Source organism: Python bivittatus, unplaced genomic scaffold (assembly GCF_059951505.1).
Source record: "Python bivittatus isolate LINGU-HERP-01145 unplaced genomic scaffold, Pbiv_v1 ctg000160_np1212, whole genome shotgun sequence".
NCBI classification, from domain to species: Eukaryota; Metazoa; Chordata; class Lepidosauria; order Squamata; family Pythonidae; genus Python; species Python bivittatus.
In genome coordinates, this window is record NW_028277076.1 from 5,210,640 (window position 1) to 5,354,818 (window position 144,179).

Genomic DNA, 144,179 nt, shown 5'->3' on the forward strand with positions numbered 1-144,179 from the left:
ATACTGTTTTTCCCATCCTTGAATGCCTGAGAGACAAATTCACATTGATGGAACCCCGCAGAAAAAGAGAACCATTCCCAAACAGCAGTATCATCAAGAAAAGGGGGTTCAGTGGGAATGAGTCAAATACACTCAAATGAATTAAAAAAACACACCCAAACACAGCCTCCCTGGCTTAGGGCATTTGGAAGGTAATGCTCTAAATACAGTTGCTTGTTGAAAGAGGGCGAGTCAAAAATTTATCCCTGTAGACGACCATACAAAAAACCCTAAATCAAGATGACTTTTGTGCAATGTTTCATCCATGTGCCTGGGTCATCGCTGCAAGAAATCAAAGGAAAGGCTGACCCAACAGAGATATAAAAAGAGAAAACATTTGAGAAGATGATGTCAACATGTGTTTCCTGTCGTGATGTACTGAAGGGATCACGCACAGTTATTGCAACACTGCAAAAAAAGCAGTTGAGCTCAACTTGTGTATGCAGGCCAATTACTGTCGTAGTGTTTTATCAATGTATATTGAGACCTTGATGGAGGCGATAGAGAAATAACTTGATGGCTGCAGCAAATTGCAACTGATTCTTAATTCAACTGAAGTTCTGTGGAATGCAGGATAGCACCGGTCCCCAAGTGGGAGGAAATGGCTTCTCCATCTTTTAGAAGATGGCTAAGGGTTTGGCAAGATTCTTAAGGAAGTTGGAGACAAAACTGAATGCAGCATTCTGAGGTCTCTATTGAGAATTATGAGGACTACAACCTCCTTGGTAGGTCGATGCATTAAATATATACCTAGTACCCACCGATTGTTATGTATATTCTAAATGCCAAGAAAGAAAGGAGCACTTAAACGAATGATCACTTTCTCCTTGCCAAAAACATTGGTCAATATGGTTTGCATAAAATTTAAACACACTAATTTGTAGTTATGAATTGACATATGCTTTAAATAGGAGACAAGGTATCTCACCACAAGGGAGAAGACTGTGACCAGGTGAAGCGTACCTGCAATTCATTATTCTCTAGGATGCTGCTAAAATCCATGCTCTCTTGTCTTATGGTTCTTTGAACCAAAATTGGGCTGGTCTTCAAAGAGAATGTATTGCATTGTTCTCTGACTGCCTTTGAAATAGAGCAAAAGCATACGGCAGATATTGCTGGGAATTATGATTCCCAGCATTTCTCACCTCTGGCCATACTGCTGGTGGCTACCAGGAGTGGTAGATCAACAACATCTGGAGAGCCACAGGTTTCCCATCCCTGAAGTATAGAACTATCTTTTGTAAAGTAGGACACATGAACAGCTTACTGAAGATATTCTGGAGAAGGAGTACTGCAGGGCTCACAATGTTTGAAAGCAGAAGAACCAAGAAATCCTCCATGTTCTAGAACTTATATAAAGTTCTTGAGATGTTTCTAGTTTCCCACCTTCTCTTTGACTGCTTTCATTTTTTTTCCCCTGCTTGGAAAGCAATGGCAATGATAATTTTCCATTCTACATTCTTCAACCAATCTGAATTTCCTGCTATGATACGTTGGTGATACACACAAATTAAAAAGACATTTCCTTATAAGGATGCAAGTTCCCCATCACAGAAAACACAAAAAGTACCAATGGATCAAGAAAACACAATACTACATTGTCACTTGATAGATCAATTAGAACTTAATATTGAGAAAAGATCTATTGGCATACGATGAATTCTTTGGGGACGGGGGGGAGGGCACATGGAAAACTCCAATTTCTGAAAATACAAGAACCAGAGCAGATAATGTGTTCATATTATGCTGATTGATAATGCTTAGTTTTTTCAAAATGGCTTTTAAAGTCTTTATTGTGCCATCACTAAATATGGTTAATATGCTCTGGAACACAGCATTATTTATTATTTTTATTAATTGCATCTCATTCTTTGATTCAAAAATACATTTTATTCATAGGGCTCTTTCCTTTTGATTTACAAATGCAAGGAATTCCAATCTCCCCATTACAGAATACAGAGAAATGTCCTTGCACACCAGTGTCTCTCCCCACCGAGCTATGGAATATTAACAGGGCGCCCTTTCCCTATGTGTTAAAATTTACAGCAGTTTTGTGCTGGTTTAACTCTGGTGCCTTCCCTGAAAGAATCCTGGGAAATATCATTAAGTAAAGGTGCTGAATTTTGCTTCCAGGATTCTTTTAGGAGAACACAACCTTAGGGCATAGATCTCAACAGCCAATGAGAATATCTAAGTGGCATAGTATTATATTAATAGCATCACTGAACAGATTAATTCTACGCATCTGGAGTAGCAAAATCCCTCCTCCGGTTAACATCCCATCTGGTGACCCCTTTGAAATCAGTGATTTATGTTCATTTTAGAAAAATTCCCAAGGACGATTCCTTCCTTGTCCCTCCACCCCCATTATTAACAGCATTACGAACATGGCAGCCTGGTCAATCATATCCTTTCATATTGTAAGTATGCCTCACTAGCACTTTCAGACTGATCTTTTCTTACTGGAGAAAACATGATTGAAAGACTGGAGACACATGTATGTGTGTGCATGTGCTTCCTCTGCAGGGACATTCAGGGCAAGGAACAAATAATCTGCTGTAACTCTTGGCTGTCTGACATCCCACATGGGATGTCATCACGTGTACTTCAACACAGATTTTTAAAGGAAAGTTCTGTCCTTCCAAGACATCAGCAGACATTCCTACCTGTTTTGCTTGCTGATCCTTATCTGCTTGACTTATCCAATGGCATCCCCTTGACAATGCAAGAGCAAGCCTCAAATCAAGAGAAGGTCAAGAGTCTGCTTTCAAACCTTTGACCCTGAAGTCCCAGGTTAAAACCATACAACGAGTAGATTCCTGGGGGAATCATCCATACCACAAATAAGAGTGACATTTATCTCTGCCAGGATACCACGGGAAAGGAAAAGCAAGTCTGAATAGTTTTGCTTGGGTCTACTTGGCCTTTGAATCTGATGTTATTCTCATTACTTTCAACCATCAGCCTTTACTGGTGTTGAACGGCAGGTATTCATTCATTCAACTCTCAGAATTCTCAGCAATGACTATCTTAATTGGGGGGTCTGGGAATTGAAGTCCACAAAGCTGGAGGGCCTCCAGGTTGGCAAACTCTGATCAACTCAATAGGTGTGTAATTAGCGAAGCTAACCCACACTTTCTCAACTTGTTTTATGAATATAAAAAGACCATATCAAGATTCTGCAGAACCTGGGGGCCATCTTATCCAGCATTCCTTCCCAGGGTAGCCGAAACAGATACTTCTAAGAAACCCATAAGCAGCACATGAAGTCAAGAGCACTCTCCAGTTTACGTTTCCCAACAAATATCAATTGTATAATATAATCATATAATAAAATCAGGCATGGAATTTGACGGTGACCACATCTGGTGGGAGTTTGGGCCATGCTACCTGAGGTTGATGGGATGTGTAGACCAAAACATCTGGAACTCAGTTTAGGGAAGAATGATCAATGCAGGGATGGAAAACTGGTGGACCCAGAATGGCCTGGAAGACCCTAAAGACTTGATGTTGAGCTTGTACTCCAGTTTTCACCCAACTGCAATTAAAACACGGCAGAAGTTGTGAAATGTACAATACATGGGTAGCAATGATATTTAATTCACTGACATGCTTTTTAATTAAATTTAAGTGAAATCAATGCGCATTTAGTTTTAGTCCTAGATCCATCCCCTTTCTGGAGCATGACCCAAACATACTTCTTAAAGGCCTGATGTTGGTTTTCCATCTGAGCTAAAAGGGTAGAATTCCCTTGCATTCTTTTCTTAGCAGTAAGCACCATAGAATGTATTTCATATCTTTGCATCTGTCAAGGCGTAATATCTACTAGGAACTGGTCCACGTGTATTGGGAATAACCGCGCTGCTTCGGAATAGGCGTCCACCGTGGGTAAATCTCTACAGAATGCCATCCCGGCTTGCTTTTTGCAATTATACGAAGGATAATTGGGGGGAGGCTGTGAGGGGGAGGAGAGATTTTTTTTTCCCCATTGAGGAAAAAGATCCAAATGAAAGCCAGCTCTAATTAATACATCCTGGAGCAAGAAATTGCAGGGTATTTCTGTCAAATTGGTATAAACAGATGGGAATCACCAACAGATGACTGTCAATCAAAGCTAGGGGAGATGGGGGTGGAGGCATGAAATTTGGCACTGAATTACTTCACCATTTTTTTTTTTTTAAGTTTTAACACACCCAGGATGGCAAACAACATGAAATAAAATCGGGTGCTCCAGAATATCTCTTGCTCTACCTTTTATAAAATTGCTTTCAAAGATAGTAGGTTGTAACAAATCTAAATTTGCCTCCTCTGCTCATCTTTTTGGCTCCTTCTCTTCCCCTCCAGTAAATATTATTATTATGACATGGCCTGACTTTTCCTTGCCCTAATCTTATTATTTTCCACTTTTTCCTCCCCTCCACCTCCCCCCCGCCCCAGATCCAGGCAGTATAAAGACTATAAATTAATGGCCACAAATGTGGCTGTTTTTGGTTTGGTTTGGTTTTACGGAGAAGAAAAGAAAGGAAAAAAGGAAAAGTGAGGGAAAATAGGAATGTTCCTGCAGGAATCACAGCTATGTCAAATTGTCTCACAATCCTGAGGGTTGTCAGTCCATGGCGGGAGGTGAAACATGCAGAACAGAAGAGGGGCGGTTCTCTCCAATTCATTTCTTCAGCTTGGCCAACCTCGCAAGGGCAGCGTGGAGAAGCCCCACGCCATAGAAAGAGATCCCAAAGCAATGTTTGTGGGAAGTGTTTGCGTCTGCCGTGATGGGGTTCAAGAAGAAACTAACCATGGAGCAAGAGCGTTCCTTGGTCCAACCCTGGTGACCTCGTTTTTGAGAGCGATGTGTGGTCCTTTTGACATTTGGAATGAGGATTCTTCGTCTATCCGTTTGCTGGAGCTAGAGACTCCCTTAATTTAATGCTCCTGTCATCACAGTGACCAATGTCAGTGTGGAGGAAAATAAGAAAATATGGCTGTACGAGTTTTTTTGAGCTGGGAAACAGGAAGGAGTCCCTTGAGTCCCTTGCAACGTCGGTGCTGCGTTCAGAAGAGCTGGGCCGGTTCACCCCGGTCGGTTTTCCACTGATTTTCATGAGGCAAAATAGGAACTCTGCATAGAATAGAGCCTGTCAATGGGATTTCCTACCCTTGCCTGCATGGAGTTTACTTCTGAGGAAGCCAGGAAACAGTCACTCAAACTCGTTAAAGAAGTATCGCTGTCGATGTCATGAAAAATGGAGTCGTTTCCTGATGGGTTGGGGAGAGCAGAGAGACAAACAGAATACAGACACATTAAGAGGTTGGTTGACTGGACCGAGCGTGCTACAATCTTCTGAGAAGGTGAGCCACACGTGGTTCGCCCACGCAGGGAATTCGTGTGACCACCGTGTTCCCAGAGCATCCCATTTCCAGCTACAGTAAGAGAAACATCAGCTTTAAATCCTTCCCGTACCACAGAAATGCATCATGATATGGTTCGTTTTAGAAGGTTGGGGGTGGCCTTCAAGTAAGTTTGAAATGTTGCGTCCAACACATTTTAGCCTTGAAGGCCAACACATCAGGAAGAGGGTTAGTGAGAACAATTCTCCCTCTTGTCCTAATTTTCCTTGCAAACAGCAAATGCTCTCCTTCTCTCCTGGGAGGGATTCTAACATTGAACTTGCAAACGGCACACGCCAAGCAAACTCAATTCGTAGGATTTTGGTAACATCAGAAGTCTAGCGAGATCTGGGGAGCAGGAAATATTCATGCTACAATTTTTGCATCACCGCAAACCTGGATTGACTTAGCCAACTTTTGATTAAGGCATCACTAGCTGCCTCTTAGGGTTTCTAGACCTAACAGGAATTTCTGCACATTATTCACACATCTGGATATACTTCTGTTCCAAAGAATGACCACTAATAGCAAACTATTGGAGAAATTTTTTAAGAAGCCTATCTTAATCTCTGGTGTGCTCAGTTTCTGGGAAGAATAAATGAGAGCCAGTTTGGCCTAGGGGTTAAGGCACCAGGCTAGAAACCAGAAGACCATGAGTTCTAGTCCTGCCTTAGGCGTGAAAGACCTGGGTGGCTTTGGGCCAGTCCCTCTCTCTCAGCCTAACTCACCTCACAGGGTTGTTGTGGGGAAAATAGGAGAAGGAAGGAGGTTGGGGTATGTTCACCGCCTTATTTATAAAAATAACAAAGGGGGGATAAAAAATCTAAAAAAAAAAAAGTCAACCATAAGGATAATAATGCTGAGATGCCCTATGTGCATTTTGAGCTGTCACAATCATCTGGAAGAGTACACCTTTTCTTCAGCGGCTCTTCCTCTGCTCAAAAATCAGAATGATTTGCGCTTGAGGAATAAGAGGAAGAGAAAAAGCAGACCCTGCTCTTGTATCTAATGGTACGATGATAGCATCATCAGGCGGGAAGCAAGAAATGGTCTGGCCCTCTGCCAATAATTTGTTTGCATTGCAGTCTACAGCATTTCAGAAGAGTTTGAAAAGAGAGAGGGAGAAAGACTGGGAGAGATCCTTTTCTAACTGACATGAGCAAACAATCTGTGGGAAGGAGGTTGGCAGAAGAGAAAAGATCCTGCATTCCATCGCTGGAAACTGTGGCTCTCGGGAATTGCAGGATCAAATTGTGTCAGTGCCAATAAAACTTGCCACTGGAAGGAAAATGGAGAGGGGTAGCAAGAGGGGAGGGAGAAGCCCAGCTTTGAGAAGGGGGGGGTGTCCATGTTTCATCCCTCCCCCAGCTTCAGTGCAAACTTGGCTGGACTCCAAAAGCAAGTTCTGATGATCACCATGGATGCTGACTTGAAGGCAGCCAAGGCTGTTTCCAACAGCTAAATAGCCCCAGGGGATGTCTCTCTGCCTTCCTGACAGGGTGCCCGCTGGATGCGCTGGACTCCAAGTCCCATCATCCCTAGCCATAGTCAGGTAAGGTGGATTATTCATGCAGGCATGCAAAAGAAGCTGAGGGAATGAATTGCAATCAGGGGAAAAGGGAGTTTGGCAAATTCACCCACGTCTTCAAGGGCTATTCGCCATCATCACCTTTTGCAGGAATTTGAAAAGGAAGCAGAACAGAGAAAAGCAGAAATATTTCATCAGCTCTGCTGAGAGACTACACGTTCTTCCTTTCGGCTTCATCTACCGTCATGATTTTTCTTCTTTATATTTGTTATAAGAGCTTGAAACTGAAGAACGAGTGCCTGTGTTTGCTTTTTCCTTCTCCTTACCACTGCCTTTTCCTTGTGTGTGATTTCTTTTACGTGCATTCCCACCACCATTTGTAACCTGTTCCACAAACCCTTTTGGCCTCTATGGGGAAATCAGGGTGGCAACCATCATTCCTAGCTTGAAAAAAAGAAGTTCTCCCATTCTTAGAAAACACTGCATACATTTCTGATATAAAGTTATAAATCATGAGGACTAGATAACTTTACACTGTTGCAACAGGTCTTATGGGCTGACTTTGAAAACTACAGCTGTTGTAAAACTGCAGAATAAACCTTGCTCCCTGACTATGCAGTTCTTAGGTCAATGATATTGACTTTCCATTTCTTTCTGGAACCTCATCTTCAACCATTCCACAGACAGGACTCCAGCTTTGAGCAGCTACAAAATGTGGAAGATCTTTTGCGATGGGGAGGAAGGGGCATGGAGCAAGTGAAGAACTTTCAGTGGGCAAAACTGATCATGGGTTTTTGCAGACAAGAGCTGTTTTGGAGAACCCCATCCGGGTGAACGAGGTCAAAAGTGAATGAGGCAGAGGTGTCAGATGACATTGAAGTGGGCAATAGTAACTAGATTTCCCAGGACTTATGGGACTCCAAACATCACCTTGCTCAGGAGAAGGACCTATTTCTTTGGTCTGGCCCATGAACTTTATGGCCTGATGGATAAAGTAAGACTGAATATTGGACCTCTGAATTATTCAACCCAGGCATGAGCAAGACCTCGTACGGGATACAACTTGATGGGTGAAGGGTGGATCCTTGCTCAGCCACAGAGATAAACTGGGATGTCCTTTTCATGCCACCAACTTTGCACCCCCCGTTTGGGAATCTAGACATTCCACCCCACATACTGTTGCTGTAAGTGAGATAAGAACTGTTATCAATTTGCATGCTGAAGAGTTCTGAAGGCAAGAGGATAAACCAGCCTTCTGCCAAACCACATCTGATACAGCCTTCTCTCTGATGTGGTACTGAAAAGACAGGTCTTGAGATCACTGTTCCCCCCACTTTCTCCATTTCCATGCCTCCTTAAAATAAGAAGCACATAGCTAGAATAATACTTCTAGTGGTTTAACTCTTTACGGCTCTTTCTTAGCCTGGCTCAAAGTGGAGCACCATAATCAGGTGCAAAAGAGAACAATGGCTGAACTTTCTCTGAGGGCAGCTGGTCAGCTATGGAACCCACCTGAGATCTGCTAGACCAGGGTCAACATCTACACCACACAAATGCAAGAGATCTCTTAAATAGGTCAATATTTGCCATCAGTAGCCCAAGGTGGAGAAGCAACTCTTCCAGACACCCTCTGGGCCCCACTGATTCATTTATTTACGTCTCTTCTTCTCTTCTTCCTGGGCATGTGGGTTGAGGATGGTGGCAATCCAAGCAAAAGCATCCTTAGGAAATGTCATTTGCCCTGAAGGCAATGGCATTTTTCAAAATCTCTGACAGCTATCGTTGCTCCAGGAAATGAGAGAGCAGCTTATTTAATTCCTACATTGGCCAACTGGGTGCAGAGATCTGGAGGAACAGGTAGAGGGAAGAACCACAGAGGAAGCTTTCATATCCTATAACACTCTCACTAGCACTGAATGCAGTACACTAATGGGTGTTCAGATCCTTTTGGGGGTGGGTGGGATTAAAACAAAATCCCAGATGAATGTGGGAATGGGGTAGAATTGATCTATCCAGTTCTAGGAGCTCTGCTTCCTTGTGCACAATTCCAAAGCAAGCAAGGGGGGAAAGACTCTAAAATATATATGATATCTGAATGTTATTTGTTAGATTTCTATCCTGCTGTCCTTTAGGAGATAAAGGCAGCTTACACAGCACTCCTTCTCCCATTTTTCCCCACAGCCACCTTGTGAGGTAGGTTGGGCTGAAAGAAAGTGACCAGTCTAAAATCACCCAGAGTTTCCATGACCAAGGATGGACGAACAGGTGTTTCTTGAGTTCATCCTTAACCGTTGCACTCTGTGGGCTCTCTTATCACTTCTACGTTCTTCCAGTTGTTAACAGAAGACCTCAGAGTTTAAACAGATGTTCTGAAGGTCTTACTTGCACATGACAAGGGCAGCTGGTTCCCAGAGAGTCTTACCATAAGGATTCATGTGGTCACCTGGCATTTGTGGTGGGGTGAGACCTTGCTGGAAAGGGTCAGTGGCATAGTTGCTCTGGTCCATTGCTACAATCTGTTGTTGTGGTGGCGCAAGTGGTGTGTAAGACGTCATTATCCCTTCCATTCGGTTTGACATTACTTCTGTAAGGAAAAACAAAACCAGATTCATTTAATGCTCCGCTTGTAGTAAACCTACCAGAATGGCAGTACATCCAACCTTAAAAAATAGCCATATGTGTTAGGACTCAAAGACCTGGTGATATTCATCAGCGTTTTCTTGATAAAAACAGGAAATGCCCAGAACTGAAATGGTTCACATTTTCAGGAAATTCCCACCAACCCCATATCATCATGATGAGATTCTTGATTAAACTATGAAGAACTAAGCAGGAAGTGATGTCATCCCACAACTCCATCTGGCTACCCAAAATGATTGTTTCATCATATCAAATCTGTGATCCCTAATTGGCTTGGAACCCCCTCAAAAAGAGGAACAGAGCTCAAAATAATGTACAAGGGGTTGGTTACAAACCAGGCAGAGGAAACAAATGATAATGAAAAAGATGAAAAGGAAGTGAAGATTTTGTTGATTTTTTTTCCACACCCCCAGCAGACTCCTTTCCATCTACAATGAAAGATGGTGAGGCAGAGAGGAGGAGAAGACTGAGCAACTGAGCGTGGGAAGACTGTGAGATTTCAAACCTGGAGAGAGGACTGTACAGAATGTTTGCACATGGACTCCCTTGGCCAACATGTCCTTAAATAAGGGCAGAACAACACACTCCACCCCTGTGAATCTAGCAAAACTCTCTTCCCTGTGGAAAGAAAGTCCCTTAGAAATGTTCTTTCCTCCACTTGAATGAAATTTGGAGTCTGGATTTGATTCTGCTGAAGACCTTTCCTAATTCCCCCTTCCCTCACAAAGCCCCCAGCCTTTCAGCCCTATCTCAGGGTTATTTGAAAAACAGCCATTCATTTCTGCCAGGATGGAAGGAGAAGTTGCCAACTGTTCTTTGAGCTCCACTCCCACGATCCTGACTGCCGACTCCGACGTTGAGCAATGCCTGTCTGAGGACGGCTGCATCTCTCATCCTTATTCAGGGGTTGGTATTGCATCCTCGCTTGAAGGATTTTGCAAGCTGGGTGGAGCAGAGGCCTGGGTTTGTCCAGTCCCCATTGCAGCACTTTGCCAACCCTGACTGGCGCCTTATGGTGCCAGCATGGCCCAAAGCAGACAGGATGAACTCTATGCTAATTATTATTAGGGAACAAGAGCTGCAATATGCCAGGATATATTCTCAGAAGCCTACCTACCTACCTACCTTGGGAAGTCTAGCCCCACATTTATTCCTGTGGAACATATAGAACATGGGCAATTCCACTGTTTTTAAAACAGAAGTGGACCGCTTGCAACCCCTGGGCATTTGCAGCCGTGATATCCATTTTTGGGGGTGGTGGGGGTTATATTTCCCCCAACCACACTGCCAGATTGAATACAGAGTTGGCCAAAATTGGCAGCACAGTTCCTGTTATTCTAAGATGGGAAATGCACAGAACCCTAAAATAGGCTTCACACGACTAACTTCCTGCAGCAGGCTGTGAGAATATCCTTGGGAGACAGGAGGAAGAGCTGCAGCCAGGCAACAGTCAGAGAAGAGGCAGCTGAGCCCCCAGAAGGAAAAGGGGCGTGAGAAGCATCTCAGAAGGAACCCTCCCTAATTCTCTGGAAAGTAAAGCCGGGGAGGGGAGAAGTGCTTTCAGACGTGTTAGATGCTGTTACTGTAACCTTGCAATAAAGGTAGCATTAGGACTCATGAAATTGGTTTCTTGTCTGTACTGCTTTGAAGTGCTGACACTTTCTAACCTTCCCATATAAAAGCTTTCTTTAAAAGGCCTTTTCTACTCTGCATCACCCCACCCCCCAGCTCATACTGCATCAGCTCAGAGCCTCTTAAGTTTGCCCACTCCCTTTAAATCCCTCCCTGGCCAATCCAGCTGCAATCCAACCCCATTCAGGCCTGTATCCTGGATCCGAGTCGTGACTATTTTGCATCACGCTGGCCCTCCCCTTAGAACCGAACATAAAGCAGGTAGGCAGGATGTTGGCTTCGCAATTAAATTAGCCATCCTTAAGCATTCCAACTCAGTTGCAGCGGTGGCTTCACCTTGGCCGAGCCGTTGCGAATTTTGCTGCTCCTGCTGCTGCTGATGCCGCCGAGCCAGCTTCTTCATCTGAGAAAGGAAAGAGAGCCAAAATCACCCTGGTTTCTCTCGCTCTTCCCTTGTTGATGTAGGGTGGCCTTGGTGGCCTCCTTGAGGGAGAGTCTTACCTTCGCTCTTTGATTCTGAAACCAGACCTGCACTACTCGAACGCTGAGACCTGTTTCAGCTGCCAGAGTCTCCCTCACCTGCAAGAAAGGCCAAATCTATAAAAATCAAGCTTGCCACAATCCAAAGAAACTCCTGGATCAGCTTTAATCTATTCAGTGGCGATACCTGGCAGGGTTTGGGCCCTGATTTCCAAGAAATCATAGCAGCATGCAAAGAATCAAACTTAAATGTTGCAGCAAGCTTCTGCAGAATCTTAATTTCCCAGGGAGAAAAGATATCTGGAGACTGCAACTGAAACTTTCAAAGGCTGCAAGATTAATCTTATTTTTCAGGGTGTTTGCAAACTTATAAACCAGATATCTTGGCTTAGGTCTTGCTAACTCCAGCTTCTCCTGCATACACATGTCGATACAAATGTTTCAGCTCGACTGTGCTTGTCTTGGTGAGTCTTATGGCCCCGATTGAGTGAGCTGGTGGGCCATGCATGAATATCCCATCTACTCAGGGAATGTAGAAGTAAAGATTGTCCTGAAGCTTGAGATTTGGCTGCTGGGAGAAAAGGGAAAGCTGTCCATGTAGCTCAGGTTCAAAACTCAATCAGGACCTGGGTTTGTGCTGAGAAACAAGGCTGTGCTACGCTCACGGAGAATGAATCACTTGCCTGGGGCAGTAGATGCTGGGTGGTGACAACATTTAGAGAAGACAAAGGTGCATCACGTGGCCTGCTCTGTGTTTTAATCCTTCCAGATCAATGGATTTTGGGGATAAGAAAGGTCTTTCTGGGGGCATTCCGGCCCCATAAATAAGCAATACGCCTGAGTTATCCCAAGCGTGCCTGGGATGAAGGTGAGAATCTTCTGTGTGCAAAACATGTGTTTTTGTTAAAGACGTGTAATGGTACCGATGATTAATGGCAAATGTTGGAGGGATGACAAAGGGTGTTCCTCCTCAAAGACATACCTTCCTACAAGGCTTGGAGGAGACTTCAAAGGAGGCTTTGAATGCTCTTCTCTGCTGCGTTGTGAGTATCGTCCGTGGCCGTTTTGGCCTCCTTGGATCTTTTCCGTCATCACCACCCTTCCCCGGGTTCACTTGTCCTTTAGTCGGTTTGATGTCCCCATCCTCATCATCACTTTTCACTGTTGATATATCATGCAAATACAGGAGAGCTCAGAGGCTCAATTCACACATTGCACTAAGCCAGACTTTGCTTTCTTAAATAGCATGGCCTGGTTTACACATAACACTATGCCATATTTATAAACCACAGTGGCTGGATTTATCCATCCTGCTTTTTTTTTTTTTTAATTAGATTGGTGCAAAATTACCCCAGGAATTAGGGCGATGGTGTTATAATTATGGCATGCACACTCACCAATCAGGGTCACCTAACATGTATATTCTGCCCATTCTGTAAACTTGCAGAATTAGTCCTCTCCTTCCAAACTTCCCTTTATATCAGTCGTTATCCTGTATTTTCTAGGTTGAAGGCTGCATTAAATTAAGCATAAGTTGTTTACTTTTGCTTTATGAACCCTAATGACTCCTTGGATTCAGCTACAAGACTGTAATCAAACTACACAACTATTATTATGGTTAATATCGCATTAGCTAAAGAAAGACAATTTTCAAGTCTTTGGAGACTTTGGACTACATGGGTTAGAAATGTGTTTAAATAATCAGAAATTCTGCTGTATTAGTGGAAGAAAGTCCATTGCTCTAACCTTCAAAGTTTGTAAATGTCAGGTTATATAAGAATCAGTGTATATTTAATAAAGTTGTATTATAAAGCCTTTATCTTAGGGCTCTATTGAACTTTAATCTTAAATTAGGGAAATTTACATATTTTTCTATATTGTATAGAAAAGTATATCTTATGGCAGGATATGTTAGAAAAGAGTGCACCAGGGCACTTATATAAGCAGTGCATAAAAAATATAAAATATGGGGGAAATGTATACAAAATCCATAAAATAGCAACTTTGGATTTAGGGCACCCAACTTTTTTTTAAGGATTCCCTGAAAAAATGAAACAGAACACTTTTATTGATCAGATTTCCTTTGCTTCTCATATTCCTATCATATGCCAGATTTCAGTTTTCTAATCACTGCAAAAAAGCCCTTGTGATTCCAGCTACAGGTGTCATCCTTTATTTGGTGAGATGTGTATTGTACTTTTATCTTCCTGTAACAAACTGAATATCTTGAGGTCCACAAATTCAAGGGAAGGGAAATAGCTGGATATAGGATGCCCATCAATTTTTCCCACTATATTGAAGGATAATAGAAGAGATGGCAATTGCATGACAGACAGGCATATATGAGGGATCAGGAATCTTGAACAAACCTTTGATTGTGGAGTTCTTGTTGTTCTCTGAACTTGGTGCTCTCTAAGTTCAGACAGCACCAAGAACTTCACAGTTCAACCCTGAGCTACAGGTATTCTCTTCTATTGAAAACTTTGATTAGTGGAAATGTTGTAAGGCAGATTTAAGAAGAGCCCTGAGCTCAGATCCAGCCAAAGGTCCATCTGCACCAGCATCCTGTATCACACAGTGGCCAACCAGATACATTTTGGAAGCCCACCAAGCAAGGCCTTTACAAGGATGGTCCTTTTCAGAAGGGACGCTTACCTGAATCGGAGTCATCCGGACTGACGGAGCTGAGCAGATCTTTCTCCTTCTCATAGTCACTTTTGCATAGAAGTTGCCCTTCCTTCAAGACAAACTCATCCCCTTTTCTTAGTTGCCGCTCACAGACACAACAACAGAAGCAGCTCAAGTGGTAAACGCACTCCAGTGCCCGCATGACGAATTCCGTCGGGGCGATCTTCTCCATGCACCCACTGCATTTGGCAGCAAACAATCTGTTGGAAAGGGGAGAACCAATCAAAGAGAGAGCTGTCAGGTCATTCTGCACAGGGGACAAACCGCACCCCATTCCTGCCATTCCTAGAGCTGAAATCAACGGATGGCTAATGCTTGCAAGCAAATCCTCTGGGCGTGAACTCGCTAGCCACAATTCTGGGGTTGCCACTGTCTGGTCAAAGGTATCCTAGCTGATCAATGACCTGCATGTTCGCTGAGCTGATGCTAAATTCGTTTAGAAGAACATATCTTTCCATTCTGTCAACCAATGCACCTTCTTTGGTGGGGGAGAAGGTAGCTCTTCTAAGATGGTCCTATGCAAATATTTTCCCCAAACTATTAAAAGCACATGTAGAAATATCTCTGCTAATTAGAGAGACATACTCTTTTGGTTTATTAAAGTAGCCAACCTTCTGAGTGAGCTTCATGGGACACAGTGGGGTTTACATTCAAGCCAACTCCAGTGGCAATACTCAACTTCTTGTTGGCACCAAAGAAGGGAGAGAGGAGAAGATACTCCCTTGAAGATACTCAACATCACTTCCTCTTTTTCTCAATCGGCTTTTTTCTTTTTATTTGTTCCTCCCACCCCCCAAGCAACGACGGGTTCCTTGGTGCCGCAAAGATTCTTTCCAACCAGGAAGAAAGAGCAGGATAAGGTGCCAATCTGATTCTATCAGAAGCAACAATGATCTCATCCAGTTTGGGCTTTAACTCAGTTTCTCATCTAAACCACTACTCTTGATAAAGTCTGCAATTCGGATATCCAAAACGTTTATTGTGACATGCACTTCTCTTAATGAACAATGCTTTCTTTCCAAGCTGTTTTGCTCCTGGAGATCATGCATGTTTGGACACTTTTTCTCCCTTTGATGCAAATAATAGGAACACATTCTACCATTGTATGCAGTTTTTAAGTTTGAAGTGTACCACAAAATTCTGAAAAGTAAGAATTGGGGGTTGGGCACACACCCTGGATTTTCCCATCCATTCGGCAGGTCCAAATCAGCAGAACAGCATATAAGTCCAAATGAAATAAATTCCTTATCTTTATCTATTCCTAGGTGCTTCTCCTGGGAGATGCATACTGTATATGTGTGTAGCATAGATCTTTGCATCGTTAGGTATAGCCCACAGGATTTGCTTTAAGGGGATTAAAAGTGAGTGTACATTTCTCTGGCTGTTGCTCCACCTTCTGCTCCTTAACCCCAGAGGGGGGCTCCGTTTAATGGAGCTTGCTCCTTGAACTTGGAAATGTGACAGAGACAGGGCACCCTGAAGGAGCTTCAATAGGATCAGTGCTGGTGTGAAAGCATCTGCAGATGGACTTCCATTCAGGCCATCACAGACCAATTGTACTTTCATACTGTTCAAGGGGCAGGAGGTCACCCTCCATGAGAGGTGACTGTCCAGCTTCTTCTTAAAAACCTCCAGAAATGGAGAACCAACAACTTCCAAAGTCATTCAAGGTCACATGGTTGCAAAAAGAAAAGGTTGTACAAAGAATTTCGGCTTGAACCTTGGGAGCAAAAATGAGATTCTGGGGAAAGTAATCAGATCTCCGAGAATCACTGTTTGGCCCCTCCGTTTTTTGGGCCTTGGTGAAAACAGAGGAGCAGCCATCCTCACAGAAAGAGAAGATCAACCACAGACGAGCTACTGGAAGATATTTTTCTGCCCACTTCCAGCTCGCTTGCTTTCTCTTTAAAAGAAAACAAGGCTACAACAGGAAACCCACCTTGACAAATGGCCTGACTTCTCCATGTCTTGATTAAAAACATAGCTTGTAAGATGGCTCGCATATAAATGCAGGGCAGAAAACCTGTTCAGGATTCAGCATAGAGGTTTAGCAGAACACCCCTGGATGTTTTCCCCCCTTATCCCAGCAATAAAGGAGGGGCAAACAAATGGTCCACGCCCCCCCCCTTTTTTTTCACCCCAGCCTTGAGGCACAAAAATTTCCTGAACAGGTCAGGAAAAATGCTCGCGGCAAAATGTTTTAAAATAATAAATAATAAATCAGTTATGGATCGAAGCAAGTTATTTATTGTATAGGCCACCCAGAGTTGGGTTGGAGTTGGGCAGCCTATTCATGCAATAAACCAAACAACTTATTTCATGGAGAAATCTAAGCAGTTGGGAAGGAAACAAGAAACGAACTAGGGGTAGGGAGTTTCTTTTCAGGCAAGGGGGAATATTCAATTAACCACTCCTTCCCCTCCCTCTCCTTTCTGAAATGGCCCAGTTCTAAAAGGCTGCAGGACATGGTGCTTCTGGACCTTGCTCCCTTCCTGCAGACGCTTAGACGGGGTATGAATCACTCACAACTGAAAAGTTTGCATTTCTTAGGAATTCTCTTTACTCAGCAATGAGTCAATATGTTAGGTGAATGCCATCAAATGTGCTTGGGAAACCACAACCTTGGGTGGATATCGGGATCATGCAACGATTGGGAACTGAGCATTGGACAGTGCTTGGAGGGTCCTCACATAGACCCTCATATCCACAAAAGAAGCCAAGGTTTTTCCTGGGATAACAGGAGAAAAGAGAAGGACCAAGAGGAAGAGTGAATGAAGGCCACTAACTGAAACCTCTGGATACAAAGGAAGTCAGCCTTCACCAATGGCCAAGGGCAAACAAGGCAAGGCAACTGCTGTCTTCAAGCTGTCTTCAGCCCCTCCCAAAAGAAATTAAGGTTAACCCTAACCAAGCTTAATAACACTAAAGAAATGCCACGGTGGGGTCTCAAGGTTGGATCATTTCAACCTGCTGAAGACTAGATTGAGATCCAGATTGGTGTAGTAGTTAAGGCATCAGGCTAGAAATCAGGAGACTGTGAGTTTTACTCCTGCCTTGGGCACCAGGCCATCTGATTGACTGTGGGCCAGTCCCTCTCTTTCAGCCCTAGGATGGAGGCAATGGCAAACCACTTCCGAAATCTTGCCAAGAAAACCGCCGGGACTTGTCCAGGCAATTGCCAGGAGTCAAGACTGACTCAAAGGCAGAGAGGGGGAGGAGGGAGGGAGGGAGGGAGGGAGGGAGGGAGGGAGGAAGAGAGAGAGAGAGAGAGAGAGAGAGAGAGAAAGAAAGAAAGAAAGAAAGAAAGAAAGAAAAAAAGAAAGAAAGAAAGAAAGAAAGAAAGGAGGGAGGGAGGGAGGGAGGGAGGGAGGGAGGGAGAGAGAGAGAGAGAGAGAGAGAAAGAAAGAAAGAAAGAAAGAAAGAAAGAAAGAAAGAAAGAAAGAAAGAAAGGAGGGAGGGAGGGAGGGAGGGAGGGAGAAAGAAAGAGAGAGAGAGAGAGAGAGAGAGAGAGAGAAAGAAAGAAAGAAAGAAAGAAAGAAAGAAAGAAAGAAAGAAAGAAAGAAAGAAAGAAGGGAAGGGAAGGAGGGAGGGAGGGAGGGAGAAAGAGAGAGAGAGAGAGAGAGAGAGAAAGAAAGAAAGAAAGAAAGAAAGAAAGAAAGAAAGAAAGAAAGAAAGAAAGAAAGAAAGAAAGGAGGGAGGGAGGGAGGGAGGGAGGGAGGGAATGCAGAGCAGAGCAAAGGGGAAAAAGGAAAAAGGAAAAAGGAAAAAGGAAAAAGGAAAAAGACTAGATCATTTCTAAATAAGGGGTAGACTGGTTAAGGCTCTTGTGTGAATGCAGCCAGGATGCCTGATTTGATCCTGCAACACTCAGCCCTAAACCTGCCCCTAACTCCAAAAAGGGACCAAAAAATATTGTTCCTCCCCTTTCTGGCTGAGAGTGCTGCTTCCCTGCCCTGCTGTCCTTGGAAGCTGAAAAACAAAAGTATTAAAAAGCAGCATGGTCTAAGTCTTGGAAAAACGCTGCCTTGCCTCTTGCAGCTACAATATGACCCCTGTCCCGGTGTCAGGAATGCCCCCAACAGCCGCGAGCGGCCTTTGCATTGTTGCCCCTGCTTTCCTGTGCCAGGATGCAAGCCATCTGGCCGTGTTATACCGTGCCCCTGATTTATTGCCTCCTGGTTCGTTATCTTGCTTTTAAATCCATCCCTGCTCTGCCTCCGTGGGATCCCTGTTCCGCACTGTTTACTCTTATAATAATGCCCTAACAACTAACCTTTACCTTTTCAATCACCTCGCCCGGGTCTTTCATTTCCTCCTGTTTGAGGGGCAAATAGATTGTAACGGTTGTCTTATAACTCCTGTAGTGCGCTCGGCGAGATAAGCACGGTGGTGCCGCGTTGGGTTTGCTGTCTGCATTAAGCAAGGTTCAGGAGACCGGCTAAATAGGACAGAGTCATAAAGGCAGGACAACCGGGGGTCCCTTCCACTGCTGTTGGACAGACCCATATCACAGGACATATTAATCAATTGGGGATATTAATTGATCAGTGCTACCGGGGGTATTAAAATCACATTTTTCTCCTCCTGATCATTTGTCCCCACATGTTATTATCCAGAGACAAATGGAATACTTAGATAAATTGGTATGAAAACATATTCAGATGCTACACCAAGACCAAGGCTGGAGGTTTCCCACTATTTCTGAAACGCTCAACAACCACAATCTTCTTTCTCTTACATTGGCCTGTCTCTTTAACTACTTTAACCTTAGTGCATCGGATCTGGAACCCCCTCCTTGCCATAAAATCCCCTCCCACTTAAAATCCCCTTCCATTCTATATCTATTGCCATACTGACTGAATGGGCAGCGGGCCAGTCCTATGAACCCTGCTCCATCCATATTGCATTTGATTTGTATTTCCACCCACCATGAGGACTAGTAACATGCACTTAAAATTTGAGAAGGAAACAGCGAGCCTGAAATTCTCAGACAGCGTAGTAGTCCCTGGTTTTAATCAGACCGACTAACATGCCATGAAAACCTAAACAAGGGTGAAAGATTGCAGTGAAAGATTGCAGTCAATAGATTTAAGCGCTCCAACTCTTTGGATTTCAACTGGACAGTCTGACTAAGTACACGAAGTTTCTACAGATGGGGACAAATTATATAAGCCTCTTGGCCCAGCTGACTTTCTCACGGTCATAGAAACAAAGGCTATCCTAACCTCTCCACATCTGTCCACATCTGCTTCTAAAGTGTAGATGGAAACTGCAGTCTTTCCCCTAAATGATTGCCACTCATTAATCTGTTTTTTTTTCTTAATTGCTGTTGCAATTTTTTTTTTCTAACGAATTCAATTGGTTCCCTGAACTTTTTTTTTTTTTTTTAATCTCTCCCTATATAATAGCTTCCCAGCTCCAAACAGATTAGAAGAAAATTGCAGTCATAAGCTGTGGGGTGTGATTGCTAAGCTTGTAAAGAGCAATGGGTGTTGGGGGAAGGGGATCACGGGGAGACCAGGCACGCTTGGACTCTCCAACGCTTCAGCCCCGGGAACCAATCTTAGGGACTCTGCAAATGAAGGATTGTTTTAATTCACTTCTCCCGGCAAACTGTTTTGAGTCCTCATAAATTCTGCCATCAAAGTGCCAGGAGGGGAACAACGCTGCCCTGTAGGGATGGAAGCAACGGCTGTCATCTGGAAGTTGCAAATTAAGCTGAGGGCACAACGTCCAACCCAGCCTCCTTGCACAAGATCTTCTGGTCCTTCCTTTCAAAAACCCTGCTGAGGTCTAGACCTGGAACGCTTGCCAGGTTCTTCCCAGCCTAACCCTACAGAGCAGCTCGCTTGGTAGGGACTGGGTGATTCAGAAAGCAAAACTCTTTGGATTGCAATCTCTGCCTTGGGAGCATAAGATATATTAGTATAATATATGTTGGCCAGTTTCCCCATCCATGAGGCAGGAGGGACGTAAAAGCTGCTATAATTAGTGCCACATAGAACAATTCACTTGCATTTGTTCTTCCTACCAGGGCTCATTTAGTTTGACAAAGGAGAATTTGCTTTTGGGATTGCTTTCAAAGGAGAAAAGCATTTTAGCAACATGTTCATAGGTGGCCGCTGAAGCTCTTGCGTTGATTGAGCTACAAGAAGGCCAGGGGCCATTTGTGAATGTCCTCTTCTTGATGATGCAATCATCTCCCCAGCAACCTGCAGCCCCACTTCAAACCCAAAGGAGGAAGTTAAGAAGAAACTCATATCATCATCATCATCATCATCATCATCATCATCATCATCATCATCTAGATGGGGAATTTGGGGCAGCTAGGGAGGGTGCAGAACTGTAGGATGTACCTCCAAAACCCACAATCCTGTAAAAAAATAAGCTTGAGAAATTTGGAAGAATTTCTCAGGCATCCTGATCTGGAGAATACCAACCAACCAACCAGGAGCCTCTTTCATGGTGGAAGAAAACATCTGAGATTGAAGAATATATCAACCTGATGCTTTGAGAATACAAAACACATCCCCTGCTCTTCTTTCTTTGTCCCACTATTGTCTCTCCCCTTCTGTCTGAACCTGGACATGATGTCACGGTGCTGTTTTCCTCTATACCTTGTTCAACAATGGCCAAGCTGGTGGCATCACCCTCTTCATCCTCAGCTCTGTTTAGGGGCTACATATTATTAAACCCTGTTTGCCTCCCTCTTCCTTTTACTCTGTGATAGGGAGGCTACATTAAGACCAGTTAGTGTTTTTCCAATTGTTCCCCTGGCCACCATTTATTGTCACGTGCTGAAATTCAGCGGCAACTTTGGGGAGGGGGTTCTAGTCATAGGGAGTCATGCCATGGATCATATGCTCTTGCCTTCATTGAAGGTCTGAAGGTGTATTCACTGACAGTCCTCTACTTGAAAGTAGTCAACAGCTGGCCTCTCTTTGAAAGGTTGTCCAACCCAACCTTTAAAAAGGAAGAGGATGATATTTAGAGAGATCCACCAGTGATTAAGTATGACCAACCTTGCTGTCTTTTATCCTCTTCGTTTGGTGATGCATTCTATTCTTTGGGGGAGAGGGAGTTAAGTTAGGTGTTGTTTTGCCCTCCAGTTAACTGATTCTACCAGGCAGCTAAGGGTTTCCTACTCTGGGTAACTTTCAGATATCTAGATTTCAACCCCCAGAATTCACCTGGCAGCACAGCCGTGCCCGAGACGTTGAAGTCCACACCTCTGGAAGGGACACAGGTGGAAAATTCACAAGGGCACTAGCTGAGTGATAGATCACATGCTTTGCATATAGAAGTCTCCAGATTCACCTGCCAACATCTCCAAGTAGGGCTAGGAAGCCTCTTGCCTTGGGGCTCTTCCACCCAGGGCCTTGGCACCACTCCTGGATCAATAGCTATCGCAGCCATTGTCCTCCATGGAGACCTCAGCCAATTTCCTTCTGGCTCAGCTTCCACAAAGCTCACACTGCAAAAGTTGTTTGGCAATTTGAGATTCTGGAGCTAGACAGAGTTTGGGGAGGGTGGACTGATTCCCCATTGGCAGGAGCCGATGCCAATTCTTGCCTTCCAGCTCCATAGCTTTCTCCCTTCCCTGCAGCTGGAAACCCTGCAGAACGCCACGGCGTCCTTGCATACATCTTGGGGTATTTTGTAGACAAGCCAGCTTTTGTGACTTCCTTACTGGCAAAGCAAACAGGACAAGGCAAGGATAGGGGACTGGGGGTGGGGCAGAGTGCTGGCTGGGGCCTTTTTCAGTCCTCCCTGGCTAGTTGGCGGTGTTCCTTCTCATAACAGCTGCAGTGGGGACAACCAGAGGATTTGGAAAATGTTTTGGGAGTCCCAATAGGGTGGCTGTATGGAAATGCCTTTGGACTAGACAGCTGTTCAAACAGGAGACTCTCTCATTTTAGTAGAATCCATGGCTAATACCTTATTCCCCACCCCAGTAGGCTTCATTTGTTACTTGTATTCTACTACACACAAGAAATATATCACAGAACAGACTCAGTTCTATGTTCACGGTTCCATCCTGCCCAATGGTAGGAAGAATAAACGACATAAACCTTGAGGATGATTTCCTACACCCCAACCAGGAATTTCTCCAATCTGGTCATCCCAAGCTTGCAACACAGTAAGTCTCAGATGCTGGTTAATGATCTGCCTGCAACAGGGGAGTAAGAGGTAGGCGGCCAGCATGTTTTCAGATACGTTTTCCTACAGCTTAGCAATTGTGCAAACACACCCCACCGGGAGACCTACCTGTGGGATGAACACCCTTTGGAAAGCTATCATTCACACAGGGAAGTGTGACATATGAAACCTAGCTGTTAAAGTTCACCAACTGCAGTTGCTATTTTAACTGTTATGTTATAGCTTCAGTGCAGTTCCAATGGCGTTCATAACTCCTGATTCCCCCCCCCTTTTTTCCCCCAAAAATCCTGTTATATCTTGAAGGATGGTGAGGTAGAGGTTGGCTGGCAAGAATGACTTAGAGTATGCATTGATAATAGCCCTTTTCTTCTCAAAAGGAGAACATTAAGGAGAGAGGAGGGGTAGCAGATCCAGCCAGAGGCTGGCATAAAACTTCCTACATGGACTTGCCGAGACACCATACAGGAGATCCTCATGCCCGGAGTCCATCAAGAAAGCTGTTTAGTGCTGATTTGCAAGGGAGAGATTCCACAGTCCTGTGGTGTTAATGTTTTTTTTTTCCAGTGGGGGGTCTATTGCCAAATTCCAAACTCATCAACACAATCTTTTATTAATAACCCTTTGAAAAGCTTCTGCGGTGGTGTTATTGCAGAAGACATGGAAAGCTCAGTGGTGACATCCATTATTTAGATTGCGGGGGGGGGGGGCTCTGGGGGAGGAAAGCCGGGTGAGATAAAACAAACACAGAGACATTTTATAAACAAAATGTTTCATGTGTTACAGCTCCTCGCCTCCCCCTCCATATGAAACAGTGGGGTGCAGGAAGAAAACACTGGTGAAGATGTGCTGTTGGCAACGGAAGCCTCTCCTCCCCTCCTTTGATTTGCTGTTGGGGAAGAAAGAACCATTTTCTCTCCCCCCACTCCCATTTCCTAGATCTCCAAGAAGCTTCATCCTTCACCTGTCCATCTGGGCTCACCCGTGGGTCATTTCAGAGGAGGCAACAGGCCATTTTGGATTGTGGGGTGGGAATCTAAGTTTGGATCTGGATTGCAGATGTTGACCTGGAAACTGTGGACCAGATTTGAGTATCTTCTGTACAAGTGCCTTTACACTCAGGTATGTTGATTTCTTCATGTGATCGCCCATTGCTGACGTTACTGTTTTTGTTATGCTTCACATAACAACATCTTCTATCCTACCCTTCCTTTTGCAGGAGCACATCAACCGGTCCTTTTCATTTCTGCCACCTGGATCACAGATAAAAGATAAGTATGACCGCTCTCCAGTTTTGTACCAGATTTAGGATGATGTGCCCTGTATTAAATCTTCTCTTGGAAAGAATATCCTGTTTGGCCCAAATCTAATTTGAAAAATAGAGAAACCATGGGACTTAGCAGCCTTAAACAGCTTATCTGCTCCCAGGCCTCCCTGGTAGGACGTAAAGAATACTGTTGTGTGCAGTTCTTAATGAATTTAATTCAGATTTTAATTTAAATGTTGATCTATATTTGCATTTAATTAAATCAGATGGAGTTTTCCTCCTGGCCCCACCCAGCTCGCCACTCAAAGCCCATCCCTTCCTCTGAAAATAATTGGGCACCCATGACTTATATCTATATGTATTAAGTAACCCATGCCACTTTAAAATATATCTCTTGCTCTCTTTCAGCCATTTCTTTGAAGACGTATTTCCTCTTTAAAGGTGATGCATAAAGGTGACTAGACTGATTAAAGACCAATTAATCGGTCTTACCTCTGTACAGTTCATGGCATGATGAGCAAAATAACAACAATAACATCAACAATAGAAGGGAAAGAGTTTTCTAGATGCCAAATACTTTTCTCCCCAGTTTTCAAGTGATCTTCTGATTTCTTCCAAGTTAAATACAATTTTCCTTCTTTGGGCTCAGCAGTTCCTTGCAACAGCTCTTCACTGTTGGTGCCATTTCTTTAGTCACAGCTGGAAGACCAGCTGTGCATCTGAACCATGTCCCTCTTCCATTAATCTGAGGTGTTCATGGGCAGTGGACTCAAACAAGTCCTCTTTAGTTCTGGGTACTCCATCCCATTGACATCAGATAGGGCCAGTGGCCCTACTTGGGCATCTGCTAGAGTTCCCATATGCGTCCACTGCTGTTTTCCTCCTGGGCATGACACTTTGGGCAATGACAAATGGATAGGTCCAGAAATCATTCAAATCTCCCACAATGCCCCCATGTGATGCTACATCAGGGCATTCTGGGAAATAAACATGCCAGCTCAGCCAAGCCACTTTCTGCTGCTATCATCCATGGTGGCCAAAGAGATGGGGAATAGCCTGAAGTAATTGATCTGGCTGCAAGACTAAGATCAGGTTCTTAATCTCTTCTTGAGTATATCTCTAACAGAACAGCCCACACCTCTTTGCTTCTCAGTTAGATAACTGGCTCTAGGTTATGATCAAAGTAGATTCAGTCATCAAGAATACCACTTGGATTCCCTTACTTGTCCTCCCTTCCTGGTAGCAGAATATTCATATATCTATAGATCTATCTATATCTATATCTGTATCTCTCTCTCTCTCTAATTTGTATTGAGAATATTTTTTTGCAGGATTAAAAACTACAGAAACATAAAGAAAGAATGAGAAAAAAAAGAAAAAGATATGAAAAGATAAAAGAAGAAGTGAAATGTAATGAAAGTCAAGAGAGGAGTAGAAAAAAGAAAAAGAAAAATATCTGAAGAAATGGCTTCCGATCTTCTTTACCAAAGTTACAGACATAATTATTACCATTTCCACCCTCTCAAATTATGTACTGGTAGCAGAATATTTCTGATAAGCATGTGCATTATGGATTTTCTAGAAAAAGAGCTGCACTGATGGAGAGATTAAAGCATGGCTTTTTTTAAAAAAAAAAAATCTATTGAGATATTGAGCATCTATCCATCTCCCTATCCCTCTGCAGCCTCCATGGCTGCTCCTGGTCTAAAAAAGCCCCATAGGAGAAACTTCCCCATTATATCTTTCCTTGGGATTGAAAGGAAGTATGGGAAGCCGAGAAGGCTGCAGATGCTGGAGAGAAGATAACCTTTCTCATCTGTCATCCCTCTACAGCCTCCCTGACTGCTTATTCTTCCGCTGCTGAAAAAGCTCCTTTTGATGTTTCCTCTTGGGATTGAATGGAAGGATGGGAAGCCAGGGAGGGTGCAAACTACTGGGGAGAGGATTGTCTGTTCTCTATCCCTCTGCAGCCTCCCTGGCTGCTCACCCTTCCCAATCTGAAGAAGCTTCCTAGGAGGAGTTCCCTCACTCTGTCTTCCTTTGATTGAGCAGGCTTGTGCGAAGCCAGGATGGCTGCAGACCCCTGAAGAGAACGTTGTACAATAAACAACCCATCACTCAACACATTCTGTGGTCATCTCCTAATTCAATAAAGGCAAAAGCACTGCACTCCTTCAAAAGAAATTCCCAATGCAAATTGTCCTTCATCAAATCATGTGAGATCTGGTTTAAAAAAAAAAAAAGGCAAGCTTTTCTGGACTGATTGGCATGACCTGCTACAGAAGATAGTGGAGCCAATTCCCTTCATTGGAGGTTTTTAAACAGAGGCTGAAAAACCATCAATGCAAAGTCGTGGAGCAGTGAATTTCTTTCATCAACCGGGTGGATAAAATCTCCTGATGTCCTTTCCAGCTCTATTGTTCCTGCATGGACCATAGATTTGCATGCGTGTGTATTAGATCCATTAGATCTAAGATGCAACTAACCCCCCCCCCTAGAGATTTGGGATGAATGAGGAGCAAACTGTAAACAGTTGAGAGCTCCTGCTTGCTCAGTTTGAACACAACACCCCGAAGAAGTTTAAAAAAACAACAACAGAAAAAGCAAGGATGCAACAGGGATCAGGAAATTAGGACCTTCTCTTGCAAATGAAAATCCAAGCAGAGAATGCTTCAAGTATTATTCTTGCACTAATCAACAGCAAAGGACCAAGAACGGCCAGGCGTTTCCCTCCTCTCAACATCTGTGTTTGCTCTGGAGATTTACTGAATTGGACACTCTGCACCTGTATTTTCAGATTTACCGATAAGCCAGAAGATTGTAAAGTCAGCCAGTGCACTTTTGACGGAAAACATCAATATTGGCTTAGAACACCTCCCTCCATCGGTTGGTCACACTCTACGAACAAGCAACAGAATATGGACAGAACACCAATCCAAAGCTTTTACAGTTACTTTAAAACCAACATTTATCTTTTTTTTTAAAAAAGGCTCATCTTTTTACCTCCAAAGCAGCGCTGCCTGAAAACTAGTATGCCCAAGAATACTGCATTTGACTAGGAATTTTCCTTTTCGCAAAAGCATAAACCATTAGAGTATCTTGTAGCAGTGATTTCCCATCAACTAAGCTACTGTCACTGATTCACCACTGCGGGGAAGGAAGCTACATTTAACCCGGTGGAATTTACTCCTGGTGGAAGCTTATTAGCAATGGCACCATAAAAACACACGGATGCCTCGTGTCCTTATATCTGTTGGGGTGTGTCTGCTGTGCTAGCTTGGATAAGAACATAAGATCAGCTCTGTTGGACTTGGCTAAAAGTCCTTACAGTTTTCTTGCTGGGGTTGTTCAGATGCACTCCAGAAGCTCACAAACATGGACAGGAGATTCCTCCCTAACAGCTGGTATGGAAGAGATGATGCTTGGAATTCAGGAAATAGCAACAGGAGGAGGATTCAGACTAGTAGCTACCAATAAGCTAATCTTTGGAAACTTTGTCGAGTTCTCTTTCAAAGCTACCTAAATGGATGGCCATCCTTACATATGGGGGCAACTAATTCCATAGCCCAGAGTTGTGATGGGGCCTTATAAATTTAAGAACTAACAGCAGCAGCAGCAGCAGCAGCAGCAGTAGTAGTAGTAGTAATGTAATACAAATGTTTACCTTGGTATTGCATGAAAAAGGGGTTTGTGGCTCAATCATGAAGCTCCCTGCATTGAAATGCTATGAAGAATATCAAGTTCTAACTTTCCCTTCTTCATCTTTTCCATGTATATACTCATATTTTATAGATGAGTCCTCTTAATCTCCTTTGTTCTAAACTTCAAAAAGAAAGAGCCTTAAGCACTGTGGTTGCCATTCATAAGAGAGCTCTCTAGCCTCCTAATCACTCAAGTTGTCGTTTCCCTTGCATTTTTCCAGTTCTCCAGAGACTTTGCCTTACAGATGACCTGAAAAGAACCAGGAACTTGGAATGCCCAATCTCAAATCTTATGAGAAATGGGGAAGAGAAACCCTTAATCGTCACTTTCTCCAAGACTTCTGCATTGTCTCTTTTTTAAACATCTGAAACAAATATCAGAAAGATGCCCCCACCCTTCCAGTATTTGACTTAACAAGTCTTGAATTTTCCACTTCCTTTCCTTTCCTTTCCTTTCCTTTCCTTTCCTTTCCTTTCCTTTCCTTTCCTTTCCTTTCCTTTCCTTTCCTTTCCTTTTTTGAGTTGGGCCAAATTCCATGCAGCAGGATTCCCACCCAGTTATTTTTAGCTTCCCCCCAAAAAACCCTGCAGACCTTCTTTGAACAGCTCCGTGGCCTTATTCAAGTGTGACAAACATCTTAAGCTTTTCGCCACATGCCGTCAGAGGTGCCCTGCAAAAGCTCTTCCTTCCCGTCTCTGAGCTGGCCACAAGAACCAGAATCCCTGAAGAGAAAGAAACAAAGGCGTTTCGCTAGGATTGCGCCCTGTCTTCCAACTCACTAAGCTGACGGCCAGCAATCACCCTTGCTTTGACAAAGTACCTCCTCCACCCCAAATCCTTATCATTAAAGGCTTAAGCTGTTTTTTTCTTTTGGAGACAAAAAGAATACTGTTTATGGGGCCATCCAACACAAACCATCTGTAAACAGTCACTTTGATGAAGGACTCGGGGCGAATTAGGGGGTGCCTTGGGGCACATACCCACTGCGTTGGTCATGAAAGGAAGAATGTAAGGTGTATGCTGGGTCAGGAGACAGATCAGAAAGAGAGGGAGGGGACATCTGAAAGACCTCAGGCTTCCCCCTTACAATTTTCAAACAATTGTCCAGCCAAATGCATTTTTAAAAACATTCTCCATGATGTGACCTTTCACACCCAAGGGAAGTTTTGTTCAAGCTCTTTTTGAGGAGGAGAAGTCTCCTCCAGCAAGAGATGAAGGCTCCTACCATTTTTCAAGGCTGCCTGCTCTACAGTTAACAGCTCTTGCTGTTAGAAAAATTCTTCTACTGGCTAGAAAACAATGTGCTTTTTTCCACTGCTATCTATTGCTACTAGTCCGGTCCCTCCAAGGGAAGGCAAACAAACCCACGGTAGCAAAACCAAGTTTCATCCCACCAATCTACCTTCTCATGGGTGCAAGAGAGACCAGAGTTGGAGAACTGCAGGAAAGAAGGAGAGTTCTGTCTTGAAGAATGGCTACTTGGAAAATGAATGGACACTTGTTTTAAATAAGACATCTCACATTTAGAAAAAAAATGGAGAGAAGACAAAAAGCAGTTTTCCAAGGGAGAGTAAGATTAGCCACCCTCTTACCACATATTCCTGTCCATAATGCCCAGGAATGCTGCTTGAACATTCCCGGCATTGTAGACCAAGTTTCTGCAAGATAGCAGCCTAGAAATCCTGTAAAATGTTTTACACTGCAATCTTGGGTCAATTCTGTGCTTTTTTAGAGGGGAGGTTGGACAGTCATCAAGAGGAGACTGAGAGGAGCCATCTGAATTTCCACCCCCATTTCAAGAGGACAAACCAACATTGGGCTGGGATTATGAAGGCAAATCTTCACTTACAGCATGGGGTCTTCAGTCTCAGTGTATATAAAGACCTCTGCTATCAACATCATGATGTACTTACACTAGTAGAGGTGCAACTCTACATTTTCAATGGACAATGCCTTCTGTGAAGGAATGTCAGTAGATGGTCCTCTCTTAGTTGCCCAATCTTCCTAGACTTACAGGCCGAAGAATCCTGATAAAGAAAGCAATAACGTCTTTGGAGTTGCCTATCTACACTTTAAGCAAATAGTTATCCTGGTCAGTCTTCCCCAACACGGCACGATGCATCTGATTCTGATTTCAATCATTCCCACTCCTTCCACCTTTTCACCAAGCCCTCTAAATAAGCACATGCCAAGTTGAGACAAATCTACCACCTTCCTTCCCACCGAGTTCACCTACATTTGCCTAAGGATCACTAAGGAAATGTCTCACATGCTTATTACATGGGATGTTGACAGTTCAGTATGAAGTTCTGCCTTTACAAGGAAGAACTGTGTATCGGTTAGAATTATTGACAAGAGCAATGATTTCATGAGATGTTTCCTGTTTTCCTACCGTACGTACACAATCTCCCTGATACTTCATTCTTTGTCATTAGTTTGACTTCCCTGTTTATTTCTTACTCATTATTCCTGCCCTTCATCCCTAGAGTTTAAGGCAACATAAATGTCCCCAACTATTCATTTCATGCTCACAGCAATCTGCGGAGTATTTTAGGCAGAAAGAGGAAGCAATGGGCTCAGGGATTTGAACTTGCCCTACTTTGACATTCTAACCATTAAACCGCATGAGCTCTCCAGAATTAGCTGATATCTGCTCCTCCAGATACCTGCTGAGCTCTTCGGATAAACAAGGCTCTGTTGAGATTGCAGACTTGCCTCTTCCGCGCTCAGCCCCAGATTCCCAGGAGTCTTAACCACGCATCTGAGATAATTTATTCCAACTTAAAGAGACTTCCTTGCCTCTCATCCCATAAAACTCTTTGCCCAAACCACACACACTTCATCTTTGTTGTCAGTCTGATGTCTTTATAAACTTATTCACGTGATCTATCGGGGAAAGCAGAACAGACAGGACCCAATTTATGGGCCCATATAAAAGGCGTCTTATATTTAACAACTGCATTTAGCTGTGTTAACTGCAAGTCACAGTAATAAAGTCCTGGCACGTTTCGGCGCTAAATTAAAAAATGAGGGAGGGAAAAGAGGAGGGAGAGGGAGGAAAAAACTTCTGCTGCTCAATAATACATAGACACTAGTGTTTTTTATTACTCTTTAATATCATGATTTCCATTTAGTTTATAAATAATTGTAGCTAACTAATGAAACGGAATCAAAAACGGCCTCCAACCTATTCCCCCAGGGCAAACTAAATTCCCCCTTTTAAAGCTTCTTAATCGTAGCCCAGTTCCTACAAAATTAGCATAGTAATCAGCTTTAAATTGAGCCTCTTTGTTTTTTAATTAAGCTCCCAGCAGGTAAAAATAAAACAGATTATTGAAGAATCTGCCAACCCTAATAGCCTGGAGCTCTTTTGACAATTAAAAAGATCGCACGGTTAACCCTTTGAAGTAGAGAAGACGCTGCGATCATTAGCCATTTTCATCAGCCATTTTCATCGGCTGGGCTCCTGCAAAACTCAGGATTGTTCGCGGGGTCGGCAACACGTAGACCATGCTGTACATCCCGCTCATTTGTCCTCCAGAGAAAAAGCTCAATCTTTCCTTCGACATTTACATTTAAGGGCCAAGAATCTCCTGGTGATTGGTACTGCTCCTTGCAATTTTGGCAAACGATGTCACGTCGATCATAATTGTCACTGAATTGTTAAGAGCTGCAGACAGATTAAAGACTGGAACTGGATTGGAATCCTGTTTAAGAATCTGAAAGGCCCAGAGACGGAATATTCCTCCTTCTCATTGCTTCCTATCTCAATATTTTGCCCTTCCCTTATTTTTTTATCCAACGAAGCCAATGGACTGGGATATTGATTAGTCAAGGAAACCCAAAATGTTGAAACAAATCTTGGAATAATACTTTAATTGACCTTACTGTCCTGGGGTGTATAGTATCCAACCATCTTCTCATTTCAAACCCCACACCAGAGTTTGGCTGAGTTGTCCTCCATGTTCAGGGTACCAGGGCAATTACCTCCCCCGCCCCCTTCAAAAAGGCCCAATTTGGTTGTTTCTGAGCATGAACTGATGTCATAAATCCTAGAGTTTTGAGTGCCAAAGAACACCCACCCCTTTTATTAAGGAGTAGGAGTTTGAGAACAAGGCACACCAGCCTGTCTTTTTTTACCCCCATCACCCCCCAACAAAATCCTCTGTTAACCACCCTATTTTGCTTCTCCTTTTCCTCTCCCCCTTTGGCTACAGTCATTTCCAAGCCCAGATCTGAAAATATAGATCCACGTGGCCCAGGATAGGGACAGAGTGCTTTTTCTGTTAAGAAGTAGCAACCACCCTCACTCCATCCAAGGTCACTTCAGAACAATTTTGCTTTCCTTATTATCATTTTAATCCGACCTTCATCCAGCCTTTCTGATGGCCCCCTATCCCACTTCGTTTATCTCCATGTGAAGCAGGCTGGGCTGAGAACAATTAGTCCAAATACATCCAATGTTCTGGGGGGCTGAATGGGGAATTGGACCGTAGGTCTAAATTACACAAATCCAGTTACCAAATCAACCACACTCTTTATCCTAGGAGCTGCTGTATCTACTCAGCTTGGAACAGCTGAGCTGGAGGCCTGGTCTTCCTCTTCATAAAGACCATCAGGACCAACTGCCCTATGAATTTTAGCAATGATGCTAAAGGGGCAAATGAAGTCCCCCAGAGGAAGGAAACATTATAAACAGGACTCAGGGCTGTTTCCCTCTTCCTCCTCTATCTCCTGTGTCAAGTTTTTTTTCCATTGGAAACTGAAAGGAGCACACCCTTTCTATTTTTCCTATTCTATCACTTGTTCTGGGAACTTTCCAAACTGAAGAACACTTCCGGTGAAATAAAGCAAGAAATCTTCATTTCCTACAACCAGAAAAAAAACATATTCTCAGTCTGGCTTTCACCAAGTGCATATTTATTTCCACACACAGCTCATGCCTGCCTAATTAGGAGGGGAGGGGAGGGGAGGGGAGGGGAGGGGAGGGAAGGGAAAGGAAAGGAAAGGAAAGGAAAGGAAAGGAAAGGAAAGGAAAGGAAAGGAAAGGAAAGGAAAGGAAAGGAAAGGAAAGGAAAGGAAAGGAAAGGAAAGGAAAGGAAAGGAAAGGAAAGGAAAGGAAAGGAAAGGAAAGGAAAGGAAAGGAAAGGAAAGTTTTTACTGAGTATCTTCCTCTCCTATTAAATCAGCTCAAACCATTTATCCATGAATTTTCAAGTAAGATTATTCTTTCCCTCAACAGACAATTGCTGGCAAGAAAAAAACCTCTCCCAAATTTCAAGAGGGAGTTTTCCTTAAGAATTCTCTTAGTTCTCTGCAAGATTTGCCTTTGCCTGGGGGGTCAGCCTGAGGTTGCCAGGGAAAAAAGCTAACTAGCCTTTAGCTATGTTTGGGACTCTCCAAACTGCATTCAAGCTGGCTTGGCAGATACTTCAAATTAAGTGTCCCAGGGCCGAGATGTTCCTTTCAGCTTGCTGACTCTTGGCATTCCACCGTCGTCCGGCTGGGGGATTGCACAAAATGTTGCAGAGCTTCCAAGCAGCGGTTGCCAAACAGAGGAGGTGTGAAAGAGGTGGGGTGCGGGTGCAAAGAAACAAAATAGCATTCGTTGTCTGGACCACCGTTGGCCAGATCGAGCCCCCTTCCCACTCTCCTCCCCACAAAGCAAAGCCAGAGGATGTACACAGTCAAGATAGACTTCCATCAGCTCCTGCCAGCACTGCTATTGGGTATGCTGATTGATTCCAATGTATGGCTGTGAGAGCTGGACCATCAAGAAGGCCGAAGAATTGATGCCTCTGAACTGTGGTGCTGGAGAAGACTCTTGAGAGTCCCCTGGACTGCTAGGAGGTCAAACCAGTCAATCTTGAAGGAAATCAACCCTGATTGCTCATTGGAAGGATCGATAATGAAGCTCAAGCTCAGATACTTTGGCCACCTAATGCGAAGAGAGGACTCTTTGGAAAAGACCCTGATGCTGGGAAAGATGGAAGGCCAAAGGAGAAGAGGACGGCAGAGGATGAGATGGTTAGAGAGCATCACTGAAGCAATGAGCATGAAACTGAGCAAACTCAGGGAGGCAGTGAAGGACAGGAAGGCCTGGCGCAATATGGTTCATGGGGTCACGAAGAGTCGGACGCGACTTAACGACTGAACAACAACAACAAATGCTGATTGAGAATTATGGGTATCCTCATCCAATGTATGTGGAAAGGAATCTGGTTGATCCAATGGTTAGCCTGTACGGTGGTCCACCTATGCTGCTACAGAAGTTGTTGAAGGGTAATTACCAGCATCTCAGAACAGTACAATTCAGAAACTTCTGAAGAGTTGAGAGTCCCTATTCATGGTCCAGAGGTTAACAACCTGGGTCATTTTTGGGTTAGCTCCCATGGTTTCTTGGCCACAAGTGGCCATGGATTAGCACTATGTGGAGGGATGCAATGCAACATAACAACTGTACTAAGCTTCATGTAGAAAAAAATGGTAGAGGAAAACTTCCAATGTTTTTCCAGTGAACTTGCTCCTCAGACCTTTGGATTCAAGAGAGGCAAAGTTGGATCCAACCCAGCCATCTCTGACATCAGTGCTTTTCAAGCTGTGTTTCAGAGAACTAGGGAATTCCTTGGAAGCTGGTCAAGGATTTCTCCATGAGAAGGTTAGTAAAGACAATCCAATTTTGATCAAAGCCAGACACATTTTTAGGGGGGAAAGAGAGGTTGCAGTTCAACACAGGAGCTGCACTGTATTCAAATCCCGTCTGTGCGTAAGAGGATGAATGACTCCTGTCCAAAATCTTGGACATCTGCTTAGCTAGATAGACTCTGCCCTGTACAAGGCAATGTCAGATCATTGACTGGATGGAAACCTGCCATTTCTTTGCTCCAGTATAATCCACAGCGCAAACAGCAAGAAACCATGCAGAGATACAATGGATATTTGGAGACAGGCAATTCTTTAATGGGAAGTCCTCTAGATCACAGGAAGACCAACTGTTTTGCATGCAGGAAGCTCTCAAGTTACATTCCCACTTCTCGGGGGCTCCTGGGATGATTCCCGTGAGTGATGCTAATGAGATGCTACTTTGCTACTTTCCAAAGGATCCAAATTTCCTAACTATTTTGCCCACTTTTGGAAAGGTAGCTCCCAGCAAATTTGGTTCCGTCTAAATAGGAGCGTTGATCCAAAAACATTGCATGCCCCTGGCACGGGGAGGCAAAACTGAGCAAGGAGAAGCAGCAATCTGATGTTTCATAAAGAAGTTTCCTCATTGCAGCCAACTCCTCTTGTACAAAGTTTTCCTTAATTTCCAAAGAAATGTCTGCTATGGAGCAGCTATGACATCATTAAACTAAGTGAAAAGAGGTCGTTTGAAATTGAGGTCCAGTTTGGGCTAGTGGCTAAAGGCACCAGGGTAGAAACTGGGAGACCCTGAGTTGAAGTCATGCCTTAGGCACAAAGCAAGCTGGGTGGCTTTGGGCCAGTCTTTCTCGCTCAGCCCCAGGAAGCAAAGCACTTCCCAAAACTCTTGCCAAGAAAACCACATGGACTTGTCTATGTAGTCTCCAGGAGTCAAGATGGACTTAAAGACACACATACACCAAAGACTGAAATTAGAACCAAGCAGTAATGTGGAGCCACAAGAGGGCTGTTGAATGTGATATGGACATAGCCACTGTGTTTATTCCATCCAGGTTTAAGGTTTCAGAGTGGTGTGAATCCAGCTTTTGTGTCTAAGGGCTGCTTCCTTGTGCCTCCACTCAGGGCTAAGTTGGTTTTCTCTGATTGGATGTAGAGACCTTGAGAGGAGAGCATTCAGCGAAGCATTTGCCATCTCTATGGCAACATTCACAAGCCTTGTAACTAGCCCGCTGACTGCCAAGAAATGGCATCTTTCAAAATGGACACTGCAGCTGTCCAAACAGTATCTGTGTACCTGAGGTGGGAGAGGCCTCCTTGTTTACTCCAATCTAACAGAAGATACAATGCCGATTCTTCCTGATTTCATCGCCCGTGCTGGCACATTCAGCCCCCTTGAAAATCCCAAGGGAGCTGTGGAAAAGCATTGTTCTCCAAAAAGCATACGCTGTCAGCTAACCATCAAAGACAGGTTCCACCTGGGTATCCGTCTCCCATCCATCTCCACCTCTGGGTTCCTGTCACTGTCATTGTCATGTTCCATGGCTAGGGGAATCCAAGTAGGAACCGTCACAACAGCTTTGTTAAATTGGTCTGGAGTGGTTGGACCAACAGGCTCATGGTCCCTTGGCAAGTCTTGTCACATTGCCCAGAATTTGGAGATGCGCTGCAGGCTTCCTGCAAAACCCATGCAGAGGATTGTACAACTCAGCTCAGCGGTTATCAAATCGATGCTAACTAAGCCACGTATATAATGCAAGGCAGAGGTTGGTCAACTTTTAGGATTCCCAACAGCCACATGGCCTGGGAATTCTGGGAATCCCAAGGTACCCCAGGAAGCCTTTTCTACATTACAAGGAATCCTCCAGAGGACGATCCTTTTGTATCTAAAATCAGCCGTGCCCAAGAGGCAGATGTACATATGGTTTTGCACAAGTGCAAAACATCTTCATTTTTTTAAGATCTCGGGAATAAGCTTTCCTTCCCTCCTAGACCGAGCATGCTCCGTAGGCAAGCAATCTGTGGGGGGAAGGGTGGGAAAACATAGGGTGGAACAAGACAACAGATAATACTTTATCACAGAACCATGTGTCCTAGAAGAATCATCAAGAATCAGGGCAGGTTGGTAGGAGAAATAGAAGAGCTTTGGGAGATAACAATAACATTGAGTTCTTGTGCTGATTTCTGAAATCACATCAATATGGAAGCAGCAAAAAAAACGATTCTTGGTCCTCTGGGTAGAGAAATCTTCCTAGCAGTGTCTGTCCTGCTTTAGCATCACTCTGGGCTCTATCTATCCAATTTGGCAGCATTGCTGATGAATGTGCCTGGCATGTTTCGTGCCATTATTCTCAGCAATGCAATAAAATATGTCATGTGTCAGTGGAGGTCTAACAGCCTTCCTTCTGGAAAAGATGCCTATTAATCTACACACATTGGTTACAGCCACACAGGGCCATCCATTCACCAGGATCAGCCCCCAGAGCTGCTGGTCATGTCAGAACAAGAATTTCGTGGAAGGGAGGGCAAGAAATGTGAGCGTTGAGTTTCTCCTCCCAAGTCAGTGAAGTTAAGGAAACACAGGTGTATTGGAAGCGAATAGCAACAGATCTCCAAACTTTTCTAGACCTATCTAGAGATGCTGGGGCTTGCTCCTGAGTCCTATTGCCAAGGTCAGTCCTATCATAAATCAAGAGTGAGACAACTCATCTCAGATAGCAAATTCCAAAGGATAGCAGTGACAGACCTCTCAGGCTATTGTTCTTGTATATACCATACAGCTTCCTCCCAGCCCCCTTAGCCCACCTGTTGCATCAGTTACAGTTGGGACAATGTCCCATGTCCCATTTCCTTGTCTAATCCCCCTCCAGACTCAACTGCCAACACCATTAGCTCTTATGCATGGTTTTTGGAAAAGGACACTATTGACTTCTTTGCCTCTGGTTGCAAAATCTCTTGGACTCCTATCATCTCAGATAAGTTGCTATATTAGGGAGGGCTGATGGGAGCTGTAGTTGAAAATCCAGAGAGAGCTACACTGATCTCTTACAAAAGACCATGTAAAATTTGGCTACGGGCTACATTTGGCTCAAGGGCTACAGGTTGCCCCAATCTAAGAGTTTTCCCTTTAAAAAGGACTTTGAAAAAAATGTACAGTACAGCCATCAAATGTCCACTGAGAAATCAGATAAAATATACAAGCACACACTTTGTTTCCAGAGATCAGATTAAGATGTACATGAACTCTCTGCACACTCATAACACTACTTATTTCTTAAAGCTAGGACTTTATAATAAAGCCAATTATGACGTTCCAAGAAAGCTTCTCTACTGCAGGTCTTTTTAGTGGGGAACCCCTCCTCCTGGCCATAAATTAATGGTTGAACCTCAACTCATCTTCAGAAGTTCTCAGAGTTGATTCTGGCTGTCTCCAGTTAAAAGGTCAAATTGTAAAGAACTTCTGCTTCCTGAAACTCAGAAAGTTCTGTTACCAACCCAAGAGTTGGACAATACAGAAATCAGGGATTGACTCAGAGCCACCTTAGGAAGTGCCTGTATAGAACAGCAAACTGCACTCCAAGTCTGGGCGCATGGTCCCAAACCCAACCTAATTATTTTGTCCCAGGAGGCAAAGAACCACACAAGCATTTTCCCCATCCTGCGCAGGAAACTCCCAATGATAGCAGTAAAGCAAGCAGCAAACGAGTTGACAATGAAGATCTGTTATTTGAGGCAGCCATCTCACCCTACCTCACAGTAGGGCCGGCCCCAGTATAATAAAACCTTCATGCGTTTAATCAAAGTCACATCAATTCAGTTGCATGCCTCAAAACAGATCATGTCATTCAGATCCTCACCCACGCCTCTCCCAAAACAACAGGAGGAATGGTAATTAAAATTGCATTGAAAGGCTGAACACCGAGTATCACTCTTGGTTTTTCTCCCCACCGCTCCTTCCCCACCACCTCTTCTTATGAATGGAGAACAATGACATGGAATTATCCAGGATTCATCCCAACACCAAGGGGGGGGGGGGGGAAGAATCAGTTTGACTGCTTACAATTCAATACCAAGTACTAACTACGACTGAACAACAACAACTAACTACAATTGCCCTGCTAAATAAATATACACTTCTCCAACACACACAAAAACTATTAGATATGCAACTACCATAGACTTTCAAGCTAGATGAATCTTTGGTTTGCTCTTTTTTTTTTTTTTTGGCTAACCACCAGTATTAAAAACACGATAGCTTTAATGTAAAGCATATTGGCAAAGGTCTTTAAGTGGGTAGAATGCAATGAAGAAAGAGATTTCTTTCCCCCTTCCCCCAAATTTTTCTTTCTTTCTTCTTTAGCCTGCTCATCAGCTCATCAAAATAATGTTCTGGAGGCCTTTTATTTCCTGACAAGAATTTCTCAACCAGCCAACTGTAGGCTGGGAGATTTTTTTCCTACATCTTTTTAGCCATGCACCTTCGTTCTCCCCAGTTTTGTTTGGCTAGAGATTCCATCTGTTGGAAATCTCTGGTGAATTCAGAACCTGGCTTGTTAGAATATAAGAAAAACTCTGGACTGAAAGCCCCTCTAGCTGAGGGGGGTCCATGTTGGGCTTCCTGAGCTCCCTAAGTTTGTGCTGATTTGGAGCAAAAGTTGAAATGAAATAGATTGAAGGAAAAAAAAATCTCTTCTTTTGCCTCTTCAGTAATGCCATGATAACACAATCTCCATCACCACTGCTCAAGGCCCTAAGAACATTAGGACATCTGAAGAGTCTACCCATGCAGACCAAAGGCCAACCTGGTCCAACTTTATTCCCTAGAATGGTGAACCAGCAATCCACGAGCAGATGTAAGCACAAATTCTCCAGTATTGTTGTTCATACAGGCTTTGACCCAGGAGGTTGTCCACAGTAGTTGCAGTCTCCATGAATCTTGTCTCTTGCCCTCCAATAACCTTCAGATTGGTTGTCTAAGATTTAACTTCTCCCGTCCTGCTGGCCTACAGATGTTTGGATTACAGATGCTGTTTTGCTAGTTGAGGATGATAGGAATTCAGAGTCCAAAATACATGGAAGACTAACTGGATATATATCACAACACAACATATCAGGAGGCTATCAGAATGGGAAAGACTGTAATAGGTTTATTTTATGCATGTAGACTTCCCTGTGTGGTGAGGATCTTGAAAAAGTTGCCTCTTCAAGAGCGGGTCCAATTATACATATCTAAGTCCCCTTATTTGTTCTGTGGTTCCATTAACTTCAAACCCAGCTGTTCCAAAATAGTTCTGGGAAATCTTTTGGGAGCTGGGGGCTATGCAACATGGAGACATTCAGGGTTTTATGTTCTAGCCTGTGGTTTTGTTTTCTGATGGGGGCAGGTTTGCTCTCCTTGTCTTTTTTAACCGTGTCAAGCTTTCCTGGGGTTTTGCAAGAACACGGCTAGATTCTCACACCATGCTGCTCTTGGCTGAATGGAGATGGGCTGATCTGTGATTGAGTGTGTTGTGGGAAATCCAGCCATTTCCTTAGCAAGCTATGTTAAGCCATCAACATTCAACCCAGAAATAATTCTTTGGGTTCTGCATTCAGTGGATTTCAAAAGCCATGGACAATTTTGGATTTTCAACAAATCCATGGTGTGGCAAATCAGTCCAGACAAGGTTTGTTCATGTTATTTAAATTATGCAAATCATGTAAAATTACATAACGTATGTGCACGTTATGTAATTTTGCATAAATTACACATTTTACATTGGTTAGACTAACATTTATGTAAATGACATAAAATTTACATACGTTATATAAACTTGGATTTCTCTGATATTTGGCTTTAACAGATACCTCATTCCAGCTCTTGGTCAGTAAAATTGAGGTTTTTCTGTATCATTTGTTTGAGTGCAGTGTATTGTGTGAATATAATTGTGTTCTCTTGACCTGGTTTAGCATTTAGTGTGCTGCTGGAACATAGTGTCGTGTGAAAAAGAAAATACACCCGCTTTGAGTTCTATGATTTTACTTTTGGGAACTGCTGAGGACCAGATGATTTTTATTATGTCCTGATACGTAAAACCATAGAACTCAAAGAGGGCGTACTTTCTTTTTCACACGACTGCAAGCTATCATCTTAGCACATTGTGGGTTCTAGGCCCTCCCATTAAGCCGTGATGTGATTTATGATGGAAACACTGCCACTCTATTTTGTCAACCCAGTTTTGAGAACTCAGCCTCTGTGAGTTACCCAGCCCCAAATCACAAGAAACGATGCTATTGATTTTCAAAAATCTCACTATCAAAAATCAGTGGGCAATTAGAAAGTGAGGTATTTTCTTAATAGAAGTTTTGACTAGAAAGGGAGCTATTTATTATTATTAGCAATTGAAAATGATCATTGAGCCCGTAAGATGGATGTTTATTGATGGCGACTGTCATTGTCCTTAGATGTCATTATGTCTATATAATAACAATAATTTATTACTTTTATATACCATCCGACTCCCAGTGACTCTGAGCAGTTATTTCTATTTATTATTATTCCTTGCTGCATTGTGTTTTTAACCTTCGGTTAGCCACCCATGGGCACTGTGGTGTGACGGGCAGCCATATACATTTATTGAAATGAATAAACAAACAATGATTGTTGGTTCAATCATTATTCAGGGAGCGTAAATGATTCTGGAGCTCTAAGTTTCCTAGCCTTCTTTCATCCTCTTGATTTCCAATTGCGATATATGTCGGGAAAAAAGGAACATTCCCATTGCCGCTCCAATAACAGACTCATTCAAAACCAGAATGTCAAAACCCAACCATCCTAAATTTGCTTCTGCTACAAAAATATCATCTTTCTGGCGTGTATCCCATGGATGTAAGAAAATCTGGAAGAGGCTGGAGAAGGGAAGGGGTTCAGATGCAGAGATACCTCCCACATATAACTGATTGTAAATCCGTGTGCCCAGGTAATAACCTACTGATTTGATGTAGCGCGCCTGCCCCATCCAACTCAATTTAAAATGAGGCAGACCAGAGACAGGACGATCAATTGCTACATACTTGTGGAAAGATTTTAACTATTGTTTCCTTTAGGAAAAAAACCCCCAATCGCTTGCTTCGTTTAATCACTGTCAGATGGGCCGCAACATCCTACGACGCTAGACTGCTTGAAACCAGGAACCTCACATTCGGATCTCCACCGCATCTCAAAACATTTGCTGTTATTGTTATGATGATGATTCGCTGATATTTGAGAAAGGTTAACAAAAATGTAAGGCCAGCAATAAAACCAAAGGGTTAGGGGAGGAATTGGGATTTTTCTTTCTTTTTTTTTAAGATGAATAAAAATTCGCTTCCCTCTTTTCTTCGTTTTCGTTTCCCACCTCCTCCCATAAATAAATATATCGCATCTGTTTCTTTAAAGGCTGGAACAAGAATCTCCAGCCTGGCTAAGAATACAGATCTGGAGCTTAAAAGCATCAATCGAACGCGGATATTAACTGGGGACAGCGCAGCGCTCTGCCCGGCCGAGACCTCTTTATCTCAATGAAAGTTCAGCCTCCCAGCGATGTTATTTGACTTAACTGTGCCTCTAAAGAGGGAATCAAAGCCTTCTCCCCCTCCCTGTTGCTCCTTTCCTCTGAGGTGTAATTAAACAGACGCAGAGGATAATCCCACCTTCCAAAAGCTGGAGAAAAGATGGGGTCAGCCCAGCAGCTGAAGTGGACTCCGCTTAATCAAAAAGGACTGTCCATTCTTTTCTTGAGCATTCCTGGGCACGCCTTTGCTCCTTTTTTTTTGGCTCTTTCTCTCTCTAGGGCCCTCTGCCCCCACTCGCTGCTTCTCGTTCTTGCAGATTATTTTAACACCTTTGGTAGGACAACGGATGAACCAAGCTGCTGTTTAAGGAAGAATTCTACTTCCGCGTCCTGGGGAGAAACTCTAGCCTGACCCACATTTTTTTTTTAGAAAAGCCATTTCTCTCCCCCGCCCCCCAAAAACACAGAATTCAAGAGCTGTTTGCTTTTCTAAATCTGCATTAAAGAGCCCCATGTCCAATCCAAGTTGTCCTCTTCCTCTTCCTCTTCTTCTCTTCCCTTGCTTGTCTCTGGAATTATTGGCCCAGAGAAGGATGTTTTGACAGGATTTAATTAGCTGAATTCAGGCACAGGATTACTATCCCAGTTATTTACCCAGCAAAGCTCCATGTCTGAGACGGGGGTTGTTCAAAACGAGTCCGAATAAGAAAATGAAGGAAGGGTCTAGCTTTGTTCTTATGAGGACCCTTGGGAGACTGATCTTATGAAAGGGGACTGACTGCTCTCCAAACCTGATGGGAACCTTCTGGATTTGGAATTATTAGGGATGGGGGAAATGACTTTGTTTATAGTAGATGTGGAGTGAATGGGATGAGAGAAGACAACTTTGCCTAAAGTCCTAGTGAGTCTGAGTGAAACATTGTTTATGACCCCAGGGTGCTGTGAATTTGAAAGTTAAAGCAGCTGGAAATTCTCATCCCAAAACTTTCATATTGGGTCTGCGTAGACCCATGGTGGCTTGCTGAAACCCCCTTGTGAATTGATGTGCAGACATCCTTCCAGCTTATCCCAGTGCATATTAAGCAGGGCTTCTCCACCATTTTTAACTTAAATCAAGATGAGCAGGCCACCTGATGAGAAGTGGTCTTCTCAGTGCAGAACGGAAAGCAATTTTTCTAAAAAAGCAACCGCAGTCAGAGTGCAAAAGGATGAACCTTCCTCGTGGCCGTGTCGTGCTGCAGGTAAGCTGAAGGAACATAAGGGCGAAGCATTCAGCTTGTCAGTAGCCAAGGTAAGTAATTGGCCCACCAGAGTTTTTCCTGCTCTGTATCGTTGCTTTTATGAACGTTACTATGTACGGAATGAGCTGTTTTGCTGAACGACGGTAGAAATGTTCCTGGAGACCCTTGTTGCTATGTGATTGCCGGCAAACGGTCAGTTGCGTAAGCGCTACCTGGTGGACTAACAAAGAGAATAAACAGGAAAGACCACGTTTAACACATGCGCGTTGTATTCCCGGCTTCCTTCTTGCTACGCTGGGGAACCAAACGTTCATCCTGTTTTGTTCTGTTTTAGAGACAAACAAGCCATTACAGTGTTTTCAGCCCAGAGTGCTTTCAATGTAATACATGTTTTTTTCTGGAGCAAGGATTGATTTAATATGTAATAGTGATTGATGCTGTAGAAGGTAGATTTCAATGATCCATAGATTGTAGGAGAAAAGGAGGGATGATGTGCAGGTTTGCGCTGAATCCTGACTTGACCGGACCATCTCTGCAAACAAAATGGCCTTCAAGTAAAGGATTGTCCTCCACAAAGTAGGGTACTTGATTAACCTAAGTGGAAAGCAGGAAATTCTCTTGGAAATTGGAAGCATCACATAGGAGAAAGGCTTGAATAGTATACAATTTCCTCTTTTTTCCATCGTTGTAAGGAATGTGAAGATGGAGAGCATTTCTGGCTTTGCCTTGGGGACAAGATACCTGACGGACCACTTCTTCTGTTCAACATAAAAAAAAAAACTTCCAAGCAGACCTTTCTAAACTATAATGATTGATTAAATAGGCCTTGTTACTAGCTGGGTTTAGAATCCTTGCCTGGCACGTATCAATTTCTTGAACTTTTCTTTCATACATTGATGTTATGGGGCTTTATCAGCTGCTTTTAAACTGCTGTTTCATTTTGCGTGGATCTTGTGTTTCTATTTTAATTTGCATAATTCTAATTCCAATTTTTCATCAGCTGCCTTGGGAAATCGAATCAAGAAGAGCATCTCATCGCGCTTTTAGATGGATTGCTTATTGTGTTACCAGGCGAAAAGTATTCTATCATGTTCTCTTTTAAAAGAAGAGTTTGGAAAATAAATTGGGATAATATGCCCACATGGCGGTTTTTGAATACAATGTAAAATCAAAACCAAGCAGGATTCAAACAAGGCTTTTTTTATGGCTGCCAAGAATGTTCCATCAAAAATGGGCTTCACCTTTGCTGGATCATGCCTACAGAGGCTCAAGTGCAGTGTTTCATTTATATTTTGAGGCCAAGTGGCCTGATCTACACTTACCATTTGTTTGAACAGCCCTGATTTTTCACCTTGTGCAAACTCTGTGAAGTTGGCTAAACTGAGCAGCCAAATTTTGGTCCTGAGCACGCCTAGTCCACTACAGAGCAGTTGAACTCACACTTGAAGACCAATACTCTTAACAAGGTCATCTATCCTGCTCCAGAGAGAACGTGAACATGTGCAAATGGGCCACTAAACAATGGTTTAATTTCCCAAACTAAATCATTTCATTTCTGCTTCCGGCCCTCTTTGCTCAGAGAAAGATATAATGACAAATACAGAGAGGCAAGGCAAGGGAATAGAATTGGTTGAATCTCCCTTCGGCATCATGGCCAAGGGAAAAACTGTTTAACCTGAGCGCAGGAAAGACCCATCGTTCTCCAGATTACAACGAAGATTAGTGAAGGAAAAAAAATATTTGAATTTCTGATCAGCGGGAGGTTTGGAAAGGGACAAAGTAGAGATTGGCAGGTGTTCGGCACTCCCCTTCCTTGCTCTCCACCACCATCCCCTCTGAAAAGAGGAGGACCAACAGAGTGTGCTTTTGTGGCCTAAAGTTGTGTCAGAAAAACAAATATGTCTTTCGCTTTGAAGACGTTGGGAGGAATTTGCCACCATTGCTATGGCAACCCAGTAGGCCTCGCACCTCCGAAGCCTAGGGTTGAAGACTAAAAGGGGCTTATAGCTGCTGTTTCTTGTCTTCTCCTTTGCATGAATCCCAGCCCCTGGGCAAGTGAGAACAATGTTTAATGCATTTGATTCTCTCTCTCTCTCTCTCTTTCGGTTATAAAACATGGAGCTTAAAAGGCCAGATTTTGACCAGAAGGAAACATTTAAAGCTTTGAGCAAACAATGCCAAAGAAGATGGCTGTTTCCAAAAGTAATCCAAGAAAAGAATGCTAGTAATGCAGGAGATATCTGGAGCTTCGCGTTGTGATCCCAGCGACACGATGGACCGCTGTTTCTACGACGGCTGGGCAAGATCGTTCACACACACACTTTCTACAGCAAGGGCTGAATCCAGGCTACTGAAATTAACAGGAGCTTCCATCTGACTCTTGGACGTCCTCCTCCTCCTCCTCCTCCTCCTCCTCCTCCTCCTCCTCCTCCTCCTCCTCCTCCTCCTCCTCCTCCTCCTCCTCCTCCTCCTCCTCTTCTTCTTCTTCTTCTTCTTCTTCTTCTTCTTCTTCTTCTTCTTCTTCTTCTTCTTCTTCTTCTTCTTCTTCTTCTTCTTCTTCTTCTTCTTCTTCTTCTTCTTCTTCTTCTTTTCTAAATGTGCAGATAATAACTCCGAGAAGCTATGCAGCAGACAGGCCAAGTCCTGCTTCTGTAACATTTTCATCAGTGAAAGACTCCAAAAATGGGAATAGACAAGTGGGATTCCTGCTCCCAAAGGGGCAGAATTGCCAATATGGAAATTTCCAATTCTATTTTATTTTCTGTTTGGTAGTCTTGAGCATACTCCATTCTCAGTGGACTGTCTGCAAGAATATGCTCTGCCTCTTGCATTGCTCTTTTCTGCCATTCCTGCCAAACTCAGGATTTTCCCAAGCAGGCTGATGCCTCTCCCTGGTTTCTTAGTGGTTCTGTTTTTGCTGAAACGGTTGCATATTTTAAAGTATTTTTTGTACATTAAGGAAAACACTTTAGAAATGGAGGGACAATTTAAAACCGCATCAAATAAATGCAGAAGCAAACCTACGGAGGTGTGCCGGGAGAATATTTGTATGAATCATCTTTTTCCTCCTGAGATATAGCAATTTACTAGGCATACTCTGACAATATCAGAATTCTACTTCTGTTTCCAAATTCTATGCTTACATAGAATACATCTTGGTGAGACAGCAGATCCTTCACTAGCGGTCACCATCCCTCATCCATGTTGGGAAAAGTACAGAGCAAATTGAGGATATATCCACTTTGAAATATCTTATATCTGTCCTCCAAGGAGCTGAAAAAGCAATGTACATGTTCCTCTTGTTAATTTATCAATAGTCTCAAGAAAGTAAAGACAGTTCAGTACATGACACAGGGCCACTTACTAATTTGGGGGAGTGGAACGCCAGCCTTTTCTTAGTCATCACAACACCAGGGGGCTATATTTGTGTAAGCCACCCCCTCTCACCCTCCCCTTCCTGCCTGCTCATTCAAAAAAACAAAAAAAAAAAAACCCAACCAACCAACCTTGCAGGGGTATTAAGAAGATAGCTGTACTTGCCATCTCTTCCCACTGAGTGACTTCAGTGACCCTTCCAGTGATGGTGAGTGTCAAGGTAGCCCATCCTGCTCTTCCAGATGGTTTGCAAGCACGAAGGCCCACCTGCTTTTAACTGTTGCTTTGTGACTCATTTTAAAGTCTGGGGTTGACTGTTCCTTTGCCTTTGAAAAGGAATCTGAAAATCTCCTGAAGACGATAGTGGTAGAAAGAATTGGTTCAAAACTACTAGCTCAAATCATCTTTCCTGGGCACTAAAGCAAACCCTTCTCCACTTTATGAACTTAAGGACTTAAAAGCAGAAGGAGCTGCATTATCGTGAGACGAATCAATGATCTCAGTTCAGTGTCGCTTGCATTGACTGAGGGAGCTCACCAGAGTTCCAGATTAAAGGTTTTTCCCTCTGGATACTGTGTTCTGAACCTAAAGCTTCTTGCATGCTAAACAGTGGTCTGTCCCAAAGCTTCCACCTCCTGCATTTTCCAGCTGTGGTATCTGATCATGTTTCATTTCTTAATGTTACTTTCCAAAATAACAACATGGACCGATCTGTGTTCTTCTCTTGGCCCTTCCCATTATTTCCCCCATGCCTTCATTGTATCCTCACATCAATACTGTTTGGATCCCAAGTGATACTCCCAAGAGATCGGCCATTAAGGTTAGTCCCAGTAGTTCTAAGTTTTATTTTAAGCTTCTGCCTTTGATTTCAAAGAAGGTATCCAACAATCCCAACTGAATTATTCACTGTAAGAAAACATGGGTGATTGATAAAAAAAGATGATGTTTTGGGTCATACATCCTACTTCTGTGCAGTAGAAGATTTCAGAGTTTCAGCCTTTGCCCCTTGGAAAAAGAGTCACTAGAGATTCATGACATCTCTATACAGGGTTGATTTGCAATACTGAGCATAAGATTCAGAGAGTTGGCCCTGACACAGATCCCTGTGTTAGTTCAAAGTGGAATCTTTAGAGGAGATATTTAGAGGAGCTGATTGTTTTCTGCAGGATGCAAAATCAGGGCTCTGCTTCTCTCCTCTCACCTAGTTCTAACATAGACTGCAACTGATTGCCCTACTGAAGTGAAGTTAAAGTCAAGAAATGTAGGATTGTAAAAGGAGCCTTAGAGAGTCCCTGGAACTGACTTTCAAACACCTTCATTGGTGTAACTTAAATCATTTTTGTGTACTAGAACAGGGAAACGAGAGCATTATATGTTATAATGTGAAAAGAACCACCACCACTGAGGAAGGAATGAGCTTATGGAATGATGGTTCCAGCAAACTGAAAATGGGTATACTTGCTCCAACATGCTTGTTCAGCCTTAGATCTCAGGTTTGCTTCCCATTGCCCAAGAATACAGACTTCCTACTTGTCATGTTCTGCTCCCTGAGAATGTGAATCAAACAAAGTATGCATTTTGCCCCCAAGAAATCTGGCAAAGAAAGAGTCAACGCTTCTCTCTCTCTCTCTCATTCTCTCTCTCTCTCCCTCTCTCTCTCATTCTCTCTTTGGAAAGACTTATTAGAGATGGTTATGAAAAGACATCTGATTCACCCTTAAGAAACTGGTTCCACAATATTTGATAAAGACAAAAAGATAAATGCCTTCAGCAGAAACAATGATCATATTCAACTTTCCCTCTAACCAAGGCAAGGATACATGGAACCATCAATGTAAAAAGAAAGAAAAGTTTAATCGCTATCTAATTATCTCATGCCTCCCTTTTTCAAAATAATAAGAAATGCTACAGCAGAAAAATGCAAACAAAAAGCTTGTTTTCAAATGGTAATCTGGGAAGTATGCTTCACATGAGCCAAGGCATTCTTAAAGATAGAAAGCATATCCAGATAATTTGGGGAAAGTGCGGAATGGATTATCTTCATGTCATTCTCCTGGGCTGCTGGAAAACTATCTGAGAAAGGCAATCCATGACACACAGGCATGTGTGAGACAGGCAGCTACAGAGAAGTCAAAGGAAGATGAAACCATTCAAACGAAGCAAATAAAGAGAGAGGAAGAGAGTGATGCAGCCCCCTTGAATGCTCTCAAGCCACCATGCTGTTTACATTTCCCCCTTTGAAAAAGATTCAGATTCCACTTTGAATTCAGAGATGAATCTGACATAACCAAGAGGTCACGGCAAATGCAACCGAAAGGAAGCCACCCTCTCCAGCGCCTTCATCGGCCCACGTCCTCCCACCCCGCCGCGTGGATGAAACAGGCCCAAGCAAAGCGAACGAGGCCGGGGCAGGTGGGAAAGAAAGGAAGGGCAAATTCAGAAAAACGGAGTCGGGGGGCTTGTGAATCCCCTTGGCTTCCCGTTCTCGGCTCTTCCTCTTCCGCGCTTATGTAAAACAGCAGCAGCTGAAGACATTAAAACACGAGGGTGGCCACCCTCTCAGAGACCTGAATTTATTATCAGTAATGTCACGCCTCCACAATAGCTTTATTGTTGATTCATTAGGTAATTTCCCTTGAAGACCAGCTGTTTTTGAGCGCCGCCGGATGAATAATGGAGATGATATTCAATGCTGCGGCCGCCACCGGCAAACAAGAGGAGCGGACTCGCCCCCAACCCTCATCCCACTGCCTAAGGCACCGGCTCAGCATCAAGGGGGCAGGAGGTCTCCCCAGCTCCCTTTTCTTACCAAGAGCCTCCCAGGTGTCAAATGGGCTAGGAGGGCAGGTTCCTGGCTAATACCTACAATAGAATCTGAAGTTGCCCGCGTGACCGTCTGCGGGCCAGCCTAGGGCGGCTTGTCATCTTTTATTTCCCTGATGGGCTGTGGGTTTCCCCTCCCCATTGGCTGAATCCCCAGGTGTTTTGCTCTGCCCGTCCTGCCCCAGGAATCCTTCCCCCAAACAAACCAACCAAAAATATGGAACACAAAAGGAAGACAGCCCCATCAGCTGTGCTCCGGGCCAGATATTTTGGGAATCCAATATTCCAGAAGGGTCTCCTCTTTTCTTTTAACCCAGTTCAATGGAGAAAAATCATTATTAAGCCTGTAATTTAGTACAGCAAGACTTGGCTTTCTCCCCTTCCCCGAGATATCGTTTCTCATTCAAACAATCCCTCCGAGAGCAACATTTCCATCACATAAGTAACGCTACAATTAAAGCATGTTTGAAGGAAAAAAGAAAGGGGGAAAAACGACAACCACCACAACCTAATAAAGGAGACAAGTGCCATGTGGTATTTGGTTGACATTCATTAGGTTCTGGAAATGAACGCTAACCATTTGTCAAAGTTATGCGTCTAAAAAGAAGAGGAAGAAAGAATATCAACAACAGTAACAACAACGGAGAAAGGAGAGGGCTGGCTTGTTTACAATGCCTAATTGAATTTTACCAAGGGTGGAATGAGAAAGTTTTCAGCAATATCTTTTTTTTTCTCCTTCTTTAGTCTGAGGAAGGAATTGGGGGCAGTGGGAGGAAGAAGATAATTTACAATATCAGCTCTTGGAAGAGGGTCAAAGGGACAAACGGATCATTAGGGAACTGGTACCCACCTGCTGACAGATGGAATTTTTAATTTGACGTCAGAAAAGAGAGAGATGGGAGACAGGGAGAGAAAGAGAAGAACTCCCCAAAATTAGGAAGAGGAAACAGAAAAGGGAAGGGAGGAAGGGAGGAAGGAGGGAAGGAGGGAAGGAAGGAAGGAAGGAAGGAAGGAAGGAAGGAAGGAAGGAAGGAAGGAAGGAAGGAAGGAAGGAAGGAAGGAAGGAAGGAAGGAGACAAGGAGAGAGAAGGAAGGAAGAAAATAAAAAAGGGAAAAAGGAGAAGGGAGGGAGGAAGGCAGGCAGGCAGGCAGGCAGGCAGGCTATAATTATGTCTGGCAAAGAACACACGAGTTTCCAGCCTTCCTCAACCTGATGCCTCATGTGTTGGACAATGACCCCTAAAACTGTGCTTGTTGAGGATTATTCAGGGGGCTCCAAGTTGGGGAAGGCTAATAATGGCAGCCTCTGATATCTTTATTTAGAACAGCAGGAGAAAAGAACCTGGAGGCAACCCTCATCTCCTTGCCCATGAGAATGGGCAACACTTACTTGGATGTATAACTGTTCCACCTTCCTAGGAGGCAGCTTCCTTAAGAGGAGGTGGCCTGAACCTCTGATTTGGGAAAGAATTCAAGGGCTTTTAAATGTTCCCTTCTTCTTCAGGAAGAACTGCACTCTCAAAATATAGTTTCCAGGTCTAAGCTTAATAAATGTTCCACCGTGTCCAGCAACCAGCCAACAAAGCAGGGTAAGATTGGCCTCTCTCCACAGCCTTCCCAAACAACCAAAAATCCTTTCTGGAGATTGCCAACTTGGCTGACAATCTGAATGTAGGTTGACCCACCCCTGAAAGTCATTTCTCACATGCCTTACTAGCAAATGAATAAACAAAATCACAAACAGTGAGTAGCATCCCGTTGCCCATTACTTTGGATCCACTCTAGCTTAGTGGAATGCAGGAAGCTAGGTTCACATGCAATGCTAAACCATGGTAATAATGCTTTGAATAAAGTATTGTTGCTCTGATTCACATAACATCCTCCACAAAGTTTCCACAACTCAGCGCTCCAAGTCAAAACCAAACAAACCACATCCTGGCTTATGTCTTGGCTAAACCTAGCAACTTCAACCACTGTGTTCCATCTATCCCAAAACTGTCAACCCTAACTGGCTGAGGGTCTTCAGGATTTCAAGCAGGAAATAACCTGGAGAAACTAAGGACCAAATATGGGACCTTCTTCATAGAAAGCATAGATTGGACCACTGAGGATATGCTCAAACATCCCTGCGCTCACAATGCCATGATGAAACTTGGAGGAATTGCTGGCATTTCTACAAAGAGCTGTAAGACTTCAAGCAGCACAGGCAGAATCTTTGCTAATTTATGGAAAGAGACTTAAGGCAAGCATGGAATCATGCCATCTCACACACACATACCTACTAAAACCTTCTGCTACAACTAAAAGGGGGAACAAAAATACTAGCTGTGCATTATGCATCAATTCATGCTTGTATTTATCCCTCAAGTGCACTAAGATTGGAAAGGAATTGAGGGATCTGGAGTTGACCAGATCCCTCAGTTCCTTTCACTAATGATTTTTCTCCTGGCAGGATGAAGGAGAAACAATGATGAACCAGGAACTCCAATAACACAGATAAACATTTAAAGCAACATACGCAAAAGAGAAGTGATCATTTATCACTTTTGAGAACAAGGATGCTCTGTTAAGTAGGAACAGAGTGTACAAGGATGGAGCAAGGTCCACCCTATTATTACACAAACTGAGATAGCCAAAGCTAGCTGATAAAGCAACAGGAAACGGGCAGCAGTTTGTTAATTTAAAAAGGGAGCATGGGGCCAAGCCCATGCTTGGCCCCTATCTCTTTCACATAGAGAAGACTTTGAGTTCTCTCTAGAAAGAGTTTAAAAAGTCCATCTCAAAAGCCTGAAGAACTGCCACCAGCCAACATCAACAATATAGGCTGATGTGCACCGTTAGTTCTTTCTTTCCGAAGGAAGCAGGGAGAGAGAGAAACATCTGCATGATTTTCTACCTTGGGGTACCAGAACCTGGTGTTCATTTGGGGAGATGGTACTGATCTGGCCTGGATTTCAGCAGCTTTGCGGGAGCATCATCAGCTCCATTAGCTTTTCAAAAGCTGAGAATCCCACACCACTTTCAGAACACACAATTGTTTCCATCTTCCCCAAGCACATCTGTAACATCCCGAGCACACCTAGAAATGGCAAATATTCTCCCCCCTTGCCCCAAACTGCAATTAAGGCAACGCACCCACCCATCTACCACTGGCTTTTCTGCATCCCAGCTTCATAATTTGATTATTTGCCCTGCATTCATCTTAAGCAAAGGGCCTGACAGATAACTGTAAAGTAATGTGATAAAAACCATTTATAACGCCAGCTCTTTCCAGCTCCTTCTCCCTAACTAGTTATGACAAGGTAATAATGCCAGTTATGCATTTGTCTGCCTTTAAATTGGTTACTTAAAACAATGATGGATGAGGATGAACAGCCCCTTTGTATTCTGAAGAGCCACTCTTGATTTCCAATCTCATTTTCACAGCTAATGAATTATATCTAATTAGCAGATCCCAAATCTAATTGAGAGGTTGAAATGGTGACCTGTGGAAAGGATGAGTCCTATTTGGGGAACGGGGCTCATTTTTTTGTTTTCTTTTGTTTATTTTGGCCCCCTCCAAAAAAAGTTTGTGATGTCCGTCTCCAAGAGAGCCCCCAGTGAGCTGCTTTAAGATGGAATCAATTTGACAATTTGCCCGCCTGTTTCAGTTAAAATTTTAATGAAACTCATCTTAACAGATGTATTCTTTCCACTGGGAATGTAAACTCTCTACTCACCATTATGCTGTATTTATTATTTTTCTCACAAAAATATGGACCATTATTATGCTGTCGCTGGAATCAAATCAGACTATAAGCAAATGCTGCTGGGCCCCTTGCCCCGGTCATCCGAAACAATGAAACAATGAAAAATCAACTCAGAAAGACCTTCTATTATGAAAACTAAGAGTCTTCCATCATAGAGTGGAAGCAGAATCAAGTGGTGAATAAAGGCATCTTGATTCTAGTGGTGATCATTCCTTGGCCAACGGTCAATGGAGTTTGTTGCCAGGCACCGACTGTTGGGTACTACTACCCTTTTCTGACACCACAAACGTAATTTTATAAATTTCCCAAGGTTCGTCCCCAAAGATCTTGGCAGCTAAAACTATCTGTAGCCTTTCAAAATGTTTTACCCAATTGTCAGGGTGGAAAAACAGAGGGACTCTTTCACCAAATTCATCCAGGAGAAAATGGGGGGGGGGGGGGAATCCAAGAGTTTCCAGGTATAAATGTTTTGAGTCCACCAATCTGATTCTCTCTTTAGAGACTTTCCATGATCAGAGATGCTGAACCTTGGGAAAAATCAAATGAATGGAGAAGGAGGAATTAGAATCCAGTATTAGATTCCCCTGAGTAGAATCACAGCTCTCAAGTTCTTTGATGCATCTATGCACCCCTTAGACATTTCATTTCCAGGGCAAAAATGAAAGCGGTAGATAAAAATCTTCTTGAATCAAGGTCAACCTCTGGAAATTATGTGGACACACCTACTATATGCAGTTCTTTTGGCTTGTCATTACTTTTCAAGCCAAGATTAATCAGATTGGATGTTGTCACTTCATGACTATGGAAGTGGGCTTCTCCCTTATAAAAACCTGAAGGTCTTCTAAACCAGAGTTTCTCAACCTTGGCAACTTTAAGATGCGTGGACTTCAACTCCCAGAATTTCCTAGCCAGCCTATGCAAATAGAGAAGACCAGCCAGCTAGCAAAGCATGGATATTCTTATGCTTAAGGATGTCAAAGAATTTCACCATGGATCCCACTCAGACTGGAGCTGGAGTTTTTGCTCTTTTAGTGGATCTCAAAGAAAAAATACTCCTGCTTACTTATGAAAATGAAAAGGTGGCTGTTGTGACTGTTTCACAGGAAAGCAAACCCAAAATGTAAGAGCAGAGTAGGAGTCTTGACAGAATCTGCTTCAGGTTGGCAGCACTTCCTCCAGTGATCACTCAACCTTTTAAATTAAAAGAATCTTTAAAAAAAAATAACAAAGTCAGGTGCAACAGGACCACAAACTGGTGCCAAGAGAATTTTCAGGGGCAGATGATGACTGTAGGCATAGCCTGCTCCTTGAGTCTCACTATCTAAGATTAATCCAAACAGGTGCCAGCTGGAAAAAAATCCAGAATGAAAATTCTTCTGGGGTCAAAATTTTCTATGGAAAGTTTTTCACGCCAGTCAAATTTGGCAGTTTCAAAGTTCTAGGATGTTTGCTTTCCAGGCGACTGTTGTAAAAGATGGAGAACCTGAACGTTCATTGCCCAACACTGTTTCCAACATTCCAGTAAAAACAGTTTCACTCCACATATCAAAGCTTTACGTTTCTTGGAATGGAAGGTTCAGACCTCACAAAACAAGCTAGATCTAATTTCCCCCCCCCATACCAAATAATGTAGCCCAACTACTTGTGCCACCTACAGTTAGATATTGAGTTGACTATGCTCATTCAATTCATATTCAGTGGCCCAGGAACATGTCCCACTTTAAACAATTCCAGAAAACCCACATCTCTGTGCAACTGTACATCTTTTACTCTCTGTGTTGGGCAAGTTTGGACTGCCACCTTCAGCTGAAGAAGTTTCAGCAGTTATTTCCCTATCCAACCATCTCCCTTTCTTCTCACCTGGCATTCCTGTTTGAGGGAAGGGTTCATTCTCTGCCCAGGAAGTGGGCCAGTTTCAAAACCAGGTCTCTTTGCAAGGGTGGTGGACTGGAGGTCTGAAGAGAGAGATCCAGCAGCATTTTCTTCTTCTGCAGTTCTTCATCTCCCTCCCCAGAAGCCCTCTTCTCACAGCCTTTAAGCATCGGGCACTAAGTCTAAAAATACACATTTCCTGATGAGGCTCACTCCCATGGAGATGGTGTTCCCCCTTCACCACACACTCAATACAGATCAGTGCCACTTTGAGGGAGGTGTGTGTGTGTGATGATTTTCCTGACTTTTATTATTTTTAGTGACATGTAACCAGCCAACCTATTACCATAAGAGGCCTAAATGACAACTGATTCTTAGTCAAGCTGTAACTAAACTATGTTTTTTTTTTAAAAGAAAAAGCTGTCTTTCTCTCTCTTTCTCTTCCTTTCCTATAATGGGTGAGTGCCTTAGGCAATCCTGAAAAAACCACCCTCTTTCATCAGGGTTATCCTCTGCATCTAACATTACCACAGCTCATCCATCATGGACTTCTATTTGTTACAAATCACTCAAGCCGATCCAAGCTTCTTTAGGCTCGAATTGCCTCTGGCTTTGGATACTCAATGGGGCAACTGATCCTAGCATTTATGCAATATACTTTGAGAAAAAACTCAGAGAGGTATCTTGCCTTCTGCCACCAATCACGGTTTTATTCACCAGAAGTATGGCAGCCAAAACATTGCAAACATCCATTTTATTGGCTGTTTTTGTCCCATCAACCAAAAAATATACCCAGCTGTATGTCCCCTCCCACTGATCTTCTGCAATACGTTGATTCTAAATTAATTTGCAGGCTTCTATGTTTTATTATGCCAGGGAGAGATCGATGGAGAAGCATTCTTGTAAACTCTTAAATGCTGATATTAAGGAAGATCCGTTTATTGCAAAATGGATTTTGTCTCCAAATAGCAAATATGAAGACAACACTCAACCTTACATGTGTAAATATTTTCTTTGCTGTAGAATATTTGGTAAAATGTGTTGTGTGATCCCAGCTACATAAATGTTTAGTTAGAGAGCTGTATGTTTGAGCTATTAGTACAATTGCCAATGAATGCCTTATAGCTTCATAAATTCTACCAATGCTGTCAAAGGTTGCTTGCTCAAAGATCTATAAAAAAGCTAAGTTTCTAGCCCTTATGGAGAGGATATGCTTCACTGCACAAGACAAATGCCTCAAAATGGCATGGATTTCCATTGCTCAGAGGGGGAGTTTTACTGCCTGTGGGTCTTATTGCTCCTGTATACAAATGAACCAGCAAAACTCACTCATGACTATAAAAGAATCCATTTGGACTTTTATGTCCAGAAAAAAGAAATCTGTCTCAGATATTATGGTATTTGGCCACCATAAACCATCAGCTTGCACAAAGGAACAAAACCGAGAGAAGATTTATTTCAAGTTTGATAGAAGCAAGTGACTTAACCCCAGTCAGTTTCCTTTCAATTGCATCTTGCCTTCTGCTCTTTGGACAAAGAAACATTCAGGAATGGGGTTTTAAGGGTTAGGGTTTCCATTCCTAACCATTCCTATTTATCTCTGTATTTTAATTTTCTTCCCCTCCAACCACTTAGATGGAAAAAGAAGGGAAATGCCAAAGGAGGCTGTTTAAAGTTAGCCGTGCATTTTTAAAGCTGTGATTGCCACAGTATCCAGGCACTATTAATACAACAATCTCCAGCAAGCCTTAATAGGTTCATAATTATCTCAGCATTGGGCTCCCCTCCCCTCCCCTCCTCCTATGTTGGTATTTTAGCGTGTGTGCAACTCTGCAGAGATGAACGGCAGGTTTCAGCAGTTGGTAACCATCTTCCTCATAAAAAACAGCTTTTTTTGCTAGTGCACTTAACTTAATACACATATTTGGCATGGAGAGATTTTGCAACCTGATATAAACAAATTTTCCTCCCCGATCCCCTTATCCCTTTGCCCAGAAGGTCCTTTTTCCTTCTCAAAACCTGGCATTTTAATTGGTGTAAAATTGGACACAAGAAAAGGAGAAGCAAGAGACAACAGCTCTCTCTGGGAAGACATAAATAACATAAGGTTAACCCCAATATTTCCTAATAAAGAATAGAACAGGAAAATCGTGGCATTGCTCTTCTGCCTTCTCATTCATTGGCCTGGTCTGTCCATGGTTCCAAGCCATGGATTGTTGAATCGTGGCTTATAAAATCAGCTGGCATCAGTTGGCTTTCCCCAACATACCAGACTAGGATGAGCCAGATTTTGGTGTCCAAGATTTGTGTTTAACACGAAGAGAGGGGAGACAATGAGAGCTACAATATGATTGGGGCCACGGGCAGAGCTGGGTTTGGAGAGAGGTTCTGGAGGTTTTGTGCATATGAAAATTTAACATGCTATATTTGTCACCTCAAACTGTGCTGTCAGCTTGGGTGGGTGCATCCCCATGCTAAGCCCTCATTCCCAGTTTAGAAAAAGTTAGGATCACACAAAACCACAGACCCAACTAATCCATGTTACGGCTTAAAGCAAAATGAGACACTCTGTCTTGTTTGGCTTTGCCTACCAGGACAAGATTTCTGGTAAGAAGTAGTATGGGTTGGAGGAAAACATCTTCCACCCTACCTTGAACTCCTTGGAGGAGGGGAGGGAGAGAACTGTAGCAAATTATAACATTGGCAAAGTTCACACACACCAGCAAGTATAGAGATTTTCCACCTAAGCACAAGATGATTGTAGATGCTCAACCGTTGTTCACCAAGGCCATGCCACTAGATGGGTAATGATGGGTTAGTCATAATTCATACTGAGCAATCACCTACAACGGATCCCACTATAGGCATATGAATAGATTAATCAACTGCAGTAGGCTATAATTGGTTGACTTCTATACTAAACCAGCCTCCCTTGATCTGGAACCTGTCTTAATGAGCTGGACTACAACACCATTCATCTTCTCTCTGAAGAGCAGGGCAACTGAGGTTGATGGGAGTTATAGTCCAACTTATTGGGAGAGTGCCAGCTTGGGGAACACTGTGCTAAACTGTAAGCCACGATGACTTACAACCCACAATTATTGTGTTTACACCATTTACTAAACCCAAACAAGTGAACAAAAATCCACAGATCGCTTAGTGCAAAATGTAAATCACAGCAGGCTGTTTTCTTGGGGAAGGGATTTCCATCATGTCCTCTATCAACTGCAGGACTGGGACAGCTCTGCCATTAGTTTCACCACACAGAGGATACATCACCCTTTCAGCAAATATCCTCAGGTTTTAAGCCAAAATCTTTCATACTTGTGGGAATACAGTCTGGAGAAGGCCAGCTCAGTCAAGCAGTAGCAATTATGGGATAATTAGGGTTATCCCTTGGTGATTGATAGAGGGGCAGGCGAAGAAAACTGAACCTTGTCATATGCTAATAGTTAGACAAGGCGCCCCACTCAAGAATGAAGGATTGCATCTTATCTGGAGAGAGATAAGAAACTGAGAGATCAGGATTTCTCAGTGACAACACTCCTTCTCCTTGCCTTGAAGCATTATGTAAGGTTTGTAGGAAAAGAAAAGAAAAATGGTGTCCACCTTCCCCCGATTTTATATTAAACACTGAGTAGGTTGTGAAATCCATTGAAATTGAAAAGAGGGGATGGGAGGAAGGGAGAGAGGGAGGAAAGAGAAGAGGAGAAGAGAGGAGAAGAGAGGAGAAGAGAGGAGAAGAGAGGGGAAGGGAAGGGAAGGGAAGGGAAGGGAAGGGAAGGGAAGGGAAGGGAAGGGAAGGGAAGGGAAGGGAAGGGAAGGGAAGGGAAGGGAAGGGAAGAGAAGAGAAGAGAAGAGAAGAGAAGAGAAGAGAAGAGAAGAGAAGAGTTTCCCATTGATGTCAGAAGTTGTGCAGTAGAAGCTTTCACCCAACAGTGACCAAGCTACCAAATTCACCAAATCAAGCTTCACATAATCTTTCCTGGACTTGTTCCATTTACCTGCTACAGTATTGTTTAGGTTGGAGCCTGCTTTACCCTGGCGAATGCTTCCTTGCAGTTAAACTTCTCTCTGATATGAGCATAACCTTTTGACAAAAGAATAGCCACCTCCCCATCAGCCCTCACTCCTGGTGACTTACTATGCAGTGTTCTAGGTAGGATGCCAGATGGTTTTCTGATTTCCCAGTCTGGACTTCTCAGATTGTCCTCAATCCACATCCTAATCAGGACCTGCTTTCTAAATCAGTCCAAGGCTAAGGATTGCATTCAGAGATTGAGCTAAATTTTCCCATGGTCTCCATCAAAAGCATTGGGTGATTGCAGAAAAAGGGAATGGGTGTTACAGGTTGACCTGGAGGCCAATGTTTTTAAGAGTGGAATACACATTTTTGAAGTAAAACACTCCTCTCCATGTTCACACACTGACAGTTATCAAGGGCTGGTCCTACAGATCGAGTCTACTCAATATCACCAGAAAAAAACAGCCAGCCGAATTACCTGCCTACCTAGGTGATTGTCCATCATGCTTCAGTCCAGTCATTTTATTGGATGTTGAACATGGGAAGTCCTAATGGAGAAAGGTTGAAAAACTAGCTACAACTTTGTATAGGTCTTGCTATTTTATTTTGGAAAGGTATTTACACTGCACGACCATCTTCAGGGAGCAGTGCATTTTCATTCCATTAATTATCTGAGCTGAACTTGACTATCAGACACAGATGTGGGTCCTTCCTTGACTACAGATGCCAAGAATTGAACTGCAGTTTTCTTTGGGTTAGGTTAGGTGGTATTACTGACCTTGGAGAAACTTACCAGTATGGAGGCATTACTCCAAATGGAGCCACATTGCAAAAAAACAAAGACAAAAAAACAGGGGAGGAGTGGAGATAGAAGGAACATGGATTTCTTTTCCCCCTAAAACCTATCTTCCCAATTCATGAAATAGAGCTATCATTCCCATAATTTATTTAATTTTTGAAAAGATGAGGGGAAAGATCTCACTGTGCTCCTGCATTACAGGATCCGTGGTCGACCCAATTACTTATAATAAACAATTCCGTTTATCTTTATCAGAATCATTACCTAAATTGGCTACATGACACATACGGTTTCCTTAACGGTGCCCTTGGGACAAAGCCTGCGATAAAAATCTGCGATTCTGTACTTTGTAATTATCCCTCCATGGGCCATAAACCATTACACTTGTGTTTAAAATAGGTACACGCTCATTGCTTCTGCCACACAGAAACCCAGAAAAGAGAAAAGGATGAGGGGGAGGAATGAAGAAATGCAATAAATGCAACTGAGACCTAAATGTTTGTGTAATCCTTTCTCAAGACAGTTGATTTGACAGGGAACCCAAAAGGAACCATCTTGTTTCATGAACAACTCCTCCTCCTTCTCCTTCTCCTTCTCCTTCTCCTTCTCCTTCTCCTTCTCCTTCTCCTTCTCCTTCTCCTTCTCCTTCTCCTTCTCCTTCTCCTTCTCCTTCCCCTTCCCCTTCCCCTTCCCCTTCCCCTTCTCCTTCTCCTTCTCCTTTTCCTCCTCCTCTTCTTCTTCATCTTCTTCCTCCTCCTCCTTCTCTTCCTCTTCTTCCTCATACACAGTTAAGTTCCTTTGCAGCACAGTGTATGTATGAGGTAGAGATCCCATAGGGAAATTACCTCAGCAACCCTGAGACAATTATTTTTCCTCTCTTTATAGCTTTGAACCCTCAGAAATTCAAAATCCTAGGTAGAATAGTTGAAGATTCAAGGCTAACAAAAAAGTGAAGATGGCTTTACATGCTGCACCAAACCCATGTGTTAACTAGGTTTAGCGAGTGAAACAACACTGCCTAGGGTGCTCACAACAGGCTAAAAAGACACAACAGCTGGGTTGATACAACTAAGTCATAATTAAACCACAAAAAGCCTTGTTGGGTGAACCAGGCTTGGTGGGGTGAGACAAAGTGCCAGAGACTTTTAAGCATAAAAGATCATTTGAAGGACTTTTTCTTGCCAGTCTTGAAAAAACAAAATGGTGCCCATCCATGCCCTCTACATTTGCAGAGTTAATCATCCTTGGGACCCAGAGCAAAGAATGTTCTGGCAATTCACCCAAGCAACTAGCAAGGTTTTGACCTGTCGTCCTCCATAAAGTAGGGAGAGGAGAGAAAACATGATTTTACGCAACCGGGTTGGGGGAAGGGGAAGGATGCTGGTAAATGAAGAGGCTGGAATGCTGAGCCAAGAAGGTAACCTTTGCACAGACGTCACCTTCCAAAAATGATGCCACATCAAGCCGAACAGCTAAAGGTCCATCCACTCCCAGCTCAGTTAATTTTCTCTTCTTGGGATCCTCCGTGTTTCCTGTTATCAAACACCCAAAAACTTGCTGGCCTGGTTCTCATGCTTTGCTGACTTTTGTTTTTCCTAGCTGTTTTGAGAAAGCCCTCCTTACGCAGGATTGTAAAGCCTGGCTCACGCAGTGCCGCGCCAGCCCTGCTCCCTGTGATTAAAACAAAACACTTGGGTTTCTCAAAGAGCAAGAGGCCCAGGCTCCCATCTTGCGTGCTGCAAGATGTTCGCTCTCCCCCCGCCTTTCTCTTTCGAGCTGACTTGACGCTCTCTCAGAAGATCGCTAACGGGGAGCTGGAGGGGTGACTTGCCACTTTTCATGCCTGACATGTTTTCCTACTGTCCGGTTCCTTGGCTGCGGAGGGGTCAGCAGGGCCGGCTGAGAGTAAGGGACGAGGTGGGGGGGAAGAGAGACAAGGGGATTGGGTTACACCAAGAACAAGGAGAAAGAAAAAAGAAATACCCAGAGGAAAAAAAAAAGAGGGTTTCAGTTACCCAAATGTATATTATCCGTGACTATCAGGCCTTGCAGAGCTGTATCGAGTTCACAGCCTGCTCCTTCGAAGGGCTTTGATCCTGCCAGCGAGCGAAGAGACAGCTTCAGGTTATGCTCCTGAGGAGCAGGGGGAACTTGGCATTTTGCTCGCAAGTTCTGGAAGAATGCCAGTTTCTTCTTGTTCAGTTCAAGAGAGAAGGCTGTCTGGTGTTATACCATGAGTCTATCAAACCAAGAACGGGCCTACCCCAGCCTTCCCCAACTTGGAGCCACCCAACTATGTTGGACTTCAACTCCCAGAATCTGCTCCAAGGCTCGTCTTATTCCCAGAAGCCAACCAGATGTCTTTGGGATGCTGACAAACAGGAGATGGAGACCTACCCTCTCCCGTGGATGCTTCAACACATGCTGCTCCCCAGCTCAGAAGTAACATGGAGTCTACATGACTAATAGCTCTTGACAGATCTATCCTCCATGAATTTATCCACCCCCCCCCCTTGAAAGCCCCAACTGCCACCATCAGAAGTTCAAGAGGAATGTCGGGAGCACCTCTCAAAATCTTAGACAACCATGCTAGATATAGCACTCACCCCACCCTCTTTTGTGTGTGTATTACTCCTCACTAACCACAACTGCCAAATCTTGGTGAATGGTTTCCTGCCACGTTGAGGCAGGAAACCCACAATAAATATAACCTAATTTTAAAAAAAGAAAATATCATCTCCCATCAGGCCAAGAAAAGCAGAAATCTCTGCCTCCCCTTTCCGTTTGTGACAGGTCCCCACCCACTTTACATCACAGCCCCACCTACTACGTTATTTGCCTAGAAATGACAGAAATTATAAATGATGGTGCCCCAGCTACTACAAGTCTGTTCTGCAGTCTTTCTGCTCCTTGAAGATGCCATGAGTTGAACCTTACAAGAAGGAACTCCAGCTTGGCTTTCTCTGCTCAGACTGAGTGTCCTTTCTCCACTTTCCTACCAGACAACTTTCCATCAGGATGGTGTGAAATGAAACTTGATTATTAAAAGTTTGTAGTCCTGCTGTTTTGCTCAGTTCTGCTCAGTTCACCAACATTTCTAAAAGACACAGTTGCCCATCCGGAAGGCAATGGAGCTGAACTCACAATTTCATGGGTGCCAACCATGGAGGACACTGGACCTAAACCCCTGAGCCATAGTACTTGAGGTGAAAAAGAGAAAGAAAGACTCAGAATTCTGTACTTTTCCAATTTGCTTTAGGAAAGAACCTCTTAGCATCCTTGTTCCAGCAAACATCGACCACTGCTAGTTTTTCTACCCTAGAAACGGGCAATCTGGTGTCCATGAAATCTGGGAAGCCACAACCCTCACAATCCTTTGTTCATTCTGGCCAGGGTTGTACAGAGTCAAAGGTCAGCCCATCTCAGGAGGCATTGAGGTGCCTATCCCTGTACTCTATTCTGCCCTAAAAATAGTAGCCCAATCAGGCACAGGAAAAGACAGTCACTCCACCATGGGATCCATGCAAGTGGGCAGGGTTCACACTGCATGTTCAACCAGGACAGTTGCAAGTGGAGGGGCTCTATCTGCATAACATGCTAGGTTTGATTCTGTTTAATCTTGGTCCAGATGGCCATTGTGGCTAGCATGTCGTGGGAAGCTGGCCTTTTAGGTTAGCAATCTACTGCGTGAAGCCAGAAAATAGATTAGTGGAAGAAGCCACCCTTCAACGGAACTGCTCTGCCCATCAGATGATCAACCCAACCTAAATAAAGCATCTAAAATCTTCTTTATTTAAAAAAAGGAGACAACATCCTTTTTGGCCTTTGATCATACATCAGCTTGGCTCCTCAATTTGTCTTCCAGATAGGTCGAAATCTAGCACCCTTAAATCATCACATCATGCCAAACAGACATCCGACAGATCATTCCGCCATCAATTCTGACATCTGTTGAATAGCCTTTTTTTCCTTTCATGCCAAGCATAGATCCCAATTAAAAATAAATCCCCACCCATCCCTTTTATTACCCTATTATTGTATCCCCCCCCCCCTCCCTCTCCATAGGACATTCGAAGTGTCACATAAGAGAGCTTTAAGTAATTTTTCAAGAGCTCTGGGTTATTGCATTAGCAATTTTCTACTGCGTTAGGCAGTTACATGCTACTTTGTCTTCAGCCGCCTGTTATGAACAGCGGGGATGGGGGGAGGCATTAAAGAGGGGGTGGAAAAAGAGTTTTTGCTTTCACGTTAGCAAAAAGAGTGTGTTAATAAAATAAACAACTATGATCCCAAGGTCAGATTACTCGTCTAGAAAAGACTGGGACTTTTTTTTCTTCTTTTTGCTCAAAGCATTATTTCGCTATCTTCAGTTAGAACTGAGAGGAAGAGAGCAAAAATTGAAACACCCCAAAATACCCTCTAATCTGGAGGGTGTTTTCCCTGACAAAAAAATACTCTCTTATCTCTCCGTACTTCTGTCTAGTAGGGGGAAGGAATACCTCCTAAACATTTAGGTTAGTCCCCATATTTGTAACACGTTGTACAGAAAAGAATTTCCATAAAAATAAATGGAGTAAAATCAACTTCTCCGTTGAGTTGCCCTGTCAGTCTTGAAAAAGCCATCATGTTCCTGAGTCTCCAGAGGTAGGAGATCTGGTGTCCTCCAAACTCTTGAATTTTAATTCACTTCCAGCCAAGAGCAAAGGACTATAGAAACTGTAGTCCAAAGATTTTTATGGGAACTGTAGCCCAAGCAGGTAGCCCATTCTGCTCTAGAAGTTCTATTCAATTTGGTACTAGGATAACTTTATTATAGTTTTATTGCCCCATTTAATTATAGTATTTTCAACCGGGTTGAAAAGAGACGGTTTTAAATTTTACTGTACCTCTTGCTTTTAAACTTTGCTTTCAACGCTGCATAGTAGATTATTTTTTTAATGTGGCCTTCCCTGCATAAACTTCTTTTAGATGAAAATGTTATGTATACATCCTTAACAAACAACAAAGCCCTGTATAAATTTCAAAACTCATTCAAAAACAGAAGTGTCTGCTTTTCCAATATCACTAGTACAGGCATCAAATCACTCTGTATACCTCCTTGGGAAGGGAATTCTGAAGGTGTACATGACCGAAGTCAATAGAAGTGGCACGCCAAACCCTACGTGTGAACCTGGTAATAAATGCATTTATTTAAGGTCTCTTGAAATGTGTGTGAAATATTCCACAGATTCCTCTCTGCAATTGTTTTGGCTTGAAGTCCAAGCAGTGCCAAGCTTAGTGAATTATGTGGGTCTATTTTCTTCTTAAGCTTCACTGCACCCACTTTAGACTCTGAAGGGAGCCGGGGTGGCCAAGATCAGCCTCACATTTACAGCTAGTTAGCAACCTTAGCCATCAGCTTGATCGGATATTTATTTGTATCACAAATCAAGTCAACCTGACAGAAGTTGCGGTTTGCAAGACTGAAAATGCCATCTCACTCAACCTGAGAATTGGTCCAGCCTAAGAGTGTGGCCCCTGTTCCAGAAACTGCCCCTCAAACGCCCAGAAACAGAAATGGCATGCTCAGTGTCCAGATTTGGGCTGCAGTGCCTCCCAGATCCAGTTCCTTCCAAAGCTTTCACCCATGTGGCCCTTTTATCTCTGTATCCCACCAGCTTTGTCCCTGGCACTGTGCATCAATCCTCTTTTCATTCCAAGTTACATGAAAACAAACTACAAGCTTCTGGCAACGGCCACCACGGTTGCAGTGCGGTTCACATCTGTTTTGAGTTTGGTGGCTGCGAAGTGCTCTAACTAGGAAGGAGGGGTGTATATGTGTGTGTGTAAGGTCATGTGTGTTCTGCTCTGCTTCGAAGTGTCTGTTCTTGGATTCTTCTTGTCACCCTCCCTCTTAGGAAGGTGAATTAACCTGACCCTTTTGCACAAGGTCAAGAAAACAGAGATCATCTTCTGCAATGGTAGAGTCTCAGATACAACCTTACAGCCTTGTTGAATTCATGGAGGTACTTATGGATCTGGATCAAGGGTCCATAGCACCCAACATTTTGCTTTCCACAGCAAGAGGCCTCCAAAAAGCTGACAACAGAAGGAAACACCCTACTACTACTAGTGGTTCAACCAAGGCTGAAGGTCAGAACATGCCCTTTCTGAACTTCACCCAAGCATCATGACACTATCAATTTTCTTTCTTTTTCTCCAGGATTCTGTGAAACGTCTACTTAAGCCATCTGAGTTAATGGCCATCACATTTTCTGCCCAGGGGTTCCACAAACATACACTTCTGTTAACATTGTTCAATATATTTTCCCTTTAAAATAAGATCTATCTATCTATGTTAGACAGAAAGAGATCTCTGAGTATATATGGGGGGAAATGAATAACTGTGGAACATATTTTGCCATTGTGGACCTTTGAAAAGAAGGAATCCAATCAACTCAAGGATCCTCCAGAAGTCTTAAAAAATATTTCTAGTATCTGTCTTTTCTGTTGTCTTTTTTTTTTCAATAAAAAGAAAACAGCTGGGTTTGGAAGTTATAGTAAGCCCCAGTTTGTTTCACCATGGTTTGTTAAACAAGCCACAATTAGCAGGGAACATACAACAGGCTAAAACAGATACCACACTTTGCACACTCCAGTGGCTGGGTTTGCACAAGATGAGCAATCAAAACCACACTAGTGACATTATGGTTTGGCATAAAGTGTGCACTAGGCCAGTGTGGTTTGCTAACAAATTCCAGTGGAAAATGAGGAGGGATATCTCAGGGAAGCCCAAAATTGTGTGTGTGTCTGTCTGTGTGTGTGTGTGAGAGAGAGAGAGAGAGAAAGGAGGTTTAGCCCCAGTTTAATCATATCTATCTGAATTCTTTTACATGGCTATACTGCCCCTTGCTTTCCCACAATAAAGACTAAACCATCTAACTCATAAAGCAGAAGAAAACACAAATTCCAGAATCAAAACTAAATCAAACTAATCAGAGAAGTCTGCATCAAGATGAGACATAGTCTCATTTTTTTTTTTTTTTATCTGCGCTCAGTCGTTACCGACTCTGCAGTGACTGCCTGGACGAGTCCTTGCAGTTTTCAAGGCAACTGTTTTTCGGAAGTGGTTTGCCAGAGCCTCCTTCCTAGGGCAGAGCCCAGCTGGCGAGCGCAGGAGGCGGGGTTTCCGTTGCTTCGTGCCCTTTTCGGGCGCGTGCGGTTTTTTCACGCTTACCGGCAACTGCTCCCGACTCCTTTCTGCAAGGCGCCGCCAGCATTTTTCCTCCCACTGGAGTGAGAGTCCCCATTTATCTACTCACGTGAGTTTTCGAACTGTTGGGTTGACAGGAACTGGGGAGGAAACAGGAGCTCACCCTGCTAACGCGAAGGCTGGACTCGAACCGCTGAAGCGTCAACCATTTCTGGCCAGCAACTTTCAGCGTCATTAAGCCACTGCGCCACCGCGTCCCCCTCATAGTCTCATGGAATGACCCAAAAGTAAGAATTGGGGGGGGGGGCTTTAGAATAAGCAAAGTTAATGCAAATTCACGCGTGTTTTTCTGAAGAGTTCTATCAACGTTATTGAAACTTGCACGAGTAAAAATCCAGGCAAACAGAACGGTAATGCACTTATGCACATGATCATAAGAAGATGGACGTAAGAATGCAAACCAGCAACATAATTTTGTCACCAGGATGGGGTCGGGGTTAACGCAAATGAACCCAAGGCATTGAAAACCACATGCCTTCTAAATCCTGAATTCATTCTTGAATTTTACCTAGTTAAACCAGAATTCACAAATGGAATGCAAACAAGTGAATGGAACAGTAAAAGAATCAAAACTCTCTCTCTCTCTCTCTTTCTCTGTGTCTGTGTGCGTTTTAACCTATTTGGATTGTTTATAATCATTTTACTAATCATTACACATTTCTGGGTTCCCTGGCTTGGAAAATGTCTGTGTGATATCAATAAAAGAGAGAGGGACCCCATGTTTTCTGATTCTGTGACTCACTGCATGATCATTTCAACTCCCCCTCCAAGAGAGTTGGTATAAAATCTGAATTTCCTTGACCTGAGAATTCTTCTATTCCCCTTCAGTTTCTCACTGAGAATTCTCTTGATAGGCAGCTCCAAATATTTAGAGCAAAGCAGCGATTGGACAACCCACATCTGAAAATGAAAAACTCTTTCCCCAATCTATGAGCAGCTTCTCTAAGGACGCTGGGTTGGTGTCGTTCTAGGGATCCTTGTTCGCCTCGTTATGCAGTTGAACAGGACAGATGGAGATGTCTGAAATTCATTCTCTCCCTTCCCATCTTTCCTCTTCACTTCCATATTGATAGTTAGAATCTCAATGCCCAAGTTGGTTGAAAAGACCAGAAAGGAATGGGAAAGACCCAGAATATTTTCAAAAGGGGATGAGGAAGAGGCGAAGGGCGAGTGACAAAGCAGGACTTGGATAAACAGCTCCCATTAACAAAAGAACGGAAAATTATGCCTGCATGGAAATTGTAGTCTGTTGCATACAATTAAATTACACAGATCAAACTAAATTTGATTCTCCCTTTTCACTCCGCCTTCCCCTGCCAGTTGGCCAAGAATGAGATGAACAGAAAATAAGGAGGATAAAATGGGAGCATTACGTATATAGCACGAGGCAATCACTGGACCAAATCTATCTGACCTGCAAGAGAAAGCTACTTCCTTCTACATGTCGGTCTTGCAGTAAGAAGGCTCTGTGTGAAAGGGGTATATAGAATAAATACACAGCAGAACCCCAACCTAGTGCTCTCTCGATGGCTATGGACAGGCTGGATGGGAATTTTGGGGATTTTCATCTTATGATATCTAAAGTGAACCAAATTGCAAAAGCTAGCTTCAGTCTGGTAACATCGAGGGGGCTTTAAGTCCAGCTTGGTTCCTGGTGACTTCAGGAACACAGCTATCTCACTGTCTTGGCAGCAGCGTGGAAGTGGTCTGCCACCAACTTCTTCTGGGGCTTGTTCAATTTCACAATCTAGCCTTCACTCTGGGGTTTCCTGGTTGTGCCTAGCCCAAGTATTAGCCATCAGCTTAAAAAATGAGCTAATTTAGAACCTGGGAACCTCTGACCCTCTAGATTAAGAGTGTCCATCACTCTTGGTCAACGATGCCTGGAGTCCTGCAACATTTGGCAGACCATGCATGGCTTCCATGAAAGGAAACACTTTGCAAAATAAATCATGCAGATTTAGAGGGAATGGTATGCAAAAGTCTGCTGAGTTGGAGGGAAGAGGTCCATTAAAATATGCATATCTTTTCATGGAATTTGTAAAACCCTCAAACTGATATATCCATACAACTGGAAAAATGAGAAGGCAAGGCAATAGAAAATAGACAGACTCATTCATCCCTACAAACAGCGCAAAGAGACTCAACAATTCCCAGGAAAGATGTTTTGGACACTTGGATGAAGCCAAGCCTAGGAATACTTCCTGAGTTGACACAGGAGCAAGCGCATCACACAAAATGGACCCACAACTGGTACAAAAGGGTGGGGGGAAATGAGAAAACCAGAATATGATGCCATATTTAGATTCAGTTTGGAGGAAGCTACCAGGCAGAGGAAGGATGGGACATGAAAAAAGTGTGCCACAACCTGATTGCAAATGCCACTGAGATGATCAGGCACAGCGTCTTATTTATGACCTATAGGTAAAGACCCAGGGAAGGTGCAGGAATGTGTTTTCTTTCTTAAGTGGAACATCGGATTACACAAGTCTTATTTCACTGCACACTGCTGCCGTTCACTTAACATCTTGACAGATATTTCAAGCAAATGTTGCAAGCCAGGTGGCATCGCTGAGTGAAAAGCCGTATTCATTCATCATCCGCTAACAGATCACTGGGCGGGTCTGGGGTTACAAAGGCAACTTCCCACCAGAACTTGATCACTTTTTCCTAACTCTGACATAATCAAGGCTTGGGACCATCAACCCAAGAGCAAGGCTGGGATGAGCGAATGAAACAAAAAGATGTATTTTACGCAATACAGCCACAGCCCAAAGAAAAAAAAATCAGATAGCCAGGCGGGAGTGGCCACATACGCCTTGCAGAAAAGAGCAAATAAAATCACAAACGGATCCCCCCAAAAGAAAAAGAAGAGGTTGATCCACAGCACATCTGCAAATACTGATTTTAAATTTTAGAAGCAGATATAGAAAGAGTGCCTATAATCTCCATCACCAACAAGCAATATTTTAATTGTTAGCATATTTGACAACCTGGTTAGTGTATTTGTCACCTCCTTTTCATTTTGGGGAGTGGGGGGATAACAACAGAAAGGAGGTGGGGCCACGTCAAATAAGGGTAGACCTGTTTCAATGCCAACATTCAGAAGAGGAGTTTAGGGATAATTTTTGTTCTTCAAGCTAAGTTCAGCCTGTCTTGGCACTTAGATTACAATGTTTTTGTTTCCTACATTGGAATATCAGGAAACTGTTCTTGATTTCCAGAAATAGAGGTCAAAGAAAGGCTCTAGAGGGTGCTAAAACGGAACTTAGAAGCCACTAGTAGCTTGCTCCTAATTTAAACAGAAATGCAATTTTCCAAATACGCTTGGTTGCACATATTACACAACTCCTCAGAGCCATTACCATCAACTGCCCTGTGGGAAGAATACTAGAACTTTTCAAAAACGTAATGGCTATTTATGGACAAGCAATGCTTTTCAGTTGGGGACTGGCCGTAGGTTTGCGTTGGGTGTTGAATGTTGGCAGGTCAAAGGAAAACAGAATGATTTGTGCACCAGCCTGATCTAACAGAATGAAGTTTTCACTCTGTGGTTCCAAAACAGAAAGTCTTCTGTTATTGGAGATTTTTATTTTTCTTCTCAGCTTCTCTACTCCAAACGGAAGAGCAGAAAAGAGACATCCAAGTTTCTGCAAAACCCACAATATAAGCCACCCCTCTCCCCCCGCAAAAGAATATCCCAGTACTCGCATTCAGAAAGATTTATTACTTTAGCTGGCCTGAACTTCACATTTCTGTTCAAAGACAAAAATGAAATGTTCTCTCTGGCTTTCAAGAAGGCATCTGAAACACTTTGATTTTGACAAGGCTTAAAAAGGGAATGGGGTTTGCCCCTCAGTGGTACCTTTTCCCCACTGTGAAATCCTTACACGGTCCAGAAGGAGAACTGGAAGAGAATCTGTAAACAATTTGGTGGAGAATAATCACTCATCCCAGAGGGAAAAGACAACGGCTGTGTTTCACACCAACTATTGTCAGTACACGTGCGCAGACGTTTACAGCTTCATGACTTTAGTTTCGCCAACCAGAAGCCCCTTGGGTTTTATTTTGGAATGGCAGTAAATAAACTGCAAGTTCTTTTAGCATCTGGAGGGGAGAAGACCTTCTGAGGTGGGGGATGTGATGGAGGTAAATAATAATCCATGGCATAGAGGAAGCGAATTCTCTCGTGATATTTTCTCCATAGTACTGGATTCCACAATCATCCATGAAGTAGTCTGCCATTGTGGGAAGATCTAAGTAAGAACTTCTTCACACCATGTTAACCTATGCAATTCAGTCCCACAAAATGCATTGATGGGCATACATTTGATTGCCATGGGTGCTGGTGTCATTTTCTTTCCATTCCATCTTTGTCTTGTTGCCCTGCCAACTTCCCAAATACTCCCACTTTCCAACTTGGAAAAGTTCTCACCAGTAGACTTTCATTGGGAATGCAACCATCCAGGGATACAGCAAATCATCCAGGAAAGAACTGAATTACACACACACACCCAAAGGCACTTCCACACCCATGCAGTCATAGCAAAATTCAGGGACTTGGAATTCAGGGCTTGCAAAAATCCTGCACCCTTTCGTCAAGAACATCACTCTGAAGAAAATAAATGAAAGCCATTTCCTTTACATTAACATTACTGAGAATTGTAAGGGGGGGGGGGAAATCAAAATAATGTTTTGAATCACGACTGAACTTGGATGTCTCCAAAAGGATGAAAAGGAAGAGCAAGCTCAACTTTGTGACAGCTATATAGTAATTCCAGCACAAAGACATAATACCTATGAATACTATGTATTGGCTAATCCAAAGGAAGAATTCCATTGGGTTCATTTTCTACTTTTAGGACTTCCCAGAGTTGGTCAATTTTGGAGAGCAATCTGGACTAGATGAGCCATCTGACCTCAAACTCTACCGCACAATCTCTGAAGACTGCCAGGACCATCCAAGTTTGAAATTTCACAAGATTTCAGTCCTCTTGTGCCCCCCTCCCAAAAATGGCATGAATTCTCACATGAGAATTAGCCGCGTTCATCTAGATTGCCAGAACATCCCTGGATTTGGCAATCTGGCCAGATTTTGATAAATTAAAACAATTGTTCTTTTTCAGTAACGTTACTGATATTATGAAACTATTCTGGCTGTTAATCTCAACTATAAGTTAATAATAATATAAGTTAATAAGTATAGATCAACTTGATTTTAAACTGGGGCAAACCAGTTCTTGGACAGAGTTCTACAACATCGTGAAAATCCAAGGAGTAAAAAAAAGCAGCTTAATTAATTCATACCAGTAAATAAATTTTGAGAAAAAGAAAACTTACAGTGTGCCAATTTCACACACAGTCTACATCAAACACTAGTAGAACAGGCTATTTTGAAATATTTGTCTCTATTCCCCACTTTCAAAATGAAAATGGTAAGAAAATGCATTTAAGGGCAAAGTGATCCTATATTCTGATTTGTTAAAAACCATGTTTTTTTTCCCCTCTTCCCCTCTTTGTCTTAATTTTTGTTTAAAAAAATTCTGATATATTGCCTCTTTTAAAAATCTATGCCGCTTCACGATCAGCATTAATATCATTAGGTGGGGTGGGGAGAAAGAGAGAAATTATCAAGAGAAATCAAATTTTCCAGTGGCATCCTGACGCCATTAAAATGCCAGACAATAAACGACCAGCCTGCAAATTAGATCAGCAAGAAAATATCAAACGCATTGCGGGGGTCTCCAAAATCCATAATTGCATTTAACACCAAGGCTTCCCAGAGGAGCAGCTGCTAAAGATCATCGCGTTCTGGATGAGAAGCTATTGACGGAACAATAAAAATCGACACGCTAACCAAATAAACACAGGATAGGGGCTTCATTAAATATTCAGGATGTGAAATTTGAAGGGGAGGGGGAGGGGGATGAGACACACCTTCCATCAATGCCTCCGTTCATAATGCACCCCCCACACTGCAACGCTGTGGGCTTCGGCATTGACATCAATAACAGTGCTTTGCCCTAGAGTGTTGTATCCAGTGCACAGGGGCAGAAGAAAGAGAAGGGAGCAAGTGAATGGTGACCACTCCTCCAATAAACCACTTTGGTCCCCCAATAAATGATTAATGCTTGGCACGCGGAGTACAGGGTGGTTTATCCATGGCCCCAGGAAGATTGGACACTCCAAAGTCTTTAATGAGGTCATTACAGCCTAATTTTCAGATCTTTTTCTTCTGTCTTCCCCATACAAACATATTGCTGTTTCAAGTAGCAATTCCATGCCAGCAATAACTGGTTGTTAACCCATCGCCATTGTTGGTACAGCACAGGTGGGGAAAAAGAATGGATGAGCATAAATTCTAAGGAAAAGGTACATGACCACACTCCTTTTTCCTAAAAGTCCTATCAGCAAGAAATAAAGGACCGATATGACCTTAACCGATGTGTCAGGGTGCAGTTGGCATCAGAGTTTGAGAGATGTGGAGAGCATTGACATCTATTCATCTGTGTGACGTAACTATCAGAAGTAGAAAAGTGCTAGTTTATAGCACTAGACCTCTCTAGTTGATCGTAGTGGCTATCAGTTCTGAGAACGTTATAATCGCTCCCGCAAAGCCATCTTCCAAGACCTTTTAGCAAAACTGATCCTACCTTTTCACCTCTAAAGATGAACGGGGAAGATGTGGAGTCCAGCTGTTGAATGACTAATCCCCCCTCCCTCACTGTTGTCCATGCTGGCTGTGGCTCTAGGAGACGTGGAGTTGGATGACGTTGAGAAGACTACAAATTTCCTCTCATGACCCACAGTTTCTCCTTGTACCCCTTTACCTGCAGTAATCAAGGGCTGCTAGCCATGGCTGGGCTACTTCTGAGAAAAGGCCAAAAGGGGACTTTCCGTAGGTGGTGGTAGCAGGTGACATCCCAGTTTGTTTAGCTTTCTGCCTAAAAGGAATTCTTCTTGGAAGATGGGGAAGATGGAGATTCAGCTGCTCCCAAACTTGGTGTATAGGAGGGACTGGCCTAGACATGTTACTCCCTTCTCCAAAATAATAATACTAATCATCACCAAAAGTTACCCTTCAATAAGAGGAGCATGGGAGCAGCTCCATAAAGTCCAGGGCCTGAAGAAGTCCAATCTCAAATTCTGGATCCCGACCATCTTTAGAACAGATAATTTCCTCAAGAAGCAAACTCCACCTCCGGAGCACACATTCAGATTTTTTTGACTTCATAGGCTTATGGAAGCCCTGCCCCACTTCATTATATGGCCATATACATAATTGTCCTCCTACATCAAAATGTAGCAATCTAGGTCTGTCATGTTCAGGGACTCACCTCCTGCTGACAGGGCTCTGGATGTTTTCTCATAAATCCTGTCTGCTGTTGCCACTACAGGTTACAGTCTCCCACCACTTCTCCTGACTGCCTCCCGGTGGTGGTTGTCCTCCTCCTCCTCCTCCTCCTCCTCCTCCTCCTCCTCCTCCTCCTCCTCCTCCTCCTCCTCCTCCTCCTCCTCCTCCTCCTCTTCTTTTTAGAGATGCTAGAATCAGACAGCAAATAAAACCAGCAGGAGGAAGGAGGTGGAAAAACCCTCTTGGGTCTAAAAACAGCTGTGTGTGTGTGTGTGTGTGTGTGTGCCCCGCACACACATGTGCACACGGATGTGTCTTAGGCAGTGGGGGGAAGAACAAAGTTTATGCAAATGACCAATGACAGCGTTATTGTACGAGGAATATCAATGGAGTAATTACAGTAACATCGCTCCTGCTGCAGCCGATTCACTGCCGAGCTGGTGTTAATTTTTCACACCAGCTCCCCCGGGAAAGATCCGAGTGTGCTCCTAAGAGCAGAGCTAATAACTGGTGCCCCCAAAGCGCCTGCTGCGGAAAATCGCCCAAGGTCTTCTGAGCAGACTGCTAAACGCTAGCTGTCTCCCCGGAGAGGAAAAGAAGAAAGATAAAATGATTAAAAACTGCCAGATTGCCTTGGCAATCACTCGACTTGACTGTCAGCCAAAAGACAAGATAAATCTCAGTAACTCAGGGTCCCCCCCCCACTTGTCTCCTTCATGCCCCCGCTCCAGGATGAGCTGGTGGGATGGGGCACAAAAAACCCCACTCTGGACAGATGGAGCATGCCAGACAGACAGACAGCTCAGAAGGTCCCAACATCTTGCCAATCAGCCACCGGATAGCTGTACACATTATCTATGCGGGAGCTGTTTGATCATCCAAAATTGAATTATTCCTATTATTCCAGCTTCTTATCTCAACTGTAGACTGCCTTGAGGTCCCTGCCCCCAGGATGCAGACAGTATATAAATCAAATCATCATCATCATCATCTTCTTCTTCTTCTTCTTCTTCTCCTCCCCCTCCCCCTCCCCCTCCCCTCCTCCCCCTCCTCCTCCTCCTCCTCCCTACTACTACTACTACATTGAGGACATTTTACAACCTCCATACAAGATCACCATTGTTCTTTATTATAATTATACTGAAGGAAGGATGTATAATACCTTTGTGAAGTAACAGTAATGAATTATGCATTCAAAACTCTGCTTGCTGTTTTGGGTGCACCTTTCTAGCTCAGATAGCTGGGATCCTGCCAAGGGAGGAGAGCCTGTTGAAAAACCTGCAATTTCACATCAGGCCATCTTCCCTGCCCTGTTGCTCTCCCAAAGTGTTCCATGCCATCTCCCAGAATCCCCCTGCAGCTTTGGCAAAAGCCAGGGGAATTCTGGGAAAGGAAGCCCAACCAGCATGGAGGGCATCGGAGAAGGCTGACCTATGGCACTGAGTTTCAAAGTAAAAAAAAGGATGGAGAAAAGGGAATTGGTTCTGCCCTCTTTCGAGAACTGGCTTGGATGAGAAAACAGCACAATAAACAAAGCGAGCAAGCTAGTTTTCCTAGTTGGCTGACAGATTTCCTTAATATTCTCCTCTCACTCCTTGCCACCTACTCCTTCCCAAACTCTTTTGATCCTATACTTCTATTTATTTCACAACCATGCTCCTTTTTATCTCATCCTTCCTTAAAAAGACATCTGTATAGGAGACAGTTTGGTCTGCTGGAAGTTGTGGTTCAGCCAAAGCTGGAGGATGATAGGATCTCTGTTCCAAGTCTGAGATGCCTGCAGATCCTACCGCACAGAGATCCATCTTCTCCTTAAACACAACCTTAATCTAAAACTTTATCCCATCCACATATCTCAGCAGCCAAATGACCTTGAAGAGTTTGCCCAGGAACGAATGACCGTGAATTATAACACAAGTTCCAACACATCTGGAATAGGTCAGATGAGCGAGAAAATGCTCTAACTGCTATGCCATTGCATGCATCACACCCACAGAGGCCATTTTCCTGAAGAATACAGCCACACATCCAGCTGTTGCTGACAGAAAAACCCTCACTACTAATCACACCAATGTTCAACTTTCTGCACGTGTAAGCCGAAGCCACGCTCTGTGACCCATACCCCACTTCCAAATATCAAACTTGAGATTCCCCTTCCGGGTTCAGTAGCCATGCTGGAGAAATGAAGGAAATCCCAACTTCATTTCATTGCATACTTTCTTCTGAGCTGGCTGACCTCAGATGGGTCATGAATACCAGCACCTGAGGTGTGTGTCAAATATTGACCAATTCGAGTTGTGACAGCTTTTGGCCAGTCAGCCATCAAATACAAGCAAATATTGGAAAAGACCCCTTGGAAATTTCGTTTCCAGGCAAATGTGTGAGTAAAATCAGGTCTGTTGATATTTCATAACACTCCCAGAGAAATGTTGGCCAGAGGGGGGGGAAGGAAGGAAGGAAGGAAGGAAGGAAGGAAGGAAGGAAGGAAGGAAGGAAGGAAGGAAGGAAGGAAGGAAGGAAGGAAGGAAGGAAGGAAGGAAGGAAGGAAGGAAGGTTGGTTATTCTCCCACTTTATTTCCAGATGCCTACTTTGTTTTTCAAAGGTGTCCTCCTATCCTTGTAATGAAGATATTCCATACAATTTAACAGTGGCCATAACTTTTCTGTCTGTGGACTTTGCCATACTTGAATTGGGACAATCGCCAAGTATTCAGCACTCAGGAAAGCAAGCAAAGAAATGAGATTCAGTAACACCAAAAAGAAAGGTGTAATTGACACATTCAGAGGATTTCTTTCTCACGTATTAAAAAGTTGTTAAGAATGTCTGATAGAAACTGGGTATTTCATATGGAGTATCTTTATTCCATTATTTCATAGCCCTGGAAGGCCTATAGGGTGGCTTATTTGGATTGGTGACATTAAATAAAACCAAAATGACATAAAGCTGGGGAAAATGAGTAAGTTGCACTGGGCCCAGAATATTTTATTTTTCTAAGTTCTGAGCCATATTTGCAAGTATATTGAGAAGGCAAAATGGTAGGCCGGGGCAAGTCAAACAGAATTCATTCAAATCATTATTTCAATTCAGAAAATCGTTGATTTGATTCAGAAAACCGATTGGATGCAATATGGATGCTCTATCTAAATTATCAAATTGGGTTGAGTCCATCTGGGGAAAGCTGTTCCTGGGCATACCCAGAAGCATCTGAATTGAGTCAGAGACATCTGAATTGATTTGACAAACTGAATCGACTTTCTAGTTCAATCAATTCACCATCAGATCAAACTGAGTATATGTACAACCCTTCTAAATCAGTCAATAAGCTTTATTAGGGTCACAGACCAGTGTCAACGATTCATTGCTTTGCTTTAGACAGCCACAGAAAGTAAAAGAAATATGAGCTCCATCACATTTCATACAATCAATATAAAATAAAATAATATACAACAATAAAAACCACTGCATGTTCTGCTCCTCCATCCAAACGGCCTTTCTAAGCAGCATTTCTAAAAGGAGTGTTACCATGTCTATAGCATGTTAAAAGAATTTCTCATGCTGTTTTAAAAAGCACTTTTTCCAAAACTCAGCTGATACTATCCACGTCTGGAGTGTTATTAATCAATCTGTTTGTTACCAATTCGTTTGTTTTTTATATTATTTACATCCTTTGTCTTCAACCCAAAAAAGCATCTTCCCAGGGAGGCGAGCAAAGCTGCACAATATGACAATAATAAATTAAACACAGGGATAAATTAAAATAAGACATGCAATTAAAAGCATTAAAGTCAGTCATGCAAATTAACCCAACCAACTGAGAAGAGTAATGGAGGAGGAACTGTTGGAAGTTTGAAATAGTGAATGGATAAGCCTAGGGAAACCAAGATGTTTTTCCATGATGCATCATGCGGGTCATTGACCATAATAAAGATTTGATTGATTGATTGATTGATTGATTGATTGATTGATTCCATGATGCACATATAAATCTCAATGAGTTTCCCTTAGGATAGCAATCCCAAAGTTGTGGGGAAATTGCCACTTTTCAGAGGACTCCAAAGAGATCTCAGTTGATAAATAGATTCATGCAGGAAGAGATGATCCAGATATCTACTTCATCTGCATCATAGTTATTCCTGCTATTCCAAATGTCCAGACAATGAGTCACATGGCTTATATTGTCTTATTCTTGCAATAAGCTTGCCTGTCTGCTTATTGTTGGACCCTGGGACTGATCCAGATGTGATCAGCAAAACCCAGCCAAGGTTCCCACATGCATATGTGCTGTGGTCCACAGGCACTACGGTTAGAACTTCCACCTTTCTTCCATCACCTACCAAATGAAATTCTGCAGGCGTTCAGGACAGGCTAAGAAATAGAACCAAATGATACACAGGTGTGCAGATTTCTCACACAAGATACATGGTAAGAAATCCCCGGTGTGGATCAAGGCAACATGTGGAAGAACAAGAATAGCATTTCACGTCAGAACAAAACCTCCCATTCTCTCCCTGGAATGAGCTGGGGACATTTTGCGAATTTTGGCCAATGGATTGTCCAGGCTACAAGGGGTTCCTGATCCAGGGTAGTACCTGGATTGGCCCTTTTTGAAAATCCCTGGATTTCAAAGCCAAATGCCTGGAGTATTTTGCATCACCGTCCTCAAAGATGCCACCTAGACTGTTTAGCTGTTATCCTTGCCACACCCTCTTTTTTAAATCTCAGTTGAACTGACATTTCCAGTTTTGTGCAGAGTTTCTTCAAAAAACATGCATTGGTTCAACATCGGCATACCACATGGCAAAATGAAGAGAACAACTTTCAAGCGAAGTTTCTGTTCATGCGTCCATTTCCCAACTCAAAAGCATGCGTGTTTTCCCCATCCGTAGCTACAACACCCCTCATCCTCAGGCGATGCAGTCAAGACATTTGGGTAATGAAAGCTATGATCTGCAATATCCCAGGGCACCAGATCGGGGAAAACTAGGGTGTACAATTGTGTGCCTGTTAATAGCCAACACAAAACAATACCTAGCGTGACACATGGATGCACAGATAACTCTGCCCTAAGGGGGATAAGACTAGTTCTTCAGCCCCTGAAAGAAATCCAGCCCCCCTGCAAAAGGTTACATGAAAAGAACCTCCCAGGGATGAAGAACAATGCTTGTTCACATCCACCCTGGGACAGGGAGCAAGGATGGCTTGGGAAAAGGTTATCTCTGAGTTTCTTCTATAGGGAATGAAAAAGCCACAGATGTCAAGCACATGAACAGGTTAAAAAAATGTGGGTAATGGGGTGGTGACAGCTCCTGGCCCATGATGCACCACATCCGAGATGCTCTCCTGCCATGGAGAAATTACAGCTCCAGGCTTGGGAGGTGGGACAACCAAAAAAGAACAAATGGATTCCTTTTGGAACGAGACGGTGGGGGCAAAGCGTGTTTTTCCTGATTTGCTCTTCTTCAGCCTGGCTGCTGGAACAATTCGAAAGCGTTCATGCTTTGCAGCACGCTTGGACGTGGATGGGTTCTATAATACATTGAAACTCTGGACCTGGAAGAGATCAGATCCCCCACCCGCACCCCCCATGGAGGGATTTGGTAAATTCATTTTTTTTTAGTTCTGATTCGGCCTGACTGCATCTCCTTTTGCTAATAAAATAGACAGGAAGGGAACAGTGAAGTTACCCACAGTTTACATATAAGGCTCTCTAGTCTGTTCTTCAAACCGACCGCCTCCCTTGCTCAAGCAGCCCTCGGGGTGTTTATATGCTGTACCCCCAGGCCATTGGCCCAATGAGGGCAGAGAATGCAAGACTTGCTAAACCATCCACCATAAGTCACAGACCACAATGGCCAGATTCACCCAATGTATAAAACCGAAGCCAGACCACATAATTCTTCACACAGTATCGATGGCAGATCCCTCATGGCCACAAATGAAATTCTGAGATCCTCAGAATGTGAGATCCCGCAGTTTTGCTTGTCTGCTGCCCCCCCCATTTTTTTTTCACCAGATTATATACTGGTTCTATTAATAACATTGAAAATGTCTCTATAACACCGGAGGGATCACGCTGCGAAATGGCCCACATGCATTTATCAGAGCTGGGGGACTCTGCCCTTCAGATTTTGCTAAATGACAACATTCAGCAGCTACAACCAGCATGGACAACAGTGGGGGTGGGAGTTCAGCAACATCTGGAGAGATTAATTACATCAGGCATCTCTGAATCCCTGCACTGGGTATAAATGAGTTACATGATGCTCTGCCATTGGCGTTTCTCACACTGTATCTCAACATCGGACAATTATGTTTTTCTAGATTTATCTCTAATCCGAGGAAAGCCTCCCTTCTAGGTTTTTTTTTTAAACCAGTACAGCTTGTTATAGAGCAAAAAAATTCTGCAAAATAAATGAACACTATATACCATGACTTGAATTCTTCTAAAGAAAGGCTGGGGCCTGTTGAAAGTGGTGTTAAAGCCAGAAAGTGCTCTTTGATATGTGAAACAAGTTGCTGGATGTCAAATATTTGGCAGTGTGCTGGATTGGGGGGGGGGGGACAGTTTGCCTCTTCTGGGGCCAGATTTCACCCAAGGGCTCCTAGTTGCCGACCTTTCCTCAAAAGCTCAGTCTGAATAGCCCCGCATTGCAACATGCGAGAGCCAGATGAAAACCCTTTTTATCTGTGTATGCTAAAATAAGCTTAGTAAGCAAAAGCTATATTCATAACAGTTAATAAAAGAAGACCTTTAAGCACTAAGTATAAAATTATGCTGGCTGTCTTTCTGACACTTTAAAGCTCTGGCGCCTTTAATTATGTATGGCCTATTTTTATTTAACGGGTGTTGCGTGGGGAAGGAGGGGGGAATAATCAAAGTGGCATTTTCCTAAGGTTGTTCCCCAGGCAGATGTAAAATGAACTGGGTGAGCATAGCGAGGTGTTGTAATCAAGCGAAGGTTCACATAATGAAATCCAGGTGCCCCATGGATATGAGGGATGAGCATCAAGGAATTCACCAGTGGCCAATGGTGCAGCCAAGTGGTGAAGGCCAAGGCCCCCTCTAGATGTTGGGCAAATCAATTTCCATCAGCTTTGGTCCACATGGTCAGGGCCAAAGGACTTGCAGGAATCGTCACCCCAAAGATCTGGGTTGGGGGCCCAAGCTTGCCTAAACTGTGGACTGTGCTACCTTTATGTTCAACGTGTGCTGAAAGCATGCAAGGTTTGGGAATAGCCATTGGTAAAGCAAAGCACACTTCTGACACTGCAGATGAGACCCATCTCTCTCAAAGGGTTGCAGTTCCCCCCTCCTTCCCCCTGCCCAACTTGCATGGAAAGGAAAGTGCTGTGGGAAGATAGCTTCAACCATGGTTAGTTTGCTGACTTTGGGATGCTGGAAGGGTGAGGAAAGGGGCAGCCAGATTCCCATCCAGTTGGTTGGAACGAAGCTGATTAAATAACTTTGTGTGATGGTGCTGCAGACCTTAAGTACCGATTTCCAGATTGCCTACTAACAACTGACTCATTCAAAGAACTAAGAAGGTCTAACTACTCATTACTTCTGAAAAATTACTGCTAGGTTGATCTCCTGTCCTGCAGACAGATAGATAACAACAATATAAAGGCTCAGGATTCCACCCCATAAAGATCTGAATTCTGCATAAATAGTCTGTGTCTTCACAGGTAGCAGAATGGAGTCCTCCAATCACCAGCAAGCCTTATTCAGATACTTCTCCAGCTCTTGAGATGCCCCTAGGTATTGTCCATGAGACTTCCAAGCATATTTTGAAATCCCAGAAGGCTAGAAGTCTGCTTTCTTCCAACCCAAAGCTGACAAACCTTTTGGAACTGGTGTCTCCAGCTTGTCCTATTTAGTGGATTGTTCCAGCTGCTACCAAACTTAATGTCCATCCTGCCTAGATAGTTAACATTGGACTATATGTACATAGCTGCCATCCTTGGAAGGATTCCTAGTGTCTGCTGATCTTTATCCAGCACCATGGCTACATCTACTTAGCAGCTCCCCTGGGCCCTTTCTGCATGGTGCTGTAACACCCAACCCTTCCTACCAGATGCCACCACGGTCTCAATTGTTTGCGAGCACAGCTGCAACCCAGAAAGGACAGGCTGTAACTCCTTCCAGGGCTAGAAGGGTGCCAGCTGGCAGGAGGAGGGCAGCAGTTGCAGATGATGAAGAGGCAGCTTTGGCATTATCAGCCAGCTGGAGATACACAGCCAAGGGAGAAAAATGGGGTGCAACTCTGTATGGAACAACAAGATTCCTGCGAGTGTTGGGGACGGTGCTTCACAGGGTAATATGCCACGTTCAAACACATTCCTTTTAGGAGGGATAATTATAAAGGGAGTTTGGTTTATTTTTAGGTTCTTGAGAACTTAGCTACAGGAAGGAAGGAAGGAAGGAAGGAAGGAAGGAAGGAAGGAAGGAAGGAAGGAAGGAAGGAAGGAAGGAAGGAAGGAAGGAAGGAAGGAAGGAAGGAAGGAAGGAAGGAAGGAGGGAGGGAGGGAGGGAGGGAGGGAGGAAGGAAGGAAGGAAGGAAGGAAGGAAGGAAGGAAGGAAGGAAGGAAGGAAGGAAGGAAGGAAGGAAGGAAGGAAGGAAGGAAGGAAGACACAGACATATCTAGGTGGCCAATTCTGAAAGAAAGTGTGTATGCATATGAATGAATGAATGAATGAATGAATGAATGAATGAATGAATGAATGAATGCTACAGCAGCCAATCTCAAAAAGAGAATTCCCACAGCAGTCCCCTCTCAAGTGATCTTCAAGTCCCAACACTTCAATTAACCACTGCTCTGGTACAAAAAAGAAATGGTAGGACAAGCAAATGATCCAGTGTTCCTGGTCAATGGAAAGGTTCATTTGCTGGACTGTGGGAGACCCAAGATGCTTTGAAGGCATGGAGCACAAACCAATTCTTTTGCCCCCACCAAGGTGCAAAGCTACCCTAGTTTGGGGAAAGTCAATTCTGTGAGGAAGCAAAACCAAATGTCTGAGTGGTTGTGGGGTAATGGGGTTGTATACTGTATGCACATATACACACAGACACAGATGTTTTTGAAAAACTGTCAGCAACGCTCACAAGCCATGGCAAGTTACCCCTGGAAGATATTTTTCAGCTCTAGCCCATGAGATTGGTGACAAGGGACCCCATGAAGATGCATGCTATGGATTAATGGGTGGCTTGGAATATCCAAGAAAAGATTTGCTCAACTTTTGTTCAACAGCCCAACTGCAATCAGTGATGCTCTCTAGGAATGCATACCGTATTCTCCCCAAGATTTATTTCTTCCCACAGATGGACTCATCATGCCAAACCTGTCAGGGAGAAGTGTTCCTGCTTCCTGGAGCTGAAAAGAAGCAAGCCGCCTTGGTGGACTGAGTAGCTCTGGTCATAAATAAGAGAGAGCTGTGTGTTCTGAAAGCTTCCAGTGAGCTTCAATTAGCTTGCAGATAGCCTCCAACCTTCCTCAAAGCATAAATTTACTGCTGGAGATCAATGTGCAAAACGATTTCCAGGAAGAATCAGGTATTTCAACAGCTCTCCTTGACTTATGAGTCTCTAAGAATACCTCTGTTTGCCATATCTCTCCATCTCTCCCTCCAGCCAATCATCCAGGACAAAACTTTCAGAGGACGTCATCCCAAGGACAAATGTTCAGATCCTCAAAGATGGAATGTAAAAGATGGTGCCTAATGTCTATTTTATCTTCTCCTGGAAACTCATGAAAACGTGGTGCTCTCATCCTACATCTCACAAGAGTTGGTGATCTTGCAAGATTTCAGCCACTTTTAAATTAAAAACAATAAGTTGGGACTTCTGCAGGAGTCAGGCACCTTGACTCTTGGGATCATCGTGCCCTAGTCATCTTCAACTTCTTTTCTTTTTTGCTAGAACCCTAAAATCCACCAGCCCAAGACAAATCCAAAGTAATCATTTCTTGGAATTAAGAAACAGGACGTGCTCAGGAGGAAGACAAGTTCTTCCATGCTTTAATCCGCACCTGGTTTTCCCACTAGTTTTCCTTCAATAAATCAGCTTGATTTAAAGAGAGAAGACTTTTTTGGATGGGTGCTCCAGGTGAAGAAGTTGAGAGGCAAAAATCACTGATGATCTAATGCAATGCAACAGAGGTCTCTCTGGTAACCCTTCTCCTGATTCACCATCCACACCCTGAGTTTTGTCCCTCCTTTTCCAAACCAACTGCATCCATTTCATCTACAAACCATAGGCGCTTATCTACAGCACGCCTGATTTAGACAATGAGATCTCTTTCTGCTTCTCTCCCCTTCACAAAATACCGACCAGAGTTGTCTGACAGTTCTTCTGTTTTTAAAACCATCCCACACTTTTCAGTACAGCTTTTAAAACCTGCACCGCACTTACTGTTAATAATTCCACATTTATTAGGGAGCATAAAAATGCCTTGGCAGCATCTCTGCTGAAAACCAGAATACTGATCTGTTTTTCGGGGGAGAACTTTGTTGTGATTTTAGCAAGTTTACCCAAGAGTTAAAGGGACAGATGATGCCAGAAGGCAGATTTCAGTTTTCAAACTTGATTTCACGCAAGAGAAATCAGTTCTAGGTTCATGTTTCTGTAATGATGCAATGTGAATCTAGTCACGTCTGTGGCAAAAACCAAATTATTCACAATCCTGACTATGTCTCTTTCTCTCTTGGTGTATTTTTTAAGTGCCAAGTCCTCAAGACTAGAAGATAGTTCTGAAAGAACAGAGAAGATGCCAAAAAGGGTTGGAAAGTAAAGGCTCCATAAATCTCCTTTCCCATTATGTGTGAGGAATGAAACTCATATCTATTTGCTTCATTTACAAACCTGGATTCAACTCTTGGGCAGCACAACCCAGTTTGACAGTCTCCATACCAATACGATAAAGCTGTATCTCCTCTGAAAGTTCTTCTGATTAGTTCTTCTGGAGAGAATAGAAAATCAAGATTGGAGCACAAATCAAGTCTCTACAAAGCTGATACCAGGGTTCAGTCACAGGGCAATCAAAGTAATAAGAAAGCTAGTGTCTAAACATGTACTGTATGTGCCAATTGCTCAAGGACTCAGATCAGAGAATTTGCTTATAAAAATCTGAATGGACTAGTCTGCTGTCTGGTTCTCCTATCAGTGCAACTTTCTGTCTTTGGAGGTTGTCTCTCTGGAACAGGTCTCAGCAAGTCTTCTTTGGGAGTTAACAAATGGTTTGGGGTCTTCTGAGGGCTTGGTAGAAACAGCTGTTCCAAATGCCACCTCTGACTGTGTTCTGTCTTTTGGAAACTTTGACTTGGCCTCGTTGGAACTTTTTAATATTAAAAAGTTTGAGCAGGAAACAGCAGTGGGCACAGAGAATTACTGGATCCCTTGAGAGGGTTCCACAACCCCATGAGAGATCACCAATATGACAGTAGAGTATCACCTAAGGCCTCACCTCCATTTGAGGCTCATGGGTTGACTTTGATCCAGTCACTTGACTCAAACCTGCCTTGCAGAGTCGTGGTTAGGATAAAACAAATACAGTATGGATTTTATCCATCTCCTTGAGCTTGGTAGAAAAAGGTTGGAATACAAATGGAATGGAATTTAAAATCAAGAAAAGGATGGATTTTTTAAAAAAACAACCACAAAACTTGGTCTTATTTTCTTCTCACATAACCAGGTCATAGTGAGAACTTAAGGATTCAGAGTATTAAAGCCATATCTTTTCATTCATTTAACCCTTTGGGGCATCATCTATTGGACTCCAAGGCTTAGCTTTTAACCAGGAGGGTAAAAGGAGAATCAATACAAGCATTGCTGATCAATCCTGCTTTCAGTTCCTGATGCCAATGCTGAACATGAAATGGGCTGCTATTGATGTGGTCACAACTTGGATTCTGTCTCATAGTCATGTCTATCTTGGAAGAAAAATTGGGGATCCATAGATGATAGCATGCAGAAGGACACTATCTCTGATCTCATTAGGCCAAAGGGGATAGGCAAACTAGGTCCCTAACCAATTTTCTAATTTCACATGGGCCAGATGACACTCTAAAAGCAGGCTACAGCAAGTTCCAACAATAATTCATCCATCCATCCATCCATCCATCCATCCATCCATCCATCCATCCATGCCTGTTCTCTTTCTTCTTCTCATCTCCAAGAAGAAAGGACCAGCATCAATGCTGACTTAGTCTCTTTGTTCCCCAGTTAACTATAATGAGACTGAAAGCCCTTAACAAAAATATGAATATACTAAGCTGCTCAGGGATGATTGCAAGGTAGCATCATCCTGCAAGAAGAAAATACAGAAGAGGCCCAACAATCAGGCTGCCTGGAACAAGCATATGGATTGAACATCAAGAGTCCAAGAAGAACCCCAAAAATTTCACAACCACAAACTGGACCAAATTAGTTAGATAGAACTCCTGAGCAGAGGAAAAGGAAAAAAATAGGGGGAACTTCTGGACAAGCACAATAAATATTTCTATTAGCAACCTGCTGGATACCTGGGCAAAAGAGAGAGAGGATATGAAAAGAGTGTTAGAAAGAGAGGGGAAAGGGAGTTGCAGGGGAGAAAAAACATTAACTCATAGCCAGCTAGTCCTCCAGAACAACAGAAAAGCTGGTTTAGCAAATCTAACACCAAACTGGAAAACACAATCAGGAAACAGTGGCAGGAAATGAGGTGTCCAGAAAGATATTTGGCCCCTAATTGTATACTGCCATTTTTTTTCTCTTGTTAAACTAACTCCTAGAGATCCAGCAAAAAGTTACAATCTCATAAACCCACCACTGAGATTGATGGAAGCAAGAAGACCTTGGAAAAAACAGCATGAAAGAGGAGATGGGGAGGGGAGGGAGAGAAATATCTGAAATAGTTGGACTCCTAAGATCTAAAGGAAAGCCACTTAGAAGCTTACATAGAGCATCCTTTCTCTTCCAAAGTAATGTTGACATTGTGTTTCTTAAATAAAACCAGAAGGTCGATTTTGCAGAATGAGACTGGTCAATCTGATTAATACCAAAAATGATGACAGCTCTGGCTTGATGAAGGGATAACTTATAGGCTGCAGAGCAATGTACATCAATAGGTCATGCTTACTACTGAGGGGGGGCAGGCTATCAAACTAGGAAGAACCTCGTTCTAGGGTTTGGTCAAGGGTGACCTTGGCCAGTCAATCCTCCCAGCCTAGCCTATTCCTCACTCCTTTCTCCCCACCCCAAGTTCCAGGAGGTTCGCTTTCTCTTGTCAGAGGTCCAAACCAGCTTCGTATAGCAGGTTCCTGAGCCTAAGCAGAGAACCACTTTCATTGAAGGGTCAGCAGGTTGCCAACCTCAGTACCAGCTAGAGCTAAAGAAAGAAGTGGGTTAGTCCAGCAAGGAACCAAATGACATCTTCATTTTTCCAGAGAATCAGGCAGAAAATGGAATGGTACCCTAATGACAAGCAGAAAGCCCATCTTTGCATTGCAAGAATGATACACAGGGCTTGTTTATCGAAAGAGCTGGACAACATCCAAGGAAACAGCAAAACGTTGTGCTGTGGTTAAGCAAGACTTGACTGGAAACAGGTTTTTACGGTAAATGTTGTGGTTATAACAGCTATTTCCCTCCCCAACCCTCTCCCCAGTTTCAAAAAGAGCATATTTTGTACCAGAGACCCTTTTTCAATTTAATTGAAGACACTATCAAGAATAAATACACTTTAAAATGAGAATAAATAAATGCAGCATGTTGGGGAACATCCAAAGCTAAATAGCCAGATGCAATTTGTGCCCATAAGCTAAGTTGATGCCTTTTTTCCTCCTCTCCCCCCCACCCCCCGCCACCAAATTGCTGCCACCCCCACCAAATCCTTTGCAATGGATCTATTTGGAACCCATCTTCAAATGTTGAACACAGTGAGCGCTGAAGATGGCTTGAAAAATACATTGGGAAAGAGAAAACATATGGTCTGAAGTGTGGTACAAAAGTCATATTTTATGCATGACTTTGGAGAATGCTAATAAAGATTGCAACCATACTTCTCTGAGTTACAATCAGTCAGGGCTGTGTAATTAATTTTTCTTCTTTAGATCTCAGGTCAGTTTGGTTTGGGGCAAGGAGGGAGAAGATGACAGCAGGAGGACATGCCAGAATTTTATGAATTTTACAAAAAAGATGGAGACGATTTCCCCCCCTCTTTTATATTGCTAGAACACAAGGTCACCTAAGGAAAGGAGATTCACAGGACGAGTAACCCATCTGCAACAGAAACCTTAAAAGGTAAAGGCGTTTGCAGGATTTGGCAAATACAGGAAGTTCAGATAGAAGGAGCTGTTTGCTAAGTGGGAGAACGGATGCAACTCACTCCATAGCTCGGAAGCAATTCCCCAAGATTTCAGGTTGCACTTTTTCAAATGTATAGCTGAAGCATTTGTAAATTAAATTTAGGACTCCTTCTATATAAGGTATATAAATATTTGGCATGCTAGAGAACATGAAACCTTCCTTGCAAGGGCAGAATCTCTTGGGATGCTTGAAGAAACAGGGGCAGAACTATTTCTTCGTGCTGTTCTTCACCTTCTTGTAAGCTGGACATCTGGGATGAGGGAACAGCTTCTCTATCTCCTCCTCCTCCTCCTCCTCCTCCTCCTCCTCCTCCTCCTCCTCCTCCTCCTCCATTCCCCACACCCAGCCTCTAATTCAGCAACAGAAATCTCCAGCAGAATGGAGACGCAACTGCCATCACTAAGCTTCAAAGATTCACCCCCAGCTGCTGATCTTCACCAAAATATCCATGACTTGCCACAGGAAACATATATGCACAGTTGGCCTATCAGGGAACATGCAAGCGAGTATTAGGCATAAGTGACCTATCAGGGAACACTTAGGTAGTTAGGGTTAGATTTTACACTCTCTCTCACCGCTCACTCCCACAAACAGGGATCAGCAAGGAAGAACTCAAATAAGCATCCAATTTAAATATCCCTAAATCATTTATATCATCTGTCTATATCATCTGTGGAAGGCAGGATTACGATTAACAGGATTATTATTAATATTATAATATTATTATTATTACTATTACTATTAATTATAATATTATTATATGATTTAGAGGATTAACGGTTCATTCATAATTAGTTCTGGGTTTAGGATTTCATCAAGCCAGCAAAATCTTTGCAGTGTGCCGCGCTCCAGTAAATGGGGAGCGTGATGCACAGGGTAACGGTGCATGCATGCACACACACATGCAGATAGGGAAGGACACACAAATAACGTCTGCACCAGGCCTTGGAGCTAAAGACACTCCGGCCTTCAATAAATACGAAGGTAACACATCTCCGAAAGGCAAAGCCTTGGGAAGCAGCTGGGAAGCAGATGCAGGTCTCGCTTCTGAGATGACCGAGCGATGTCAGCTGATTCCCAGAAACGGCATGTGAGCCCAGGAATGCGCAGGCATGCATTGCGGAGCACGGCACAGTGACAGAAGGAGAGACCCTTGATTTGAAAAAGCTAAGCACGCCCACTTGTCAACATCAAGACTATCAAAGCTGTTGAGCAGCTCCGGAACAGGAATTTCAAATACATCAAAGCCCTCCCCGTCCCCACTTTGGATGGAAACGTTTGATTTTTTCCCTTGCCTATCGTTTCTTGAAGCCCACTGTGTTTAAAAATGTCAATAATATACAGTACTGTTCAAAATTTTATTTAGGTTTTCCACGTCTCATTTTATAGCCCTTGGCTAGTTTATGCCCCAACGCTCCCCTTTCTATCACCCAAGTTAGTTGCATTCCCAGGCCTTTTATCAGACTGGAAAAGCCAGAAGATTTAAAACAGAAACAAGTAGACCGTTGAAAATATAGAAGTAGGAGTTATAATAAACTGTTGCAGTGTGGCGTGCCTGTAAGTCAATGTTACAGCCATCTCTGTCCTTCTCTGTTCCATTCTACCATCCCAACAGCTATTCATTCCCTTTTCCGTAACATTCTTGATGGCCCCTTCTCTGCCAAAAATGATTTCTGTCTTTCTTTTAACTTCTGAAAAACTCTGAATCTCTTGATCCATCATCACCATCACCATCAGTATCATCACAATTCCATTTAGGCTGCATAAGGACCAGCGGTCAGATCACTGAGGTTGCTATTGTGTATGTCAGCAAGAACAGTCTCAAAATGGGCCAGGATGAAGTTCCCCTGTACACAATTCCAGCCTGCCTGCCACACTTCCCTTCCCTAAATTCTCCTTTCATTCTCTCCCCAAATGAACACCTTTCAATGGTCACTTGTTCTGCTCAGTCCTCACTGAACAATTGGGAGCTTGGAAATGCTGCTAAACATTTTGCTATTTTCCTGCAAATCTTGGAATTCCTTTCTACTTTCCAAGACCTTGTCCAGCATGGGTGGAGACATTTTGGCTCAGAGATCGCCATTAATGCATATCAAGGGTGCAGAACCCGTGGTCTTCCAGACATTGCTGAATTTTAACTCAGAGCAGCCCTCACCACTGACTGGGCAGCTGGGAATTGTAGTACAGCAACATCTGGAAGGCCAAGGATTCATGCATCTCATCTCCCTACTGTTTTCTAAATCTTGATTCCCCAGAAACCTAAGTTAGCTGCAAAGTCAAAGCCGAAGAGCCATCAACACTTTTCTGTCATCACTCTTATGGGCTCTTGATTTGAACCATCTGCATTGTCTTTCACTTGGTCATCTCTATCCACCATCTCAGTGAACTCCTGTGCTTCTCTGCCAAGCTGTTTGATGCTCCTCTAGGTCACAGACCTCAGAGCACAAATCATTCTGGGTTTAGGTGGGGAGCTGGGGTGGAGTTTGGGAGGCTCTGAAACTCAATCTCCAAAAGATTCCTACAGCTCATTTCTTTCTCTCTGAGGGTGGGGAGTTCTCTTTTGAAAAAGAAGAACCACCCTCAAGAAGTTAACTTTTGGAGTTCATGGGCAGTGAGATGGTCAGATTTCCCCCTCCCCCTTCCTTTGTTATCCTTATCCCAGAAAGATGGTGCTAGGTGATGTTAAGAGACCAAACGGTTCTTCTAATTCATCATAACAAGACTCCAAGGATTGGCTGGTTGCAAGCATATGCATGACACCTTTCCCCTCAAGGAGAAAGGACTCCTTAAACGAAATACACAGAAATCCCAATGCCTTTGAGCATATGCTAAGCATCAGAGTAGGAACAACAGAATAAAACCGTGAGGCAGAAATAGCTAATTTAACAAACCAATTCTATACACACGTACTATGAAATAAGTCCTGCTGAGTTCAATGGGGCTGATAACCAGATCTTCAGTTTCAAACAAGCCTTCTGGATCAGAGCAGGATTGCACCAATTCCATCTTTGTTTTTCCAATCATGGCCACCTAGAGAAGTCCAGGTAGTCCATCCCCAGCCTCTATTCTTCAAAAGGAGATGGCAGGTTGCTCAACTGAACTCCTTCTGCAGAGCTAAACCTGATCCTTGTCTACCGGTCAATTAGTGGGGAAGGAGTTCTTCCTAATCCCCTTCTACAGACACCACCCAAGCTGGTGGCCATCACCACAACAAGGAGCTTCAGCTTCTTGTAACTTTCAACAGGCTTTGAAGTTTGCAAGCTATTTCGCTTCATTATTAAAGGTGAAGACATGACGGAGCTTCAGGAGAAGGTTCTCACTTCTTCTAATTACCCTATTTGTGGGGGCAGGGAGAAAAGCACTCCTTGGGAGGAGAAAAATGCTGATTTAAGAAAGAAGCATGGGAAGTTTCTTTCAGTTCAGATCTGTGTAATCCTGATCAAAACCCACTGGCCCCCAATTTCCAGCACTAGGCATGGCTAGAACTTAGAGTATGGCTTGCAGAGTGGGCTACACAGTTCTTGGTTCTAATTTGATACTTTGGGGGAGAAGCAAAGCCATTTGGGGATGGGGAAAAGTTACAGGAAAAGATCTTAAAAAACCTGCACTTCCAATTTAAATCACGACACCATCAAGTGCTGCTAGTTACAAAATCTTGCACACACCTGAGAGCTTCATTGTCACCATGTCTGTAAATACTTGTGCTAAAAGCCAGGATAAAAGTACCAAAGAGGAGGAGAAGGGAAAACTAGGGAAGGAGCATGGAACTTAATTGTCTCCTGCTGTATTTGCATTAGCAGTAGCAGAAGAGAAGACAATGGAGTAGGAAGTGCAGTTGGGCTCTACTCTTTAGTCTAATAGACTTCCAAACAATTGGCAAAACCTTGGGTGCACGGGGAGGAGAGGAAATAACCATATGGAACTTCTTTGAAAAAGGACAAGTTTCACAATAAGAAGCTTGCTACAAGGTGTTGTTGTGTGCTCCTTTCTAACATTATTTACATTCATCCTTAGTAGCACTTCCCCTATTAATGCATCTTCTGCCAACTGGACACCACAGGTCCCACCAACTCCATCCAGGTTCAAATACAATGAGAGTTGCAGTCCCAAACATTCAGAGAGTCCCAGAATATATATGTTGGCCTGAGTCTGCCCATCCGGTCAGGAAAGGCTGTTTGAGACCAACCACCTGTTTCAATACACTGAGAAAGAGACGCCAGAGATATAAGGCTAATGAATAAAATTGGCAGATGGAAACAACATTGGGTAGAGAAAATTAAATTGTGGCAAAGTAACCAGGTCCATTTATGGATCCTGGGAATATTTACTGGTCTAGTAAAATGAGGAGTTTGGATTCAGTGAAGTGTGTTTTCGGTTTCTTTCTGTAGTCACATAAAGGATATTCAGTTCTAAAATGGGATTTTTAAACATTGTAATGACTGACCATTCTGGAAGTTTTCTGCTTGCATATTTTGAGCTTTTATTGGGTGGCTAAGTGTCCTTTATTAAGGACAGTCCTCTTTTTGTCATGTGTCAGAGGGGAGTTATGTTTAAGGGCATTCTCTGTTTCAAGAGTCTTCCAATGGATTTCAACCTAAGAGGTCCTCAAAAAGCAGAAGAGAAGCAGATTTCTCTGCCTTTGCACTTAAGTGAGAAAGGGCCATTCACACCTATATAATAGCGTGTGTAAATTTTATGCAGTTCCACTTAAACATGTATGTGCTCTGTGAAGACAGCCAGAGCCATCAAGCCTTCATTCGGCTGTGGCTTGACGTGCCGCATGAACCCAGCCATTGGCAGGTTAATCACCCAACCATGGATCAATGCAACACGTGAAGCCAATCCTGCTTCCAGGATTGAGTCCAGGGAAACAGCGATGCTCTTTTCATGAAACAGCCACGTCCCACTCCAGCTGGTCGACTCCATGCTCGCTTCCTGTTGAAACCAGCGTTGGAAGTAAAACATCAGCTGGTTGGGTGCCAACGGAGGAATTCAAAAGAAAGGGTCTTCTGGGAAGGGGGGAGGAGAGAAGAAAAAGGGGGTTGAAGTAATTAAATGTAACTTTTCCTGGTGAAAGGGATTTTGCTGGTTTATCTTCTAATAAGATTATGTCACGAACACAAGTGTTTCAGAACCCCTTTGAGTGACAAGCTCCTGTACTTTTATCAGGCACTGTGACACTAAAACCTTTACGTCTTTTGTCTGGTAGAGTGAACTAGCGGAAATTTGCCGGTCTTAATCCCCTTATTCATGTCCGGTACAAAAAGGAGGCCAGCTTAAGACGGTCCCGGACGACAATATCACCCCCCCCCCATCCTCTCAAGCAACATCGTGAGCTTTGTATTCGGTTGCCCCCCAGTGCAGGCCTCTAGGAAGGGAGGGAGACAAATTCCTTTGGCATTTCCACACACACACACACACACACACCCATCCGCCCCACCACGGTTCCTATCAAGACCGGCTGGGGATTTGGGGAGTCATAATTCCAAATAGCTAGGAAGCACCAGTCTGGGGAAGGAGGCTTCACATCTATAATCTTATACAGAGCTGGATTTCTTTCTTTTTTAAAAAAAAAAGTGATAGTGAGTTAATCAGGAAGTCAGACAATTAAAGCATTTTGAATTTCAGCTACACAAAAAAGAAGCAGATAAATTAATACCCTTTGCCCACACAGGATGGGAATTTGGAACTTATCAGGAGATGATGCCAAGTTGAGGACACCTTCACTAGACTTCAACTATTAAGCCAGAATAGAAAATCTGAAAAACAAGGCAGGTCAATGAGGGGTAAATGAGAGTTTTCCTAATTCCTGCCACTGTTGACGACTGTGGTTAGATTCACAGACATGCAGACACAAAGATTGCCAATAAACTGTACAAGTTTCTTGCATTCGTTTTTGTTTTTAAAATTCCCCTAATGTACATGATTGCTATTCATGTTGTTGTTACTGTAACTGTTATTATTAAAAAGAACAATGTAGAAGGAAAAGGGGAGAAAAGTCAGGGATATGTAAGGAATGTAAGAGACAAATTAAAACTTCATCTCCTTCCCTGGTAATGTTTGTAAGCAGGATACAAAGCTAGATTGCAAAGAGATGAATTCTACAGGAGAGGTATATAATCTGTAGCAAACATTCAGGCTCATTTTAGCATCCAGGACCGTTAAGATTGCTATTTTCTTTCCTCTTTTTCCTCCCCTCTTTCAAATCACATTATTGGAGGGAACCCATGTGTTGAAAGGACATCTAGAGTGGTGTTAATGGTTTAACAGACTCCCCCAACTGAAAAAAAATTAATTGAGGAGCTTTAAGGAAACCCTTAGATTTGCATTAGAAAGTCCAGTCAGTTTAAGGAAGTCTCTGCCAGAGACCGAGTCCCTGTTTCATTGGCAAAATCTTATGAGAGTCACTTATGTGAAAGGGCAGCTATATAGGTCAAATAAATAAATAAATAAATAAATTCCAACCTGGCAGTGAAATTTTTCATTGTTCTATGGATTACCCTTGAAAAATTAAACAAACTTGTCTGACTTTCTTTCTTTTTCTTCTTTTCCTAGGCAGGGAAGAAAGAAGATAAATTCTTTTGTACGCTGAAGGTCAAGACTGGGCTCTATTTTTATTTTTATTTTATAGGGGTCTATTATTAACAAATAAACATTTAAAGCAAAGAAGGGGGAATTCAATCAGCCTTTTGAGCTCTAGGGAGTGTTATTTTTGGCATCAAATGACACCCATCTTACAGGACAAGGCCCTTGCTCACCACCAGATTGATGCTATGGCAGTTGAACCCCGCTCAACATCCGGAATAAAACTTCCTCTTCTTACGATCTTTCATCCCCTCCTTTGCCTATGTTATCACAACAGCCATGAACAAAAACGTCGTTTAGGCCTTTGCTCAGCCCCTCCCTGCTTCACTTTTGCAAAATCTATAAATATAAAGCATTGAAAGGTACTTCCAGTCTGAAGAATCCCTAAAGACGGGCCAGGGGAAAGGAGACAGAGGGGAGGGGTGTTGAAAATTGGTGTTAAAAAGTTGGGAAGTTGATCAAGTTTGTGTTTCTTTTCTGCTTGACTGAGAGCCCAGAATAGACTGTGAAGTGGATTGGTGGGGATGGAAATTTGAGGGTTAGCTGTAGCCTTTAAGAAATGGAACGTCAGGGTTTGTATCATTGAATGAAGCCGTCCTGTGCCGATGCAAATGGTGTTTTTGTTCCAAATAAGACCCCATGCTAGAGATACACAGAGATCACAAATTAGGAAGCTTTGGATTGAACTCCAAAAAAAGGTGCTTCCAAGTAAATCTTCACAAGCAGATGTGACTCCTAGATGCAACTCTTTAAAGCACCCATGTCTTTTCTCAGGATCACATAGCTGAGAAGATGGAGATATCTGTCCCCACTTACTGAGGATGTCCTAAGTTTAAAAGAAACTCACTTTGCAACAATTCTCACATATTCCTCCACAAGAAAGCATTGTCCACTAGATGATTGAGAATTATTCATGCATGTTATCTGATACCAATACTGGCTATTCTAGAGATGTGCCTTTAGAGGGTTCCTCAAAGCAGCACACAGTGGGGTGGCTGTAGAGACTACCTGGATTGGAAGCTGCTGTGGCCCCCATGTAGAGCACCACCGTGGGCACCTCCCAGAATGATATCACTTAGGAAGCTAATGGTTCTGCAGAACTCTGTGCTTTAGGTGCAATGAAGCTCCTGCTCTGGATGTCAAGTTAGAAGTACAGCTGTACCAACTTGGCCAAATCAGTTACTTAAGGCAGTTCCTACATCTTGTCTAACAGAAGGGCCAACCCAGCTAATAAAAGAGCAATGGTGGACTGGTGTCAGGCTTATCCCAGCAGGCTGGACTAGAATCAATTAAACAGCTACATAATAACTTCTGACAAGTAGCCTCGTTATAGCAAAACAAAGCAGCTATTATGGAAGAATTCCAGCAACTGCTGGATATCAAATGCAAGCCCTATTTATGTGTTTGTTTATTTATTTATTTAATATGTTATTTTATATATCAAATTTGTCACTGGCCATCTCGTTAAAGAAAACGACTCTGGGCAGTTTATAGGGAAGGCCAAAGTCAGATTCTTGGATTCTAGCAACTGCTGGGTATCAAATGCAAGTCCGATTTATAGCAAAGGCCAAATCCAAATTCTTGCACCTCTTTCTCCTGCCCCAGCAATACAGCTGGCTGGACCGTCCTCTTTTTTGGACAGGGGGCCCAGTTTCCATCTGTCTCTTGTTCTGGGAAGAGAAAGTTCTGAGAGCAGGTTGTTTTCCTCTGACCATGTGAGAACTCACTGGCGTAGTACTTAAAGTGGGCCGAGACCCAAGTTCTAATCCACCCTCAAGTCGCCGAAGTTCACTGGCGACTTTGAACTAGTCCCTTTCTCTCAGCCCCATCTACCTCCCAGAGTTGTTGTAGGGTAAAACTGGAGGAAGAAATAATATGGGTGCTCCCTTGGGATCCTGGAGGAGAGGCAGGATACATACAAAGCTAACAGGTGATACCTGGAAAAACAAATAATTTGAGCTGATGGGAGATCATTTTCTTCGTTTCCCCAAGGGGAGTTCTTTCCTTTGCTGTCAATATGAGAGAATACCCCTCCCTCTGCCTGAATTTATCTAATGGGTGCCTAGTTGATTGGTTTCAAGATTGCACACAGTGCTGAAAGTCTTGGGTGGGTCTTGGAACCCCTGCAGAGTTGGTCATTGTTATTTTTAACATGTCTGGCATGTCACTTTTGAATAAAGTCAGAGGGAATCATCCTAATAATTGCCTTCAATAGTCTCCTCCTCCTCCTTTAAATCCAGTAAAAATTGACTGTCCTCCTGGCCTTTGTCCAGTCTTGGATCTCCTCCCATTTATGGTGCAACCCCCTCGAAAGTCTAAAACAAATGCATGCTTCTGCCTTATCATAAGAACCGTAACGCTGCCTGTCGCTTTGACAAGCGATACAGAAGCATTGAATAACACTGGGAAGGTTACATAATAAAAACACCGAAATATCTGAAACTATGAATCACCCAGACCTAAACAGATGCTTAGTGTTACAACATGTCAGCAAGATCAGTAATTGCAACTGTATGAAAAGTTTCAGCCTGAAACCACTCTAAAAAAAAAAAAGATCAACTCAAGAGAATTGCAATAGAAAAAGACTTTGTGTTTTCACAACTGTTCCAGAATTGTTATTATTTGAAAGGGCCTGCTCTGGGCATATTCACCCACAAATCCACGTATCCCGCTTGCCTCTTCCCACTCACTGGTGCGTGTAGGAAACTGCCTTCTTTTGCAAAGAGATAGATTCAATCTTGCTTCAGGGAACAAGCCAACGTTTTCTTGGAAAGGTGATGAAAAGAACAGGGATGAGAAAAGAAACTTCCTTAAAAAGACAGCTCAACTTTTCAAAGGCACTTTGCCTGAAATGTGTAGCAACAGGAAAACACTTGGTGCATCATTGGTGGGTGGCTTGTCTCCAGAAGACAGGGAGATGCACCATCAAAACAGACAACCAAAGAGGAGATATAGAGCATAACATTTGAAAATGCTTCCGTATTTCTACGGAAGAATGCTAGGAAATAAATAGGTTAAATTTCCCTTGAGTTGTTTTAGTGGCAGAAAAGGGAAGTGGTCACTGCCTTCTGCCAAGATTTTTTTTTTTTTGGAACCTCACAAATTAGTCCTGGGCTTCTCCGGTGGTTTCCCACCCAAGCATCAACCGGGTCCAATTGTGGTTAGCTTCCACGGTCAGCCAAGATAATCCCAAGCCATCTTGTCTGACTTGGGTAATGATATTCCAATTGAAAAAGAACAACTGATTTATTTATTTTTTATTAATTTGAAAAGGTGAGCTGCATACCAATTTTGCGGTTCAGGAGTCACAAGGGAGGGTGAATTCAAAGCCCCCTGTTGCTGCCTGCTTTTTATTTACCAATCAAGGGGCAAGCAATTGTCTACGGTATTTTTGGCCTAATGTCAAATATCTTCTGCAAAGAATAATTCCACTAAGGCTATCTGAACCTTCTCTCTTGTCTGAGAGAAAGAAAGGAACTCAAAGACAGAATTGGTAGCTCTACTCATAGCTGACTCTAGCTCCATGAACTGCTTCCTTCAGCTCCATTTATCAAATAGATTTAGCAGGTTATCCCTAAAGGAGTGTGACCCTCAATGCCATGCTACCTCCACAAATCTGCAATTCTTTCCCAAATACACAGGCTTTTAACACGAGCCAAGAAATGTTCTCAGCATTACAGGGTTCAGTTTTGGTGCGTCAAACCATGTTGCTGGAAGGAAAACAAAAGGGGTATCACTTCTGCATTCCTCCTTTGCAGTGACATGACACAGGGCAGAATGATCTGCCATCTCCAGGGTCAGTATGGCCCAACACTCAATTACCAGCTGATTAACCGTGTCCTGTTCCTGAAGAAGACCAACACAACTTTCAACCCTAATATGAAAGAGACCCTTCTTTATTTCCTTGTACCCATGAGAAACACTGCAGAAGCTATATCACGATGTCCAATTTCGACAATGCAAAGAAATTGCTCCATCGCCAGATCGGTGCCAAGATCATAATTGAGTCACATTGCTGGGAATGGATGATATTCTTATCTTATTTCAGAAACATTATGCAAAGACCTAGGTCTCTGGAAAAGGCTCTAATGCTGGGAAAGGCGGAAGGAAAGAGAAGAAGAGGATGACCAGCAGCCAGGTGGACAGACTCAGTTAACAGTAGCAACGGGGGCACCATTGGGAGACTTGAAAGATCGTCATGGAGAAATTCTATCTATGTGGTTGCTAGGAGTCGAAAACATTTTGATGGCACAATCAGTCAATCAATGATATTCTTTATTTGCAGATTATACTCTTAATATTCAATAACATTTGCTATACTGTGATAGTCAGCCTAATGACCTGCTGTTTGACAGTTCTCCTTAGGACAAAGTGATATTTCATATATCCTCATGGACAAGTTAGAACCTTCCCTGTTTCATATCCAGTGAAAGTTGAAAAGGAGACAAACAACATATCAATGGAGAGCTGTCAACAGATCCTATGCTCCGTTTTCAAAAAACTGAAAATTCCCACATGCATCAGGAATTTGAGTCACCTGCAGCAAGTCAGCAGTAACTCATCAGAACAATAGAACACTCTAATAATGACTGATAAAAGTGTTGTTCTAAGCCAGCATTGATACTCCAGAATACTATGTTCTGCTACTATACAACAGTACATTTCAGCAGCCCATACAGAGAATTGGAATCTGGCTTGATTTCAATGCTTTAATGGGTTCTAAAGATCATTTTAAGCATGCATTTAAAGCCTTTTAATATCTCTGGTGGGGTTGGGCCCTTCTGGACATTATTTCTCATTTGGTTTGTAACGTGGTGCTATTTAAACTCTTTGATGGTAAGGCTGGAGAACTGCATTAAAAAAAAAAGTCCTCTGAAAGAGCGTCTAAAATGGACCAGGCTGGATTTTACACCTTTGTCTTCTGGCCGTCTTATTTACAGGGTTTAAGAACCTGGTCTACAATGTATAATTCAATACCACCCAATCTACAATTCATACAGGGAGCCGGCGTGAGCTCATCGTTAGAGAGCGGTAGTGTGACCCAAGAAATCCACTTTTAAGTCTCTAGTCAATCTAACTCTTTAATCAGGGTAATTTTGGACCTGTCCCCTTTTCCCAGCTGAACCTCACAAGACTGTTATGATGCGGATTAAAATGAGGAGATGAGTCTTGAGCGCCTCATAAGGAAGTGACCACATTGATGAACATCATAATATTGCTCATCACCAACCATCATCTATTTTATCATGGACACCACTGCCCACTACATTGGACACTGGAGAAACTAACAATTAGCTGTGCAAAGAATAGAATAGAAAAAACAAGTCAGACCTCAGAATTATCATGTTCAAAACCCCATGGGGGAACATTTCAATTCTTCAGGACATTCACCCCAACTTTCTCTTCAGCTTCGATAGAAAACATGGCTAAACTTAAAACCCTACACTTTTGTTGCTATATGGTAGTGTAGCTAAGCTTCATGATCAGCAATATCACATGGAGCTTCTGGAATCTACCACCCTGGTTTGTTTGAGGGGAGGGAGGCAACACATTCAAATAATACTTTCCTATATTAAAAATACACCCACACTGCTGCACGGCAAGGAGGTTTTGGAGTAGAATCCCCCATAGATTTTAAACTCCCAAACCAAGATTTGTCAGCTGAGAACTGAGCTCAGACAATCCCTGAGGCTGGGACATAAAAGGATTCATGGAAAATTTCCCAGCCCCTCCATCTAAGGCTTATAGGTTGTTAAACAAGTCGAGGCAAACCATGACTTCTTTCAGAGTTTCTCAGAATCCTAAGCAAAGCATCTGAGCTCTATCAGCCATATTTTTTTCCCCATGAAATAGTTTTTCCCACTCTCTTCATAGCCTGCTCCATACATACCTGGAATCGATACTGAAAGAATAAGCTTCAATATCCCTGGGTAACAGATATAAAATAATAATTTCCCTTTCTACCAGTATCTGAACTATCTTCCTCTGGAGATGCAAGGTCCTTAAATGTAAATGGGAGGGGAGGAAAAAGGTCCTAAGCAAATGATTACTACATTTATTGTAACATAATTCACTCGGTTCTAGAAGAGCAATGGCTATTTATGATTTTCAGCATAGAGGCAGGACACTGGAACGTCTGACTGCAGCTGTAATAGTCTACTGATCTGCAGATGGTTGGAATCCTCTATGAAACCGATTAGCCATCATGGAAGAGAATTCTGACCCATTTTGGATAGCCTTCATCCCAGGTTGGAGGACTTGGAACGGCCTACCAGAACTCCCATATGCCGTCTCCTGAGATCACACTGCCAAGATTTAGCAGCAAAATAGTCAGCTTTTAGAAGCCCTCTTTCCCCCACCCCATGCCCCAAAACAGTAAGAAACCTCGGGAAGGCAAACAGCTTTTATTTCCACTCTTAACCCCAACATTCCCCAAGTTGTTCAAAATCACACAGCCTACATTTATCAGTCATTTTGCTGCCGAATTTCGGCAGCATAATTTCAGGCTTAGAGAAACTGAAGAGTGAAAATGGAAGAAGTTTTCCTCCTAAAATTCCCTTGCCCCCATACTATTTAGATAGGTCTTTGGTCTGATCTAACAAGCTCTTTCTGACACCCAGATGCTTGTACTAAATATCCTTTCTAACTAAGGCACCTTATAAATAATTCTTTAGATTCCAATTTTGATGGGGAAAGGGTGGAAAAATAATGCATGTTGGAGAAGACATTCAAAAATCCATGTTTTCTATCTCCTTAGTAGTGCAGCATTAGAAGCAGTCTTTTTAATTCACAGGGAGTAGGGCTCATTACACATACACAATTTTTTTAAAAAAGGAAACAAACTCAGAAAAGCAATCCCATTCACTGCTTTTCCATTTGGGCTCCCGGCCAAATGATACATTTAAAAAATGATACTCTCCATCCAGCAAAGAGTTTAAAGAAAAAAAGGAGTGAGATGCCAGATTCTGGAAATAGGGCCAATTTATGGATTTATTTGCTATATTTATGAACTGCCAAGTGGAACCAACTCTTGGTGTTTTACGGCACAAATAAAACCCACGCTACTCTAAAATCCAATTCAGACATAAATTCCATAAAACAGTGAGTAATAATATTAAAACGATAATGAAATAATGGTAATATCGTCATGGCACCAACACGAACACGCGTATCAGCAAATGTTCATAAAGAAGCAGCTGATCGTTTGCTATTTCCAACTGTTCAGCATGGGCCTCATTAACAATTGGAATATATGCTTGGGTACACGCACATTTATTTATTTGTTAGACTTACAGTCTGCCTTTCCTCCTAAAAGCTCAAGACACCCCACCTTCATTTTATGTCCACAACAGCAATCCTGCAAGGCAAGTTAGACAGAGAGAGGGACAGGTCCAAAGTCACCTATAAGTCTCCATCGCTAAAGACGGAATTGAACCTGAATCTCCTTAGTTCCAGTCCAACAACCATCAATTACACCACCCTGGTCTTCACGTACATTGAAGAGTATCTCTCACAGCTTCCTAAATTAAATCCACGGCTCCATCGGTTTCTATCTCTCCCATCGCGTCGTTCCAAGAAACTGGACAGAATTTTCATTTTACTTTTCCACTTGCAAATCCACATGCCAAATTATTTGCATTCAGGAGAAATAGAAAGGGGGAAAACCCATCAGGTTGACGCAACTTGGACCTTTGCAATCACTCCAAGAAAGAGTAGGGGGAAAAAAATCAACAGAGCAGAGGAAAAAGAACAGCTAACATTAAAGAATGTAACCATCATAAACAATTATCTATAAACTCATTCATTCATATTTTCTAGGCTTGCCGCTGAGATTTTTGCTCAGATTTTCAAAGCTTCCATTACAACTTCAGAGAAATACTCTCCTGTATGAGAATATCTTTAGAACTCACTCTATAGAGATCTGTAGAATAACACTTAGGAATAAAAAAAAAAAATATCTGTCATCGGAGTTTCACTGGATGCATTTATTCCAGCAGTTATTTCACAAACACGATGACCAAATTCCACCATGAAAACAAATACTTCATTCATCTTTCTTTTAAAGGATATCACTAAGTTTTCAGCTGCAGGAGAAATCGGCGTGGGTCAGATTATGGTGGACTAACTTCATTTGGGCCACGAAGGCACCTGGAGGATCTCAAACCAAGGGTGTTGTTTTTCTCTCAACTGTGCCTAAAGCACAGGACTGTTGAGAGAAAACATTCAGAGAGATATACTGCTTTCATCACACTGTTTTCAACCATGTGCAGCTATGAATGGCCATCTAGGAGAACACACTAAGGAGGTGACCTTGTTGTGAAACAGAAAGATTTGCTTGGATGCCAATTTATCCAAACCACGTGACCTTCTGGGTACAGAATGCCCAAATCTACACAAGGATTGGTCACTAAAAGGTCATTTCAGATAACACCATCAAAGAACCAGGACCTCCATTCTACCTACTTCCCACCTACTCTCAGGACTCCATTTGACACCGTGCTCTTTAGACATTATTTATATAGATGTTTCTTCTTAACCTGGTGTCCTCCAGAGGTACCAGACTTCAATTCTTACAAAACTGGGGAAAAGAAGCCTTGCATTCACATTATACACTGAATCTGGTTACTGAATAATCCACTGAACTCTACATTAACCAACTGGGTTGATTTTGCAAAATAGACTAAACTACCAAAAGCCTAGCCAAGGTTAACACTTAAGTTTTATGCAAATGCTAGATCACCACATGATTTAACTATATTGTGTGAATACATCCCATGTGTGTACATGAAAGAGGGTGTGAGTAATCAGGAGAGCCAAACTGAAGAGCAGAAAATTGGGGAAGGAAGGAAGGAAGCCATCCACCAACCAACCACAGAACTGGACTCAAACCTACTTTGAGGAACTTTTACATCACCTTCAATTCCATGTGTTTCTTAGTAAACATGTCCCAGAAATAAATTATGCCATCTTATAAGTAATTAGTGTATCTGAATCTGTTAGGAGGAGAGTGACACAAAATCTGTTTGATCTACCCAAGTACTTAAAAGACAGGTTTATTAGTAGATGACAGATGGTAGAACATTTTGCTGGGCTAGTAAGAATGCACAGGGGCACCAGGGGGTTGGAAGGAAGTAAAGCAGAACATACTTTCCCCAACTTCAACCTTACCAGGACCCCTGATTGCATCATAGCTTTGTATCAAACATTTACTACCTACTTCCTATTAGGACAATCTCTCCTTGAAGTATTTTCTACCAGATAGTCATCAAGGTTTTGTTATTAACATGCAACTATTGGAACATGGGACCAGCTCATCAGAATGATTTTCTCTTCTATTGGCATATCATCATCTTGGAAGACTTTATTAGATCACATCCTGGCTTGATGCAGTATTCCAGATGTACTGGGACTATGATTCCCCAAACTCCCGGCCTGGAAGATGTCAAGTTGGAGACGATGCTAAAGATTATCATGTTGCAATGCTCCAAACTAGCATCAACTAGCTTCTGGTAAGACCTAGTTTGAAGACTTGCACTGAAACTGGTGTATAGGCTGATGGTGAAAAGGATAAGGAGAGAGGCACAGCTAAAGATCTGGGAAGACAACCCTACACATTTTCTTTTGCAAAAGCTTTTTAAGTAAAAGAACTAAAAGGATCCTATGTTTCTGGTCTCAAGAGCTGCCCCTCTCCAAGAGGAGAGCAAAGTCTTTTTTTAAAAAAAAAAATCTGGAATTAAGGGAAGAAATCAGGTCAAGCCATACAGGTGTCCCCTTCAGCTTTCCAAATCTTTGAACTCCCCCCTGAAAAATAATCAAATCAGTTCTTCTATTGGGATGGAGAACATACCCCATGCACTTCAACGACATCCTGGCAGGGCTTCCTTTGACCATCTCAAAGCAGTCTAAACAATAATCTTCTCTAAAACAATGACGGTAAAAAATGGCCACTTGAAAAAAGTCTCGTGCCCTTCATTCGGATTCAAACTTCATCAGCTGTGTACCCTCTTCCAAACACCCTAGACTATTTATATTTCAAATTTGTCACAGCCCATCTCACTACACACCAGTGTCTATAAAAGGGTTTGTGTAAGCTCCCAAACCTTTGTAACTCAGTTTTGGGAATCTAGGCTGGTTCATGGCCAATTCCCTCTAAATTCCCTCTTATTATATATTCAGCTCAACATTGCTTCTAGGAATCCAGTGGCAAAACTATAATATGCAACATCTCAAGGCACATTCAGCTCAAGGCCCGTCCCAGCTCCTTTAACTAGGACAAACAGAAGACTTCTCACCGTCGAAAGAGAGCATCCAAGTTTTGCCCCTGGATCATAAGCATCATGCAAGAAGCTCTTGATCTGTGCTTGATATTATCAAAGAATCTCACATATGTGGGACTGAAAATTTGGTAATAAATTCTGCTTTCTACATCCCTTTGAACTCACTGCAACAATTCCATTTACCAGCATTCCAAAAAGCGCCCAATGATCTGTTTCACTGTTTTGTAAAAAGAACGCCATTCTTGGAAGTTATTTCCATACCTCCCATTTAAAAAAAAAAAAAGTAATTCCCTTCCACCCTCACTTCTCCTAAAATTATCCTAATGGGGAAGTCCAACAGAAAATGTCCTGGATTCCAGCAATTGTAACTAATACATTTCCCTAGCTGGAAAACGTATTACATTTAATGGGATCCTAAGCACACTTCTTCCCGTGTTCCCAAGTAATCAAGCACAGGATTGCATTTTGTAATTACAACAAGGATATTCGAGGTAATCTGCTATAGATTCGCTTTACCACACAAGAGGATTGCGGGGAGGGGGGGACCCACATTATGTTATTTTATTAAAATTGTGGGAGGAAGACCAAACAAGGAAAAACAATGCTTAAAAACCTTGCACTTTCCCCCTCTTGGCTTAAATGTTTAAAGATTTAAACGTAACTTTAGTACCTAACTTATTTTAATGATATCGACATAGTATTTGTAACGTGACCATGTCAACTGAACATTCTTTTAACGTGATCGCTGCAAATACTGCATAAATGACATACAGTTTTATCACACTTAGAAGAAATGAGACAGAACCATGTTACCTCCGTTTGTATAGCACGCATCCTTGGCATTTGTTTAGGACTGGGTGGCAAGTCCTATTGCTTTGAGAAAAACTTTCGTGTTCCTCTCTTTCCCCCCACCTGCCCAGCCTAAATGCAGCACAAGAGAAAGCAAATTCCCTTGTTTTCACTGGAAACTTGTTTTCACCACTTCAGACCAGCCACTCTAATCAATGAATCACCCTCAAGCTTTGACTGAAACCTGCAGTCATGGTGTTACCACCTTAGCATCCTCACTCTGCATCATCGGAAATCACAAAAGGGCTGAAGGTGAGAACTTAACCAAGGAGGCCACAACTTAGATTTACCTGAACTATCCCGATCAGACTTCCAAATTAGGTTGTCCTCCCTTGGGTCTGACTTCCAGATTTAGCACCATGTGCAAACATCTGGGCGCTGTGGAGAGATCAAATTGTCCAAGCCGGAAACATACAGAAGATTGCGGAAGGTACAAAGGACACTTACAGCGAGTACCGCTTAGAACATGGGGCCTCTATGGAACGTCCTTCTCCAAAGCAGACCCCAAATTTCTAGGACCATCATGAAGGGAAAGATGCAGAGCACCGTTTTCCAAGCAAAACCCATCACTGGATGAGAAAATTCATCCAAAACTAAGCCCCCTCGCCAAGGAGCTGGAAGGAAACGCGGGAGGGCAACCAAGAGGGATTTTAGACGAGTGTGTGTTTAACTGTACACAGTTACATTTTTCAGATGAATAACCTTGGAGGGAGAATTGATTTACTGTGCTATGCCTTGCCCTGCTTTTATTCCCTTTCTCTCCTGCTGGCCCTCTTGCTTGTCCGACAGAAGAAACAGACTCAGCAGGCTAGCTTGTCCTGTCAGACAAGGCGCTGCGATCTAACAAAAGGGCAATAAGTTGATATCTTTTTATTTTTGCTCAGCTCGTGAATACCATTCCACCAATTAGAAAAGCTTTAAGAATAGCCAGAGACCCTTGAGAGCGTCGCTCTTGCATAGGCATTTTGCATGTTGGCATCGGCCCGATAAAATGGAAGCCCGTTTTCAAAGATGATGATACGCCGAGTAATTTTATATACACTGTTTTTAGACACCCAGGCATTTTCCAGCTCGTATTGGACCTCTGGCGCACTAAATTATTCACACAAATATCCAAGATACGGATAGCTGCCATCTCAAAGATGCTCACTGCTCACAGCCTGATGAGATTTGTAAATGTCCACGCTATCGCCCTATTTTTTATAAATATGCTAGTAAGCACGAACAATCACAGCTAGGCAATTCTCACCAGGGAAATGTAGATCTAGGCTGCATTTTTTAAAAAAAAAAAAAACACAGTGGAAGAAAATCTTTTTCCTTGCAAGCCAGTGCAAATTGGACAGCATTATTTGCCTGCCCAAGTGTTCTTACCTGTGTCTCTGTTGGTATTCCTCAGCTGTCAAAGCTATTTGTTTACATTGGTTAATACAAATAATTGCAATATCACCAATATTTGGCAAATGTCGGTAATCCCATTTGAACACACTAATGCATATATCCTTATCGGACAAAACTGTCCATTCAAACATTAGTACTTGCTTTAAAAAAGAAAAAAAGGTCATTTGTTGCTTCAGCGTTCTCCTCGCTCCCATTGTAACGACCTATAAGATATGGACTTCATTATCAAATCATTTTCTGCACGCTAGCATGCCTTTCTGTATAGCCTGTGGCTAATATCGAAACAAAACAGTTCTAAACTATGCAAGTAAATTTGCATGATCTTGACTTCGGTACACAATAAGTCCGCAGTAGTTAATAGGACGTCTCTTTACAGTAATTAAAGATATTTCTTCCAAAGCTCATAAAAACTAGCGCACGTTTAAAACAAAAGACAAGCTGTGGTCTTTTCTTTGTTCATTCTTTCTTACAGTAACACAGCAGACTCCAAAGAGCCGTTACAAAATCCCACACACAATTGTATTTTTAAGTCAAACAAGAACATTCACTTACTCCACCTAACACCTACACAACCGATTGCTTCAAAGTTATAGATGATTACGCAGGAGATCAAAGCACATAACTTTCAGTAATTTCCCCTGCAGAAATGCTAATTTGGTTGCTGGTTTCTTCATTTAGTTGTTTTGCTTCCAACAATACTACTTTCTTTCTCTCTCCCCCCTCACCGCCCCACTCTTAAAGCAACTGTTAGGTCTAATATTTTAATTTTCAAATAGGCCAAACCTTTCCCCACAGGACAATACAAATTAAAACTTTCCTCTCTTTGCACCTTGGCCTCCAAGCAAAGCATTTGAACGAAATATTAATAGTCCACAAATCTTCCAGTGAAACAAACATTGGATACCATGGAATGACAATGGAAAAGTAAAAATAAACAACCAGGAAAAAGAAATTAATAAGAAAACTAATTGGCCATAAGGACGTCGTGTGGGTAACTCAGAAGTATCAATGACATTCAAAAGGGTTGCTTTCCAGAAAAGGGTGCCCCCGCTTGACATTTGTGTATAATTTTTGTAACTCAAACTGATCAGACAAGATGGGGACAGAATCTTAAAAAACAGCCTCCAGAAATCCTGCAAAAACGGTGACCCTTCGTAGCTCAAGATGCAAATGTTGAAATTGCACGTTAAGTTAGGTAACCCTTTGCAGCTTTCCTCTGGGAAAGCTCACGAGAGAAAGAAGAATCAAAAGGACAAATACATTGGATTATTTAATTGTTAGAAACATGACATAAGACGACTTGCATGGGCTTCTTCAAGGCCACGTAGAGGCATTCCGCCTGCTTAATAGCAAAAGGTATTTATTTTGTCAATGAGTTTCAATCAGCTTGGTTAGGTCGGAGACATTCCTAGTGGCACATGTGCTTCTTCCCAATTGAACAGGGACACATTTGCTGTTGATCTTCAATCCCTAGGACGGGGTTCCATGCAAATCATTAGGGTTTACTCCAGATAAAATGTCTTTTTAAAGGCCAATCTTTCAACTGCAGCATAAGCTTTCCTAAATGGACATGTTGAAGACAGAAGCCCCCTTTGGAAAGAACATAATTTGGGAAGGGGGGGGAGAGAGAAAGCATTCATGAGTCCAACTATTCAGCTAGGACTTTCAGAACTCCAGCAATATTTATACTCTGCATGTCTGGTTACCAATTACCACCCGGTTTCCATGGCAAAAGATTTTGGAGTTGTTGCTATGAAATGCACATAGTTTCTCTCTTAACCCGCCCCCCTCCCAAAGCTTTGGGGAATCTTTTGGGAAACCTCCTGAATGTTAGACAAAAGGTAATGTACAACCAGAAATGTCGTCTTTTGTCCATCATCAGACCACTTGCAAAGTCATATTATGTCGCAGCGATTGAAGTGACCATGTTTTACCCCACTCTGGGCACAAAGGCAGCCCTAAATTTTAGTGACAAGCGTGAAGTGGAAAAGAAAGGAAGGAAGAAAAGAAAAGAGGCCGAGATTAGAAGCAGCCTGAAGTCAAAAAGGCAGAGGAGAAATTTTAAAAAGAAAAGATTAAATACATTTTTAAAATCTCTGGGCACCTACACCTAGGTTAGTCGTAGAACCAATATGGAATTGCGATTGGTGTTATCATTTTGTACTCGACAAGACATGTGAGACCACAATAAAAACTCTGTCTCAGAGAGCTTACAGAGCCGGGGGGGGGGGGGGGAGGCACAATAAAGGAGATGAATTGAGGAGGGGAGCATATGAACAAGTAGGGAGGCCCAAGAACTGAAGTCTATGTATTTCAGAGGGATAATTTTGTGCTAAGAAAAAGGAGGGAGAATCACATTTCCTAGTGCCCCCAAAACTCCAATACCTCTGAGTTGAGTTAAATTCCTTCACATAGAAAGAAACAGCCCATTTCTGAGCATGACATTATTGGGGGGGGGGGGACAACTAAGTGTCTCTTAACCACCCTTCCCTGTCCCCCCCCCCCCAATTTCAAGCTGCATCAATTTTATGCTCTAGCATAGCCATTTCTGTGCCTGCCCAGCAAAATTGGCTTCGCTTGCAGTGAAGTACAGATGTCCAGACCAACTACAAATGCCTTTAGTGCCTTATTTATTTATTTCAAGGACAAAACGACCCTATGCGGATCCTGTCGTACAGCATTATGGAGATTCCCATCAAGAGACAGTTTGGGAATTCAGTTTAGACTCCCTAAACAAACTTCCAGGCATTGTTGATCATACATCATAAACTCTGGAAGGCCTGCACTGAAACGCTGGTCATGTTTTACAAGGGGATATATTATTAACTCTTCATCGGGAGGCCTCTGTTCCATTGGCAAATCCTAATAACAGTTTAATTCTATTCAGGGTCAAGGCTTGTGAAATGCAGTGGGATTTATCCCCGGGTAACCACAACTAGAGAATTTTAACCTATGCGATTCTGAATCAAGGAGGGCAAGTAATAATAATAAAAGAAGAAGAAGAAGAAGAAGAAGAAGAAGAAGAAGAAAAAGAAGAAGACACCCTATGCCTCTATGACACCCAGCTATTGTAGGGGAGATAGGCAGGAGAGAAATCCAATCAATAATAATAATAATAATAATAATAATAATAATAATAATAAAAAATTATTATTATTATTATTATTATTATTGATTGGATTTCTCTCCCGCCTATCTCCCCTACAATAGCTGGGTGTCATAGAGGAGTGCCTTTATATTGGCAACCATGCACAATTTCTGAACCATAAACCTGGTTTGTGTGTTTTTGACTGGCTTGGCTGAGAAATTGGCCAATCTGAAGAATCAAGAGTGTGCCAGGAACAAGCACATGTCTAAAATTTAACCTGCTAAATTAAAAGGAGCCGTTGCCTTGTTCCTGGGGAAGGAAGAGAACCCCAAGATTAAAATGGAGCTTTCTCAGATTCCCCCTCTGGCTGTCCTGAGGACTAGCATCTTGTAATGGTAGACATGAAAAACAACCGCCCCTGGAAAATGGTGTCCCTCCCTCAGGGATCCCAAAGTGGCTCCAAGATCCCAATTCAGGCTGGTTTATTTGTTTGCTTTCAGAATGAAGAGACTTCACCAGGGTTTTATCAAAAGCAGGCAGGGTCGCTCCTCTTTGAAGGGTTGGCAGATATTGGATGCAATATCCGCTCAGAGAGACACCAGCTCGTCCTCAGCCGCCCAACTTTGGACAGTTTTGGGGGGATCTCTAGGGAAAAGCGCCATCCTAGTGGGAAGTGCTAAGGGACTGACGTTGCCTATCCTAATGGTGGAGGCAGCTCTATTGTTTTAAACGCCTGGACCACGAAACAGACACTGCCATGTCCCCAGCTGTTCAGACGACCCTCCCTGCACTTGTTCTCTGCTACCTCAGCCCTCTGGTTTCCCCCCACCCGCCCCACTCCGTAGGGATCCTCCAACTAAACAAGCCGGCCCTTCCCAGCCCAACGGCTGCGCGCCGGTGCAAAGGAACCGTGGGCGGCGAAGGTGTCGCGGCGGTCCGGAGGCGGTTCTTGGTTCTCCGGAGATAACAGCCCTGGACTAGCTTCGGGACACCGGTTCATCTTCGTTCTGCCTCGGGAAAGGGCCCGGAAGCTTGTCCAGAGCTTATGAAGGCGGCAGGCCTCTCCGCCGTTGAAACTGGCTCGGTTTCAGGAAGGAAGCACAACGGGAAAGCGCGCCTGGTGCGCAGCGCCCTATCCAGTTCTTGACCAAGGGTGCGCGGGCCGGACAGCTCGCCCGGCGCTCTTCGGCTTTTGCGCTCGGCTTACGCCGGACGGTGGGGATGGCCGAGGCCAGGTCTGGCCCCGCCAGGTCCAGCTAAACAGTGAAGTTGTTATCTGTTCCCCGCGGCAGGTGCGTAATCGCGCTTCCCTGCTCGTCGCAAACTGCCAGCGGTGGAAGCCTCTTCGGAAGAATCTCTCATCGGCTTGCAACCTCGTGTGGACAGTCCAATTCCAGTTGAAGACGGGGGAAGGAGAACGGCGCTCCCCAAGCCGCTCGCGTCCTTAGAAGGCTCTCCTCTGCCAAGCAAAAATGCCCATTTCCCCAACCCCCACTCCCAGCGATGGTCTTTTCTTTTCGGGGGTGGCTTAATTGGAGGGGCCTGTCAACAAGCCACAATCAGGGGATGTCTGGGGGCCGCAAGAGCTGGATTTGGGGTGGATACCGGGGTTACAATGGAATCATCCCCCCACCCCTTTTGATAAAGAAGGTCTAGATAGAAAACAAGAACCAAGGAGAGACGTGACCCGGGTTTGCTGGTGATTAACTTAAAGGGCCTTCTGGAAGGAAAGCTGCGTTCCGCGTTCGCCCCACACGCTCAAGCGTGAGTTCCGCATCTGGGCCAGCGGCGCGCAGCAGGCTCGGTTTCGCTATGGCTGGCGAGTTCTGGGGTTCAGGGGTCGTGCGAACAGACTCATAAAGATGGGAAATGAAGGGTGATTTCTTTAAAGGAGGTAAAGCGGAGAGGAGAGGAGAGGAGAGGAGAGGAGAGGAGAGGAGAGGAGAGGAGAGGAGAGGAAGGAAGGAGAAAGAGAGATGAGAGAAGGAAGGAAGGAAGGAAGGAAGGAAGGAAGGAAGGAAGGAAGGAAGGAAGGAAGGAAGGAAGGAAGGAAGGAAGGAAGGAAGGAAACAAGAAAGCAGGCAGGAAAGAAAGAAAGGAAAGGAAAGCAAAGCTGGGAAGGGGACTTTTTAGGGGGAAGAGAAAGCTATCTCCTTCCTCCGCTCCCCACAGAAAAGCCACAGGCCTGGCGACCGGGTGGCCTCTCTCGGCTGTGAAGCGCCGACTCTTCCCTCCTCTCGAGCGAGCGAAGAAGCCGTCGCGCCGCTTCTCCAGCCCGCAGCGATAAGAAGGCAGCTAGAAACGGGAGTCTGCCGCTGCCAGCGGCCGGGCCGCGCAGCAGCTCCGCTCCCCAGAAGAAACCACGCGGCGGGCGCTTCATTCCCGAGCGAACCCGGCGGCGTCTTCCGCAGCCGAACCCGAACCCGAACCCGCGCGGGCTGCAAACCCAGATTTTTCTACCCCCTAACAAAACACACCGCCGGTTTTACAGCAGGGCGGAGGCTTTTAACCACCGTCCCCCCCGCCCCCCTTCCAGCTCCCGGCTTAGAGTTTTGGAGTTTAGAAATCCATTTCCAAAAGACGGTAAAAGCGGATCGGTGTGCACTGAAAGCCGCGCCCGCAGTCCCAGTCGAACCCGGAGGGAGGGAGGCGCCTCCCGCAACCTCGTTCGCTAAAGTGGGAGGCCCTTCAGGTCGAGGGGCGACTCGTGAATCAGGCCTGGCCCGTCGGTTCTCTCTCTTTTTTTTAAAATGTACTCGTGAGGATGAGTCCTGATGAATAGGAAAGAGAGGCGCCGTTTAAACAGAAGGAAGAGGGAAAGGACAGTACTTAAAAAATAATTTACCAGCAAACGCACACTGCCAAACCTTTAACAGAAAAAGCACTTGGAGTAGCTTTAGTCACAAGCATCTTGCACTTAGTCTGGCGAAGAACATCTCCCACCCACCCCCCAAAAATCGAAATCTTCCTTTACAACCTCCACCCCATTTTGTTTGTTTCAGGACCATATTCAGGAGGTTTTTTTATTTCAAAAAATCACTGAAATGTTTCGTCTATTGCACAACTTTCCAAGCAGAATGCGGAACACCTCTTTTCCCTCAAACGCATTCACCTATCATTTGCATGCGAGCTAAAATTATTATTATTAATTACTCCTTTGAGGGGAATGCTTGTGCGGACTCTCTCCAGCACTTTACAGCTTTTCGTTGCTCTGACCAAAGTTATTTAGCCAAGATTGCAAGGATCAAAACACCCACCAAAAACAGCCTGAAAAATGTCTCCCTCCCCTTCCTTCCCAAACCATATTTGGGGAGGGGTTTAAACTGCAGATATAAAATTCCCCACAGGAATTTTAAACAAACAAGGGGGAAAAAACGTTTATAGACTTGGCTTTCAAAAACAAAATCTCTCATCAAAAAAGGAACATATTTTGATTGCTTCACAGAGGTAAGTAGAGATTGGTTTTAAAATATGCCCGACTAAAGAGAATGGAGAGGAGGAGGAGGAGGAGGAGGAGGAGGAGGAGGGGATTTCAGAAATATAAAATAGGAACAACAAGGCAGGGAAGCGGATGGCATTGCTACAAATAATTCATGTGAAAAAGAATATAAATAAACTCAGGTGGGAGCTAGCTACTCAGAGAGGACTTTAGGGGGAAGAGGAAGTGATCAAAATCTGATGAGAAAAGCAACAGAAACGTGATCCAACCTGGATAAGAAACAGTGCGAGGAAAGGACAAAGAATCCTGTCCCCACTCGCTTGAATAAATGCAACACTAGTCGCGCGGGTGAAGCGTTGCCCCGCTTTTATTCATCCTCCTTCCAACAAGCCATCTCCCCCTATTCATTTCAAAGCCAAACCATTTCACCAGTCCCACCTCCAACCCCCGCCCCGAATACCCTATGCAACCATGTTTTTCCCCCCCGACTTGCACACAACGAGCCAGCAGAGTAGTTCAAAGAGGAGGGGAGAGTCAAGGAGATCGGCAGGTGGGGGAACCAGTCCACCCCCAAGGGGTGAGACTCGCTCCCTCTAGTTCTCTCCCGAAGACCTCAGCAATGGGTTCTAACGCAGCAGCATCGAACGCAAGGGGGGGGGGGAGCGAGAGCCCTTTGATCTGAAACGCTCGGCTTATTCTCCTGGAAAGCCGCCTCGATTTAACTGCTTTATGCCTTTCTCTCTCCCCCCCCGCCCCCCCCCCCCCCAGTATACAGCTATAAATGAGATCAGCTCAAGCGGGGAAGGCAGTGGGGAGGAGTTCCAGCGGCTAAAACGGAAGGGTTTGGGGTGAAGGGAAAAAAGGAATGTGCAAATATCTCACTGTTGATAGTCTTGCTTGCAGTAAAGTTTGCGGTCTCGGAAGTAACAGCTGGTGGTCAGTGCCTGGTGGCAGACGGCGCACTGCAAGCATTCTTCATGCCAGGAGGACTCGTTGACCCGCATCAGGAAGCGGTCAGAGATGGGTCGTTGGCACCCCTCACAAACCGCCTGGTGCTGGCAATCGGAGCCTGGAGGAGGGGAGGCAAGCAGCGAGGAGAGAAAGGGGGGAAAGTGTGAAAGCGAGAAAATACGACTCGCAAACAGAGCCCGAGCCCATCATCCCCAGGGCTGTGTTTCTAAGGGGGAAGAAAAGGGGGCAAACTCCAGTTCGGAAATGGCTGGAGGGACCAATCGCTCTTCATTCCCATTCAAGACAAGGCCGGGCTTCTGCTCAAATCGAATCGCTCGAGTTGTTTTGGGCTTCTGTCCCACAGCCCTCCGTTTATTATTAGCCAGCGACTTCGGGGGACAGAAACAGAGGCAAAAATCCAGATGGAGAAGCCAACGGACCTGGGACAGAAGAGCAGAAATTACGATTCCGCTCGGAGCTGGACGGAGTTCCCCAAAGATCCCAATTCCCCATGCCTCAGCCGGCGTCCACGCCAGGGAAAGGGAAGCCAGATGAAAGGAGACAGGGATGAGCTTCTGAAAGGGCTCCAAATATTTTCGTTCCTCTTCCCTGCTCTCGATGATTCATGTTCAATAGCAGGTCTACTCAAAAGGAAGCACCCCAAGATCCACAAGGCTTGCTTCCAAGAAAGCATGCCTGGGACTCTGGCCAGCCAGGGTGTGGGCAAGCGTCATCTTTGGCAATTTACGTCTCTGGATTCCTTCACCAGAATCATCCCCAAATACCCCAAAACACAATTCCTGTAGGATAGTAGTTATAATTATATTTTAGTAGAAACAGCATTACTGTAGAAACAGCAGCAGTTGTTATTTAATTTGGCCTGGCTGATAAAATAATGGCCAAGGAAAAGATGGAATAATCACATTTATACACCTATATTTGCCCTAGAAGAGTTTGTTTGAATGGCCACGAAGTTAAAAACACGGCCTTTTCCTTTCAGCATAGTCCTAAACTGTCCATATTCCTCTAGTTTGCTACATCAGAAGTGGACCTTGGTCATCTAATACCAGATCTTATTAACAACTGCATTATGATGACGATTATGATTATTAACCCTATTCATACCATCCCCACCATGTGGAATGGTTACAGGGGAAAGCCAAGCCTTTCAAAGAAATGAAGGAGCTAAAGATGAGTTAGCTGGGTCGGCCACCTGCAAATATCTCTTTGGAGAAGTTTCTAGGAATTTGGCATGCGATTGTTATTGGGGACGCGGGTGGAAACCCCTGCAGAATTTTAAGGGAAAGTTGTCTTAAGGGGCGCCCGTGGGAGTTGACTGCAGCTTGAGGATTAACTTGGCCATGCTTCGGATCCACACGGGGAGGGAACTAATGGGGGGGGGGGGGTTGCAGTGGGGAGAGGCCCGACTGAAGCAGGGCTGTCAAGAAAATCCAGGGGTTGAACTCAGGGAGGCTGTTAGAGGAGACTTGCGAGCGCATCTCGCCTTCCAGGAGAAAGGAAGGCAACGGTCCAGACTTCCTCCAGTTCTTCAGAGAACACGAAGTTCAAGATTAAATCAAGGCATTCACTGCGGGGAGTATCGGGGAGGTGCGCACCGAATTCCGGGCTCTCATTCGAGATACGCCTGAGTGTTTCATTCCTTCCTACAGGCTGTACTTCTACAGGTCATTTAGCCATAGAGTTTAACAAGCGTGCCAAACAACCAAACGCTCTTGGAATTTGGGGAGTGTACACGCGGGCGCCCCTTCTGACGTGCTTCCCCCGAAGCTGCCCGCTTTCCATCTGGGAAAGCCCCGCGACAGGAAGGGGAGGTAAGCGACCTTGAAACGCAGCTTATTTTTACCTCCGTCGCCAATTCGGGGCAATTCGGCAGCGATTCGGGTTGAAAGTTTGAACCATGTTCAACGCAGCCTGGATAGCAATGCCGGGTTTTCACATCATGCACAGTAAGGGGGGGATGGGGGAAGAGGGGAGGGCATGCTCCTCCAAAATGAGGGAGGTCTGGGTTCCGGATGGAGGGGGAAAAACGCGAACAGGGACGGGTTGGAAGCTGGCAAACTGATGAAAAATAAACTAGAAAGGGCTTCAGTTGGACCCTTGGATCGCAACGAGAACGGAAAGAAAACGCTGCGTTATCACTCAGTCCGGAATGTAAGTCAACGCCGGGCGCAAAACTGGCGTGAAAGCGGTTCCTCTCCGTCCGCCCTGCCCTTTCCGTGTGGATTCCCGGCGAGGACAGCTCGCCCCTCCCTCGCCAAACTCCCGAGCATCTCTAACCGCAGTTTTTCGGCGCTCCAGACGAAGGGAAGCGAGAAAGGATCGGGGCCCAGGATTCGGAGCCAGCCTTGCATTCTTGGGAGAGGGGAGGAGAGGCGTCTTTTTAACCTGCAGGAGAGTGTGAGGAAGAGGGGGCGGGTGGGCAAAAAAGCGAAGAGGAAGCGAGGAAGAGCCAAACTCACCGAGTAGGACTCCCAAAGTTGCGGGGCCCGAGCGCAGCGGGCGATCCTCCATTTTAATCCCGTCCAGCATCTTCGCGCAATTGACAGAGCCGCGGTTCAAACAATTTTCCAGCGCCTCCGGTCCCGCGGCCACGTCCATGGGGCGACGGCGGGCTACGGAGGGGAAGGGAGCGGCGGTTAGTGGCCGCCCCAGCTGAGATCTGGGCCTCGGAGCAGCGGGACGTTGCCGACGGAAAAGGCGAACGGGGCGCAGCCTAAAGGCCGAACAAGCCGGACGTCCATCGGCGGGGCGGCCGGGGAGGTCACCTGCTGGCTGAAAGGCGCCTCCGGGGCCCCTCTCGGGGAGGAGGGGGCGGCCAGGCCCTCCCCGAAGCAGGGAGACGCCCGGCACTGCATGCACCCGCGAGCGCAAGCCGTCTTCTCTGGAGCTCTCCTCGGCCCAAGTCCCAACCAAAAGTCCCGAGCCGGGAGGCGCTCCGTTTACAAGCGGCGGAAAGCTGCGGCGGAGGAATACATCCACCCCGCCACTCGCCTCACCTCCGCCTCCCCTCCTTTTCCCAAAAAGGCGGGGGGGGGGGGAGAGAAAGAGAGAGGGAGAGAGAGAAGAGGAGGAGGAGGGGAAAGAAAAAAAAACTTGCTGACATTTGAACTCCCAATTGGTGTGCTTAATATCCCTACGCCGCAGTGAGGCGGTCTCTCGCCTGTCAAATAGTGCCGTCCGCTTACGCGCAAAAAAGGGGGGGCAGCAAAAAAAAGTGAACGGAGGAAAGAAAGAAAAACGGAGCGAAAGAGATAGATAAATAAAGCAGGGAGGAGAGAAACGGAGGGGGGGGGCAAACGAGGCAAGCCCCCTCCTTGAGGGGGCGTCAGGACAAAAGGAACCGTCAGCCAGGTGGAGAACAGAAACAGAATTTCAGCAGGTAACCCGTCCGGAGAATTAAAATAAGAGTAGGCGCTGCAGATGGAAGCGGAGAGTGTGAGAAGCAGAGAAATAAATGCCGGGGTAGAGGGGTTGGATAGCGAAGCTGGAAGAGAGAGACGTTTAGAGTTTGGCTCTTTAAAATGAACGGTTGGATAAGTCAATGGGGGAGATTTGCAAGGGGGGGGGGTTACTTAGGTACAACGATTTAGGACCAGTCACGAGCTGGAAAAGGCGGGGGCGGGGGGCAGGGGAGGCAAGAAAGAAGTAAAAGTATCCCCTCTCTCCTGTCAAAGGAGTATCTGCCACAAGGAACGGCCGGTTCACCTCGCGAGGCAGGTAGGCACCTCTCCTTCTCTTCCCTTGTGGGGGATATGCGCCCTTCCTTCTCCGCGACGCCGCCACCTGAATGTTATATCCGGGCAGGGAGAAATGGGGGGGGGGGTCCCCCCTCTGCTTGTTTGGGGAAAGCGCCTGGAGAGTTGCCAAACGCGCGCCCGGACTGGTGACCACTCCTTCAAGGACTCGGAGCTGAGAAAACGGGGGTGGGGGGGGGACCTAGCCCATTTCTTCTTCCTCCCCTCCCGCAATCCTCTTGCGTTATCGAGGGGCCAAAGGGGAGGAGGTCTGGCTTGGCACCTGGCAAAGAAAAACCCTTGGAAACGCGCGCAGACGCCCGACCTCGGTCATTCTCGGCTGCGGCTGCTGTTCGGGCGACTCCGCCTTCCAAAAACGCGAAACCAGATTCTGCGCCCGAGTGGCCCGCCTGTGTTCGGAGTGAGGAACGTCTTAAATCTCCCCCCAGTTTAAACCCGCCTCGCGGATCACCACCTCTGATTTCCAACCACTTGAGCGATCTAGGCTTTCCGGCCATCCTAAAGCGACAAACCCCTCTGCGCACAAGCGCGCAGGCCGGGAGGATGAGCCCCTATTCCTGACCGGAGGAGACACCGAGCAGCGCCCTCGTCCCAAATTCCCTGCGTCTTTTCTACCCCAGCTGAGGCGCTCTGCCATGCTCAGAGGGCTGCAGCGAGAACTATCTTTTTGATTCGGTTTTGGGGGTGAGAGGAGAGCGGGGCCGGAAATTCCGAGGAAGGGGGGGGGTTGCTTTTGCAGAGGGATGGGGGAGAAAAAGAAGGCCATTCCCAGCGCGATGGCTCTGACTTTTGATTCCAATTCTGCTCCTGGCGCGCGCAAAAACGCAAGCCACCCTTGGCTCCGTTCTTTGGAGAATGGGAGCTCCTTTTACAGAGACACCAATAGGATTAATTTTCTTTGCCTCCTACTTCTGGGCCTGCTTTCTCAACGCGAGGGCGCCGGGCTTCTGAACTCCAGGTAGAGCCGAAAACTCCCAGCCAGAGATAGGCCTCTGAAAGGTGCTGGGATCCGTGCGGCCCCTTTTCCCCAACGTTAACTCGGACTGGCATTAAGCTTTATTTTCATACTTAAAACATTGTCTAAAGCCTTTACTTAACTGCGGGTGGAATCTTAAATATTTCAGCTCTTTGTTTCTCAACGAGGGACAAATTTAAATTGCTCCCTCTCTCTTTCTATTAGGGTTGGGCGGGGCGAGGTGGGGCAGATTAAGAAATGGCAAGCTCTTATTTTGTATTGCTGGCCAGGATGGGTTAGATCCAAACTCATTCCAGCTTTAAGTAGACCCAATGGAAATCAGTGGGAAGAAGCTGGCTTTACACCTTCTTGGTTGTTATGGATTTAATAGTAAGCAAGATAGTGAGATTAAATCTACACACAGTCTATACACTGTATTAGAGAGTGTTCCTACAATTCGCTAACTCAGCTTCTGAGCATCTGATGGCACTGGTTTCAGAAGCAGAAACTTTTATTTTTAGCTTGCAATTTCACCTTGATGTTCTGTTAAGACTTTTGACCTTGATTCTCAGCGTTTAACCAGCCATCCTTTCCATGGCCCCGGCTTCTTAAAAAAGGATTCTAGAACAAGATGGAATAAAATTAAAAACCCATTGTTACGGTTCCTTAAGCTTCCCCCCCCCCTACATTTTCAATTATGTTTTGGAAAAGATGGGCAGACATTTTCGTTTTCCTAAAATGCAAAATATGTCCTGGCCAGCAGAAGGAATATATCTCACTTGCAAACATTATATATAACACATATACACACACCCGCGAATCCTCAGTGGCTACTTTTCTTGAATCTCCCTGCCTCTCCCAACTTCCATCACCTGTGATCCAGAAATCTCTCACTTTGGTAACTTTTCTTTAATATCCCCCCCCCCCTTTTTTTTTCAGTTTAGAGATCTCTATCTGAACCTTTTCTCCCTCGGCCAGGAAAAATGCTATTTCTGCATCCGGCGGGAGAAGAAAATCAGTAACAGGACGGCGAATAATGCTAAAATGCTTTAATTTTGAGATCAGAACTAAAGATCAACCGAATAGTTCGAGCCCACGAGAGCTGAGTGGATTGGAAAAAGGGTTCTGCTCGAAACCAAAATCCAAGGGTGCTTTTAATCTAACCAGATTTAGGGTTTTCCCTAGAGCAGGCGTTTTCTTTCTCCAGCTCACCCCGCACTCCTAGTGTCGAAAAGAATTCCCGACCGAGAGTTAAACAATTCGAGAAATTGAAAAGAGCCTCGGAACCCACCGCCAAGACGCCGAATAGTTTCCGCAGAAGTCTAAGTGGCCGAGAAACTGGAGGAGCGTTTAGTCGGAGAAATACGCTTTTGCCGGGCACGCATAACCCCTAATTCCCTCAGCTCTATAGGGAACCAACGCGCGGCCTCCTCTCGCCTTAAATTTCGGTTCCTTTCGGCCCCTATTATACATCAAATTTAGAAATCGCGTCTCTTGTCTTTGGAACCCATTCCAAGCGAGGGTGAATATGTGGGTGCAAGAGAATGGGGAGGGGTCCCTATCTGGAAACTACGACTCAACGCCCAGAAATCCGCTTTCTTGCACCACGGCAGATTGGGAACGGGCGAGGGAGCCGAATGACAGGGGGGTAAAGCGAGCGCAACTACGGTTTTCATCGTATTAGGCCTCCCTTACTACTTTTAACTCGGATAATCTCTCTCTCCACGGACCTCAACGCGTGGACGGCTAGGCCAGCTTGGGCTCCACTTGCCCGCTCTTGCAGTTTGGGGGACCATCTGGAGTCGCCGCAAACGTGCGAGTCGCTTCCCCCTGTGAAGCGGGACCCACTCTTAAAATAGACAGGCAGAAATAAGCAAATAGAATAAAACGAAACAAATGGGGGCGAGGGGACTGCGGGGGCAGGTTTTGACAACAGACGCTCCAGTCTTTAATACTAAAAAATCCATTTCCTCGCGATCGCTTTTCCCTTTCGACTATTAAATGAAACGCATTCATACGCCCAGTGGTTGTGTTCCTACAAACCGCTACCCTTGGTTCCCGGCTTAACTTACTTTCGCTGCTTGTCTAAACAGTCTGTACTACAGCTAAAGCAGCGGGCGGGGTTTTGCCAGACACCCCAAACCAGAACTCTGGCCATGATTAATGCTGACAGAGCGACAAAGTGACCTACCTGGCTTAAGGGAGACGCCTGAAGGCAGCTAAGGCGTGCGGAGTTTGACAGAGAAGGATTTTTCAGGCCGAGAGATGTAAACTCAAGGAAAGAAGCCGAGAAAAAAAATTAATCCGAGACGCCGCTCACCTTGCCTTCGTTCCTCGCTCGGCGCAGGAAGGACAACGACATTCACTCACCGACAGCCACCTCCCGTCCAGGGTCAAGCCTGAATTTAGGGCCTCGGAATCTCCCCGACCTCCCATTCAAGGGATGGGGCGGGGGAGGCCAGTTTCCCGCTTTGGGGCGGGGGCAGGGTTCCTTAGCCCCGAGCCGCAGAACCGTGTAGCGCTCTAACGTGCGAATCGGCTGTCTCTCGTTTTCAAGACCGGGGAGGGAACCGAGAGAGCCACTCCGGTCCGAAGCGCGCCTGCTCGCCAGTCGAACAAAGCCGCCCTTGAATTCAAGGAAGCTTACTCTCGAGGAGACCGAAAGATAAAGCAGACGGGGGGTTGGGCAGGAATCTCTGGTTAACCTACCCCAGTGCACAGGGCTCGTTAGAAGCCCCTTGAAGCCGTGGCTGTTGCAGTCAGCTTATCTGACCTCCATTTATCCTGGATGAATTAAAGATTGGACCTAGATTGGCGCTAGCCTGGACTTTGACCCCTCTTCCCCCATCACTCTCTGCAGGGCTTGGCTGCTTGCACGACCCTGACCCTCCCTCACGATGGGGCTTTGATTCCCCATTCAAGTCCAACCTGGGCTTCCTGATGGTCTCCCATCCACCACCTGGCTGAAACGCTCTTCTGGCCCACCCACGGATTCCGAGAAAAGCTGGAAGTGCTGCCATATGACCCATGGAGCTCTCTCTCCCACCCCTGTCCCAATGTTTATCACCTCCGAAGGACTGTCTCCCTGGGAATGATCATAAACAGCCAGCGATTGGGGTTATAATTAGCCCACGAGACTAAATTTCTTTCCTCGTGGCTTATTGAATAAACTACCATTTGCAAAGGAGAATGTCTAGGATGGTCAAGGTGCAAGGCATTTTGTCCAGACCAAACAGCAGCTTAGCTTCTGAGGTGGTCTCAGCCTGTGGGAAGGGAGAAGAACAATCAGAGGTCCATCTGAATTAGGCAAAGTGGACATGATACAGTGTCCTGGAAGCTGCAGAAGATTCAAAACGTTCTGAGATTTATTTATTTTTTAAGCCATCTTGCTTTAAAACTTCCTTTCGCTTAGTAAAAACCCGATTGTGTCTCTCTCAACTTCAAGAGGATGGTGCTTGCTTAGAACATTTTTTTTAGGCTTTGGACTAAGCCCTAGCTTGCTTAACCAAAGTTAGTTGGCTAGGTCAGGCGACATGTGTAATCTTGTGGTTTTGGGGGCAGGAGGGTTTCACAGAATGAGAAACTAGAACCCACATCACTGTTTTGCAACCCTCATCTGGTGTGGGTTTTTTTTTAATTATGCTTAAGTAAACTATGGTTTAACCTGCATCAACCAGGTTAAAACATCTCCAAAGAAGACAGGGAAACAGCTAATAAATCTGAAGGTGCCCCATTGTGCTGTAAATGCTCTTATGTTATATCTAATGAAATGCTGTTTAAAAACTTGCTTGCTTCCACACGAATGCTTTGAGGTCTTTGTTGTATCCAAACAGGGAAAACAAAAAAATTAAGCAAGCCAGATCCCCTAATTAGATTTGTTTGAAAACAAAATACGAATGTCATGTTCTTCATCTAAATCCCCCAGAATAGGTTTAGAATGTGTTGGTTTGAAAGGAGAAGAAAGGTTTGCTAACCTGTCTGCTTTTGAGATGTCCTGTCTTTCAACACCTTTTGAAACATCTGAAAGGGAAGGGTGGAAGATGGTGTAAAGAGATACTGGTGACTTGGGCAAAAACATCTTCTGATGCACCACCAGTACTTAAATGATACGGGGCTTCCTTTTCTTTTTTGTTTTTAATCTCCTGTTTCAAATTCAATTTTCTCACATAGATCTTGGGTGCCAACACCAAAATACGAGGCTTGGAATCAAACCAAACTTGTGTCCATTTACTCAGGTTCTCCCCAACAAGATTCCTTAAACCTTCTCTCTGAAAACTGTCTCAGCAGTCCTTGGTCTGGAACCCAAAACTTCTGCAAGAAAAAACTCTTCATGTTTCCTCTTTCCTTTTTCTCCTCCTCCTCCTCTCTTTTAAAATCTATCCAGCCAAAGGAGTCTTCCAGTCCTCCCCTATCTACCCCCAATACATGGACCATCATCCCCAGACCCAGAGGCTCTGGTGGCCATGCGTGATGGGGGTGGCAATTTGCACCGGAGAGCGCTGGGCTGAAAAACATTGCATACATGTCCATCTCTTGTTTATTCAGGAATTAAAGAAGGAAGTTGAGGCTTCAGTTGTAGGTGAACAAGTTTGGTTGGGTTTGCACAACAACACACTAACCCAAGATGGAGAGAACCATGGTTTACTGAATTACCTTTCTCACAACCCTGTAAACAGCTGGCTTAAAAACCTACGGACAGCATCTGATGTATCTTAGTCGGTTTTGTTAGTGGTTTATTTTTTTGCCAAGGGTCTTAATCTGTGGTGTAAACCCAACCTTGTCACTTTGTTCAGGGTTCCATCTCTACAGCAAACACAGAAAGCAGATTCATCCAGTTATCGAGTTATAACTGAATCCTAAATGAAAGGTACAACATGCCAGGATTCAGTGGGGTGGGGTGGCGTGTAGCTCAGGGTGTGGTGCAACTTCAGAACCGTGGGGTAATTCCATAAACCAGGGTTAGGGATCAAGGCGAGGCGCAACCAGCCACAGAATCTCTGGTTGATTGTTCAAGGCCTTGCCTCACGCGCACTCTGCCCCATAGTGGTCAATGTGCAGAATGCACAGTACCGATCTTGGTTCCAAGATACTTTTCCTCCACTGATGATCGATTATCTATCTATCTATCTATCTATCTATCTATCTATCTATCTATCTATCTATCTATCTATCTATCAGTATGTTGCCTATGTCCTAAGGATCTCTGCCTAGAGGCGATTTTGCAAGGAGGCCTTAGAATATCTGTGTAACTTGGAGCCTTAATTTAGTCGTTGGGGATTCATAGTAGTCTTGGGGGGGGGGAGGGGAGGAAGACCCCTTCAACTTCTCCCCTCGGACCAGCCCTCTTTACCCACCTTTTAAGCCTCCCTCACAGGGCCGTTGTGGGAAGGAAAGGGAGAAAACCCATTCCAGCCCCGAACACCTGGGAAGGAGGGAGAGATTAAACCTTAAACAATCTAACCCGGTCTCCCATTCCTCAATTGGCGTTGTCATTTCCAAGGGCTAGACAGCAAACCAGGGTTTGTTTGTGGGGCGCCTACACCTGAGTCAGCCAAGCCTAGATAAAAACAAGCCCGTGGCTTTCTTGCGAGGCGTGCCAATCTGGTCAACGCCGAGAGGGCAAGCCTCGTTATTACGGAATGGTAGGGGAGAAATCGCCAGGACAAAGAAGAGACTCGGATCTTTCTCTCCATCCGTCTGGGACGAGCCCAGCCAATTCTGTCATCTTCGTCGACGCAGAGAACCGGGTTTTCAAGACCCAGACAGGCCCACTCCGTCTCTCCCACGCCTTAGAAGCCTCTTTGTCCACCCGAAAAGAAAACCAAAAATAAAACCTTCGAGCCCAAAATTGCTGAGCAATCCTAGCATTCAGCGCCTTTTTCAAGTGGCGATTTACGCACTGACTTCAGACAATACGTGGAAACGAAACCCCCAGATCGGGGCTGCAATGCCCCGCTCGACCGCTAGGGGGGCGCCCTCTAGCGGCCGCCCGGATCGTTGCAACCCAGTTCGAGGTAGGCTCACCATGGCCAGCTGAGCTGCAAACGAACCACAGTTAACCAAACCTAGCCTGGGAACGCAGAAACGAATGCTACTGGCCCCGGCTTTAACCGACCTGCTTAAACCGATGTGCGACTTTTCCGCGTGCAGGTGGGGGGAGATCCCTGGGGAAAATCTTTTTTTCTTCTTCCTCTTCCAAAGGCACAGGGGCGATCAGCCGTGCCTTTTCCGGACTGGCACCCTGGGGATCAGCCGTCGCAAAGGCTTTGGCGCCCGTATTTGGAGGATCTATTTCAGGAGGGATTTGCGCGCGGCCGTTTCGTTTCTTGCTGGCTCGCGCGGGGGCTTCAGGCAGAGCTCCGGGGGCGTCCATCGCGGAGTCGCTCCACGAGGCGCATTCAGGGTGGGGCTGGCCCAGAATTTAGCCCCCTGCCCCGCAAACTAGGTCCAAACTCGACGAAGTGACTTATTTATTTTTATTTATTTATTAAATTTTTCAACCGCCCATCTCCCCCCTGCACCGGCGACGTTTTTAATATTTATTTCTCAAAGAAGACCACATTAACCGGTGTCCCTTTTTGTAAAAAAAAAAAAAAAAAAAGTTCTTTCCTATAAAACTGTTTAAAAAAACAAACCCACCACCATCAAAATCGTTAAATTGTGAAAAGGTAGTTGCGCGGTTAGGACGACGCTTGGCATTTGTTCAGAAGGAAGTCCGAGGGTCTTCGGTGGGATTTCCTCCCTAGCAAATGTGATGGGATCGCTCTGGGTCTAATCGGAGAATCTGTTTTCTTGGAAGTAACGGCCACCGCACCGAGGGGACTCCTGCTGGATCGGGATTCTTGGCCCAGCGTGTCATTCTCGCCCTTCCCGGTTTCTTTTCCTTCCTTTAAATAGCAGCATTCAGACAACCGGGTTCGCTGACCCCTGGGTATCCACCTCCTCGGAGCTAGTTTTCTTTCTTTTTTTTTTAAGAAAAAAAATCTATGCGATGGGAGAATCTAACAAACTGCTTTATCTCTAATTCGTACAGCGTTATTGGGAGGTGGGGGTCACATCATGGTTTAGGACGATGCGACTTGCAGTGGCTGAGCCCCGGGGACTGGACTCAGCTATTGTCAGGCTAGGGGGAACGAACGGGGGCTTTCGGCGCCCAACGCACCGCGAGTTGGGGTCCAAAGTTGGCGAGCGGCTGTCCCTCTCTTCAGGAAGGGAGAGCTGGCGAGATCTTGCACGTGTTAACTGGGGGACTCTGGCCAGAGCCCTTCTGTTTCCCCGTAAAGAAAGAGAGGGAGGGAAGAGAAGAGAAGAAAGAGGAAGAGAGAAAAAGCAGGGAGGGAGGGAGGAGAAATGGAAAGAAAAAAAAGAGAAAGGAGGAAAGAAAGAGAAAAAGAGAAAAAGAGAGAGGAAGGGATGGAGGAAGGAAGGAGATGGGAAAAGGGGAAAGGGAAAAGGGAAAAGAGGGAGGGAGGGAGGAGAGAGGGTTAGAAAAACAAGAGAAGGAAGGAGGGAGGGGAAGAGTGAGTGAGTGATGGGAAAATGGAAAAGAAAGGGGAGAGGAAAGAAAGAAGGAAGGAAGGAGAAATAGCAAGAAAAGAGAAAGGAGTAGAGGTAGAGGAAGAAGAAGGAAGGAAGGAGAGAGAGAGTGATGGAAAAGGGAAAAAAGAGAAGGAAGCAACGACTCTTGAAAAGATAACACATTTCAGTGAATCAATGCGGTGACTGTTTCTGTTTATTTACGTCCTGTATATTTCCAAAGAGTGAAGGAAAGGAAAGGAAAGGAAAGGAAAGGAAAGGAAAGGAAAGGAAAGGAAAGGAAAGGAAAGGAAAGGAAAGGAAAGGAAAGGAAAGGAAAGGAAAGGAAGACTTGATTTCTCTTTCTTAAGCTCATTCGTTTCCCTCCGCCAAGGTTCTTGGGGAAAACGTTAATTCCAGGGAAGGGAAAGGAAAAAAGCAAAGCCGTCTCAGCAAACCGAGCGAGCGGCGGGAGGGCGCCGCGAGGTTCCAGCGCAAGGGCGGCTGAAGCGCTCCTTGGCGCGGGTGGCCTTTCGCGTGCAGGCGGCTTCGTGTCCGAGGGCGGTGGGATCCGGCCCTTCTCCACCGAAAACGCTGCGCAGGGCCAAAGCCGACGGGCTTGCTTTTCTCCGAAGCTCTTCCTGGCCCTCCTCAGGACCATTCCGACGCGTCCAGCGTCCTTGAAAATCGTCCTGGATTTCTCCGCCAGAGACTTTAGCGCCCCAGAGCCATTTCACTGGGAGAAGGGAAAAAACGACTGGGGGTGTACATTCTATGTACGTGATCGACGCTGGAGCAGGCCCCAGAGTGGTTTACATATGGAAAGAGAGCCGAAACCAATTCAAAACAACATACTTTAGACTCTTTTCTCCCTGCAAATATTGCACCTTCTGGTTTGTTTCAATTTGTATTCCACTTTTAGGACAATTCAAAGCAGCTAAGAAGTCCAAAAATAAAATATAGCCATTATACACATCACTAAAATAATTAGTAATCTAACCCCAGTAAGCCTGGATCAAGAGGAAAAAGCAAACATTTGGACCTACCTAAATATTATTTTTTTTTAAAGAAGACTGTCTTTTCACACACTCACCATTTCCTTCCTTCCTTCCTTCCTTCCTTCCTTCCTTCCTTCCTTCCTTCCTTCCTTCCTTCCTTCCTTCCTTCCTTCCTTCCTTCCTTCCTTCCTTCCTTCCTAAAAAGTGCTCTTAACTTGACTGGATCATGTCTGCTAAAACTTGATTTGATGTTAGTTCCCCCTCTGGATACAAATAAAATGAGAAAACCTCCAAGTGTTTAAAGATAAAACTTAGATCCTAGCCGTCATTTAAAAATCAAAATATAAAGGATGGGGGTGTGATGGGGCTTATCCAACCACATTAAGACCTTTAATGTTCCACTTATTTCAAGTGCCGGGGTAAATTAAGGCAATATAGAGCTTCATTAAAAAGAGAGAGAAAGAGAGAGAGAGAAATAGGGAATCTGTGAAACATTCAGTTTTAAGTTGTCTGCTCAGATATAAGTTTTATAGAATTACTCGATTTTGTTCCCTAGTTTACCCAAAACTCCTGCCTTAAGAAACACTTTTTTGCTTTCCAGTTTCTCCTGCTGATTTGGGAAAGTTCTTTATTTATGTGGCCAGGCAAAGTTAAGAGTAATTTAGTGATGGAAAACGGAAGAGAATTCAACTCAACTTTTGGGAACTGACCCTCACAGCATTAATTCCTTATCCAGAAATAGCTTCTTTTTTTTTTTTTTGGAATGCTGACTATTCCAAATAATGAATACCAGTATACAAATGATTTTTTTTTTCCAGTGAAAATTCCTCCACATTCTTCCTTAATTCCTCACTCCAGGATTTTTTCTTCCTTCCCTCACAGAGTTGCCCCAGTTGGAGAATTTCTTCACCATGGAATTTTTCTCAACCCTGTTTTTAAAAAGGAGGGGGGGAAGGAGAAAAAAGACGCAGAAAAATTAGATTTTGGACATATGAAGTCATCTAGTGAAACGTAGGGAAGAATTTGAAATTTTGGAGGTAATTCCCCAAGGTAGGAAAGGTTTCTCCATAGAATCCACTGGAAAAATCAATATCAATACATTCAATACATTCTCTTCCAACTGTCGTCCACCAAGCTTAAAGTTATTTTATTGGAAAACAAGTACGACTGAATTATTATGAAATTATGAAATAAAAGTAACTTTGAAGTGTAGGGAAGGGATTTCCCTTAATCTTATATGACTTATTTTCTGTACTACTACAATAAACATTGTTCTTGCAGCTACATCCTATCCCAGAGAATAAATATCCCTTATCCAGGCTAAGCATTGAAAGTTTGCACTTACTATGCACAATACTTGTGCAACTACGATTGCTCTCAAATGTATACCAGAAACAAGTTGTTGCTCTTATTTTTAATATGTTGGCACTTTGACTTCTTTGCAATTGATTGGGGCACAAATTTAAGTTACATTACAGGCTTCTCAAAGCAAGCTAAACCAGAGTTTGTTTAATCAGGGTTGCTGAAAGAGCCACAGTTGCTTCACCCATCACGGCAAGCCCCGCTCTTTGATTTAGGAATCACAAGGGCTGTTTGTGCACCCACAAAAGAGACACAAGCCCGCAAGTTGAGAAGTGCGTGCCCCAACAGCCTTGCGTTACTTGGCGTCTGCAACTTTTCTGGCTTTAAGGATAGGCAACAACGGCCTTGTTGGTTTGGCCTCAAGTGCACCATGACAGGCTTTGAAAGGAAAAGAAGGGAAGAGAATCAAGCGGATGAAAAAGAGAAAAGAATAGAAAGAAAAACGGGGGGGGGGGAAGCAGAAGAGTAAAAAGAAGGAAAAGAACGAAAGGTGAAGAAAAGAATCCCATGGATGGGATTATTTTTCTAAATCCCCCCCTTTTTTTTTTAACACACTAACATACAGCGTGCAACTATTCCTCAAAACTTTCCTCCCTCTGCCGATAATTTGCATAGAAAGAAGCATGCCTGAAATGTGGAGAGAATGACCTAATTAGGGCCATAGTTGGCCTTTCTTTGATGCTCCAAGAAAATCCACTATGCCATGACTCTTGGGTGGGGTGGGAGGGTCGGCGTGGCAGGAGCAGTGGCCTTGAGGTTTACATTCATAGTGCTAAAAAAGAAAGTCATTTCATAAAGTAGCAAAATTAAATTGAGGGATAGGGGAGAGTTACAGGTGGGTCTCCCTGCTCTCTGTTACTGGAATGATGGTTCCTGTTCTCAGTGACGGAGGGGAGATCAGCCGGGCCCCTACATTTCCTATACACTGCGACACACGTGCAGCGTGTTGGAGAACATGCGGATTAACTCAGGCAGGATTAAAGGAATAAACAACAAGATGGTGGTTGCATTGTGGCATGATGGAACACAACCCCTTGGAGCGTCTCATCCCCACCCAGGTACTTTTATATTAAAATCCTTTCATTTCCCTCCATCCACTTGGTTTTCTTTGAAACACCCAGTTATTTAAATTCTTCTCCGTAGGAAAAAAATGCCACATTCACGGGAGTGGCCTTCCTTCAGTGGTCCGGGTGGAGGGAACAGATACCTGGAGTCAACAGACGAATGGGCAAGGGTCTTGAGACAGGAATGGGTCCTCCTTCATCCTTCCCATTGGGGAAAGGCAGTTTTGTCTGCTTGGGGTGTCCCCTCGCTCCTCCCATCAAGCGGGAGGCCAGATGTCTTGTGCTTTTGGTCTCCCTAAATAAATCTCATTTCTCTACGGCTTCTGTAAGAAGATCACTGAAGGAGAGGGGACCTTGGCCTTCTTTCAGATAATTGAAAATGCCCCCAGATCCTTTCTCACTCTCCTTTTCTCAAGGGCAAGCCCACCTAGCCCTGTCTACCTGTCCTCCCAAGACTTGGTTTCCATTCCTTGACCTTCCTTCTCCCCTTCTATGAATCTGCCCTATATTCCCCCTTTTTAATTTATAACTCCCCCTCCCTTTCTGTAAAAAATGACTTTGGTGAGCAGGTACTCGAAATGCTACCACTTTAAGCCACAAGCGGCTTTTGGAAACCTCTTTCTCTTGCAGGACTTCACTTCGTACCCTCACCTGACTGTTAAAAAAAAAAAAAAAAAGATTGTGGCAGGATAGACATGTGAAAAACAAATAAATTAAAACAAGGGAAGACATGTCCTGTTGCAAAGCTATGTGCCTCTAGCACCCTCTTTCTCCTCAAGAATGTCTTTGGACCCCATATCAACCCCAAAGGTGTTCTTCAGAAAGAATGAATGGCAGATGGCCAGAACCCAGTGCTTGGCGTGAGGGAGGATGCTCCCCTGTAGATAAAGAGAGAGACAAGGAGGAGGAGAGAGTAAGCTTAGGGGGTGGGAAACCCTTTGGGGTTTGGAACTTTGCAACTATCACTGGCCCTGTTCTTTTAAGCATCTCTCTGCAGGCAGAAGAGATCAGAGGTGGTTTTAAAAAAAATAAAAATGGAAGAATGCCTCTATCATGCACGTATGGCATTGTTTCTTGCTCTCCTGGACAACTGGATGAAGACACAGAACTGGGTCTAGGAATCTTTGTTGCTTTGCCAAGAAAGACCTAATTCAGGAGTAGAACTCCTGCAGAGGTGTCTGCTTTGCTCAATATGGATCACTGTAACCCGATTTGCGTTTTCTTTTCTTTTTCTGTTGAAGCTGTCCTATTTTTTTAAGAGCAGGTAGGTTGATGGAACTCTCATTGACTCAGGATGCCTGGGCAGAAATGGTGATAAAAAATAGAAAATAAAGATCACCCCTTCAAAGGTCTAGGTAACTAGGTTACAACATCTACCCGACTTTAGTTAATCTCCAAAAGCGAAACTGGGCCAGATCTGGTTAGTCAGTCGATGGAAGAAATCCCAGGGCTGTAAAAGAGTGGAAATGTGTTTTTTTTAAAATCCCCCAGAAAAAAACAATTGTCCACTGCTTCCTTGAGAAAGCAATACAAAGTCTCTCAGCTGGAAGATGTTTCCAGTTCCTGGAAGGGCCAACTAGTGCAGAAATGGAACTTATTTTGCTCAAAAGAAGATGTTTTGCCAATCAACTTATGCTCTCTAAAGCTGCCTTCACGCAACACGTTAAACCCAGATATTGACTGCACCCCAATGGCCAAGTGGGCACATCATGGAGCCCCCCAAGACCACAGCATGGGTTGAATTTGCACTACACATAGAGCCACAAGCTAGCTAAGCACATTTCAGCCTAGAGCGCTGTGTGAATTCAGCCTCTGAAGGCACCTTGGAACCCCATTCCAAACTGGGTCCCCGTTCAATTTCCAAACTTTATCACTCTGTGCTACCTTTTCAGCATCCCATTTCTGCCTCCCTACGCCCGGCGGTCTTGCCCCAACAATGCCACATTTTTCCAGCGCTGGGTTGCATTTCCATGTCAGTTTGGGTGGTGATGGTGAGGCCTCTCCACCTTCTTTCTAGCTTCGTTTTTCGGCCCAGTTTTCTTTCCCGTTGGAAATGTGGCGAGGGACCCGTCCCTTTGCGCGCGAGGCGGCTTTAACACTCGCCTTCTTACCGCTGGAAGTCAAGGCAGCGAACCAGATTCGCCGCAAACTCACAGAGAGGTCGGCCGACTCTACCGGGAGCTCCTGAAGGGAGAAGGGGAAGAACCACAAATGCAGGTCGCCGACTTCCGCATGAAACTGTGCTTGCTGTTAATCATGGTACAGTTTTTCCGGCGCCTCCTTGTCTTTTGGAGAGCCGTGCGCCCTGGGCGCAAGAGCCCCTTTCTCCTTGCTAAAACCTGATCTGAAATCGGCGTTTTTCTACGCAAGATTTGAGGATTACCGAGAGGGGAGGATCCCATCCAGATTTTTAGTTTGGGGAAGTTTCCACTTCTCGTCCACCGCCCCCTCCCCCATACCTTCCCACAGCAGTCGCTTTTGGTTGATTATGTGCTATTACATCGGTGTCAGCTCTTAGCGACCATACAGATGGATTTTCTCCATGATGATCTGCCTCCAACCTGGTCCTTCAGATCTCCCAGTGGTGTCCCCATCACCACTGTCACTGAGTCCCTCCACCTTGCTCCTGGTCAGCCTCTTCTTCTTTTTCCTTCCACCTTTCCCAGCATTTTCCAGAGAGCTGGGTCTTTGCATAATAGGTCTGAAATAGGATCATTTGAGCCTGGTCGTTTGTGCCTCAAGTGGGAACTCTGGGTTGACTTGTTTGAGGACCCATCGGTTTGTTTTCTTGGCTATCCGGGGTCTTCTCAGGAATCTTCTGCAGTACCAAGTTCAAAAGCGTCAATACTTTCCCTTCCCTGCTTCTTCAAAGTCGCTTTTGGAGAGCTTATTTCATTTCTAGACATTTCGGTCGTGCAAATCTATTGACAAAATAGACATTACTGTTGCTGTTGTGGTCGTTATTAAGTATTTCGATTTCGATGCCACCCAATTCCAACTGATCCTTTTTTAGAATTTTAGGGACCTGTTGACTGGGTTCTTTGACATGTTTCTCAGATTCATCCCCCAGAAAAAGTTTATTTTACTGTATACTCCCTCTGGCCAAGATTTCTTCTCTCCAGCCACCCTGATGTCTGACATTAGTGCCCAAGGTTTAACTCAGGTTCTTATACCCAGTCACAGTGAAATAATGAAATTACTTCCATGAATTAGTTTCTCTCTTGAAAATCAGCTATCAAAATCCAAGGGGGGGGGGGCGCGGATCATTATTCCGCTTAAAAAAAAAAAGTTTGTTCCCTTCTCCTAGAAAGACCAGCTTTGTTTGTGTCCATATTGAGCAGGAGCCCAGATTTTAAATGCAAGCCTCAGAATCTACAGCTGTTATTGCTCTGGGCCCAATCCCTGAGCAACAACAGGGCCGGGGAGGAATAGCATTAATCCAAAGCCTTATAAAGGGTGTCTCAACAATGAGGAGCAAGGAATCAAATCAGGAATCCACCTTAGAAAACTTCCCTCATCGTTAGATGAGGTTTACTTTTGAGTAGGCAGTGAAAGAAATGCATTATCAGCTGCTGCCTTTGATAAGGATCAAAGCTCTGAAAAGTTACAAGCCATTCCAAAGATCAAGGCACCTGTTCAGCTGGTTAAGTGGCTCCAAAAATAACATTATTATTCCACAAGTCTCCCAGTACCCGGAGCAATTTATGGCGAGTTTTCTCAGTGTAAACCTTGAGCCTCCCCTAAAGTCTGAGTCTGCTTCTCCTAATTCGGTTCCTTCCCTCATTCTCCTGACCTCATTGGGTTTCCACCCCACGTTGGGAAGGACGATCCCAGACAAGCCAAAGATTGGGAGAGATACTTGGGAGGGTGTCAGATCTACGCATTCCTTCCATGAGGTTTACTCAGTTCTTGTTCCATTTGACACCCACGTTTCTACTCACGGCTATTCCCTGGCCCGAGAGAGAGAAGTATTGTTGGCCAAGCCAATGCAACTTCGGGAGAAAGGGGAGCTTGGAAAATTGTTGCAAAAATCAGTGCTTTGTAGCAATTGTCTTATTCTGGGTGGGTGTGATTGCCCAAAATAAACAAGATAATTGCTACAAGGTGTGATCGCCTGGGCAGGGGGGAGAGAAAAGGCAGACACAACAGGATTGGTTTTCCATAGTCTGGAAAACATAAATGAAGTGGTACTTATTGCTATTATGTTGGTGCCCAGAATCTGCCTGGAGATGCATTGCATGGTACTTATGAACATTGCAATTCAGCACCAGTTACATTTCTATGGACTAGACAGTTTTCCTATCTAAACAGTTCCCCTTTATAAGACCATAACATCTTGAACCACCTCTCTACCACTGCTCTGTGCTTCACGATGCAACCTTGACCTGGTCCACCATTTTGGAAGAAAGCCCATTGATCTCATCAGCCTGAGTTCCCAAGCGTAGGGAGCCTATTCTATCTTCCTCCCCACCCTCCTCAATTCTTTGTTCTGTCCCCTGAAAGGGACCAGCAACCTACTTTCTCTAACTTGGTGGAGATCGGGGGTAGCTGATTCTAGGAATAGCTTTTCCCTCTTGTTCAAAGGATTCTTTTTGGAGGAGCATTAAACTATTTCTTTAAAACTCACCATCCTTTTTTGAACAGCTTTCACTTTTACTAGAAGTTCAGGCACTGGGCTAGGAGCAGGGAGACCCACATCCTAGTTCTCCCCTAGGCACGGAAGTCAGCTGGGTGACTTTGGACCAGGCACTCCTGCTCAGCCCAAATCAGCATCAGGCTCTGTGACTAACTGGCTGAAAAACACATCCCATAATTGCATCATGCATTGATTGCTCTGCTGTAAGAACTAGTGCAAAACCACCAGACTCTGCAACTAAATGGGACCAACTCTAAGAAGAACATAGTTTCAGGTCCAACTGAATCCAGTTTGAGGTTCTTTTCAGTATTATGGGTTAATTGGGGTTCTTTTCTCTGGAGATGGGACCCATAGATTTCATTAAGTCGCCACTCCAGGAGGATTAAATGTGGATTTTAAATCAATCCTTCCCAAGAACTACAGGACAAAAAAGAGCTCCACATAATTCAGATGGTTTCTGAGTAAAGTCAGGGAGAAGCCCTGTTGAAGAGGTTTTTTTGAGAATGATCGAGTGTTAATATGATTAATAATGAGGCTTTGGCACAATTACAGAAGAGTACTAATCTATATCTGGAAGGGAAATCTGCAAAAATAACACTTGTGTTTCTCCCGTGCCAAGCCCAGTTCATTTGACTTGCAAAAGGCTCTGAAAGGTTTATTTGGAGGAGAAAAACCTCAAAGGAAGGGGTTTGGACAGAAGAACCGATTCCAGCAAGGTAGATAATATTAGGACGTGCATAATGCTGCATTTATTACATTAAACTATGCTGTAACTTATTGTAAACTGTATTTAGATTATGCGTGTGTGCACATCTCAAAGAAGTAAGCAAATATAATTTGGTACGGTATCTGTTAGAATGCAATCGCCCTCTGAGAGATGGATTTGCTGACGAATAGGGTCTGATCATTACTCATCTCCAGTTGTTTTATCACTGGATGGAGAGTTTAGTATCCAAACTCCTTTCCCCAGATCCTTCTTTCTTCTTCCTTGAGTCAACCCCCAGCCGCACAAATGGAGCAGCGTTGACCAGCCCGGCTGCAACAGGAAGTAAGAAAAATAAAAATAAAAGCATCGTCTTGTTTCCTAGGTGGTTGAAGCTCCTTGAACCAGCCTGTGTTTGCACCCCGTTCCAGCAGCTTCTGTGCTTGGGAATAAACCCTATGAAACTCATGCTTTTTCTCCCAAATATTTGGTTTAAATCACCCTCATGCTAATAGATTTTGATCTTCTCGTTCTTGTTTTCTGCAGCTGCAGTGGAGATGTCCGAGAGCTGGAGTCACACGTTTTTCTTGCCTGGATAGCCACTCGATGGAAAGATGACCTAACTCTTTTCAACTGTCTATTTCTACCTGGTTCAGATAATGAAGAGAAGGAAAGAACAACCTGGTCATTCTGTCAGGATGAAGCATCGCCTTTTGAAATGGCATCAGACCACTGAAAAAGACAAGCAAGGAACAGAAAATGCCCAGCTTTTTGCTAGATTGTAAGCATTCACTTATAATGGCTTTGGGCATTTTGAAAAGCTGGTTGCATAGGCCTTTATGTTCATCACCTAAAATGTGATGGAATATTTGGGAGAAGTGTTACTCTTATGTGTGTTTTACATTATATTTCAGATATTTCCTGTTGCCTTCTCTTTCTGTATATAAACCTGTACTACTACTAATTGATTATTCTGCTTGCAATACCTATTAATTGACCAACTCCTCTCATCTGTCCCTTAGAAGATGATCCTCCCTAGCATTTTCATTTATTTCTTCACTCACTGGCAAAGCAAGTCATACTTTCAAAGTGGCATGAAATTGAATTTCAACCTGTCTTTATGTTGGGGGTGGGAGGCTGGCCAGGTCTGTGGTTGACCCACCCAGTCCAAGTTTCTGAAGTGGAATCTTTGTTGTCCAAGCTGGAAGAATAAAGATGATGAATGGGACAAGAATTAAGACCAGCCTGGAAGGTCTGGGCAATCTCTCCCCCCCACCCAAAACACACACACACACACACACACACACAAGCAAAACCCAGCAACTCATTAAGGTTGACACTGTGGGAGCTTATCATGCTCTATAAAAGCAAATTCTGGGTTTGCAACTGGCCTGGGTAAGTGGATTGTGTGAACACAACCATTGAGGAATCAGAGTAAGCATTCACCCTTGCTATCTGTACATTGCAACATTCTTTCCTTCTCCATCAGTTCCCTTCCCTTCCCTTCCCTTCCCTTCCCTTCCCTTCCCTTCCCTTCCCTTCCCTTCCCTTCCCTTCCCTTCCCTTCCCTTCCCTTCCCTTCCCTTCCCTTCCCTTCCCCCTTCCTTTTCCTCCCTCCCTCCCTGTTTCATTTCTTTCCTTCCTTCCTTCCTTCCTTCCTCCCTCCCTGTTTCCCTCCCTCCCTCGGCTGTGACTCCTTGCTCATCATAATTGGTTTCACACATTACATTCAGTTGCTTTTTGACTAGGGGCAAGGAATGCTTTTCATTTTTTAAATTTTTCCAAGGGAAGGAGGATTGGTAAAAAAAACCCCTTGTAGTTGGTCTCAAGGTGTACATAAGTACCCTTTCCAACAATATACCTCCAGTGGTCTTTAAGAAGAACTGCCTACTTTTGAGCCTCCTGCTTTGGCCAACCAAAAGCTGATCTAGATGTGCAACTGATTCAAAAGATGCTTGTTTTATGGGATGCAATTAAACATATTGTTTAATAAGACTCCTCCCTAAACTGGAAACTGGGTGAGTCTAGGAGTTTCATCCAGGATGAAAATGGTTTAGAAGATGATCTAAGAGCTGGGTCATTCTGACCTAACAGTTGCAATACCCACCTGTTTTGACTGAAAGGTGTGTCCGTATGAGATGTATATTGATTGGCTGAATTATGACTGAATTAATATATAAATACATGTAGGCTATTGAAATAAAGAGCTTGAGACAATCAGGGAGAGATTTTTTGTGGACAAAGACTACCAATTCAGTTCACAACTAAATGTACATGGTTAATGCTTTGAACTCCCTCTGTCTCCTTCTGCACATAGGTTTGCTGATCTTGAGATTCTGGTTAAACAAATTAATTAACACAAAGCTAAAGTCAATGCCTTGATTTGAAAGTGAATCCAGTCACATGACAGCCCTAATTTTTGGTTTACAGCAGTAGTTCTAGGTGATAGCATAAAGACGTGTGCCCAAAACGTGTTTTAACTGAGTTTCATCTGCCACTAATATGGCTAGCGGGAGGAAATTACTGGTTCATCTTCCCCCTCTGGAATGTTCCTCTCTGAAACATAATCACCCCGGGAAAAAAAAGAAAAGAAAAAGAAAATCATCTTGAATATGAATTACAGTTCCTCTATGAAAGGCAGATGTGAACTGTTAAGGCTGTTTAGAATGCGGCTTAACATTGGAAAAACACAGATTAATGAAGAAAACTTTACTGATAGGACTTGATTGGCAGGTAAGAATAATTACCAGCCTCCCATCTCTCATGCTGTTGTCTTAAGCTGGTCAAGACCCAAAGCAGAGAATGGTTAGGAATTGTTTGTGTGTATTAGAACGGTAGAAGAGTCGATTACATGGAGGGGAAAATCCCCATTCAATTATTCCAGGATTGTTTTAAGACAAGGCCAAAGTTCTTCCCAAGTTTAATTTGAGGATAAAGGAAAATCTTCCAGAACAAAAGCATTGACCAGTTGATCATGTCAGCTTGGACATTTCTGTTTTCTGAGGAAGCTCCATTTGAAAGAAGATATTACCAGTAAGGTATTACCACTTCCTTAATGGATCAAAACAAAACACAACAACCCATAACAAATCAATAGAGATGCTGTCTTACTTTTTCTCACACACAAACAATGTTATTTTATAGGAAAAAAATCCAGGTTTCAATTCCAAGGGAGTTAAAATGTCAATATCGACCCAAGGGAATGTAGCAAAGGGGGAAAGAGGCTTCATTCATAACAAAAGTGGCTGGATTAATCATCATTGTGTTTTCCCAACACATAAAACTGTGGTTTGTGACTATCCCATAAGCCCCAGGGATCACACAAGATCCTGGCAGTGCTCCACGTTCTATAATCCATCATGGTTAGGTTTGCATCATATGCCAGCATACAACCGATCACATTATGGCTTAACAGGTTGTGTGAATCCACTCCAGAGAGGCTGTTGAGTACTGAGAGATGAACAATTATGTCTGTTGGTTCCTGCTAAGAGTTGGGTGTACGTGAAGGAAGATGGTGAATAGAGGCAAACATGGCTGAACTTCAATATAGATGAAATGGGATTTAGGGCGTGGCCAGATAAGAGAATGGCAGGGACCCATCATGGAAGCCCCTTCATCCCCACTGACTGGAGCAGGTCAGCTGATCTCATCTGACTCCACCCCTTCTGCTGGTCTCCCTTTAAAGCAGCCACATCTGATACTTTTCATTCATTCCCCATTATTCCTCTACTGTCCATTTTCCTTGCAAGGAGTTGATATATAAGCGATGACATTTTTCTGAGGATTTAAGAGTGGCCCTAGGCCCAGATAAATGCACATTTTCTCTTGCAGGAAGGGTCTTTGATTTTTCTCTGTTAATCCCATTTTAGGACTTAAACTCCAGTGTTCATGTGCTTCCTGCCCTCAGAATGGCAAAAGTCACTGGGTTGCTGGCTTCCAAGTATTGTGTTGCAGAAAACATGCCTGTGGATTTTGCGTCTCCCCTTCCCAGAAAAATCTCAGCTGCCAATAGAGGGGAAGTGGGGGGAGGCACATTTCCTTCAAATACCAGCAGGTTAAAGTGCTGATTGAATTTTGCAAGACACGTTGGCTTTATGTCCATGTATAAAGATACTACCAACCCAACATAGCTGCAAATGTGAAATAAATCCAATGGTTTTGTAAAAACGGTAGTTTCTTCCCACTTCCATCACCGGTTCAAGTTCCTTTGGACTTAAAAACAAATCCATCAAAATTCAGCAGGTGGCAGTAGCAGAAAGAAACAGTTCAAATCGTTAGCCAAGATGAACGGTGGGGAGAAAATAAGGTATTAAAACAGATTATGCCCTGAAGCTGCAAAATGGTAGGAATGACAGGGTTTGGAAAACACAAAATACACAGTGGAACTTGTAGAAAAAAGACTAGAAATCCTTTTGGTCTAAGCCCCATTGAAATAAATAAAGGACTTGAAGGCAACTTTCCCCCATAAGCTGAGACTTTAAGCTTAAACATTTGAGAGTCAAAACCATTGCATTAATGGATCTTATTCCAGAAGAATCCAGTTTTGGACTAGATAGTAAAATATGCTTCTTACCTGAGTCTAAAAGTTAGGCTGGAGGTAGGGTTTACATCTAGTAAAAGATGGCCTCATCTCCTAGCTTTCTTCCCAGGTTCCCTTGAAAATCAGTATTCCTGGTCAGAAGCATGCCAGCACAGAGTTGGAATTAATTTCATACATAGCCTTGGATGATTCCTTCTGAAGTCAGAATATCAGCTAGCTTTCTGTGACCTCAGATCATTCACCCAATGAGAAGCTTGATATTTTGATCACATGACACTTGGCTGTGAAGGAGAAGGTTCTCAATGTTCTCATAATGCTTACCCATCAGAGAAATGAGATATTGAGCAGAAAGAAAAACCTAATTAAAAAGACCTGTTCTCCATATATCAACATAAAGAGTGTGAATTTTTTTTTTATAATGCAAACAATCAACCTTCTGGTTTTTTTGGATAAAGTGTGAAAGAAGTAAAGGATAAACTAATCAGAAGAAAATATTAACGTCCAAGTTCAGATATGTTCTCTGGGATAAGATGATAGGACAACAAGAATTCTCAGTGGCTATCAATTTTATTTCTTAGATATATTCTTTTGCTGAATTTTATTTCTTAGATATATACCCTGTTTGGCCTCCAGAAGCCCAAGGAGATGTGAACAGCAACCCCTCCTCCCATTTTTCTTGATAAAAGCAACCCTGTGAAGTAGGATGGGCTGATAGACCTTGAATGAGCTGATATCATCAACTCAGTTTCCATAACTAAATGTGGATTTGAATCTGGGCCTCCCCAGTCCTAGTCCAACACCTTGAAACAGATAGAACAGTAATGAGCCAAGCCAACCCTGGCTGCGTGGTTCATTCCTGGTCCAACATAGTGTGCAAGGCCAGCAAAATAATAATAATAATAATAATAATAATAATTATTATTATTATTATTATTATTATTATTATTATTATTCAGGAATCGGGATCAAGCACGTTATATGGATGTGGCCTCTATATTGGGAGATGGTGGGTAAGGGAAGAAGGGAACTCAATGTACGGGAAAATTGGGGTCACCAATAAGAAAAATGGATTTTACACCCAATGAACCTACTTTCTGCTTTGTCCTCATCCAGTTTCTTCCTTGCTCCACCTATAGGGGACACTCATGGTGCACTGCAAGTCGTGTGTGTGTGTGTGTGTGTGTGTGTGTGTGTGTGTGAGAGAGAGAGAGAGAGAGGGAGAGGGAGAGGGAGAGGGCACATTCATGCATGTGTATGTATATATAAGAGGGCAGTTCTCTCTTTTTTGGGGAGGGAGACCATAAGCAGCTAAGGTTATACTTGGGCCTGAAATGAATCCATGCCAAATTAAATCCCACTTTTTTTTTTTTTTTAAATTGCAGACCTGGTATCCTTTATTACTCCCAAGGGGACCCCCTCTCCAAACACCCCAGCTCTTACGAGTCATCTTGGGAACTAGAAGACAGGTGAATTACCCCTGATTTACTCACATCTGCACATTCACCATCATGCTCTCTTTTCTCTCCTTCCTTGCCCCTCTTCTATTTTTTAATTATTAATATTTGCACATCTGCACCCCCATTAATGCAGGGATTTACGCGCAAGCTGGGTGGGTATTATCAGAGACGGAACCAGGAGAAAAGGATTCTTAATCATTCATTTAATTGTTCCAGGGGTCTCGCTGAAGACAGATGAATCCATTGCACCAATATATTCATTCTGGCAATTTTACTGGTGCTGTATCCCAGCCACAGGAGAGCAACTAGAGAAGTCTTCTCTCCTCTATAGATTCCAGCAATCTTCCTTGAATGTTCAGCAATTAAAAAGGGGGAAAAGATGTGTTTTCATCTTGGGTGGTGCCCTATCCTCTTAAACAAAGGCTGTATTCAGAGTGGAGCAAGGAGAGGAGGTGACAGTACCAATATTACGGCTTCAGGGCAGAAATCAAGGTCCTGTTGTGCCTGGGACCAGAAACACAATAGATGGTACAGCTTCTGAAATAACACAAAGGCTCTTGCGTTTATTTAAAATGACCCCACTAAACTTCAGATTGAACCACTGACAGCCCTGATTTACTTGGTTTGTTTAATCATAGTTTATGGAACCACAATTGCCTAGAAGGTCTAACAACATCTGGAAGAGCAGAAGAGGAACCAAAGGAAGAGAACTGTGTGAACCAAATCACTCTCCAATACCGTATGGTTGCCTGTCATGCTTTCCCACGGCTAGCTGGATGAGAGTTTACTGAAGTAACCCTGTTTTGGGGTCTACTCAACAGACTGATTCAAACTAATCACTTGGCTTGGTTGGTGAGACACATTAGACTTAAATGGGATCAGCCAAGTTGCTTCTGAGCATCTCAGATAACATGAGAGACACCTGTAAATCTCAGCTAGGTGCACCGATTTTTCATTCTTACCAGCCTACTGAAATGTCCTTCCATCATTTGATGCAATTCATTAAAACATGGCCCTTCTGAACTCTTTCCACCATTCCTCTCTCTCTCCTTCCTCTTTGCTGTTTGTTTTCCTTGGGAATCTGGATTAAAACATTGGTTTTGACTTCCCTCCCTCCTCCAAATTATTTAAAGGGTGAAATAATATTTTCATTCATTGGGGAAGAGGACAGGGTTTGAATAAGGCAATCGAGTCTCCTCCAGAAAACCAGCTTTCCTTGCTGCAGCTACTACTACTTTTCTCACTGGTAGAGTCTTCTCCAATTCTTTCCAAAAAGACTGATGGTTAAAGTGTTCCTTTCCTTGATTTCAAATCTGGAAATACACCAGCAAACTAACAAGCAAATATGCTTTAGGAGAGTAAATAAGTCAGATATTTGATACCTTTCCGTCTTACAATGAGGAGGAAATATGGGAAGGTCTTAGGACTTAGAAAAAGAAACACCTTTGGAAACCAAGAGATAAGTAGAGTTCATTCATTGCATCCAATTAACATGTTTTGAAATGAGTCAAGCCCACCACTGTGGTGTATGCAAACCATGGTTTACAGCTTATGCCATGCAAACCAGCTAACTGTGGTTAGGCAGAACATGCTATGGATATTGTTTAATCCAGCAACTCAGTTCAGACATACTTAACTTGCTTACTGAATTATCCAATCTCTAAACCTATGCACATTCACCATAATCATATTTTAGAGAACCTCAAACCTTCATTTCTGCACATCATCATTTTTCAGTGATGGACTGAAAGTGATCACATCCCATTCTTGCTCTCAAAGCATGTTGATGGCACATCAACTTTCTGCATGGATTGGCAAAAAAACTTTCTGAATTAACAAATGGGTTTGACTGCATCTGATCCAATGATCCCATTTTCTGATTTGGAAAGTTGATTTGAACTGAGGATTCAGTAGAAGGGGCTTCAAGCTGAACCCCCTGGTGAAAGGTTCCTGTGGCTCTAATAAAACAATACAAGCAGGTAAACTGACCAGGAGCTAAGATAGAAGTCTAATCAAGGATGCAGGAACAACAAAAAAACATTCCTGAATGCCCAACCGCTCAAGT

The 144,179-nt window shown here is 43.8% G+C and overlaps 1 protein-coding gene across 2 annotated transcripts; it reads right to left on the reverse strand.

Moving 5' to 3' along the window:
• Positions 1-5,134: 5,134 nt before the first annotated feature.
• On the reverse strand, positions 5,135-117,727 carry LMX1B (LIM homeobox transcription factor 1 beta). 2 transcript variants are annotated; one of them, XM_088146741.1, is made up of 8 exons: positions 117,589-117,727; positions 115,040-115,226; positions 14,360-14,592; positions 12,687-12,865; positions 11,726-11,803; positions 11,561-11,627; positions 9,396-9,536; positions 5,135-5,292 (listed from the first exon to the last, which is right to left on the reverse strand). In XM_088146741.1, the coding sequence occupies exons 1-8, from the start codon at positions 117,725-117,727 to the stop codon at positions 5,135-5,137; spliced, it is 1,182 nt and encodes a 393-aa protein (XP_088002867.1). The 2 variants fall into 2 exon arrangements, with proteins under 2 accessions (XP_088002867.1, XP_088002866.1); XM_088146740.1 differs by having other exon boundaries at positions 9,375-9,536.
• Positions 117,728-144,179: the final 26,452 nt, after the last annotated feature.

What these genes read in the sequence shown, in the direction of transcription:
- LMX1B (XM_088146740.1), bottom strand. Translation starts at nt 117,727, where the DNA reads ATGGACGTGGCCGCGGGACCGGAGGCGCTGGAAAATTGTTTGAACCGC. An exon ending in CCTCCAAGCCTTGTAGGAAG is followed by an intron (nt 11,804 to 12,686) that starts GTATGTCTTTGA and finishes CCTTTCTTGCAG; the next exon opens with GTGAGGGAGACTCTGGCAGC. An exon ending in TTCAGAATCAAAGAGCGAAG is followed by an intron (nt 11,628 to 11,725) that starts GTAAGACTCTCC and finishes TTCCTTTCTCAG; the next exon opens with ATGAAGAAGCTGGCTCGGCG.